Genomic DNA, 144179 nt, shown 5'->3' with positions numbered 1-144179 from the left:
TTTCCAACAGTGTTGATGTTACCGAGTTTCATAATATAAACATGTACTTCAATTTACATGAACATATGTAAGAAACATATACATAAAATCTGACCAGTTTAAATTTAGTTTATACTTAGATAGTTTAGATGTTAATTTCTAACATCATAATGGGCCTACTAGGAGAAGATATCCCCCTTAAAATGTGACCAGAAAAAGTCCATATCTAGCAATATTATTTTCCAGTTTCCTCGGCAGCTTTTGTCAAGTAATGAGATCTTATCTCAGAAGCTGGAGTCTTTGGGTTTATCAAACAGTATTATTATGAGGTTAGTTTAAAGCATGCTGGGCTAAATATTATAAGCCATTGCTTTTAACATTTCTCATTTTAGAATTCTGAATAAAGGATTGATTTTTGGTCCAAGTAAAAGAGTATTTTTGAGAAGTTTGGTCTGATCTCTCTTAGATTGAAGTCCTTGAGAGATTTCACAGAATACAAAGAGAGAATACAATGATTCTCAATTTGTATGACACAAGGAAACATTTAAGATATTATATGATAGTCACATCTAAAACAGAATAGAGCACTAAGAAGCACAGTAGCCAACAATTACATAGTGTTTGATGTATGATATGGGCAATGTCTCATGCTAAAAATACAAACAAGAGTTTCTTATAAAATATCCTGAAAGATGGATAAGTTCAACTAACAGAAGCTTATATAATTTCATATATAGCAGGTTAAGAGGTTAAGGTTTAAAAAAACCCCACAAAACACAAAAGGGTGGTGTTATATGAAGGGCTTGATAGAGGGATTGAGTCCCTTTTCTTTGTAATTTCCAGTTTTCAGATAAAATTAACAAATTTTCATACTTAGATAATTAGCATAGCTAGTGAGATCTTAGGATTCTTTCACAGATGAGAGCATTTAAGAGACTATATCAACTGTGTAGAAAACCATTATCTTTATCTCCTACATTTTAAAATAGTTTTTCAAACATATTTATAGCAATCTTTTAACAATTGAATCTATAACCCAAGGACATAAAAAAAGTTTATTTTTCTAACAATATTTCTAACACAATAAATTGTCAAATATATTCTAGGCACTTTACAATCACTATAACATTTAATTTCCTCAAGCACCCTAGAAGCACTACCTGTATCAAATTAGAAAACTTTGCCTGAAGTCACTATTATGGTATCCCCTGAGATTTAACCTTACATGGTAAAATATCAGTGACAATCACAGAATGAGCTAAAAATTAATTTCATTCTCTTCATGGATTCCACATATGTATATATATGTTAATTCTATGAAGCCTTATCATCAGGCAAAGCTTAAAAAAGATAATAAGCTCCCAAATAATAAAAGCTTATTTATTTTGCCAAAATTTTGTCTTAATGCCAAATAGTAATAATTTCTAACATCACAATGGGCCTACTAAGAGAAGATATCCCCCTTAAAATGTGAATAGAAAAAGTCAATATCTAGCAATATTATTTTCCAGTTTCCTCAGCAGCTTTTGTCAAAGTAATGAGGTTTTATCTCAGAAGCTGGAGTCTTTGAGTTTATCAAACAGTATATTACTATAGTCATTGATTATTGTATCTTTGTGCCTAATCTATTCCATTGATTCACCATTCTCCAGACCAACTAGTTTTGATGATTGCCAATGTTTGATAAACTTGAAAACATAATTTACTGAGAAAAATTACTCACTCTTTGAAAATAACTGGTAGCAAATTAGAAAGTAATTTGGCAAAAAAAATTAGGCTTAGACCAGCATCTTGTACCATATGTCATACTGAATACAAAATAGATATGTGACCTGAATATTAAAGACCATACCATAAAAAATTTAGAAAACGATCAGTTAATATGCCTTTCATAGACACGGAGCTATGGATAACGGATCAATTGTTAACCAAATAAAGGATAGCGGTAATTACAAAATATAAAATAGATAATTTTGACTACCTGAAAGTTAAAAGCTTTATACAGATAAGATTAACTCATGCATGATAAGCAGGTGAGTAGTCAATTGAGAAAAAACTTTGTATCAAATGTTTCTCATAAAAATTTGATATCTAAAATATAGATAAGATACCAAAGACAAATACCAAATATATAAAGTATGTGCTGTACATATTGCATATATTTATATGGGCTGTTTAAATGTGGCTCACAGGGTTCACATAGATATTTCTATGATAGGGTCACACTGATATTTCTGATATGTGATATCTCTATGATCTATATCAATAACTATCACATATGTTGCTAGATATCTTTGTAATTTTGCTCATCCAAAAAAGACTTTGATTCCTTCCTAAAGAGGAAAAGAAGGAACTATGAGGCCATTCTTTCTGTTCTCTTCTGAGAGAGAATACTGAACTAGAATTATATCTACTCCTACCCTCAATATTTCTGGTCTAGGGCATCAATTCAAGCCATTTCCCTGACCATTATCTCTCTTTTTTTCTTAATTTTTTTTTATTAATAACTTATTTTCAAAATGCATACTAAAGTTTCCAAGATGGACCCTTGCAAAATCTTGTATTCCAAATTTTTCTTCCTCCCATCCTTCCCCTAGGCAGAAAGTAATCCAATTTAGTTAAACATGACAGTTCTTCTAAACATATTTCCACATTTATTGTGCTGTATAAGAAAAATCAGATTAAAAAGGGAAAAAATGAGAAAGAAAAAAAAGAAAGCAAAAAACCAAAAAAGGCTAAAATACTATGTTGTGATTTATGTTCAGTCCCCATATTCCTCTTTCTGGATGCAGATGGCTCTGTCCATCAAGAGCTATTCGAAATGGCCTGAATCATTTGTTGAAAATCATTGTTGAAAAAAGCCAAGTCCATCACAGTTGATTATCATATAATCTTGTTGTTGCTGGTTCTCTTGGTTCTACTCACTTCACTTAGCATCAGTTCATATAAGACTCTTAAGGTCTCTCTGAAATCATCCTGCTGATCATTTCTTATAGAACAATAATATTCCATTACATTAATACAACATAACATTCAGCAGTTCCCCAACTGATGGGCATCCACTCAGTTTCCAATTCTTTGCCACTACAAAAAGGACTGCTACAAATATTTTTGCATACATAGGTCCTTTTCCTTTTTTTATGTTCTCTTTGGGATACAGGCCCAGTAAAGACACTGATGGATCAAAGGGTATGCACAGTTTGATAGCTCTTTGGACATAGTTCCACATTACTCTATAGAATTGTTGGGTCAGTTCACAACTCCACCAACAATGTATTAGTGACCCAGTTTTCCCACATTCCCTCCAACATTTATCATTATCTTTTCCTGTCATCTTAGCCAATCTGAGAGGTATGTAGTGAGTTGTCTTAACTTGAATTTCTCTAATCAATAGAGAGTTAGAGCATTTTTTCAAATGACTAGAAATGGCTTTAATTTCTTCATCTGAAATTTATCTTTTCATACCCTTTGACCATTTATCAATTGAAGAATGGTTTGTATTCTTATAAATTTGAGTCAATTCTCTATATGTTTTAGAAATAAGGCCTTTATCAGAGTCCTTAGATATAATTTTTTTTTCTCAGTTTTCTACTTCCCTTCTAAAGTTGGCTGCATTGGTTTTGTTTGTACAAACCCTTTTTAATTTAATATCAAAATTATCCATTTTGCATTTTACAATGTTCGCTAATTCTTTTTTTGGCATAAATTCCTTTCTTTTGCACAGATCTGAAAGATAGATTATCCCCTGTTTTTCTAATTTGCTTATAGCATCACCCTTTATGTCTAAATCATGAACCCATTTTGACCTTTTCTTGGTATAGGTGTTCTGATCATTCTCTCTTAAAATAGAACAATATCCCAAAGTTTGTACCTGCAGGCTTGACTCCTTCCCACCAAAAATTAATTACCCCGAAGAACATTACAAATACTAATAGAAAGTAAACCCATATATTGAAGGATAACAAAGTTTTGCAGAATGAAATATGCCAGAAAATATAGATTGTACAGAATGAATAAAGTAACTAAAAGAGTTCAGTATGGCAACTCAACATGTCCTGAAATGGCTAAACAAATAAAGAGTATGAATTCTTTAAATGAGAGTGAGCTGAAATCTCACTCAAGCAAGAGAGAGGTCTCGATGTTATCCCAGGGAAAAATCCCTGAAATCTCTAAGGGAGGGAAGTTTGTAAAGGGCTGAAACTCTTGAGTTAATGCATTGAGGTCGGACAACAGAGCACTTAAAGCTAACTACCAATCGGACAAACTCTATTAGCATATGCTTGGAAAATGGCCCACCTCACTATTCTATGCTGGCTCGATCTGTAATCGAGAATTGGAGGAGGGATTTGAAGGTGGAGTAAGACAAGCCAGAGTTAGTTTTGGGCAAGAGACGAAGAAGAGAAGTGTGGAGATTCCTGTGTCTATTCCTCTCATTTCAACCAAGAATGAAGACCAAAGACTTTAGCTTATCCTGACTTTGGCTGATTCTAAAGTATCCAGGGTACTAACTCAGTCTTCACAATTGGCGCCCAGAGTGGCAAATTTTATTAACTCATGGCTCCAAATTTTACACATGGGTCTCCATTAAAGATAACCAGACTATTACACAATTGGCAATGGATTCTTGAAGAAAAGGTTTCAAAAGTTCTTCTTAAAACTATCTTTACAGATGCAATTGTATGCAATCATTCTAGCTCTTATTTATTATCCAGGAGATATAAATATAATATCTGATTTGGCTTATTCAGTAGGTGTGGTACAAAGAATTGCCACAACCCAAATAAAATTTGTAGCCTCTAATATATATATATATATATATATATATATATATATATATATATATATATATATATATATATCAGCTCTTTAAGGAACTTCAAGAGCAAGTTAGAAAGCATCCAGGTAAGATTTATATTTTGCATATCCACTCTCATAGTAGATTTCCAGGTCCTATTTTTGATGGTAATTCAAAGGAAGATAGCCTTCTAACTATGTTGGCCAATATTCCTTTATTTCAAAAAGCCCAAGAATCTCATTTTAAATATCATCAGGCTGCTCGAGCTTTACGTTTGCAATTTGGAATAACAAGAGAGGAAGCTAGGAGCATAGTAAAAGCCTGTACAGCTTGCCTTCCTTTCCACGCTCCTACATGGCCTCCAGGGAAGAACCCTCGTGATGTGAGACCCAATGAAATTTGGCAAATGGATGTGACCCATTATAAATTTTTTGGTCGCCTATCTTTTATCCATGTTGTGGTAGACACTTTTTCAGGATTCACTTTTGCAATACCAGCAGCAAAAGAGACAGCCCGAGTGGTCACTGAATTCCTCATATAAGCATTTGCAACAAAGCAATAAAAACAGACAATGGACCTGCATATATTTCTAAACATTTTGCACACTTTTGTGTACAGTATAAGATTTTACACACCACTGGTATACCCTTTAATCTTCAAGGACAGGTAATAGTAGAGAGGAGAAACAGAGACATTAAGACGCTGCTCCAAAAACAAAAGAAAGGAGGAGCCACAGGTAATCCTAGAGAACTTCTAAATCTAGCTCTTTATACTATTAACTTTTTGGCAAAGATGCATTGGTTCCGGCAGACAGGTTTTATAACCCACCGGAAGGGCAGTGTCCAGTGCGAGCAGCTCCACTATCTTTAGATAATCTCCAGGTGATGTGGAGAGACCCAGAAAGTGGTGAATGGAAGGGATCAGATAGACTAACTGCTTGGGGGAGAGGGTTTGCTTGTATCTCTACAGGTGGAGAAGGAATCAGATGGGTGCCAACGAGCCGTATTCGCCTTGTCCATCGCAGAGAGACGGAGAAGACCCAAGAAATATCAGGTGGTTCTGTTGCTGATTGTGCTCACCATTGAAAGAGCATGGCAGTTATGGTGTTTGAACATGGACATCAAAAATTGTTGGACTTGAAAACCCTCAGGAATCATTGGATTCTCTGAGACATGATAAGATTGTTGTAGGATTAGAAAACCCGCAGGAATCATTGGATTCTCTGAGACATGATAAGACTGTTGTAGGACTAGAAAACCTGCAGGAATCATTGGATTCTCTGAGACATGATAAGACTGTTGTAGGACTAGAAAACCCGCAGGAATCATGGGATTTTCTGAGAAATGATAAGACTATTGCAGGACTTCAAAAACTTATGGGGATAATTGGATTCCCTGATATGTTAAGTAATGGACAATAGATTGGTTTTGGACTATCTTTTTGCTGAAGAAGGCATATGTGTGACTGTTGTTTACATACCCTCCTTCTAGGACTTCTGGCAATCTTTTACAACACCATGTTGATTTATATTGTTTGTTATACCACTACTTGCATGTACAATTCATGTTTGTTGCACCACATTGAGCCTACACTGACTGTGGGGAGAGTCATCACTAATAGCCTCTGCGTTATTGCTATGTGCTTGTGCAATACCTCCCATGCTGATGGGTTTGTGCATACCTGATTCTAGTAAGACCCTTCAGCCCAGAAACCCACTAGCAATCCCCAATTCCCTTTGGTTTTCATCTCCCTTCCTGAGAAGTCGGGGAGTAGGTGGGGGGTGGGGGGAGGGAGGAGTGCATGATCATCTCCTTTTTAGTGCTTTCACCTCCTTTTCTGAGAAGTCAGGGATGGTGTGACCACCTGTGTTCTAAAACAAAAGAAAGTGGGAGAAGTTAGATATCAGGAACTTTTTGAACCAGCTCTTTTATTGGTCACCATTTTCCAAAATCTTTTGTCTCTCTCTATGTGGTCTTTCCTAAGAGAATGTGTGGAATTGCACATGTCCTCAAAGAAAGACTGAAAAATATCCAAAGATTTGGCGTTAATCCCACTCATTAAAAAGCCATGTAGCATTTTCTTCATCAATCTAGAATATGATTGGCAGACAGCAAGCAGCACAGATCTCCCCCACCCAGCTTAGTTAATAATTAGGCTACAAATATAAGCCCAAAAGCCATTTCCCAAGAGATAAATGGTCAAAAGATTTAACCAAACAGAAAAGTTGCAAAGTATTAGTAAACATATGAAAGAATATTCCAAATCATTGATGATAAGAGAAATGAAAACCAAGACAACTCTGAAATTTTATCTTATACCCAGAAAATTGGCAAAAATAACAAAAGATAGGACTATTCATTATTGGAGAAACTATGGGATGAGAGGCGCATTTTTGCATGTTGGCAGAGCTATTGATGGGTTCCATCACTCTTTAAAAGCAATTTGGAATTATATAAATGAAATTATTAAATTTTTTATTCAGAGAGTTCACCAGTAGGCATATTTTGCAGGTGGGTCATTGAAAAAAGAAAATGTGCATAAATACCAAAATATGTATAATTACCCTGTCTGTAATACAAAGAATTGAAAACAAAGTATATGCCCATCAATTGGGGAATGGCTAAACAAGTTATGAATGTAATATAATGTTACTGTTATAAGACATAATGAGCATAATGATTTTAAAGAAGCATAGAAAAACTTACAGAAGCTGATGGAAAGTAAAGTAAGCAGAACCAGGAAAATAATATAGAAAATGATTACAATAATGTAGATGGAAAGAAGAAAATCACACAATAATCAAAACTGAATGTTGTAAAGGCTACATCTATCCTCACTCTCTTGTAGAAATTAAAGTGTATGGGAATGGAATGTTGCATATTAGCATCAGATTCTTACTGGAAATGTTGACTGTTTTTGTTGAATTTTTATTTTCTTAAAATTTTTTTTTTGTTATGAAGAATCCCTTCATTGGAAGGGATGAGGAGCTATGAAAACAAAAAATACTAATTAAAAAAATCTGTTTAACAAAGTTTTTAAAAAATGGATGTTGAAAACTATATGTATTTGGAAAAATAAAATACCCTTGAAAAAGTCTATTTTAAAAAAAAGAAAAAAAGGGACTAAGATTGTTTATTTAGGTGAATAGTAGGATGAAGGATTATAAGAAAAACTGGTACTATTGTTTGAAAACCTAGGAAAAAATTAAAGCCTCTGAAATGTTTGTATAAAAGATTTCTAGGTAATATGTGCAACAAGATGTCAAGCTAGATGTTTTCTCTGATTCCCAAAACTGCTCAAATCTCTCCAAAACACAAATTATGTTTCAACAATAAAGCAACTTCATCAATTTCCATGGTCTAGGACACTCAGAATCCAAAAGAAGGTTAATATCCCCACCCCCACAAAAAACTAAATTAAAACCTCTGATCCTGATGCTCACTGACTGAACTCACTTAGCACCTACCTCTATGCTGTTAGGAGCAAAATTTCATCAGTAGACCCAAGGGCATGACAAAGGCTTACATCAAACTCTCCTACCCATCCCCTACATCCTGGTTCCCCCTCTTTCTGGTGTTGTGGAGACCCCAGCTCCAGACAGAGGACATTTGTTTGGAGTTCAACAGCCTGCTTGGTCCCAGCCCTTTAGGATCAAAAAGCCGGGTGGGACTACAACTCAGAATCACAGTAAAACTCTGGTTCTGGTGCCAAGGTAAACGGTCTCTGAGGCTAGTTGGGCTAATGAACTGAGAAACACAGGAAGTGGGAGAGGTCACTGGGACAAGATGTTATGTATGTGGAGGGCTGTGCAGCCTTCCACCAAGTCTGAGGGAAAGAGCACAGCATCCAGTCAAAGCCAGTTTGGATCATCCAAAAATCACTTGGGAAGGGATCCAGGCTACTGAACTCTGAATTGCTCAATGTGGGAGGGGGATGAGACACTTTAAAATCTTGTTCTCAAGGAAACCAGAGGAGAGAGAGTCAGGAAGTGCATGATAAAGAAAAAAAGGGAAAGGAGGAGGACTGAAAATACAAAAGATTTTGGGAAGAAATCTCAAAAATCTTGGAATTAAATAGGTGAATTAACAAGAAAAACAGTAACAAAAGAAGGAAATTTGATCTCCATATCTAGTAAACAAGGTATCTATGAATAAGTACTTCAAAATAAAGGAAAATGATCCAATATTTGATGAGAAAGAAAACTCTGTGGAATTTGAGGAGAATGTGGAGCCACAACATACTCTTTTTGAATGATTTAAAATAGAAATGAGAAATATGAAAGCAGAATCTATATTCTGCGCAGCAAAAGTAACCAAAAAGACAGAAAAACATGGATCTGTAATAATAAACCCCACCAAAGAAACAAAAGAGAGAATAGATTAGAAATGTAAATACACAGAAGAGAAGGACAACCTAGAATAAGAGAAGAAACAAGAACATTAAAAGAAAATATGCTCACTAGATAAGCAAAACATACTGAACTCACAGAAAGGATGCTTAGAATCAACACCTAAGGATCATAAGTCTCCCAGAAGTCTATAACAAGACAAAAAATCTTAATAACATAATGAAGGAAAGAATAGAGGAGAATTGCCCATAACTTCTAACCACAGAAAATGAAATTCCAACTGAAAGAATTCACATTAAAAAAAAAAAAAACAAATTGGAAACTCCAACACATGTAATGGTTACATTTAGTAATGTAATTCAGATATCAAATTGCTTGCCTTTTCAGGAATAGGAGAAGCAAGGGAAAGAGGGACAGAATTTGGGACTGAAACATTTTAAAAATAAATGTTAAATATTGTTTTTTATGTATAATTAGAAAAAAATATATTAAAAATTTCCAAACAACCCCCATCAATCTAATTCAGAAAAAAGTTTTGTAAACCATTAGAGAAAGACCTTCAAATACAAAGGAAAGGACATTTGAATAATGTAAGACTATTCATACCAGAGCTCAGTGGATAATGGACTCATATCCATGCCTTCTATCTATGTAAACTCATTTTAACTGCCCTAATAATGATAAAATCCTTAGGAGTTACATGTATCATTTTCTCATATAATGAGATAAAGTTTAACTTTATTGGGATAAATTATGATTTTCTTTCATGTTTACATTTTTTGCTTCTCTTGGGTCTTCTGTTTTGTAGAGTATAGGCTAGCTCCCTGGAGGGCTTCAGGGTCAGCCAGAGTCAGGATAAATCAAAGTCCTTCGTCTTTAGGGAGAGAAGTGAAGGAGGAAGCCACGAGGCTCACCAAAGATGTTTCCTGGATTCTGGAGTCCAGAGTCTCCAGCCTCTCTCCTCCTCATCCTGCCACCAAGTGAGTCTGACTTCTCTCCCCTGCCCCCCAATCCTTGCCTATGACTATCTCACTACCAAACATTCAGCAAGCACCAAAAGTGAAGAGAATCATGATCCAAATATATGCTAATAAAGTCATTGTCTCACATCAAATAGGTAATTAGCCTTGAGTGCTCTGCATTCTCAGATTCAAGCACACCTGTTCAGAGTTTCAGTCCTCCACATCTCCCACTTTCTTTTGTTTTAGAATACAGGTGGTCTTGTCCTCCCTGACTCTCAGAGAGGTGAGAACCCCTCAAAAAGAGGTGATCACCCCCCACTCCAACTTATCAGGAAGGGAGATAAAAACTGTTAAGAGTCACGGCCCCAACTTCCAAGTGGAACAGGCCTTAAGTGACCAGCACAGCCTGTCCACCTGAAATGGCGAAAACGGTGAGCAATGAGGAGTGAGGGCCATGGGTGGCTCCCAATGCCATCTCGTTCACCCTTACAAGGCTGCCCTCAGATTACCTGAGCCGTGCCCTGTGTGATGTCCAAGGCTGGTGGGGGATTGGCAAGTCCTCTTATAGAAAACACCAAAAAGGAAATGATCACGCCCTCCCTGACATCTCAGGAAGGAAGATGAAAAGCACCACAGGGAAGTGGGGGTTGCTAGCGGGTTCTAGGCTGAAGGATCTTATTAGAAACAGGTATGCACAAACCCATCAGCAGGGAGGTATTACACAAGCACACAGCAATAACACAGAGGCTATTATTGATGACTCTCCCTACAGTCAGTGCAGGTTCAACATGGTGCAACAAACATGAATTGTACATGCAAGTAGTTATATAACAAACAATATGAATCAACATGGTATTGTAAAAGATTGCCAGAAGTCCTAGAAGGAGAGTAAGTAAACAGCAGTCACACATACACCTTCTTCAGCAGCCGAGAGATAGTCCCAAACCAATCTGTTGTCCATTGCTTCACATGTCAGGGAATCCAATGATTCCTGAGGGTTTTGAAGTCCAACAATTTTTGATGTCCATGAGTCAAATGCTATAACTGCCAGGCTCTTTCAGTGGTGGGCACAATCAGCAACAGAACCACCCGATATTTCTTGGGTCTTCTCCTTCATTTCAAGGGGCTGCTCCGTCTCTATGATGGATAAGGTGAATATGGCTCATTGGCACCCATCTGATCCCTTTTCCATCTGTGGCGATACAAACAAACCCTCTCCCCCAAGCAGTTAGCCTATCTGGTCCCTTTCATTCACCACTTTCTGGGTCTCTCCACATCACCTGGCAATTATCTAAAGATAGTGGAGCTGCTAGCACTGGACACTGCCCTTCCGGTGGGTTATAAAACCTGTCTGCCGGAGCCAGGGCACTGTTTGAATGTCAAAATTTTCTATTCAGCTCTGGTCTTTTCATCAGGAATGCTTGAAAATTCTCTATTTCATTAAATATCAATGTTTTCTATCTGAAGGATCATGTTCAGTTTTGCTGGATAAATTATTCTTGGTTGTAATCCTAAATTCTTTTGTCTTCTGGAATCTCATATTCCAAACCCTTCACTCCTTTATATGGAAGCTGCTAAATCTTGTGTGATCCTGTGGTTCCAAAATATTTGAATTGTTTTCTTGTGCCTGCTTGAAGTACTTTTTTTTTTGACCTGGGAGTTCTAGAATTTGGCTCTAATAATCTTGGGAGTTTTTATTTTAAGACAACTTTCAGGAAGTAATTTTATGATCTCTTTTAATTTCTGTTTTACAATCTGGATATCCTAATATTCAGATATCTTTTTAGATATTAGAGAATTTTTAAAATTATCGTTTTTTATTTTCAAAATATATACATGGATACTTTTTGACATTCACCCTTACAAAACCTTGTTCTAATTTTTTCCCTTTCTTCCCCCAACCCTTCCTCTAGTTTAATAGATGTTAAACATGTGCAATTCTTCTATACATATTTCCACAAATATCATGCTGCTTAAGAAAAATCAGGTCAAAAAGGAAAAAAATGAGAAAGAAAACAAAATGCAAACAAACAAACAACAACAAAAAGAATGAAGATACTATTTGTGGTCCCTATTCTGTTCTCACAGTTCTCTCTCTGGGTACAGATGCTCTCTTTATCCCAAGACCATTGGAACTAGCCTGAATCACCTCATTGAAGAGAGCCACATCTGTCAGAATTGATTATCATATAATCTTGCTGTTGCCATGTATAATGATTTCCTTATCTGCTCACTTCACTCAGCATCAGTTCCTGTAAGTCTCTCCAGGCCTCTCTGAAATCATCCTGCTGGTCATTTCTTACAGAACAATAATATTCCATAACATTCATATATCATAACTTGTTCAGATTCTCCAACTGATGGGCATCCACTCAGTTTCCAGTTTCTTGCCACTACAAAAAGGGTTTAGGTCAATTTTTCTTGATAATTTTTTGAAATATGTTATCAACTCTTTTCTTTGAACATAGCTGTCAGGTGGTCCAATAATTCACAGGACTGCTTTCTAGAACTTTTTGGTTCATTATTTGGGTTTATTTTAAATTAACATAAAAAAACCAAGTATTTATTTTCTTTCTCTCTCCATAGGGAAAAAGAAAAATACTTGTGACAAATAACCATGATTAAGCAAACTAAATTTCTATAAATGCATGTCTTATCTGGACCTTGAGTTCATAACCTTTTTAGGAAATGGGCAGCATGCTCATCAGCCCTCTAGAATCATGATCTGTCGTTGCATTAGTCAATAGTCACAAAATTATGTTTCTTTATAATGCTGTTGTTATTGTATAATTTTTTTCTCCTGTCCACTTTCTTCTGCATCAGTTCATGCAAGTCCTTCCCAGATTTTCCTGAACCCATTCTTACATCATTTTTTCCAACTCAATAAATGTATGTTAATATGTATTATCATGTGTGTTACCATTTTAATTAATGGGCTTAATTCCCAGTTCTCTGCCACTACAAAAAAAGAACTGCTTTAAAAATTTTGTGTACATATGAGTACTTTTCCTTTTTCTTTGATTTCTTTGGGGTGTAGGCTATTGGCTCATTTGTATTCCCTGTCCCAATACAAACTCATTTAAACACTTAAAAACTATGGCTCCAAACACATATCAGAAGCTCCTTAAAGGTTTTCTATATCACCTTGATGTTAGTGATCTAAGGCAAGAATACATTAAAGAAATGGGAGATTTGACCAGAGGACTAAGCAAAAATAAGAATTGATAAATAATAAGTAAATATCGATTTTACGTGATACAGCACTAAGTATACAAAATATGTTTATATAATTTCTGCCTTTTGGGAGGCTTATAATCATAGGACTTGATTTTGAGCAGGTGAATGGATAATTACATTCTATTTCTATGTTTGGGTCCACACTTTGCCTTCTTATTTTTGAATCACTATTTAATCTCTTGGCTTTGAGATGATGGATCATTTTGGGGAAGAGAGGGAGAGATACATTTGGACACATGCCCTCAGGGAAGTATTTCCTCACAAAGAGCAGGAGTCAGCATGATAGAATAGAGCTATATACCGGAAACCAAATCTGGACTCCTCTTCCTTGCCCTTGGTATTCAGACTTCTGGCTTCCTTGTGTGGGTTGATTGGCATTTGCCCATTGTCCCGGAATTGTTAAGCTTCCCTGACGCAAATAGTTCTGTGGGTGGAGCCAGTGCTGCCTTAGCCTTAACCTATCAATCAGCCAGGGAATGAGATTCCCTCCAGTTTATGGAAGTAACCCAGATTCTAAAACCCAGATAAGGTCCAGAGCCTAAGAACTCCATATTCCCAAACTGGAAACTACTGAGAATTCTGCTCCTTATTGGTTGAAATCAGGAAGCTTTTCTCTCACTGCTCTTCTTTTTTTTTTTCTTTTGGTAGAATCCCTGATCTGAAATTAGGACTCTTATTTTCTTCTAATTATAGTTATCCCTTCCACATCATAGGGTTAGGGTTGTTGTGCCCCTGTGATCTGGAAAATCTGTGTAAATTTTTTTGGCTCTCTCTTCATAACAGAGAAATCTAAATTTTCTTTCTTTTTCTTTTATGGTGCATTTATAGTACCTTATTGTAAAATTTGGGTTAAGTATTTGGTGTTAGGTGATATGTAGGTCAATGGTAAATATCCTATGCATAATTTATGCATTTCTGAGTTTCTAAACTTTTTCTGTGTCATCTGCAGTTTTCACAAAACTTCTGAAAAATTCCCATGTAATTTCTTATGCCAACTCATGATATATCAAAATCACAATGGGAAAGTCATTATGTAGAAGAGATAATTATTGCTTTTCTGTGATTTGCTGATGTATGAGATTTGGAAATCTTCATAAGCACAGAATTCAGAGTTCACCAAAGAAAAGGTTTGGGAAAATAACTAGAATTTGACAGTTCTTTTATGTATAATGTTTATGTACTTTTAACTTCCTTTTTCACTAAGACCAATAAATTGTAGTCAGTTTGTTGAATTTCTGAGTACTTTGACCTTGGGAAAGTAATGATCGGAGAGAGAGGAAAACCTAGATATGGCACAGAAGTTTTTGAGCTAAAGATTTCATTTTTCCCCTTCTTATTTTGAACAATATCCCGCATCATTTCCTACCCAATTCTAAATCTGATCAGATGTGGGTTTATATGGTCAGTGCTAAGGCCTGAAGTCAACAACATGGTGAGAGTGGGAAGACTACCTAGGTGTTTGCAGGTCAATGGCTAGAGAAAATACTCAAGTCTTTAGAAGATTAACATTAGAAATCTGGGAGAGATAATTGAGGTGATGATGGGTTCATATATTATACTCCCTCAATAGATAATTAATACAATGGCATGCTATTATCCCATAGGCTTAAGGAAGGGAGCCAATGTGCCAGTTTAAACAGCTGCCACTTTTGCAGTGATCTAAGTGTCACATGTGGGGCAAACAAGCTATTATACTTGTAGCACATATGGCAAACTGTGATATAATGGAAAACAATTGAATTCTGAATCATGAGACCTAATTTCTTTGATTCCTGTCTTTCACTAATGCTATATGACATTTACTCAGTAATTTTGTCTCTGTTATTCTGTTTCCTTCTCTGTAAAGTAAGTGATTAGGCTACATAGTCACATGGGTTCCTTCCAGCTCTATACATTTCTAACTCAAAATCAGTAGTGATGGGGAATTTTTATTTTTCATAGGCCTGAGGTTTCCACATATATAGTTTCACTACGGTGACATCTAGAGGCATGTGCATTGATTAGAGCAGGGGATCATAAGTTCTTTTGCATCATGGGCCCCTTTAGCAGTCTGATGGAACTTATGGATTTCTTCTCATAATAATGTTTTTAAATGTATAAAATGAAATAGGATTGCCAAGGAAACCCAATTATATTTATCCATATATGAATAAATCAAGTTGGCAGAACATGGGTTAAGAAACTGAACTAGATGACCTATGAGACAAGGTAAAGATTTTATCTTAATTATATGGAAAATATCACATTACTCAATAATATGGAAAGCAGAAGAATGGGATGAGTTATTATACTGATTATTAATGAGCTTCTTGTCTCTTAAAATGGGATTGTAAAAGGAGTGGCAAACTAATCTATAACAGAGGAAATGGTGGACTTTTAATGACAAGACAGCCTTATAGAACTGAGAAGACTCGGGATACAAACCTTCCTGCTAGCACAGACCAAATTATTTTTCAATAATAGCCTGGCATGAGCTTTTCTTCCCCACCCTGCCATGCCCACATCTATCCCAACAGGGGTTGATTGCTTAGGCTTTTATAATTCTCAATTCCTGTTCCAAAGCGCTATTGTGGTTTAAATCAATGTGCTTCTGAAATAAGTGTGCTTATTATTCCTGGTATACATTCTTTGTCATGTTTTTATACCACTGTGACATAATAGTCTTTGTATTGTGGTACAATGCTAGTCCTTTCAAGAAATCTCTAAGGGCTTTCAAATCAAGACCCACAGCCACCTGACAGATGGAGAAACTAAACTCAGGCCCACAGAGAGGAGGAACCGTGGCTGTGAGGCAGGGGGTGAGAAAAATCAAATCCAGGTCTCCTCTTTACAGGTCTGAGACTCCAGTGCCTGCTCACACCGGCTCTGTCTTTAAAGAATGAGGTTTATATAGTGTTTTAGAAAGTTCAGTTATAGCCATCAGAACTTCTTTAGATGAATATTTCTAAGCTGATTCTTCCTCCATAATGCTTCTGATATCTATGTCCAACTTGTGACCCTAGCTGTTCACCTGGACTCTTGAAATAGCCTTCTAATGCTCCAGAAATCGATTCCCCCATCAAATGTAAGCTCCTCTAGGGCAGGTGCTGCTTGGACTTCCCCGCAATCTCCATACTTCTAAACGGATCTTGGAAACAGGACCATGAAACAGGGAAACAGGGAAACAGGATACTTCATCAGGCAAGGCAACCTTGGAGAGAGCTCCGTGGGAGACCCTGCTCTCCTGGTCATGGGGACTGCGGCCCAGAGCAGTACTTGCAGTGGGCCCATCCTTGCGTTGGGCCCCTCCAGCCCAGTTTCATCCACATGCAGGGGGGGATTCTGTCTGGATGGTGTGATCCCACAACCAGCTCCCAGCTGCTTCCCAGAGAGCAGTCGCTGCCCGTGGGAATGCTTTCCTGGTCTTGAATTTTGGCCTTGAAGTTCTCAACGGTCTCACTGAGTTCCACTTGCAGTCCTACAGCCTTACCAGTCAGGTTCGAAGATCTGATCTCAGCCCTAAGGCAAAGAAGGGAGCGAGGAGGGTTCTTTCCGGACCGGCAGTCAGGCCGTCATTGTCTCCCAGGGCTTTCCCGCAGGGAGCAGCCTCGGGGCCCTGGCACTTTCGGCGAGTCCCTGGGTTTGCTTCCCGGGAGAGGGTCTTGCCGGTCTGGGAGAGCGCCGGCGCTTCCCTGGTTCAGGATTTGGGCCGACGCGGGGCTCGCACACAGGCGATCGTGGCCATGACGATATTAAGTTTAGGGCCCTTGGCGTTAAGCGGGGAAAGAGCCGGTGGAAGAGATTCATCCCCGTGCCCTGCATGGAAGGAAGGACTTGGATGACAGAGGCATCCGTCTGGGCATCTGAAGGGCATCGGGCGAGGGGGCTTTAGATTTTCCCCCTCTGTCTGCAGAGGTCAGAGTAAGGACTAACGCGCGGAAACTAGGCTAGGTTTTGACCAAATGTCAGAATAGTTGTTGTCCAAAATGGAGCAGATCACCTTCTGGGGACAGTGAGCGGTAGTCTATCCCCCTCCTCCCCTCTCCCCTCCAAGTCCACAAGGCACAGAATTAGGCACGGACGCCAGGCGTAGAGCTCCAGGGGGGCTGCTGCTGGGAGCGTTTTCCAGACCCGGCTTTTCCTCACACACAGAGCCGTGCGTCGGTCACACCCCCAGGCCTTCAGACCCGGGACGGCTCCCCTGCCCCAATTCCGCCCGGCCCCGGCTCGGCGGCGGCCCCTCCCCTCTGGCTGCTGCCTCAGCACTCTCCTCCCCATCATTAACAATCTGTCCTTCCCTGCTTCCCCTGGGCTTAGTGCTCCAGCTGTCCCGTCCCACCCCCACCCCGCCCCCTACCTACTTCCAGCCCAGGCAGAGGCTGAAGGCCCTCATTCTAAGGACAGAAATAGCTGTGCCCGGGCTCTGGATTATTTATATCTGCTTCTAGCCGAGCGCTCTGCCTGGAGGGCATCTGCGCCGTAGGGAAGCGGAGCCACATTCCCAAAGTCCCAGGCCCCTCCGACTCCTTCGGGGGCTTTGTGGCAGGGACCAGCAGGGAATTGTTGGGCTGGAAGGGACCTGAGGCAGGAAGCAGGTCAATAGTGGGGAGCCAGAGGGTCCTGGGATTTGCCCCTTTCAATATTTTAAATAATTTGGCTGGTGAGATTTGCAATAATTTATAAATTAGCATTTAATAATGGTGATCCTCTTCACCTAGAAAATTCCACTGTGGGGGAAAAACCCACCAACCCCCCAAAATCCTGGATCAGCCCTGTGTTGGTGGTATAGTTAGTAAGTCTTGGCTATTCCTCACCCTGTCCCCTCTCAGAAAAGCATGAAGGGATGGAAACTTTCCTCCATAGAACCATAGAGTGAAGAGCTGAAAAAGACTTTTGGAGTTCTGCTTTTTCTTGTTTTACCCATGAGGAAATGGGGATTCAAAGAAACTAAGATAGGAGACCGCCTGGAAATGGAGCTTTGGTTATTTGACTCCCAATCTCTTGTTTTTTTCTACCTATTCCAACAGTCTTTCTCTTTTTCCCTCCTTCCCTTTACTTTAAGGAACAAACAACTTCAGTATTCAAGGAACTCACTAAAACCTTTATATTCTCTGGTGGAACCCTGAGGACCCAGGAGAGTCTACTTCTCTTAAGGAGGCTAAGGCAGGCAGATTGGGGTCCCAGTGGGATCCCTTCCACTTTGCTCTGTTCTATAGCAATAATCTAGACTCCTAGACTCACCAACCCTAGAGAGGCATCTCACTAAAGAAGGATATCAAAGGGAGGAAGCGTGAGTCAGAAGCCAACCTCTCTCTGTACTGAGAAGGAAAAAAGATACCCCAAGACATCAATAAACTTTATTAAGCTTCCACTATGTGCCAGGTACTTTTGGGGCTGGGGATGCAAGCACTGCACAAACAGTGGAATATTCCCCACTCCCAAGAGCTTATTTTCTAATGGGGGAAGCCACAAGTACATATAGTAATACAGACTTCATAAATTAATACTTGTCTGATGTATTTCCAACCTCTCTGTTTCTTTGAAGCAATTAAACACAGCATGGTTTCAGGGAGAGGGCCCTAGGAATCAGAGGGATGGGGAAAGGTTTCTTTTTTTCTTTTTTTTTTTTTAAATAACTTTTTATTGACAGTTCCCATGCCAGTGTAATTTTTTACAACATTATCCCTTGCACTCACTTCTGTTCGGATTTTTCCCCTTCTTCCTTCCACCCCTTCCCCCAGATGGCAAGCAGTCCTATATATGTTAGGTATGTTGCAGTATATCCTAGATACAATATATATGTGTGCAGAACCGAACAGGGAGAATTGGATTTAGAAGGTATAAATAACCTGGGAAGAAAAACAAAAATGCAAGCAGTTTATATTCATTTCCCAGTGTTCTTTCTCTGGGTGTAGCTGCTTCTGTCCATCTTTGATCAATTAAGGCTCTCTTTATCGAAGAGGTCCACTTCCATCAGAATACATCCTCAAACAGTATCGTTGTTGAGGTATATAATGATCTCCTGGTTCTGCTCATTTCACTTAGCATCAGTTCATGTAAGTCTCACCAGTCCTCTCTGTATTCATCCTGCTGGTCATTCCTTACAGAACAATAATATTCCATAATGTTCATATACCACAATTTACTCAACCATTCTCCAATTGATGGGCATCCATTCAATTTCCAGTTTCTAGCCACTACAAACAGGGCTGCCACAAACATTTTGGCACATACAGGTCCCTTTCCCTTCTTTAGTATCTCTTTGGGATATAAGCCCAGTAGAAACACTGCTGGATCAAAGGGTATGCACAGTTTGATAACTTTTTGAGCATAATTCCAAATTGCTACGGGAAAGGTTTCTGCAGAAGGTGGTACCTGGGCTCCAAAAGCAGCAGCTAGAAAGCCAACGAGGCAGAGGTGAGGAGCAAGTGCATTCTAGGCACATGGGATGAGGTAGTGTTGTCTATGGGGAACAGGAAGGCCAGTTTGGCTGGATTGCCGAGGAGAGATGGGAGAATAAGGTCTGATAGGGCTGGAAAAACAAGTTGGGCCAAGCTATGAAGGGCTAAATAGTGTAAATTTTATCTTAAAGTTAATTACGAAGCCACTGGGATTGAGTGAGTAGGAGAATCACAGTTAGATCTGTATGTGAGGAAAATCATTTTGGCAGCTTTGCACTAGACGGTTTAGTGGTGAGAAACTTTTGAGTTAAAAGAGACCTATTAGGAGATCGTGGAAAAGATCCAAGGGAGGAGTGATAGGGGTCTGAACTAAGGTGCTAGCTGTGATCTGGGACATGAAGATATAGCGATGGGAAGATCTGACAACTTATTAGCTATGTGGGGGAAGGGAAGGGAAGGAGTCAAGCATAATGTTGAGATTATGAATGTGGGAGATTAGGAGAATGGTGAAGCCTTTGACACAGAAAGGGAACTTTTTAAGATGGGAGAGTTTGGAGGGAAGATAAGTTGGGACGTGTGGAGTTTGAGATGTTTTTGAGATATCTAGTTTGAAATGTCTAAGAGGCAATTAACAATGCAGAAATGAAACTCGGGGGAAGAGAATGCGGCTGTGTGTACAGATATACACACGCACATTTGTGTTTGTATGCATGTGCTTTTAAAAATACTTTACCCTAAGCTTAAAGCAGTTTTCCTGAGCTCAGACCTGCTATGTAGTACAGGAGGAAACATGACTCCTGAACGTATGAGAGAATGCTAGGCTATGAAGCTAGACCCTCTGTGCATGGAAACGGGATCTCTACAGAGGCAGCTAGGTGGTGCAGTGGAAAATGTACTGCGCCTGGAGTTAGGAAGAACTGAGTGCAAATCCAGTTTGCAGACTGGATATTTAATCCTGGGTTATCACTTAATCTGTTTTCTCATCTGCAAAGTGGGGATAATAAAAGCATAATTATACCTACTTCCCAGGGTTGTTGTGAAGATCAAATGAGGTATCTGTGAAGTACTTTGTAAACCTTAAAATGCTATAAAAATGCAAGCTATTATTTCAAGAGAGGTAAGGAGAGACAGATGTGAAGTTTGGAACAGTGGACAGAAGATCCCTAGAGTCACCAAAATGTGAGGAAGCCAGTCCTTTCACATGTCCCTCAATTCTCTAAGCTTGTACCCCAGATGAAAACATTTTCTCCTTGATTTAATTAAGTTCTTATCTTGTTCCTGGACCAAGAATTCTTTTATTTTTATCTATTCTCTGATCTATTCTAATTTATATATAAACTCTCATTTTTAAATTTTTAAAAAAATAAACATGTGTACTAAATATATGTAATAGTCTTCTGGGTAACCAGTGTTTGGAGTGAGGGAGCTAAGCCGGCAATAGTAAGGTATTATCTTCCCTTTGAAAAGGATCAGTGAAAAAGATGCTTATCCTGGGCCACAAAGTATTATATTCTTAAACTTCAATTTTTGTGTTAGACATAATTCTAGCCTGATGCTGCTTCTGAAGATAGGCAGGGATATAAGCAAGTGCCCAGGCAAAATCCTGCTCCTGTTTCCTACAGAGACAGAAATCAGAGACAAAGTGGACCAAATCCAGAGCAGAAATCAATGCATGTGTGAGCTGAGATGCATTTACATTAGATGGTCATCCCCAGCTATCTCCCACATATGAGGCACACACATACAAACAAACATCTATCTTAGAGTCATCTGTATTTAGATGGCAGTTAAGCAATTGGGAACTAAGGAAGCTGTCAAGAGAAAGATTGGGGAAAGGTGGCCAATGATAGAGCCTTGGAAAACACCCACAGTGATGGGCTGTGAGGTAGGAGGAGTTAAAAAAGAATATGGACAGTGATCCGAGAGCCAGCAGAAAGTTCGGTCACAAACAGCCAGAGAAAGAATGTCCAGAAGAGGGGTCAGAAAGGTCAAATGTAACAGACAGGCAGAGGCTGAAGACTGGGAAAAGACCATCAAATCTGGCAGGGATCGATCAGAGTGAGGTCAGGAATTATAGACTGCAAGGGTTGAATGAGCAGCCGGTGTAGACAGCTTTCAGGTTCATTAAGAAAGGGAGAAGATATGGGATGGTGACTTACACTAAGGATGAGGGAATGGGATGGCGGTCCCACGTAGGAGGGGCCGGCCTTGTCGAGGAGAGGCTCCCTCTTTGTCAGAGACGACAGCCTTCATTATATCGTCAGAGCTTCCTTCTCTCTTGTAGTCAGTCGCAGCTAAGGGAGGGTTACCTGGAGAATGGTTTTGACATATTCACAAAGATGCTGCTAACTTGAACTACTCTTTCCAGCAGAGGTTAAAAAAGCCCTGAAGAGACGAGCCCATTTTCTTCCTTGTCAGACATAGTCCCTGCGTGTTGACTCTAGAGCCTGGTGGGTGGATCTCTTAAGGTACATGTACATATGCTCTTCAGGCCCCTGGGGTAACAACTGCTGGCAGAAGAGTCAGGAATAATATGCTTGCTGCTCTTGAAAGCCTCCAGTGAGAAACTCCAGAGAGACGAGGACAGAGTTAATGCTGCATAAATGGCTTTGCACTTCCAGTTGTTTTTCCTCTATCTACCTAACTTAAAAATGAAAGACTGAGATTTTTATGTACCAAAGGCAAGTAGCCAGCCAAGAGAAATTTTAAAAGCACGCTCTGGAGTCCTTGATAACCTCTTTAGCTTATCTTTTGGATATATTTTTATTTTTTTCTTGATGTGTCCTACTGAGAGCTACCTAAGGATTTTCCTTTATTCTCATTTTTTTTCTGAATATTTCTTGGAAATATCTACTAGAAGGATATATATATATATATATATATATATATATATATATATATATACTATAGACTGTACATACTAGATATATATATACTGTATATATACACTAGACAGTAGGCTCCTTGAGGACAAAGTCTGTCATCTATTTTTGCATACCCTTTCCCATCCATTCCACAGTCCTTATCTAGGACAGCCCTTTCTAATCTCTTTCTCTCCCTTCCTGCCTTTTGGTTCCTGTTCCAACTCCCTTATTGCCTGCGCTTCACTTTTACACACCTCCTGTCAAGTAGGGGATAGTTGCGAGAATACATTCTTCTTTTATCACAGTCTATCACCTTGATAGTAGGGGAGAGAACTAGACAATGGAGAACACTGGTAAAACCAAACTCAACATCAGTTTGACTATCCTCCTATCTCACTGGCTCCTAACACCAACGTTCAATATAGCAAATTCATCAGCTGCCACAATTGGCTTTAGAAATTTAAGCAGGTAGACTAGGTCAGGAGTGAAAACAAAAACATATCAAGACCTTAGGAAGGGAACAAAGAAGTTAACAAGATCTCAATTCCCCATGATCATAAGAGAGCTCGACAGAATGCACAAATGAAACTGAGACTTTAAGACTCCTTATTCTTTTCTAGAAAGGTTGCCTCATTTTAAACTCTTAATTTGACTTTATTTTCCTTAAAATCTGGATTAATAACTCACTTTAATTAATCTAATTTTAATCTTCCCCTTCCCACTATGGAGAGTAGAGACAATATGAGAGCCATAGATACAGTATGGTCTAAGGGATTGTAGAGTTAAAGGACATGATTATAGAATTCTAGTAGATGAATAACACTACTCTCCTGGCCCTATGTGTAAAAGAACTGTTGGGAAAAAGGTCAAAACTTTATCACACTGAACGTCCTTCTAGTCCTAAAATCTATGATTTTACAATCAAACAGCCAACAGAGAATAGAAGAAAAAAGCTTGTACTGTTTCATCCTACTAAGTGGGTAGCTAACCTCTAAACAACAATAAGATATTCTATGCAAGGTAGGGACTACGTAGGAAGAGGAAAAAACTAACAATTAACACATATATAAGAATCATATTAATATCTGGCATTTAAAAATTTATCACTATAACAAAAGAAGTTGGACTCAGGTATTTAGGATATTTGGGAAAGAATGACTTTTCCACTTAAATCTCTACTTGAGAAGAAAAATGTACTTAGAATTGTTATTTCTGACTGAGACAAAGCATAGTAAAGGGAGGATGGCTTGTGGAATCAAAACTGAGCCAGTAAAACTGTTGTTAAAAAGATCAAAACCTTGGCTTGTACTTTCCTGCTACCACCAGGAACAGACAGTACCATGCCACCTGCTGGAAGGGTTTGGTAGACAGGAAGCAACAGCCAAATCCAGCATATAGTGTACGGGCTTCCAAGGTTAGAGTTTAAATTGGACTGGGATTGGATCCAAGAAACAACTACTAAGAGAGCAGGCTTGGACCAACCGGCTGTAACAGGCATTATCAGAAACTAACAAGTTGATCTAACCCTTTCCCCAACCCCATTCTTTCATCTGACTGCTGCACTGAAATCTCCTATATATATTATTCTAGAAACTTTAGTACTTTATTACCTTGTAATGATTTAAAAAAAAAATTATTTCCAATATCTTAACAGTGGTTAAAAATTATTCAAATTATCAATATGAAGTCACTCGTCATAGTGAAGGGACTTGTCTACTGTCACAGAGCAAGTCAATGATGTAATATGCAGACATAATGTGAGTATACACTCACATATATAATACACACACATATTTCAGTTTTTTAAAAAAATTATTTTATTTTTAATTAATATTTTCTTTCCCTCCACCTCCCTATCCCATTGTAAAAACAAAACAAATCCCTTGTAACAAATATGTGTACTCAAGCAAAAACATTTTCACACTATGTTAAAAAATGTGTCTCATTCTGTACCTTGAGGTCATCACCTCAGGAAGCTGGAAGCATGCGTCATCATCAGTCCACTAGAGTAGGTCATTGCAGTGATCAGGATTCTTAACAATATTGCTATATAAATTATTTTGGGTCTGTTCCTTTCACTCTATATCAGTTCATACATCTTCCCAGGTTTCTCCAAATACTCTTTTTTCATTATTTCTTACAGGACAATTAGCATTATCATTACACTCACATATCATACTTTATTCAGCTACCCCCCCTCCCCCAATTGATGGACATCCTCTTAGTTTCCAGTTTCTTTCCATTGTAAAAAAAAAAAAAAAAAGCTGTTTAAATAGTTTTATACACAAGTCCTTTTTCTCTCTCTTTGATATCTTTGGTGTATAGTTCTAGTAGTGGTATCACTGGGTATGCACAAATTTAGTGGCTTTTGGGGTATAATTTCAAATTGCTTTTCAGAATAACTATATCTATGGTGCATTGGCCTCCCACAATAAACATTTTCCTTTCAGCTCTAAATCTATGACCTTGTTATTACCAACACTGATAAAAACTAACCATACCCTTCCCTGGAGCTAATCTTTCATCTTTCTCATCTTTATTCATGCTAAGGCTTTTCCTAGAATGTCCTTAAACACAGCCCCTGAAAGCTTATTTTTAATCTCTGTTACAAATGCAATCTACCTCTTGAAACGCTATTTTATTTTGTCCTTCGTTACTTGTGGACATGTTTGATTCTTCTTTCCCTCCTTATTCCAGGAGAATCCTGAGCTCCATCTGGGAAAAAGACAGTTTTTTTCCTTCTTTTTGATCCCCAGAGCCTCACTCTTGGTAGGCACTTAAAGTTTGGTGCATTTAATTAAACTTGTTGGAGGGGCACAACTGTACAAATAATTCAATATTGATTTCTACATGGCTTTTCAAAGTTACTCAGATTTTTATAAAAATTTGAAGCTGATCTACCTTCTGTTCAATAAACATTTCAATTAGACACCAATTATACACAGAAAATTTTCTTTAGTCACAAATTCCTTTTGGCTTAGGATTAATGTTAAAATTATTTTGTTTTCTCAGCACATTGTTAATATATATAATGAGGCAACATAGATATATACCAGGTGACAGAGTAAGGTAAACTTGATATTAAAATTTGTCTTAGGTAACTCACAAAACAGATAATGCACATATGGATAACAACGTTTACCAAAATGTAGATACCCAACTGAAAACTGATACTTGCTTGTATAGTATTTACAAGCTGCTAACTGTAAGAAATGGTATGTCTGGCTTTCTTGATCCAGACTTGTTTTGAAAACACAGAGTTCAAATAAAATCAATTTTAATATGAAGGGATATATACACTTTATAAAAATGGTTTGTCAAAAAACTATCTTCATTATATTGTGAAAAGGCATGGGAATATTTTTGAAAGATTTTCACAAGTATAGAAACATATCCAATTCCCTGAGTACTACAGTTAACTGAGGTTTTAGTGTATAAGGAGTATCCTCACTAGATAAAGAAGTCCTATATTCAATGACCCTAAGACTTCCCTCCAAAATAAAAACAATATAGCCAACTCATAAAAAATAGGAGTCAAACAGAATGCAAATCATTATGAAAAATCAGCATAAAACTTAGGATGGGTCTTTCAACATTAACAAAAAAATAAAAACCCAAACATACACACAAAAAAAGCCAAAATTTCCTAGAGACTCCATTTACCACTTTTCTTTACTACCCAGCCATTCCTCAAGGAAATTACCCACATACAGATAAAATTTAAATTTAGAGAATCACTACTCAGTATGACAAACCTGAATATTTCAGTCAATTGCTTTAAACATCTCTAGTGTGCTAAAATTTTTTGATGTACATTATTCTCAATTAATGAGGTAGGCAGGAAAGATATCCTCCTTTTTTGATTCCCATGCCTTTTAAAAAACAGAAGAGGGAAATCAAAAGTTTTATTATAGATGGATATTTGGTGGCTAAAATCGAGAATATGCATTACGCTGTTGTTGTTGCAAGGGTTGCTGTGCTTGCTGTTGCTGGAGGCGAACTTGCTGGGAGTAAGGATCTTCAAGAGATTTCACAATGATGGTGGTTTTAGGTCCAGTCTTCCATACAATTCCATTAGAGTCCTTCACAGAAGATTCAACTGTGATGTTGTGAGTTCCAAGAATAGCAAAGTTCAACAGAAACTGAGTGCTGAAGTAATCATTGTGTGGTTCAACATTCTGTTCCATCTCATTGGTTATACTATCAAGGGGTATCTGAAATAGAGGAATTATTGTCATTAGGTACAAGCAGCTGAGTGCTCCTAGTGCTTTTTTGCAATCTCCTTTAATTGAGTGAGACCTAATTTCTTTCTATAGTTTGTAGAAGCTTTGAAGAAATAAGATAAAACCACTATATTTACCAGGCCCTGTGCTTGTGCACTGGGAATAGAAAGGCAATAGATAATCCTAGCACTCAAGAAACTTGGAAATCTAATGGAGACGATAAAGAGAAGGCACTAGAATTAAGAGGGACTGGGAATAGTGGAAATGATTGGAAAAAGTGGGATTTTAGTTGAGACAAAACAAACCAGGAGGTATAGATGAACAGGGAGAGAGTTCCAGGAATGGGAGACAATGAAAATATTTCAGAATTGGAAGATGGGATGTCTTGTTTGAAGAACATAAGAAGGTGGGTCACAAAGTATGTTGCAGCAGGGAAGTGATAAAGAGGTGTAAGAAGATTGGAAAACAGAGACTGTGTTAGAGAGATATACACAGGGAATGAGAAAAACAGACACAAAGACAGAGACATGGCTAGACTGGATCCTTTTGATGGCTGAGTAGAGGATGGACCTGTAGCAGGCAGAACAACTAATGGGCTACTACAGTAGCTCGATCATGAGATGATGAAGGCTTGACCAGGTTGCTACCACCCTGCCTCACTTCCTGGCTTCCACTGATGGCTTAGTTGAGTTATATAAGAAACAACTGTGGTCAGCAAGCTGCTTGACTTTTTACCATCAATTAGCACAAGTATAAAGGAGTGAAGACAGTAGATGATGGGAGCAATTCAAGGATAAAGCTTGGCAAGGCAGGATTGGTTTGATATAATAAGGGGGGGGGGGAAGGATTAAAAAAAAATTAATCAGAATTGAACTAGTTCACCAAGGGGTCAAGATGGTGAAAGAAGAAGCCTAGGGTTAAGGAAGGGGGCATGGCCTAAAGAGAAAATGGGGCGGGATTCAAGGGATTATAGGTCACACGGTGGTCAAAACACAAAGTTAGATTTTAGGAGGAGGAGGAGGGAGAAGTGGAATTCCAATAGACTATGAAAATTATTATTGCTAATTGTTTATACTGTACATTTGATAGTATAAATTCACCCGAAAATCTCAATTTGTATCAAAAAATGAGTTAATGATCGGTCATTTCATTTCTACCAAAGTACATTAAATGGATGAATTGTGGTAATCAATTTGCAAAACATACTATGAGAACTTGTATTACAGTTAAATAAAAAAATTTTTTTAAAGCACAATTCAATTTGTAAGACATTTCTTTGGATAAAAAATGTTTTCCTATGTTATTACAAAAATGTGAGAACTTATTTAACAAACATCCCAATTGTCTATGACAAATAAACCCTAAAGCACAGAATTTAAGTAACATAACTAATCACTATCAGAGGCTGTATCTGAACTCTGGTCTTCTCTATACAAAGAATTAAGGGTGTACTGATATATGTTTAACATGGGGTTCTTTAGAGAAGGAAAAACTGCATGGTAGGACAGAATTAAATTTAATCTGCACATCTCTTAAATTTCTTTGTCCTGATTGAAGAATGACTGCTCCAAACATCTTTTACTGCCTTTTGGGTCAGAATAACCTCCAAGTTCTACTATTTCTCCTCTCTCTTCCAAGTCTGGAACAATGAAATCAGTACTTCCAGAGGCTATCAGAAATGACATGTCAATCTACTTCATAAAAGCTCCACTTATTACTCCAAAGACTTTCCAAACAAAAACACCTCTTGCTGGCCCATTTGTTCCTCGAACAGTTATAGAAACCCCTTTTAGAATGTAAACTTTTTAGAGAAAGGTTTATCTTTGTTTTTTATTTCCCCAGCACTGTCTATGGCACATAATAAAACTGAATAAGTATCTTCATTCATTCATTCAATAATAAATATCAGTGACAAGTTTTGCTCTTGGAAGTATGATTCCATAATACATAGTGAGACAGTATTACTACAATTTTTCTTTCGTCTGTATTTTACTGATGCTAGTTTTATTATACCAGAGAATACAATGATCAGTGTGTTTCCAGATGTGTAAAACATCTTACTAGTGAAGAAAACAGTACTACAAAGTATTAAAGGGTGACAACAATTAGAGTTACTGATCTGTCCATGTGTATAGAGAATTATAGACAAACAGAAGCAGTGGAAATTTCTCCTTAATATTGGCCTTGATAATCTGTCTATTTCTATATTCCTGCAAAGCAAAACTCAACAGATACTAAACTGATTTTTTGACTAAAAGAAGAAATTAGGGAAAGAAAGAAGAATTTTCAATATGTGAGTTGATCCTTAAGAAAAAAGAAAAAAAGATGTTAAAAGCATAAGTCAGAGTGTTCTTGTTCATTTAAGAATCTGTCCTTTTAGCTTGATGCCCTTCCCATTTTTGCATTGCTCTGTGGCTCCATTTCTGCTCCTTCCTTTCATAGTCTTTTATTTATAATCCTGGGTTCTCAAACTACACTTACAGAGGCATTCTTATGCCTTCATAAATGAATCCTATTCCCAGCTAATTTTGGCATGGCAACTACATCTAAAACTATGTGTCGTCGTTCTTTTACTCCTTTTCTCAGAGTAGATAATCAAAATGGGAAATGGAAAAGCCTACTGGTACAAATAATTTAAATTTAGGATCCCCCAGATCCTCCCTTTGGCTAGTAAAGTAAGCTTAGTTTAATCAAGGCAGCTAATAATATTACTATTAACAGTATTTATATAACATATATTATGTGCCAAGCACAATGCTAAGAGCTTTACACCAATTCTGGCAGATGGGAGGCACTATTATTACTATTCGCCTTTTATAACTGAGGAAATGAAGGCCCACAGAGGATTTCTCTAGGATCACACAAGTATCAATAAGAGCTCAGGCCTTCTCTACTTGAGGCCCAGAGCTCTATCCCGGCTGCCATGGAGCTGCCTCTCAGGCCAAGCCAGAGATTTTTGACAAAAATTAATTTTCTTCTCTAAACAGCATCAGGTCTCTCTCCTTACCTTGTAGTCTTGTATAGATTTACTCTGTAATGTTGAAGAGACATTCAAACACACAGACTGAATTTTACGAAAGAGTCCTGGCTTGGATCCATGCTGAACCACTCCTTCTACCTTTAGAGCCAGTTGCTGATTATTCTGGACTGCAATGGGTTCTGTTGGGTTGCGTGGGGATGGTGATAGAGCAAGCTGAAACATATTAACATCAAGATCAATTCTAACAATGAAGGGCAAGTTTTCTTTTTTTTTTTTTTTTAATTCAATTTTCTTTTCTTTCTTTTTTTCTTTTTTTGGCTGAAGCAATTTGGGGCTAAATGACTTGCCCAAGCTAGGAAGTGTTAAATGTCTGAGACACTCAGACTTTTTGATTTGAACTCAGGTCCTCCTGACTTCAGGGCTGGTGCTTTATCCACTGTGCCACCTAGCTGCACCTTTCAATTTTATTTTAATTCCAAATTATCTTTTTCCACCCATTGAGAAGACAAGAAAAATAAAATCCACACACATACATATATGTGTGTGTGCACATGTGTGCGTGCACATGCCGATTTCCACATAGTGCCCTCTCCAAAGAAAGTGTAACAAATAAAAGAAAATATATTTTAATCTGCCCTCTGCATTCATCTCTGATAGGTGGATAGGATATTTTATCTTGAGTTCTTCAGGATTGTGGAGGGTTATTGTGTTGATTAGAGCTATCAAATCTTTCAAAGTTGACTACAATATTGCTTTTACTATATACACTGTTCTCCTGACTTGCCTTTGCATCAGTTCATATAAATCTCAGGTTTTCCTGAAACTTATCTCTTTCACTTCTTACAGTACAATAATATTTCATCACAATCATGTATCATAACTTGTTTAGCAACGCCACAAATGATGGAGAATTCTAATTTTTTACTATCACAAAAAAAGCTACTATAAATATTTTCATACATATGGAATTTTTCCTTCTTTCTTTGACCTTTTTGGGGTATATTCCTAGTAAGAGCATCAATGGGTCAAAAAATATATTTGTGAGTTTTGGGGGCACAGTTCCAAACTGCTTTCTAAAATGGTTGGACTAATTTATAGTCCCATCACTTCCAATACTTGTCATTTTCTTTTTTTTGTCATCTCAGATAATCTGAAAGATATGAGATTATACCTCAAGAGTTGTTTTAATTCACAGTCTTCCAATTACTGATCTAGATTATTTTTCATATGACTATTGATAATTTTGATTTCTACCTCTGAAAACCACCTATTTATATCCTTTGATCCTTTATCAGTTGGGGAACAGCTCTTACTTGACTCAGTTTCCTATTTATTTTAGACATGAAACCTTTATCAATGAAATTTGCTATAAAGATCCTATCCCCCAGTTTCCTGTTTTTCTTTTAATTTTAGCTGTGTTGGTTTTGTATGTGCAAAACTTTTAAATTTCTGGGGCAGCTAGATGGTACAGTATATAGAATACTTGCCTTGAAGTCAAGAGGACCTGAGTTCAAATGTGACCTGAGACACGTAATACTTCCTACCTGTGTGACCCTGGGCAAGTCATTTAGCACTAATTATCTCAGAAAAAAAAAAAAAAAAAGATAACATTTGAGGCAGCTAGATGATGCAATGGATAGAGCACTGGCCCTGGAATCAGGAGGAGTGAAGTTCAACTCCAGCCTCAGATACTTAATATGTACTAGATGTGTTATCCTGGATAAGTCACTTAACCCCATCTGCCTTAAAGGGTAAAAAAAAAAAAAAAAAAAAAAAAAACCTTTTAAATTTCATGTAATCAAAATTATCCCTTTTGCCTCCCATGAATCTCTCTAGCTCTTGTTTGGTAATGAATTCTTCTACCCATAGATGTGACAGTTAATTTCTTCTATGTTCCACTAGTTTGCCTATATTATCTTTTATTTTTAAATCACGTACCCATTTTGACTTTATCTTTGGGTTTGACTGTTCTACTAAGCAACAATACTTTAATGTCTGAACCTGTTATAAACTTGTGCCAAAAGCATACAATAAAAGAGGATCATGGAGAAAATTCACTATAGAATGCCCATCTCTTAGAAATTTCCTCTCCCCCTTTCCCACAATATAATTTTTAAAAGGAAATTAGTTATCAGACTTCATGAGTGGCTTACAGGAAATTACTCACTGTAAAGGAGCAGGCACTTGGTATTCTGTTTAACTGCTTTAGGGATAGACAACTGTAGAAGGTAAAACAAGTCTGCCATGCAAATATATATTTTTCCAATTTACATAGACTTCCATTTTGGATTTTATGATACTTAATTGTGACATGAAGTTAATCTCTGAATCCATGAGACTCTGCTAGAAGAGCAGAAGCTCTGGCAAACTTTACAGTATGATGGAAAAGCTCTGAATGTGACTGGTCCAAGATTATGATTACTATTCAAAGACCAGAACAAAATAGCTAAAAGTGGATAAGCTTTAGCCACTCATTAAAGAAAATCTTTGGTCCTATCAATTTCAGTGAAACAGAAACATTAAATATAATGGCCCTTAATCTGTGAAGCCACTTACTAAAGGGTGCTGAAATGATAGAAAAAGAAATTAATCAATATTAACCTTTCCTGCTCCAAATAGAGCTTCTACTTATACTAGAAAACAAAGAAGTTGTCATTAAATGGAAGAGTGTTTTATAAACTTTTCTCAAAAGAGCAAATAAAGGGGGTGGCAGTTTGTTTACTAAATATTCAAATGCAATAAAAATGCCTTTTCAAGGTCATGTGAATATCTTACCTTACAGTAATTATGATGAACACAAACAAAATGGTAAAAAATAAACATTAACTTTTTATTTTATCCATTACAGAAGATGACATTAAAATAATATGAAAAAGGAAAGGAGTATGTCCCCCTATTCCTCTCCTCCACTACATAACTCCAAGGTATAAGACAAAAAAGATGGACAGAAGTATCTGTATGTTGACAATACAGATAGGACAGTCATGGAACAACTGCCATTGCCAAATACTTAGAAAATGATCAACTTTTATAACTCTAATAGCAAAGCATTAACTAAGTCAAGCTTTTAACAATTTTACTTAATATATAATCTTTGGATCCCAAAACAACTGCCTTACCTTAATGCTGGTAGACTGCAGTTTCTGGAAAAAATATCTTTGAAATGAAAGGGGAACTTTCAGCAAGGCAATGATAGCATTGCATAGGCAAGCTGTGTGCTGCAATAAAGAAAACCCAAGGAAGTTAAATCAGATGAACAGAAACTCAATGATGCCAATCAACAATTCTTCCATGGAGAAAATTAATATGAGACACACATTTTGATTCAATTCAATACACTTTATGGACTATCTACTACAAAAAAGGTCCTGCGCTGGGTACTAGGAAAATAAAAACAAGATCACAACATGTTCAACCCTCAAGAAGCTTTTATTCTCTTGGGGGGGGGGGAGGAGGATACGGGGGGAAGGAGAAGGGAACAGCTTAACAATTAGTATACTGACCTAAGGAGGAACTGTACATTTCTGTCAAATCTTTCTGGTCAAGTTGTATAGAATGACATTTTTACCTAACTGATTTTCAAACATTACAATAGGAGAAAAGAAATCCCTATCTCTTTGGGTTCAAAAAAGAGCACATTTATTTTTCACATATCTTGGAATAAGGTACCAGTTTTGATACTTTCATATAGTATAAATATGTAGTCAGTCCATAAACATTTGTCAAGCACCTACTATGTGTCAGGCACTATAGTACTAGGAATAGAAAAAGAAGTGAAAGACAATTTTGGAGCTCACAATTAAATGGTGGAGATCATGAAGTAAATTTGTATGTACCAATAAGCTATAGATGGAAGAGATGGAAATCATTAAAAGAGGTTTAGGAAAGGTTTCCTATAGAAAATGGGATTTTAGTTGGGACCCAAAAGAAAGTAGGAAAGAGAGATGCAAAGACAAAGTATCCAGGCATAGGATGCTTGTGGGACCAAAGGCAGAAGATGGTGGGAATGATCCAAGGTTAAGGCTAACATGAAAAGATGCAAAGGATAGACACTCAAAGGGACGGTGTGGAAAGGAACTGGTTTACTAGGTCAAGAGGGGAAAAGAGAAGAGAGCAGCCAGCGCAGGGGAGACAGTCTGGGACAGAACTGAAGGGTCTTGGGAGTAGAGGTCATGGAATAGATGAGAAGATTCAGTAACCCCAGGCAGATGAAAAAGAGAAACAGACTATGGTAGAGAGGAATGCTTCTGATTTCTTGCACATGGAGCTGTTACATCTGTGACTCATGGCAAGATCAAGGACATGAGCCACGTTGTGTGACAGAGATGGGATGGAGCAGGTGACCAGGGGAAGTGAGCAGGCTGGGGAGCTTGAGAGCGAGTGTTTGGATGTTGAAGTCCCCAACTGTAAGGACAGGAGTTAGGAAAGGAAGAAAAATTATTGTGAGAGGTACCAAACACCCTGAGAAAAGGGATAAGGATGGAATGGTGATCTATAGACAACAGCAACAAGAGTGTCAAGTGTGCTCATGTCCATGTTGCCTTCTTCTCCACCACACTAAAAGGCATGATAGCTGATGGGAAGAAAGCATGACAATGGAAATGAAAGAAGAAAGAATAGTGGCTGGTACATATTCTCCCAAGTAATTGCAGTCTGGTGAGGTTTTGTTTCCATCTCTTAATTCCATTTACAGCTCTGCTAAAGAGCCGTGAGTCCACAGAAATTTTATAAGCAGTGGGGAGAATAACTGGAGTACAGATTCTCTGTGCTGCTGCATTTCAGTTATCTTCAATTCTGTTACTTAAAACTGTATTATAGCAAACACTACCACTTCTTTTCTAAAATAAAGTTTCAAGAAATGAAGCTAAATTTTGAGCAACACATTTTCCTACCCAGAAGAAATATATAGTGAACTATTCAAATTTTAGAAATAAGACATGTTACTGAATTTTCAAGCTGAAAGGATTTTAGAGATTTTTATCTGGTTTAAACTCTTCTTTAAGAAACCAACAAATACAAAGAATTTAATGATTTCCTGGAAAACAAAAAACTGGACTCTCAATACAATGCTTTTTATTAGACAATGCAAAAAGTCCTTTGGACATTGCCTAGCCCAGAGTTCTGCTTCACAGCACAGTAGCATATAAGCCCTTGGGCCAGGCGACAACTGTCCATCTTTAACTGAGCAATGCAAAAAAAGAATTCTAATATCACTGAAGTAGGGCCGCTGTCTTTCAGTGTTTTTCTTGGACTACAAATTCTGAAAAGACAATTCTGAACTGCTAAAAATAAACTTTAAGAAGAAACAAAAAAAGTATTTTAAATTACAATGAACTATTTAACTTATACCAATGGCAATTAGGAAAAAAAATATGATTGTATAACCATAGCTATTATTCTAAGGAATTTAAAATTCAGAGACTATATCAAGATTTTTATGGCTACAACCAGGAAACAACCATTCAATGTTTAGAACAATTTGTATTTTTAATTTCTGATAAGCCGACAGGTAACAAAAAGAGATTAGTGTTCCTTTGCTTTTCCATTTCTATTCAGTCTTATATATCTCAGGAGATAGGATCAGAGTAAACTTAGATTAGAATGGTAGGATTGCATTCGTGTATACATATTATATTTTCATCTTTTAGCTATGATGGTTCAATTTGAAATTCATTTAAGAGCAAAAGATCATTGTAACAAATAATTCACCAACATAGTAAAAATATTGCGACTTGCCATATAAGAAACAGGAGCATATTTCCGGTTCAGTGATTCCACCTCTTCTAAGACATGATTATATACAGACATCATTCTTCTTTCATATTCACTATCAGCATGTGCTGATCCAGTGGAACCATATTCCTGGAAACTGAAGAAACCATCCAATCAGCAAATTGATTAAATACTATGTAATAAAGCATTGCACAAATGCTCTGGGGAAGGTGTCAAACTGGAAAGCAGCCTGGCAGCAATGAGGTAAACAGTAATGTCTACATTGTATACCAAGCTTCAAACTGGGACATAATTAAGACATAAAAGATATAATCAACCAATTGGAGGAGCAAGGAAGAAACTTTAGTAAGGCTATGGATCAAAAAGAATTCATGACCAAATGAGATAAAAAGGGTCACAGAAGGTAAAATAGACAGTTTTGATTTCATAAAACTAAAAAAACTTCTTGCACAAACAAAAACAATGCAACTAAAATTAGAAGAGAAGTCTATGGCAAATTTCTCTAATAAAAGGTCTCATTTTTGAGCTATAAAGGAAACTGAATGAAATTTTTAAGAATTACTTTTTTGGCATACAAGAAGGTTCAAACTCCTATATTTAGAGTCACAATCTAAAGTTTCTGTTCAACTATATATGTCATCCCTAATGGGTAAAGCATATGAATAAAATCCAAGCAACCAATCAATAATCCAATGAAGAATATAGTCCTTCTGTAAGATTCAGTTGCTTCTTTTTAGAGCTGCTGTGGCTAAAAAATTCATGTGTCTAATCTGCCTCTTGGCCTTTCTGAACTTAGATGAGCTGGTCTTTGGACAACAAAGTTTGCTGTTGGGTATGTCAATGTGAAGTGTAGCAGTCAAATAATTTGGCTGAATCATACTAATATCATTTCATGATAAATACTTCAATCATCAAAAACACATTTATTTAGCTCATAATTCTGTACCAAGCAAATTTAAACTACTTAAGTCTCTACTCCTGTATATTTAAGGTTACTATATAAAGAGGAACAGCCTAAAGAGTATGTTATCATTGAGACACAGAAATACTTGCAAAATACCTTTAAAAATCTAAAAGAATCTTTTTCAAATTAAGGCTGAGTTTGAACTCAGGAAGAGGAGTTGTAATGGTTTCAAGCAAGAGGCAGGGCAGAGCAGACAACTCCCTAATGTCCAGTGTCCTATCCACTGTGTTACCTAGCTGTCCCTAATTTAGTAATGGAGTTGTAACCAAAAAGAGAGAGTCTTGTGGACAGAGCATCCTGAAATCAAGAGGACCCGAGTTCACATTTGGCTTCAGACACTTAACACTTCCTAGCTATGTGACCCTGGGCCAGTCACTTAACCCCAATTGCCTCGGGGGGAGGAGGGAAGGGAGAGAGAGAGAGAGAGAGAGAGAGAGAGAGAGAGAGAGAGAGAGAGAGAGAGAGAGAGTGTGTGTGTGTGTGTGTGTGTGTGTCTTGGAGTCAAGAAATTCCACATTCAATTCCTGCTTCTGACACTCGCAATTCCTTGAGTAAAACTACTAAGCTGTAGAGCACTGAAATGAACTGTACTGGTGGAGGCAAGTGTAGAGCATAGGATAAGGAGTCAAGAAGAGCTGGTTTAAACACTGCATCAGATCTTAGGAACACCACCACTGCTCTGAGCCTCAGTTTTCTCTGCTGCAAAACAAGGGTGGACTTGATATCTCATAAGGATCTTTCTAGGTCTAAATCTATGATTCTATGAAATTACCAGGCTCTCCCCACCCCCTGCTACTTAAGAAGCATGATTTCAGATAGAACTCTTCATCCTGATAGGAAGGGGAAGGGAATATCTATTCAAATAGCACTGAGCATGTGCCAGCCACGGCACTAAGTACTTTACAAATGTCTCACTGGATCCTTACAATAACCCTGCAAGGTAGGTTCATTTATTAACTGCCCAATTTACAGATGAAGAAACTGAGGCAAAGAGAAAGTAAGTGGTTTTTCTCTAAGGTCATACAGCTACAAGATCACGAGAGGTTAGACATAAGCCTCCTAGGTGCCTCAGCAGCACCTCTCTACCAGAGATCCCTGTCTGCCAAACTGGGAAGCAGGTGCTTCCTCAAGCTCCACCATGAAAGGCTCCCTTTTCCAAGGTGCAGCACAAGAAGAATGAGAAGGTCAGGGGAGGACAGGTTTGGCATATGTGTGCTGTTGTCCCTCAAAAGTCCAAGGAGCTCACAGGTTACCAGGGAATACCATGTGCTTTCATATAAGTAGGTACAGAAGGGAATACAAGAAGATTCCAAGAGGAAAGGAGCCAGTTATGGGGAAGACCAGTATGTGATACTTGTGCTGAGTCCCAAAGGAAGCCGGAGGTAAGCAGGGATCACGTTCTAGATGTAGAGAACAGCCAGGAGATGGCAGGTTTTGTGTAGATCTTGCTGGATGGTAAAGGGTATGGAGGGGAATAATGTCAGTCTGAAAAGGCACATGAAGCCATATCACAGATCTCTCTAAATGGGAAATGTAGGAGATGGCATTTGATCCTGAAACTTTTAAAGCAGGGAAGTGTTAATGGTTAGTTCTGAGTTTTAAGAAATATCACTTTAGCACCAGTATAATGACAGACTGGAAAGGGGAAGGACTTGAGACTTTTGCAACAGTTTAGTTAAGATATGAAAACCTTAAGAGAGATAGTAGGTAGGAGATAAGGAAAAGTATATGAGAAATGCTAGAGACTTGACAACAGAAAGTTGGCCTAAAACAGAAGTTTGGGATCAACCAACCACAAGGCCATATTTATGTGAAGAATGAAGGAATATGGAAACTCATCAGTCAAGAGAGCATGGCAAACATGCTTCTTTACTAGTAGCTGGGAAAAATGTCACTGAGGTGTTTGAAATTAAAGACAAAAGCTAAGAAAAAATGGACTGTGCATTAGAACATGAATCAGGTGACTGCGCAAAAGCTACAGTAAAAATAAGTACAACTAAAAGGACTTACCTCGCTGACTCTGGATCCAAAATCAGGGCTTCTATTGCATGAGAGATCAGCAAACAACTCTGCTGCTGTCTAGAATAATATTAAGGATTTTTTTTCTTTTTGTTCAGAACTGTAGATGTGTGATTTCATCAGTTTATAGAACTCCCAATATGGAAAATTATTCTTTGAAGAAAGTTAGCAACCCATAAAAATAATCATGCTGCTTCTCAATATTAAAGGAATACATTAAAATAAAGAATTTTATCATGAAATAACAATCTTAAAAATTTTAAGCTGGCACAAAATGTAATTAGTTGAAGTTTGAATTTTGCTCCGACAAACTAGCGCTAGAGCTGTACTGATCCTGCCAAATTGTTTATTATCATTTGAGCCTTAGTTTCCTCATCTGTAAAATGTAACCAAAAAAAAAAAAAAAATCTCCCAGGATTGTAATGGTTAAATGTGGTGGTTCATAAAGCATACATTATTATCATTAGGCCCAATTTACAAGTGAAAGCTAAGTTTTCAGTATGTACATGACTTGTTTAAGGTCATAAGACATTAGAATGATCGCAATTTTATGAGTGCCCAGTTTTCCTAAATCCCATGCAAGCACTTTTCAAATATATTATATTTCTTTTCTGGGTATATGAAAAGTCAGACAAGGAAAAACTTCATTACTATTAGCAGGAGCAACATCGCTGTTACTGTATAAATAAAACTAGTTAGGGGGCTATTTTCCTTGTTAAGAGATATAGGATAAATAAATAGAAGTTATTCTATCGTAAGTCTACAGCAAGGGTTATCCTTTAATATGTCCTAGACTTCCTTCTTATAATAACATTTAAAAATAATTGAAATAAATTTCTATGAGAAGTTAGTGAAAATAAAAATGTAATTTTCTCCACCCAAATTCATAAATACCTTGAAATCTATGCATTTACCCCTTAAAATCTGTGGACTCAACTTAAGAATCCCTGATTTAATCGTGTATTTATTTATGTTCTACATCTTTGAGGAACAGCTAACATAGAGGTTTCAAGAATGAAGATGATTAAAGGTTTAAAGGAAAACAAATGCTGAAATAACAGTTTGGACATGTATACTTATTTTGTATTTAATTTATACTTTAATATATTTAACATGTATTGGTCATCCTGCCATCTAGGGGTGGGGGTGAGAGGAAGAAGGGGAAAAATTGGAACAAAAGGTTGCCAATTGTCAATGCTGTAAAATTACCCATGCGTATAACTTATAAATAAAAAGCTATTAAAAACTAAAAAAAAAAAAAACAAAACCCAAATGCTGGATACCTCTAAGGCCCTTCTAATGTTAAATCTATGATCTTATAAACTAGAATTATTTAATATGACTAAAATTATTTAGTATAAAGTAAAGAAAGCAGTAGAGTGACACAATGGCTTTCTAGGAGAAAAATATACTATCCTTTTGTAGTATAAGGGACATAAATGATTACCATCAGTAGGATACATACTGAGGACTATCCTTCCTTTCTCTGGAGGTCCTTAAGAGGAAAACAAATTCTGAAATAATACCTATTATTTTAAAATTGATTTTAAATCAGAAAACTTTATGCTAATTAAAAAACTATGTTATTTGATATGTTAATTTTGATGATCTACATATGACAAAAAAGCATGACTAAACAACACTTTGCATTTAAAAGAATGTTTTAAAAGTACAATAAATTTTGGGCCACATGGATACAACTCTACATTCCTCAATGTTGCTGAGTCAGCATCAAAAGATGCCTGATAAAGTTCCTCATAACGGGATGCCAGATTTCGAAATTCTTCCATAGACTGTTTCATCTACAAAGAAAGAAAAATGACCACAAAAATTTTTTAAAGTTGTTATGTAAACAAGAAAGCCAAAAGAAACAAAATTTGTCCCCAATTGATTAAATTCACACATATTCTGGTGAATATTTAATTTTTAGACCATTTAATTTTACAAAGTTTTATAGCAGAATGTTTAACTATGCATTTCTAAGAAATGCAAAAAAGAAGTTAGCATATATATTCAGAAATACAATGATGTATATATAAAAATAAGTATATGATATAAAAGATTTCTTTTTCTGGCTACTTTACAAACTAAAATATCTTAATGCTACCTAAATTATATCTCCATATACAGTAAGTTTTAAAAAAATACCTTTTATCCATTAAGAAGCTAATGCTTTATAAACTTTACAGAATAAAAAACATGAAACATGTCGGTCTACTTTCTTTGTGAAAATCTGAAATAAAAAAAATTTGCTAAGAGCCAAATAGAAAATAACAGGCCAACCAATTGTTAGCAAGATTATTTAATACACCTTGTATACTTATTTCTAGAATACATACCATTAACAACTAACACACGTTAAAATTTTTCACCTTACAAAAAAGTACTGCAAGATATATACCTATTCAAGAACAGAACTAAGACATACCTGATTGGAAATGCGGCCACATCTTTGAAGGTCATTCCCCAAAGTCATAGCTATGGTTGTAGCAATAGCAGGTGGAGGACTTGTCTTTAGGCTATTACAGGTGCAGAAAAGTTGAGAAAAGGCCTGCAGAAGGTCAATTCTTAGTTTTACAAACTCACACTGAAAACTTAAAGGATTCAATGGTGTGCTGGCAGCCTAGAAAAATAAATATAAGTTTAAAACAAGAATTAAATATAATACTAAATTAATGAACTGTTACAGTTCATGCAATAGTAACAGTACCTAATAATAATATATAATTCAAACCAAGATAACACAATTTTCATACAGATGGATGAATGCCTAGATTTATAACAGATCTAAAATAAGAAAAGAAAGCTAACTAGAGGAAACATGGGTTCTGAGACGTCATCATTTTAAGAGCTATGGGTCTGAATGTAATGGTGAGCCACCCCTACATTCAGGATTGGGTGTGAGGTATAGGAAAACTAGGCAGTAACCTATAAGGAGTCAAAACATATAAGGTATAATTTGAGGGTGCTATCAGAGTCTGTAGATATTAAAAGAGTTATTTACTTTACCAACCTGTGACATAGCATTATCTCTTTCTACTGGAACTGAAGGGTATTTCACTAGAGCCAGTATTGGTAGGAAAAATAAAAAGTAAAGAGGAAGAATGTCTCTAGGAGGTCAGCTTTAACATATATAATCATTAACAGAAGATAGTTGTCTTCTTCCACTAGAATGTATTCATTCACCAAATTAGCTAGTTAATACAAATGATCCAAAAACTAAAGAAATAAAATTTGGCACACGTAAGTTTAAAAATAGTTGTCTAAATCTAGAGAAATGATAGGTGAATAGCAGTAAGACCTGAGTATACTAGATTAAGGAGAGCAAGGCCAAAGAGATGAATAGATTTTCAAGGAAGGGCAGGAGGCATTAAAGATAAATTTCATTTATTTATGATCTGGCTTAGAATAGTTTCTTACATATATGGCAAACAAATAAATATTTATTGATTTGGTTTATAACCATAGTTATTTCAAACCATTTGTAAGTAAACAAAACATTTCAGTGATTCATATTCTTTCCATAGTATGAATGGTTTAAAATCCTCTAGTGTTATTATTTATGTAATATCCGACACAAACCCTACAGATACATATAAGCAACATTCTTTTTGCAGTAGGGCTAAATATGTAACTTCAAAGCCCCAGAAATGGACTACTGTATTATCTATTAAGCAAAGTACAATAGATTAAATTTGTGCAGCTTATTCTATAACTTTCACAAGCTACTGTCCACTGATCTCATCCTCTGGTAACTTAAATCAATTTAACAAGTATTTACTAACTTCTTATCATGTGAAAGACACTATGCTAAGCTCTGTAAGAAATATCATTAAAGGTGACACTGGGGATCTCACTGAATAAAACTGTCTTTAATCAAATAAGTCACAGAATCTAAGAATGGGTCCTTGCACAGATACTCTTAAAATAACAGAGACCCTTGATGAAAACTTTTACTCAATCTAGATTTTTGTGCTGGAAGCGCTGGAAGATTTGTAATCTTCGATGGATGACAGAATCAGGAATCAAAATTAACCTAGAAAGCAGAATCAATTATATAGTTAAAACTAATAAAATCAAAGTTAACAGGGATAAAAATGCAAAGTTTGAAAGCAGCTTATGTAAAAAAATCTTGAGGATTTTAGATGATTATAAGCTTATTATGAGCCAACAGAGGCAAAAAAGGTATAATCTTGGTTTGTGCAATTTTGAGCATACCATTCATATCAAAATAAGGAATAATTCCACTGTATTGTGCTCTTGTTGGCAGGTAGGCAGTATGGTGGATAGAATGCTAGACCTAGACTCAGGGAGATTTGAATTCAAATCTGGCCTTAGACATTTACTAATTGCGTGTAGCATTAATCTCTATTTGCCTTAATCCATAGGAGAAGGAAATGGCAAATCACTCTAGTATCTTTGCCAAGAAAAGCCACAGATAGTATTGGTGTGCTATGATCCATGAGATCACAAAGAATCAGACAGCCTTCAGAGAGAACTTTGGAGACTGAATAAGGATTTTAGCATAGTTATTGTCACTTTTTTTTGAGGGGGGGAGGGGGAGGTTTCCCTCCTTTCCCGTGGTTTTTCCCCTTTTGGTAAGATTTTTCGTGCATAACATGACAAATAAATATGGCAATATGTTTAAAAGAATTGCACATGTTTAACCTATATCAGATTACTTGCTGTTTTGGGGAGAGGTAAAGAAAGGAAAAAAAATTTAAACAGAATCTTGCAGAAGGAACGCTGAAAACTTCTTTACATGTAATTTACAAAAATAAAATATTATTGAAAATAATTTTTAAAAAAGGTGATCATGTTGGTTGGATTTCTTAAAACTATATCAAATGAAAGATTGTTAAAAATAAATGGGAATGCTTAACCTGGATAAGCAAAGACTTAAGAAAAAAATACAGAGCTTAAAAAAGAGCTTAACAAAAGAGCTAAAGAGTAAATAGTGGAAAGCTCTAGAGGATAAAGAAGGATAATGACTGATCTTGTAATTTCACTGATAAGGAAACTCCTACCAACACACAGAGGCCAGAACCTTCTCTACAATTGAAAGAGAGAAAGTTGCCAGAAGCCCTGAAAGGCTAAGTGACTTCCTAGCACTAAAGAGCCAGGACTTCTTTCTGGCTTTCAGCCCAGCTCTTTTCCCACTATGCCATGCTAGGTGGAAGCGATAAGGAAGAGTGGTAGATTTGAGTTTAACAAGAGAAAACAACTATTTGCAAAGCTATGAAGTTCCCTTCATTAGAAATGTTTAGGCAGAGGTTAGATGATCACCTATTAGAGTATCTTGCATAAGGAAGAAGTTGGATGGGAAAGGATACTTCACCTCTAAGATCCCTTCTAATTTTTCAATGTGAGTTTTCATAGGATGAATTTTCATCCAGCTTTTGCCTCTCTCTAGAGATAACAGCTATTTAATATTTCTAGTGTGCTTAATTATAGAAACCTGAAGTTAAAAAAGTTCTTAGAGGACAACCAGGTTATTCCTATTTTAATACAAATCTCTTTTTATAACATTACTGATAAATGATTGCTCAAATTCTAGATAGTTTCATTTAAGGGGAGCCCACAGGTTTAACTTTAGATTATCTTAAAAGATTATACTGAGAGGGCAGCTCGGTGGCGCAGAGCACCAGCCCTGAAGTCAGTAGGACCTGAATTCAAATGTGGTCTCAGACACTTAACACTTCCTAGCTGGGTGACCCTGGGCAAGTCACTTAACCTCAATTACCTCAGCAAAAAAAAGAAAAATATTATATTGAGGAACTCTCCAAAAGATATTTCATAACAAAGGCTATGATTAGTGTTATTAAAAATACCTGATGGTTGTTTCTGAAGAGAATTTTACAAATATAATTTAAATGGATAAATTCATTGTTGTTTCTCAAGTCCTCAGTAAATTTAGGTGATCTTTACATACTTAATTTATGAAGTATTTTCTAACTGCTTTTGGTAGTAGACATAGTTCTTTTGACTATAAAATGTCCCCTTGCAAAGATGTTGCAATAACCAAATGAGGTAATATTTATAAAGGACTTAGCCTAGTGCCTGACAATACAGCAGATGCTATATAAAAATGATTCCCTTTCTTCCCTCATTGAATATTTCAAATCACTGAAAATCATGATGATCTTTCAACAGATTATAAATACCCTCTCGATTTCTCCTTTTCTGAAGTCATTGCTGAAGAACCAATCATACAACATCAGAAGGAACCTTAGAGATTAACTAGTTTAAGACTTTCATTTTATGATTGAGAAATCTGAGACATGATGATGGTTTCCTACATTAAATATTTCTGAATATTAAACTAGTTGATATTAATTTTATTCATATTTTCCCTGTATCTCTTGATTTATAATAGGTCCTTGCCACGCATGGGGCCTGGAGTTTGAAAGACCTAATTTTAACGCAAACTTACTTATCATCTATGTGATTCTTAACTGTCTCCCTCAGTTTCCTCAACTGTAAAATAGGAATAATAGCACTTACCTCGAATGATTTTTATAAGGATCAAATGGGAAATGTATAAAATGCTCTTAGTACAGTGTCTAGGTGCTTGTTTCCTCCCCCCCTCAAATTATAAAATAACAAAACACAGAATTTGTACAACTGACAGAATGCTTATTTAAAAACTAAAAAAACTGAAAAATGCTTCAGATTCCAATCAACAGTGATCTGAGATTCTTTTTTTGCAGGATCTTATTTTCTTATTACTCTAATATTATGTACAACTAATAACAACAGTTACCACAAAAGATGTTCAAGAAAAATTCTCCCTTAAAAATGAGTTATGTCTATATAGGGCCAAGTTATTATTAGGTGAAAATAGCTAAAATGTTGCTTTACCAATGCAAACATATATATATATATATATATATATATATATATATATATATATATATATATATATATAATTTTTTTAATAAACATATTTTTAAGAATATGTTTCTCAAATATTGGGGAATTAAATACAGAGTTTACAAAAAAAATCCTATTCCTGAAAAATTGCAAATCTCTAACTGGTTTGGCAGGAGCAGTCAAAAACCATTCACTTTCTCCCAGATGTTCTAATAAAGACAAGAATGGCTCATTCATTAATTGGGAAGTAAGCAAATACCTATGCTCTTGTGAATCAAATAAAATGTTCATAGAGAGCTGTGCAAACTTTTGAATGCTAACTAAATGTCAAGTATTATTATGATGCTCCTTTCAATTTAATTTTTTTCTCTTTAAATAAGAGGAAGGTTCTACAAGTCTGAATTTACAAAATGAAAGAAACAAATGCTAACTTCAAATGTTCATAAATGCATTTTAATATTAAAAAAATTTAAGCAGATCAAAGGCACAAACAAAAATTTATTCAACTCATAACGGCCTCACTGTGTTATTCTACTTCACTGTTTCCAGTGTCATTATATAAAACAATTAAGAAATTTTCTGCTCTACATAAGTTATTCACTACTGTTGCAGTTCTGCTTGTCCTGGACTAACAGTTCTCTTTACTAAGAAAGAAGGACTTTTTTCACTACTTGTGTTATAATTCATTTTCAGTATATCCAATGAGATTAGACTGTTAAGTTACAATTCTTGGTCATTCAATAGAAATAAATGAATGGCTAAATAACTTTTTAAAATACTAGCTAACCTTAAAAAGCGATGCTGTATTCCTGTCTTCAAATAATCAATGAAAATCAAGACTTCAGAAGTCTTGGTCTAAGCATGGCCTGGAAGGAAAAAAAATACGTTCTCCTATTTTGAATCCTCATACTGTAATGGTATATCTCTCAGAGTGTATAGATACAATGGTCACAAATACTATGTAGTCTCTGTTGGCCTTTTTACAAGACTCCATCTTCTGACTGGGTTTTGTCACTAACTGTTCTCCAGGCCTGGAATGCTCTTCTCTTCATCTTTACCTTCTTGGTTTCCTTCAAGTCTCAGCTCAAACCTCACCTTCTGCAAGGGGCCATTACCAATCTCTCCCATTGATTGTGTCTTCCATAAGATCATTTTCCATTTACCCTCTCAATCTCCCCCCAGATTCTCCTCCTTTCCCTTTCCCCTCCTCTCTCTCATCAAACATTTGATTGGCTGTTATATGGGAAATAATCTTTATTACTAGAGAACAGAACTAGAACCAGTAAGTGGAAATTAGAATTAGAAAGTTTTCTAGCTCAACATAAAGAACAGTTATATTTGTTTACTGGAAAGTGCTACTTTGCAAGATGGTGGTGACCTCTAAGCTCTCTCCCACATATGGAATTTTCTTCCTCAAGTCTCAAGAAAGGCTTTCTAATTCTAGCACATTCCCTCTATTGATAGCCTTCCAATTATCCTGCATACAATTTATTTATACATAGCTGTATCTATATTGAATCTTCTGTAACACTGTAAGCTCCTTGAGGGCAGGAACTTTTGCCTTTCTTTGCATCATTAGCACTTAGCATAGTTCTGACAACAATGTAGGCACCTGATGTTAGTACTAACTTTTCAATCCCATACTGAAATTCTTTTCCCAAATTTTGTAGAGAGGACATTACAACTGGGGAAAGGTAGACTACATGCCTAAAGAGTCTCTCAAACTCTAAGAGATTTTACATGAAATTTCTAATTATTAATCTTATTTGGCCCGTTCTTCATTAGCTATAAGAAAAGGTAACTAGAGCAGCTATTTCTGGTATTTTTAAAAGAATACTTTGCCCTTCCTAACAGAAAGTCATGCATAAGTAGATGCTAAACCAATGGGATTTGATGTTAATATATCCCACTGTTAGTGACCTGGGTAGAGTGCTATGTAGCAGAAAGGAAAAACTCTTAACTTTACTCCTTTCATACTTTCTATGTGGCATTCTCTCTGCTATAAAAGATTTGCTCTTAAGATAATTAAACTTCAGTTTCCTGTTCAAGCTTTAAAAAAAAGGGGGATTGACTATCAATATCCCACCAAATAGCAATCTAAATAAGTATGAGTTGATAAATACTAAATCCCTTCTTTTAATCATGACCAACAAGTTAAAAATTCACTAAAATAAGTCTTTGAAAGAGGTAATTAAAAGAACTCAAATAAATATATTTTTCCATACAGGCCATCATATTATAACAAAAGAGACTTACTGTTAAGGATGCTATCCCTTTATGGTAGAATTTTAAAGATTCAGCAATGCAGGAAAGTGCTGAACTATAATCCTCTTCTTGCAACCCTGTGAGACACTGCTCTGCATGGGAGAATTCCTTCAAACTGTTCAGCCAAAAGTAGAAATGTTCTGAGGCTACCTGAGTCAGCAGACTTTGATAAAGTTCTCTGGCCATGTCATGATTACCCTAAAAAAGGACAAAAAGAGGCAAGTGACATTCTTATACTTGAAATAGTTGATGCTGCAGTGTAAAGGAAAACCCCAACCTTGGATAAATTTCAATAATAGCTTTTTATATTATATACTTTGAGGCTCAGTCAAAATATTTCTGAATAATATACCAAGTCATTCTTATATAATACAAATTTAAATCCAAAGAGAAATTATAAATTAAAATCTATAAATTTTCTTAGGAAAGAATTTACTAGATAAAAACTTTGGGGAAAATAGAAAAATAGTTTTAGATCAACATCCTATGCCATATTCTAGAATACATTCAAATGCACACATGCTCTTAATATTTAAGATCATATGAAAAAATTAGGAGGGAAGTATATCATATACATTTGACAGCTATAGGTAAGATATATTTTTGTCTTTTTATAATTTTGTACTGACTTTTTTTAGGGTGGTGATTACTCTTTCCATTTGATAGAAGCAATTATGAAAGAAAACTATAATTCTGATTGCATGAAATGGAAAATCCTTTGTACAGACAAAATTAATGCATCTAGTATGAGAAGAAAAGTACCTGAATGTCAAAAAAATCTTTATGCCAAATTTCTAAAAAGTTTAGTATCCTATATATAAAGAATGAAGATATACATACATATATACATTACACCTCCAGCTTCACATACCTGTGTATGACCAGAAGTCATTTTTCAATAGATAAGTAGTCAAAGAATATGAACACTTGTCAAAAGAACTGCGAACAATTAGCCACCACAGAAAATAATATTGTAATTCACTAATAATTAAAAAAAACACAAATGAAAATATTCTTGAGGTTTTACCTCCTATTCAGCAAACTGAAGCAGCAGAATCGTTTTAGAAAGCAATTTGGCATTACAAAATTAAGGTGGCTAAAATCTTTATTCCCTTTGACCCAGGAATTCCACCACGAGGCTTCTATCCCAGAGAGGCTTCTACCCATTGAGAAGAACAAAGTCCTCATATATAGAATATTTATAGCAGTACTTTTTGCTACCACTGAAGTTATCTATTAATTGGGAAATGACTAAATAAAATGCAGCATATGAATATAATGGAAATTTAGTGTGCTGTAAAAAAAGGATGAATATAAAGAAGCATGGAATAACCTATATGAATTGATAGAGAATAAAGTAAGCAGAGCCAAAAACCAATATAAACATTAACTATAATAAATTATCAAATGGAAAGAATAATCACCATCCCTCAAAAAGGTGAATACAAAATTATAAAAAATAAACCTAGCTCCAAAGAAGAATCATGAGAAGATACCTCAATCCAACACAACCAATGTGAGAGGTTCCCAGGTATGGAATATTTTACATCATTTAAGACTTTGATATAATTTTACATAATTTAAAACTGGTTTCTTTCTCTTTTTTCTTTTCTTTTTTTACCTAAAAAAGTATAATTTGACATATAAGATGGCTTTCTGGGAGGAGAGAAGAGGAGCATACCAGGAGAAATATTGATGATATAAAAACAAAAGATATTAAGAAAAATTTGTTTGAAAAAATAAATTGAAGGCTAGCTATTTAGACTTATTTATTATTTAAGACTTGTCTATGAAAGTCAACAGGGGCTTTTGCTCATCTATCTGGAAAAGCGTATTTTTTCTGGAGCAAATGGATAAGATAAGGAGGAACTGTAACTATGATTTTATTTGTGTAAGAAAGTCCCTAGGTAAAAATTCCCTTTATCTATTCTCTCATAATTGGTATGTTTCAGAGGTAAAACTTGAATCTAGGCTTTCCTCACTCCAAAGTCAATCCTCTACCCATTCTACCATTATACTTCTCTATAAGTAGATACCTTTTTTGATCTATTTACTAGTCTGTAAAATAGCTGTCTAAAAACTTTGGAATCTATTATGAAAAACCAAATAATTTATATTCTAAATGTCTCCTTTTTTTTAGTGTTTCTCAAATTTTATTATTTCAAGATCTTTATTACAAAAATTCCTGAAATGTTGATGACCTATACTCTCTTAAAACAAAATAGTCTTTCCTTTGCTTTTTCTACTTTATGGAAAGTAGGTAGCAATGTTGTGCTAATGAGATTATGTTAATAAGATGTAGTAAAGTCCCCATTCAAATCTTTAGGACTCCTGCAGAAGCTCCCGATGACTTGTGGTATGGTTAATATTATATACATTTTATTAAGAAAAAACTTTAAAGTAGAATTCCTCTCCCTACACATCATCCAAACTCTTAACCCAAACCTTGGAATTCATATTTTCGTCCTAAGCAACAAGTGTGGTTGGTAATCCCTCATTCTGAGGGTGGTTTTATGTTATCTCTCAACACAAGTCATTTGGAAAGCTAGTACTTACCATTCTAGATGCCTGTCTGGCAATACGGTAAGCTGTCCAACCATTGGACACATTCTCAAGTTGTTGTTTAATAACAGTTTTAACTTCAGCAGATAATGCTTTCTGACTGGCTACAAAAATCACAGTAGCCAAAGAAACCTAATGTCAAACAAAAAAGAAAAAAGTTAATTTAACTTTCTATATCATAGCAAAGTTAAAAAGTATTTAATTTAATTTAAAGTATTACAAAATAACATTCCCCTAAAGCGGTATAATCTCTTATACTGAAACATAAACCGTTTTCTTGAGCATCATAAAAGCTAAAAAAAACACTAAAGTACTTAAACAAAAAAACTAAAAAATACCTCCTATTGATAGCCTATAATTTGAAAGATTCTTTAAATATACTAGTAGTCAATTCCAGTATATGGCTTATTTAGATTAAACCAAATAAAAACAAGCTCCCAAAATTTTAAGGAACATCAGCTGTCTTCAAGATGAAAACATCATTTCAATTAGAAATTAGCTTAGCTGGTTATTTCAGAATAACTATTATACTGCAAATTCACACACTGGCTTAACTGGCATCTGTTTTATTACTAAAACTTGTTACTAAAAGAAGCCCTAATTCAATAAAGTGCCAACATGCAGTGCCCTCTTGTGGATGAAATATAGAATGCTTTTTTGGGTTATATATGAATTTCTTCCAAGTCAGTTGTTTCTGCCAGCATTTTTCAAGTATTCAATTAATTAATATGTATTTAAGTCCTTACTATGTGTCAAGCACTGTGCTAGGAACTGGGTATAAATACATTAAATGAACAATCCCTGCTCTATTTGCAAGCAGTTCTCAAATAGAGTTTGGAGGGGCTTACTGTCCACTTTCCTCATTTTACAAATAAGTATTCATGGGCTAGGAAAGAGTAAACATTTTGTCCCAAGTTACACAGAAGAGTAAGCAAGCGAGCAGGAATTCAAACCCAGCTCGTTAGATTTCAAATCTAAGAGCCAGGAGAAGAGAAAGCAAAGGAAAATAAAGGAAAATAACTAATTTTATGTAGTCCAACATGGTTATTAGCAAGGTAAAGTATACCGGTTGGTACTGAATCAGGACATCAGCCCCTGTCTCTTTTCTCCACACCTTCTGACTCTATGACCTTAGGGAGTTAGAATTCTCCCTGCTCCCCTCCCTATTTATGGCAACAGAATGTTTTGACTAATACCACATTCACTTCTCCTTTAAGATCTAGGCTCAAAATTTCTCACCCAATCTAGATTACAATAGCTGTAGTACAGCTTCATTGGACATTATTTCCCTTCCTGTACATTACAGTCCAAACAAAAAAAGTCTTTTCTGTTCCTCACATAGGATACTCCATCTCTTATGACTCCACATCCAACATGTCTTATAATTACAACGATAATGTGAGTGCCTTGAAGGCAGGAACTTCTTGCAGGGGAATGTATCCTTTCTTCATCTCCTCCTTCCTGAATCCCCTTTTTCCTTCAAGATGTATCCAAGGGCTATTTTTAACACTACCTTCACTCTCAAACTATCTTGTAATTTCTTCTTTTCAATTTGTACTTATGGAGATCTAATAGAACTTTATATTTAGACCTATTTATCTTAGATACAACTATTAGTCTTTGTTTTCTCCATCAGAATATAATTTACCTATGAGTAGGAATTGTTTTGTCTATCTGGTACCAAACATGGCACCTGGTACATACTTAATAAATACCTATCGAATTATTAATTGGTGGATAATTTAACCCATTGTTTTTAAATAAGAGGCATTTAATTCATAATTTAATTGCTTCACATATAGAAAAAAAATCATGTCTTTTTGACACTTGGAATTTAGTTAAGATATTAGCAAGAGCATTTTGTTGAACAACTGTCCTATAAAACAGGGACAAAGATAGTATAGGATTGTTATTAAAATCAAATAAAATGTTTGGTATGTAGAAGACAATCAATAAATGCTTATTCCCTTCCATTCCCTTGAAGATTCTTAGGAAAAAAGGCAGTTTAAGAAGTAGCATGGTGTATCCAAAGTTAAAAAGAACTTTGCAGATTACGAATGATAACCTAACAAATAATGTCCACTGTTCAAAATTAGTCAAACATTATGGTTCTAATTCCAACTTTAAAGTCAATTTTTTCTGTATAGTTTTCTCATTAATGTTGTACTTTCACACATATAATTCATGACTCTTAACACCTAAATTCAATGCCCCGACTGTTTTAATATTAGGTCAAGTTCTGTAAGATATTTACTTCAAAGGGTTAGTGTTAAGATTCAAAAAAGATTAGGAGCAGAGATTTATTAGAGTTGGAAGGGGTTTTTAAGGTCACTGAGTCCAATCCTTTTATTCTACATATAAGGAAACAGAAGCATGACAGGTAGTGAAATCGAGTGAAGGGGCTTGCCCAAAGACATATGGGAGAGATGTGAATCCACACCCTATGACTACATCCAACATGTCTTATAACTGTAATAATACAGTAATCCTTTGGACTCTGTCTCCTCAGCACTTAGCACACATTAAAGTAGGCATAAAACAAATGTTAATTGACTACAGAAACTGTAAAGTAAGCTTAATTATTACTAACTGGAAGCTTCACTTAAGTGTTACAGTGGTATAAAAGTTTTCAAAATAGATGCAACTGGCCCCAGGTCTATTCATCAACAATGTATTCCAAAGAAGTGGTTTCCTACCAAAAGCTCCTGTTGTTTATCTGTAGCAGAACGTCCAATCACTTTGTAGAGTTCCATTAAGTCTCCAAGCATCCCATCACCCAACACAGGCAGCTGCATGGCAATGGAAGCTAGGCAGTGACACATGAGAATCCTGGATGCATCCTGAGCACTGTGCAACTGAGTCAGCAAAGACTCAACTACTGACTGGCTAAGATGAGGACGGCACTTGGCCAACTTCACCATACAAGTCAAAGCAATCTGCATATATGTTACAAAAAAAAAAAAAAAAAAGTTTAGTCAATTTTCATTTTCTAGTGCCTAAATTCAAATTCATCCTTATTGCAAAAGAATTATGTGCACTGTTTCTTAACAATATGGTAGGCTAATTTCTTGAAGAGAAATATAATTTTCTTTTAGGAATACTTGATGTACTGAATCAATATTTACTAGCTTCATCATGCTTAAAACCAATTAATAAAAGTAAAGCCAATGCCTTTTTGATATACTTGGAACAAGGCCTGAGGATCTCCTGGAAAATAAGAGAAAAAGTATTTATGTCAAAATCTAAATGTAATTATCTCTGGTTCTTTATTCACAGAATCAAAGAAACTCAAGTGTGGGACAGAACCTCAGTGGTCATCTATATTAAACTACATGGAATAAAAATCCCATGTATATTTATCCTAGAAGCTCTTCTTGCCCTTGACAGAGTAAGGTTCTTTGCTTTTCCTCAAAGTGCCATTATTCTAAAAAGTTATTAACTCTTGAGTAAATCTTGATCTTCTAGAAACAATTTTAAAATTGGAGGGGGCCACTAACCTGGAATATATTATCACCTGACCCTTAGGATTAGAGTTGACCCCTACTTTTCACATCTACAAAATGAAAAGGATGGATAAAATTATTTCAATGATCCTTTTAAAAGATATGAAACTACATAATCTAAGGAGACCCTCAGCAATTATTCCAATCACTCTCATACAATAGATGAGTAAATTAAGGTACAAGGAGGGTTAAGTACCTTGTTCATGGCCTGCCAACTAGTCCTTCTTATTCATCACTATAATTAAGTTTCCAATTTTGGGAATAACAATTCTAAAGAAAGCAATGCTAGATATTAATAGTAATGATATGTCATGGGAGTCACTATATCTAAGACGTGCTTCCTTTATCATGTATTCTCCTACCATGTTGGTTCTTCACTCCTAAGTGAAGGCTATCCAATCTCTAATTCTCTGGATATGGTTACTCTTGGGTAATCTGTATCCATTTTATTGGGGTAAGAGCGTATGTATGCTTGTAAACTCTTTTGTCAGAAAAGATAGTCTTCTAATGTCCAAATTCCCACCAGGTGAAACATATTAAAAGGTACCAAAGACATATACTCCCTCTCCTGTGGGGACCATTCTTTAGTACCATTTCTTTAATTTCCCACCATTATGAGCTGAAATTTCCTTTTTACTCTTCTATTCTAGGCCTTGCCTTACTCGGATTTTATGTTATGCTTTCAGTCCCACCTCTTGTTAACTATACTAAAGATATCCCTTCACTATGCACATGGGGACTTGGGTGAGTGTAGATTATTAGTTGACTTCTGTTGCATAACCATTCCCTCACATTCAAACAACTTTTTGGTATATTATTACTTCCCAAAAAAGGTACTAATTCAGTGTATGGAGTTGTTGGAAATTATGTAGACAGCATTTACAATTTTCTTCCTCTTTGTCTTTTTATCTGCTAGCTTCTTTGTTCTTTCTTCTACTCCTTAGTTCAAATTATTTTTAAGTGACAGTTTATATGTTAAGAATTGACTTATTTTTTCTTATAATTGTATTTATTTACCTTTCTTGTGTTTCTTCTACTGCCTTTGGAAAGGTCTATCTTTTTTTTAATCTGTGCTGCTTTAGATTAAAATGTTCAGGATGTCATTTGCTTTTAATATACACATACATACTATTCCTTCCATTGATTTCTTTTGTGTTTAAAAAGCATACATCATTTTTCTGATTTCTTGTCACTGTTAAGTAATCCTGGGTTATTCAAATTGGCCTTTCTTCATATTTAAATATTTCCCTCCTGGATAATTTCCAACTTGTTTTTGTTGAAATTGTGAATTTTAAGAATTATGTCCTTTAAAGTTTGAAGTATGAGACTTAAAAATAAATCTTAGAAACTATTTCTTCTTATCGTGTGGATTCAGCTGTAGGTACTCTATATCTAATGTATAATTACCTTGTTCTAAGGTTTTTTAAGTCATTGAAGATTGCAGAAAAACTAATTTGCCATTTTGTCAGTTAAGGTCTCAAGGAACTGTTTTCTAACTGCTTATAAGTAAGACAGTACCAAAACCCAGAACCAAGAAACTTCATATATAACAAATATTAATATTCATGTGATTATTCATAGCATTCCATCAGCTTTTGGTAAGATAGTTTTATCATCAATATTGTATGTTTTAGATTATAAATTCCAAATTAGAAGAGACTGTCAATTTCATCTACTTTATACAGTTTTCAAGACTATTTTATGTAAACATATGCTTATCCTTCTCAGTAGTTTAAAATTTTATTTTGTCCATTTTTTGGTGATATTTTAAATTAAAAGACACAATTTTTAAGTGACAATTAAAATAAAGCCTTTTGTTTATATAATATAAACAATTATGTTAAGCAGGTAATTTTTTTACCTTTAAAGTTGCTTGAGCACCTGGACTGTCATCTTGACTACAAAGCACCAGGAGAGACTCAAGGCCAAAGACTGCATCTTGTTCCAAAGCCAAAAGTTCTAGAGAAATAAATTACACATTCTGATGTGATAAAATATTAAAAATAAAAGATAACTTTACTGAGAACAAACAGCCTGAGAAACAGAAATCCCCAAAATTTATAAGGCTATTACAAAAACAGTAATTAAGACCGAAATAGTTTCAAAGAGAAAAAAAATGAAATTATTATTTCTTCTGAAATTAAAATCTTTATGCTTTATTAACTCCTTCATTCCTTTAATGAAAAATATTTTTAAAAAAACCTTACACTTATTAAAATCAGAAGTCAATATCAAAAAGTTAGAAGTTTTTGGGTGGGGAATACTGTAACAAACAGCATAAAGCATGCTATGTCTTCTTTCATAGATAGCATGTTTAAGATATAAATGCTTAAAACTGCCCTTTAAGAGATATATAGAGGCAGTTAGGTGATGCAGTGGATAGAGCACCAGCCCTAGGCTCAGGAAGACCTGAGTTCAAATCTGGCTTCAGACACTTAATACTTCCTAGGCTGTGGGACCATGGGCAAGTAACTTAACCCCAATTGCCTCAGGAAAAAAAAAAGATACATAAATTATGTGCAGAATATGGTAATTTCTATGGAAATATTATTCAGGAAAACAAAGACATAGTTTAGAAAGATGAATTATACTTATAAGATGTAAATATAAACCAAAACAGAACTCTTGTAATCTCCTTAAGTTTGTAAAATCAGTTCAAAAAAGAATAAAATTCTTTGTATTAAAAACGCTATTTTATGTTTGTAGCAGACTTTTTTGTAGTAGCAAGGAACAAGAAACTGAGTGGATACCCATCAGCTGAGGAATGGCTGAATAAATTATGGTATATCAATGTAATAGAATATTACTGTTCTTTAAAAAATGATGAGCAGGCTGATTTCAGAAATTGCAGTGATGCTGAGTGAAGAGAGCAGAACCAAGAGAACACTGTACACAGTAAGAGAAAGATTATGTGATGATCAACTTGTGGTGATTTAGGTCAATTTCAATACACTTGTGATGAGGAGAACCATCTGCAACCAGAAAGAGGACTATGGGGACTGAATGTGGATCAGAACATAGTATATTCATCTTTTTTTAAAAAATTGTTGTTTGCTTGCTTGTTGTTTTCTTTTTCTCATTTTTCTTTCTTTTTGATCTGATTTTTCTTATGTACCATGATAAGTGTGGAAACATGTATAGAAGAATTGCACAAGTTTAAACTGTATTGGATTACCTACTGTCTGGGGAGGGGGTGAGGGAAAGGGAGAGATAAAAATTTTAAACACAAGGTTTTGTGAATGTTGAAAACTATCTTTGCATGTATTTTGAAAATAAATATGCTATTATTTAAAAAAATGCTATTTTAATACCTTTTCATTACTTAAAAGCAACGATTCTTCTGTTTGAAAACTCTAAATTAAAAACCTGAAATTTCTTCATCATGCTGACTGCATAATTCAGTTTCAGATACTCAATATCTTCCATCAATTCCCTTGATGGTCTCTTTTCTCTGATTAGAAAGCTGGAGAGTGAGGCACTAAATTTCTCCCAAAGATTTTCTTTATAGGGACCTGAGATATGAATTAGAATTTCTAGGGAGTTCCCCACTTTATCAGAAGCTCTACTTGGTTTCCACTCCACAAAACAATTATGACCTTCCATATTTGTAACCTTCCACTGTTCAACTTCCCTTTGAGTGCTGTGTTCCCCAATAGATTTAAGGGCAGGGTTTGTCTTTCATATTTACATCCCAAGCAGTTAGCATGGCATAGTCTCTAGCACAAAGTATGTGTTTAATAAATGTTTATTTTTTATGAATATGGAAATTGTTAGGGTGATATCTACATTATAGACTATAACTATCTGCTCTGGGCACAGGGATTCTATGTAATTCCAAAAAGTTTTAGTGGAGTGTTAAGCTATTAAAATTTCAGCTATTAAAGCTTTAAATTATATTGAGACTTTTTGTAACACTCTACATATTCGTAGATAGAGATATCTCAACATAAACCAGCTAGGCAATTCAGTGAATGGATCACTGGGTCTAAAGTCAAGACCACCTGAATTCAAATCTGGCTTCATCCATTTGTCCCTTCATCTGTCCATCCATCTGTCCCTTTTTCTTTCAATAGAAGGGAGAGACAGGAGGCAGCAAGTACCAGGCAGGTCAAACTACCACTACCACCACCACCACCACCACTCTGATCACCATTTCCCCACAAACCCTGACAGACAGAGCCCAGGATTCAGAACCCAAGAGCCTTGAGTACAGCAAAGCTTGCATCCCAGTGTCCTTGACCATTATCCTATGAAGCAATCCCTGTAAAGATATAGTCTAGCAGCTTTTCCTGAAGGAGGTACAGCCATAGCTATTTAATATCCAGAAAAGAAAGATCTTCCTCTCAATGACCTTAGCACTGTCAAATGTTTCATCATCAGAAACTGATATGATTTTTATCAATAAAAATGACATCAAAGAAGCAGCAATAAGCAAAACAAACTAAAGATGTATGAAAATATTTAAACTTCTTTTTGGATTTAACAAAGAATCTGAGTGGGTACCCAAAAATTGGGGAATGACTAAGTTATGGTACATGTGATCGAACACTACTGCATTGTTAGAAATGAAAGGACAGTTTCAGAGAATTTTGGAAAGACTTGTATGAAGTGATGAAGGACAAAATGAACAGAATCAGGAGAACAATTTATACAATGATAATACAGTAAAAACAAACAATTTTGAAAATCTTAATAATAGTAACTCTAATCAGCATAGTGAATAATAACAATTCTAGAGGTTTAATGATGAAACATACTACCCACTTCATAAAGACTTAAGAGTGCAGACTGAGGCATATTATCTTTGGATATTTCCAATACAGAAATGTGATGAGCTTGCCTATACATGTCTGTAATAAAAATTATATTTTTCCTTGGTTCTCAATCAGAAAGTGATGGTGGGAGGGAAAGAAGGTAGATTTTTGCTCATTGCAGTTTTTCACTTAAAAAAAAAAAAAAGGCATTACCAATTGCTGTACTACAGCATCCTAAGAACTATAGAACTTTTCTGTTTGACTTGCATTTGAAAGTTTCCATGTGTCAATATCGCCTTTTGGAATGTGAGCTCCTTCAGAGCAGGTACTTTTCTATTTGTATCTCTAGCACTTAAAAAAGTACTTTGCACCTAGTAGGCATAAATGCTTTATTCGTTCATTTACTCTATGCAATTGTACAAATAATGCTTATTCAAAAAGAAGAATTATACCAACCAGTAAACAGGTCTGATTATTTAAATCAGAGCAATACACAAATTTATACAGAATAGAAGGCAAGAAGTGCTTCTAAGGAGATGTGCTCCAATCAGACTTACTAAAGACTAAAACAAACTATGTATTTATAATTCCTTTACAGAAGACTAAAGTAAGCAAACAATATAACTGGCAAACTTCTGATAGATACTGCTAATGAACACTCAGTGCCATGCACAGTGCAGCAGTAAAATAACCAGTAGATTTAGAACTAGAAAAAATAAGATTAAAATTCCAGTTCCAGTCCCTACCCTCTAGGTATGAAACTTCCTTAGTTTTCTGGTCTTCCAAATAGAAGTTGGACTAGATGGTCTCCAAGATCTGTTTTAGAGAGTCAAGGGGTACCTTACTCATAAGTTGAATGCTTAATAAAGATTACTTTACAATCATCAAATGCATGTACATGCCTTTTAAAAACCTTATAGTCAATAAATGGAAAAAACTCCGTAATATATCACATAATACTTTTCCCCCTAGCTAAAATAATTAAATTCAATGTTTCTGAAAGCTTTAGATAAAACAAGTGTGTTAGGTTGAATCAACTTTTGTTGTTTCAACCCTTAAGCATATTTAATGGGGACCTTAAAATGATCACACATATTTCCCCCAGTTTCCCATGGTATATATACTAATAAAAGAATTTAGGAGATGGTGGTTAACTTCAGAGAAGATACCTATCAGGAAGTCAATACAGTGTCCCTACCTGCAAGAATATAGATATTATTCTTACTCATTTTCTTTCTTTTTTGATCTGATTTTTCTTGTGCAGCAAGAGAATTATATAAATGTTTACACATATTGGATTTAACATATTTTTAACACGTATAACACATAATCGATCTAAGGGAGGGTTGGGAAGAAGGAAGGAAAAATTTGAAATACAAGGTTATGCAAGGATCAATGTTGAAAAATTATCCATGTGTATGTTTTGAAAATAAAAAGCTTTAAAAAAAAAAAAAGAATACAGATATTAGAAGAAAATCTGGAGGAAATGTAAATACAATGCATTTGACATTCTAAGCTCATTACCTATATATAGTAAGAATCTGCATCATTCTTATTTTGCTTTAGTGAGCTTTGAGAAATCTTTATATAAGCCTCTGGTAAAGTGAAAAGCAAGAGAGATATTATGGTGTCAAGTAAGGAATACTGGACTTAGCACTTGAAGTCAGGAAGACCTGGGTTTAAATCTCACCTGTGATACTTACTAGCTTTGTGATCCCTTTGCTGATAAGTGATAATTTACCAACCAAATCCTATGACAGAACTACTTAGAGATTAGAAAACAAACAAAAACACACCAAAAAAAACACAAAACCAAATTGAGATGAATGTGTAAGTCCTCAACCCAAAAAACTGCTTAAATTTACCTTTTTCTTGACAAGAAGCAGTTATATTAGTCAGGACCCTCACTCCATGAACGGCAATACCTCGGTTATTATGGTAACAGCATTCTTGTGCCAATCTAACTAAATCAGAAGACCTTGGTGATGTAACTGTATTTCCTAAATGAACAGAAGAAAAAACCAAAAGGTACATGTAATTCTTTAGCAACTCTCTGATGTGGATTATGTAACCTTAAAAATTTAAGTTAAAACTTCATTCCTTACTTTCATCTCATTTTTTCCATTCCTACCAATATTATAACATTTCTTCTCCCTTTATCAGGAAGAAAAAGACTGGATAGATAAAAATAATTTTAAAACGATTTCACCTCCTAAGTTTACCCTGATCTTGCCTTTAAAAGGGACTATGTATTTATAATTTTTTTTAACAAAAGACCAAAGCAAGCAACCAATATAACTGGATATTCTGATAAACATTTATTGCTTATGGACAGTCAGTACCATGCCCAATGTAGTAATAACAGTAGTAGATTCAGAACTAGAAAAAAATAGATTAAAATTCCAGCTCTAGCCTCTACTCCCTAGATGTGAAACTTCTTTACCCTTTCTGGTCCTTTAGTATCTTGGCCATAAGATGCAGAATTTCTTGGGTTTTTTGGACACATGAACGTTAGTGATGAAATATATGTATTGTGTAGATTTAGTTTTGGGTCTAGATTTTGAACCCAAAGATAACAGGGGGTAACACTCCAAAGAAAGACAGGAGAGATTGGGGTCAAGTTTTAAAATGACTCCTTCTTTTAGACCACATTTCAAAGTGTATCCTGGTCTCTCTTGCAGAAGATCACCTTGTCCCTTCTGATAGATTGCCAAATTATAAATTCTTTGGAAATAAGTTCCTTGGTTAAATTAAGAGCCTATTAATAATATTATTATGATAATATTATCACCTAAATATAATACTGTCTTAATATTATTTAATAACAATTTACATTTCACATAATAAAATTATCTTGACAAAATGATATTAATTTCTAATGAAAAAGACAACCATGCATACTTATAGAGAACTATGGTACAACAGAAAGAGAACTAGACTATGAGACTAGAGTCCAAAAAGTTGGGTTTTGAGGTCTAAGCCTGATATTCAGGAATTTATAGTAACAGGTCACAATCTCTCTTTTATCATTTTCAAAACTGTGGTACTCCTGCTCCTAGCAGTTATATAGCACACACCAAGTATCAAGCACTGTATTAAATACTCTTTAATTATTATCTCATTTGATCCTCATAACAGTCTTGGGAGGGAGGTGCTATTAAGCAAACAGAGGTTAAATTGTTTGCCTAAGGTCGCACAGCTAGGAAACATCTGAGGTAGTTTCCGAACTTAGCCCCAGAAATCCATCCACTGTGCTATCTAACTGCCTGCCTTACTTCACAGAGTTGCTGGAAGGAAAGTATTTGTAAGTCGCAAAGTGATATATAATAGAAATCATTACTGCTGAGACTTGCAGCTCAGTGGACAGTTAGATTGCCCTCTTAACACCCCACCGCTGATGAAAGTGAGTTGGAAAACTGTGCATACTAATTATATTCAAATACAAAGCCAAATATGAATGATTCTGGGTGTTTAGTCATACCATTATCCTTTTTCCTTTGTATGGATAATAAAGAATAATGACTAAATGAAAGTATGTTTATATACCCATATACACATCATGTACACCTATATTTATTCCTTCTACATCGCAACTTTTCCTGTCATGATTTTGATATATTGTGGGGCAGCACGAGAAATTAAATGGGAATTTTTCTGAGTTTTGAGGAAACTGCTGAAAACAAAATCCAGCAGAGAGCCTATGACCCAATATTTAACCCAAATGTTTTAATAAGGTACTGCAAACACCCCATAAAAGAAAAAGAAAAAATTCAGACTTTCTCTGGTACAAAGGGAGGGCCAAAATTTTTTACATGGACTTTTCAGATCTCAGAGAAATGTACTCCTAATCCTCACAATGTGGAAGGGATAACTGTACTTAAACTGCATGGCATAATAAAAAGAGCACTGACTTTGAAACCAGAGAACCCAAGGTCACCTCCTCTGCTATTTACTCTGTGTAATCTTAGGAAAGTAATTTTACCTCTTAGGACCCAATTTCTTCATCTGTAAAATGTAGCAGTTGATATAACTTCTAAGGTCCTGTCACTCTAAATTATATGATATGGAGTCATTTGAAAGAAACATTAAGCAAAAAGTATATCTGGGGGCAGCTAGATAGCAAAGTAGATAGAGCACCAACCCTGAAGTCAGGAGGACCCGAGTTCAAATCTGGTCGTAGACACTAAACACTTCCTAGCTGTGTGACCCTGGGCCAGTCACAACCCCAACTGCCTCAGCAAAAATTACAAAAAAAGCCAAAAAGAAAAAAAAAAGCATATCTGATTATTACACACTTGACACAGCTAGTTTTGCTTTCTCTGGAATATTTTTAAAAAGGAAATTGCCTTATATTATCAGTTAAAATCTTGTCTACTGAAGCTTTTTGCAGAAGAGGTGTTTAATCAAATGACTTAATCGATCATAAAAGCAAAACCAGAGCAAAACAGCCTGCAAATCTTGCTGAAAAAAAAAAAATCAGGATAAAAGCCTTATTCGTAAGTAAACTATTACTTTTTGAGTACAAGTTAATATGTACCTTTGTATTGTGGGATTTAATCAATTTTGTTCATTATGGCATGTCTTTATAAATACAATAAATAAATCATTCATTTGGTTATCAGGTTAAATATAAAACCACATTACCATTTTAAGCAACCATTAAAGTACTGTTCTACCCCACATAGGAAAGTTTTTAATAAGTCAAAGGAAAGCAATGCTCTTGAATTACGGTCCCACTCCATCCAAAGCTAATTATCAGCAATTGATGGGCTATTTGATAACTATAATGAAAGTTGGTATACCAAAAAATACTTAAGGATCTTTCAGGATTCTAACTTTATGAAATTGAGTAATAATCTGAAGAAGACTTTTTATCCTCTTTACCTGGAGCAAGACTGAAGTAATGCTTGATTGCTATGGTCCCTGATAATGTGGACAGAACAGAGAGCATTCCTAGTTTCAAACTGTCATAAGGAGTTTGGAGAGCACATTCACAAAGTACCTGAAATTCAAAATTGACATAAATAAAAGAGTTAAACCACTCCCCAGTATCATTCTGATATCTATTTAGTTAAATTTTTCTAGATTTTAAACAAATTAAATACCAGTTATATAATTTTATAAGAAGTAAAATCAGAATCACCTTGGCATCTTTAAGAAATACTTTTTTGAAAAATTACAATAAACACAATGAACCCAATATTTACCTTCTCTTTACTTTGCTGGTTCTCTTTCCTACTTATCATCATTATCATAGCTAGCCTTTATATGTTGTCTATCATCTGCCAGGCACTGTGTTCAGGACTTTACAAATATAATCTTATTTGATGTTCACAATAACCCTAGGACTTAGGTACTATTATCTCCATTTTATAGTTGAAGAAATTGAGGCAAAGAGAAGTTAAGTGACTTAACCCAAGTTCACACAGCTGGATTTTACCTCAGGTTTTTCAACTTCCAATTAAGGGTTGCCTAAATCCTATATTTATGGATTAATGTTATTTTGTGTATGTGTTCATAAACTCCATGAAAGCAGGTTCTGTGTCATATCTAAAATACCTATATCTCTCCTAGCAACAAAGAATTCTGCACCCAACAGGCATTTTTTACACATTGAGGTTGAAGTACCTCTTTTAGAATATGATATATTTTAAAACATACTGTTTGTCAACAAATCATAATCAATTCAGGTAGGCATTTATCAAACACCTACTAGGCACATTACAAACATCCTGCTCTTCAAGAGGCACTAAGACACATGTCAGATACAAACCTCACCAAGTCCTCCCTCTTCCTAACTTTTCTGTAGAGGACATCACCATACTCCTAGACTCACAGCTCAAGGGTCATCTAAGACTCATCACTGTCTTTCATCCTCCATAACCAATCTGTTGCTAAGTCCCATCAAGTCTCCATTCCGGTTATTTGCCTGCCTCTTCCCCCAGCTCCCAGTCACTACTCCCATCCTGGTTTAGAAGTTTCTCCCTGACGGAAGACTCTCCTTACTATAGTGCATCTTCCATTAGGCTAATAAAATGATCTTACTAAAGAAAAAACCTCATCATATTATACTCCCACTGTTCCTAAGTCAATAGATTCCAGTGGTTCCTTATCATCTTCAAAAACAGAAAGTTTTCTGGCATTCAAAGCCCTTCTTCTATGTTTCCACTCTTTTTACTATCTCAACTTCCTATCTGCTCCATGATCCAGTAACATGGGCCTTTCTGCAGTTCCTCACAAAAGACATTCCATTTTCCGACTAAGACATTTTCGCTGGCTATTTCCCTATGCCTGGAACGCCTTCGTTCATCTCAGGTCTTTGCTTCCTTCAAGAACCTTGCTAAAAACCCACTTTTTATAAGAAGTCAATCCCAATCCCTTATAATGCTAGTGCCTCCCCTCTGTTTATTATTTCCAATTTGTTCTCTATATAGTTTGTACAGAGTTACTTGCATACTGTCTCCTTTGTAGCCTGAGTTTTATTGAGAGTAAAGGCTATCTTTTACCTTTATTTATATGCCCAGACCTCAGTACAGTGCCTAGCCAATAGTTTGCACTTAATAAACGCTTGCTGATTGGCTAAGAATTAATCTAGTAAACACCTGTCACAATAAGATAATGTCAAATCAAAGGCCATCTCCAACAACACTAAATAAATAAATTTCACCTCAAATTATTCACTTAAATTTAAAATTATAATTTTAGCCTTCAATGAACTAGTACTTTTGTTTTTATATGCATATTGTTACAGAGTATTTAAGAAAAAAAAGAAAGGAGTAAGTCAGTGATCCTCATCACCCTTGTTGAGAAGCAAACTAATTCTCTTTTGAAACACAGTCTTTCAAGCCAATGAGATTAGAATGAATGGAATCATTCAAAGTTGCTTAACAAATGGGTTAAAACAGCCTGATGTCATCAAAAGTACAGACAGGCAGTGTACTAAATATAATGGTGAGAGTGTTATAATGGTAAGTGATTATAATGGCAGAAGAGTCAAGAGAAAGGGGTTTCAGTTCTGCTTTAGACACTTAATAACTATTTTACTATAAACAAGTCACTTAAAATCATCGGAAACTTAGTGTCTTTGTCTTAACAATGGTGACAATAACACCCACATTACCTACATTACACCCACAGGAGCATATAGTTTGCCATTTGATTATTTTTCCTCTTTAACTGTGTGTAAAATCTTTTCAGTTTTATGTAATATGAATTATCTATCTTCTAAAATTGCTTCTATTTCTTGTTTGGCAAAGAATACATCTTCTATGAATAACTGTGAAAGATATATAATGTTTCTAATAATACAATAGGAAAGATGATGTGAGGAAGACACTTTTTCAATATTTACGCACTATTTAAATCTGAGTAATTTTTTTCTTTATAGTATCTGTACCTCCCTAATAAGACCTCTCATAGTCATATTAGGCTGAAAGATAGAACCTAAAAGACTGAACAAAAATAGTTGAGTATTATTCTAACTCTACTACTTCCTAAGTAATAATTGGGTACATTGGATTCCCATATGCAAAATGGAGATACTTAGATAAAAAGAATAAAGATTTTTTTTTCCAATGTATTGATCAGTGTGATGAATTTTCTCTCTTCCCTTTTTTATTTTTTAAAAGTTTTTGTTATAAAGCATAGCTCTCAAGGAGTGGGAGGGAGAATAGCATAGTTTAAATAAACTTATGTGATATAAAGACAAAAGTTTTTCATAAAAAAACAATTTTTTTTAATGATAGTTCTGCTCTTCTGAGTTTAAGGGTTGCTATAAAAGCAAATCCTCTATTATTCAGCTTGGACTGGTTCTAATGAGGAAAGAGTGATTTTGTTTCTCTGATGCTTGAAGTATTAAGAGACAAGCCCAGGAGAAGTTCATGTCAAAATCTGAACTTTGTTTCACCTCTATGGAATACTTTCCTAGATGTGATGATTCTCCAGGAAAAACTGAATATTGATTCTAAGTTTTCATTCTCTAACTTGTTTCTTTTAATTTTTGATTTAGTAACTGATTTTTAATCAATTTTTATTTTTAATGTGTGCTCATTGCATTTTTAGGACTTTGAATCTGCTCTACAATTAGTCTAAAATAAGGACAGGATGCTCAAAGCTACTGGCATGAGGATGAAAATTGTGACCATAAAATATAAAAGTCAATTCCCTCTGAATTTGAAGGAAGCAACAACTGAGTAATTATATTTGGTTAATTAAATTTCAGTATTCTTTATGATGAATATACAATTTTCAATGGGTAACAGTTCTACAATCTCATAAAATATGAAAATCTAAAAATAAAGAATGTAATTGAGATTTCAAAGAAAACTTTCAAGTTTAGTATTATTAAAAAGCAATAGAAAATTCCGAGCACATCTCTTCATGAAAAAATAAATAAATACCTCTTGGGTAGGGATGAAAAAATATTAATAGCTACATTTCCCCCAATTTCATTAAGAAGGAAAAAATTAAGAAAAAAATTGCTACTGTGCAACACTAGAGAAAATATGAACGGCAAACTGCAATAAGAAGTTGTAGGAAAAGAGACTTCTTTATGTCATTGGTAAGTGGTTAAGAATAGAATGGAGACTGGGAGGAGGGACTTCGCATCAGAGATGTGGTGCTATAAAACCAAGAATTTTTTTTTAGATCTTAACCCTAGGAACATATAGTTTAATACTCCACAAAAAGTATGATTTAGGTCTATTATATTATCAATTATTATCCCAAATACCGATCATTGAGATTGTATTAGATGAAAAAGAAACAAAAATAACAAAATTGAGGCCCCAACCACATTTTAAATCACATTTAAAATATCATTCAGTTCTTCCAATCTAGATGGCTAAAAGTCTACATGCCTGAATGTTCTCTTTGCTCCATGTATGTGGTGTTTTATTTGCAAGTAACTTCAAATCCTGAATAGCAAGTCTCTTTACTGCTTTCCTGGGATCATTCTTCAAGTATTGTAATAAGAGTTGAATCTACAAAGGAAATAATGTAACACAAATTAGGGTTTAAAAATTTTATTTGGGAACTGATGGAATAATTTCTAAATTATCAAGACATCTTTTAATAAAACATTTTGTGTGTGTTTTTTTTTTTTTACACTCAAGGCTATAAGAGATTTTATTCAATTTATAAATACAAGCATAGCTCAGAAATATTGAGGTTTTAGTTCTAGATCACCACGATAAAACAACTATCACAAAAGAAACTCACATAAATTGACTTCCGAGTGCATATAAAAGTTATGTTTATATTACACTGTAGCCTATTGAGTGTGCAATAGTTTTGACTTAAAAACATAAATATCTTAATTTTAAAAAATACTTGACTTAAAACTTTCAGCAAGGGGCTTAAGATAACCCTCACAAAAGGAAATTACTAGCTTAATATGTAATTAATGCAGAAAAACCTAACTTGTAAGTATAATACATGCTTTTAAGGACAACATGAAGTTATACAAATTTTAGTGACTGATAAGGAATAGTAAGACAAAATGAACAGTAATAATTTACTAGTATTCAGACTGCTCCCTTATCAGTCACAATTAGAACTATTTTCTGGCTTACAAATGGAATAATAAAAGATAAAATGAAAACTGGGGCAGCAGAGAAATTTCTATTAAGTAGCAGACAAAAATTAAATAGAAAAGGAGGAGGAAGCTGTTAAAAATAGAGTTGATTGTATGAGAAACATAACTGAGCTATAAGAGTTGAATATTAAAGGAAAAGGCAAGAGACAGGTATATGTATGGTTGACAGGGAAGAAAAAAGAGAAGTGACAGGGAGATTAAGAGTCCCCTAACACAGACCTAACCCACGGTCCCAGGAACTTAGTTACAATTTAGAAGAAATAGTGGGATAGAAAGATCCCTTGAGGTAGTGAATGAGTACAAAGGCAATATTAAAACTGGCCATATGCATATGTTTTGAAAATAAAAAGCTTTAATAAAACATTAAAAACAAAACAAAACAACAACAAAAAAAAACTTGGCCACATATAGTTAAAGGCCTACATAATGTATCATGGGCCAGAAGTCTGAGCTTGAAACAAAGGATGTTTACAAGGTACTAAGTGGAAGTGAGGAGACAATGGTTAAATCTAGTTTAGCACTGATTTAATCTTATAACAAATAATGATTTCCTAGTGATAGAAAGATCGGTTTATACTCAGTGTAGAGCATATAAGCTAGGAGCCTTAGCCAGAATTCATTCGAGAAGCTGGCAGAGGCAGAGAAGACAAAGGACTGATGGCAGGAGCTCAAGCTCTCGGAACCAAGGAGAGAGAGAGCTAATCGGGCCCCAGAAAAGAAGACAAGGCTTTGAAAGAGATAATAAAGGAATTGGATTTTAACAAATGGTGTACTTGTGTTGATTACTGAACTGAAAAGAAAGCTGCTTCCAGAGACGCCAAGAAAACCAAAACAAAGAGAACATTACAGTAATATATCTGCAATTTAGATATTTCTATTTGTAGAGCCTCCCAAATTATAGGTTTTAACTAAATAAAAATTAAGAATCTTATTCAAACTTTTTAACTTTCCCATAACAGACACAAAACTGCTAGATTAAAGATCTATAAGATGACTTGCTTATAATTACTAGAGAAATAAAGATACTTCAACTGGTAATGAATGGCTTTCAAATGACCAGATGAGAAACTACTACTTGTTTCATCTTAAGGATTTACAAATATTGGCATAGAAACCATAGTGAAGTAAAAAGCAAATACATGGAGTTTAACTACCATTTTGCAGGGGTCCTCAAACTTTTTAAATAGGGGGCCAGTTGGAGGGCCGGACTATAGTAAAAACAAAAACTTTGTTTTGTGGCCTTTAAAATAAAGAAACTTCAGAGTTCTGGGTGAGGGGGATAAACATCCTCAGCTGCCATATCTGGCCCGCAGGCCACTGTTTGAGGACCCCTGTATTAGAGAATATAGCTTAAAAAAAAAGTCATAAAAATTGAAAAGCCTATTTTTATTGTATTTATGAGGTGTGAACAACAATATATAGTTTTAAGGGCTTGAAGATGACTTGTTTAATAAAGGAAATTAAAGTTACCTGCTTCGGAGTATCAACCAAAGATGAAGCAGCAAGCAGGGTAAAAGTGTGCAGTGTAACAATAACCATGTTGGTAGAGGGATAGGATGTGACCAGCTGCTGTAGGAGTTGCCGAGCACTAGAAGCCAGGCTTGCATCATGATGCATGTGTTGCAATATGGGGATCAATTTCAGTTTCAAGTCTACTGGTGTGGCTAAACCTAGATGCAAAAGGAAATGTTAATAGCTCCCAGATAACCACAATTATTGCTTGTCCCAAGTAGTACATGTATCATTAAACAGTTAAATAAACAAAGGAAATAAAGGGGTTAAAAAATTCTCATCCTAGACTTTAAGTCCAAACAAAACCAATAAAACAAACAAGGCTTTTCTTCTACATTCCTTTGTAAGTCTATCCCATGTGACCTTTGTTCCTTTTTAATCTCTTTTTAAAAAAAAGTGTAACATTTTCTTTCTTATCTTACCTTAGTATCTCATGTAACCTTCTCCCTCTTCCTCCCCAAGAACCATCCCATATGAAAAATAGTACTTTCTATGAGAAAAAAAAGTCAGCATAACTGACTGATACATTGAAAAAGTTCAAAAACATGTCTAATGTGTGTCACTTGGCTTATTTCTTCCCTTCTCCCCAAAGGGGTATGTTGGGAGTATCTTCTCCTTTTTCTTTTTCTGTGTCCTACTTGATATTTATATATTTTTTTCATTTACTTTTATTTTTTCAGTGTAGTTTCCATTTACATTATTTTAGCCAACTGTGTACATTTTTTTTTTTTTTTTTGGCTTTGTTTACTTCACTTAGCATCAGTGCATATAGATTTGTCCATGCTTCTTTTCATCATAAACATTATTTCTTAAAGCAGTTATATTCTATCACATTAATGTACAACAATTTTTATTTAGCTTTTTCCCAACTGATGCATGTGTTGATATAATCTACTTTTTAGTAATTGCCACCAAAGTGCTGTTATAAATATTTTGAAGTACATGGGAACTCTTTTCTTATTGATGACTTTGTTGGGTTATAAACCTAGCAATAGTCTCTGGCTCAAAGGGTTTGGATATTTTAGTCACTTTATTAACATAATCCCAAACTTCTTTCCAACATATTTGGACCACTTAACTCCATAAAAATATATTAATGTGCTTTTCACTGACTTGCCAATTTGTCATTTTTGTTAATTGGCAAGATATAAAGTAAAAGTAAAAAGTATAAGTAAAGTAAAATGTCAGTGTTTTGACATGAATTTTTCTTCCTATTAGTGATGTAGAATATTGTTCTCATGTGATTAACGAACACCTTGCAATTCTTTTGAAAACTATTCATATCCTTTGACTACGTATGTATTATATACATGCATATATACACACAAACGTGCATGTGTATTCATATCAGTTATATATCTTGGATACCAAATTCTTATCAGAGAAATATGATAAAGACTTTTTTTCTCCATTTGATCACTTCCCTTCTTATCCTAGATACACTAATGTCTATGCAGCTTTTCAGTTTTACGTTATCAAAGTTAACTATTGTATCTTCTGGAATTGCTCCTATTCATTGTTTGGCTAAAAATACAATTCCCTACCTATAATTATGACAGGTATATGATGTTTTTAATTTTTTTCTAGTATGATTTTTAATATTAAAATCATATATCCATTTAGAATGTATTGTGGAAGGTAGTGTAATTTCTGCCAGATGGCTTTCTAATTTTTCCAGTCATTTTTTCCAAATCAGGAGTTTTTTCCTATGTAATTTATGTTTTCCCTTTATCAAATACTGGATTACTCAATTCTTTGGTTTCATAATCTCTCTAATTTTTAATTAATACCAGCTAGTTTTTGATGCCTCTTGCTTTATAATTTTTTTTTAAGTTGAAGTCTGTGAATATGGTTCTGGTTATGGATACAAATCCACTAACTGCTATAAAAACTACACAGTTTTCAGAGTTTTAACTGAATATTCAAGCCCTAATAGTTTTTAGAAAGGCGGCAAAGATCACCAGATAGAGTACCAGACCTAGAGTCAGGAAGACTCATCTTCCTAAATTCAAACTTAGCCTCAGACACTAACTGTGATCCTGGGCAAGTCATTCAACCCACTCTGCCTCAGTTTCTCTCTGTCCAATGAGCAATGGCAAGCTACTCCAGTATCTTTGCCAAGAAAACTTCAAATGAGGTCACAAAGAGTAAGACACAACAGAAAAATGATCCATATTTTTAAAAATGTTTATCATATACAAATCTTTTTTTATTAATTATGCTCTATTTCAGGGGGTCTCTTTTCTAGTCTACTGATCTACTTTTTTTTTTTTTTCAGTACCAGATGGTTTTAAAAATTGTGCTAGCTAAATTTGTGCTAGCTTATTTAGTATTTAGTAGTGCTAGCTAGCTTATTTAGTATTTAGTAGTGCTAGCTTACATATTTAGTAATGCTAGCTTACATTTCTTCCCATTATTCCTCCTGTTTTGTCAGTTCTTGATAATATTTTAAAGTGAATTTTGACTTCATAAATTTATGAAATAATCTTCTTATTTTATGTAATGCCATGTATAGCATTAAATAAGTAAGTTAGTGTGTTAAGTATTGGCCTTTACATATTTGTTCTATCTTAGATATGCACAGATGTCTATATGTTCAATTCTTTCTTCATTTCTGGCAGAACCACTTTGAAGTTTTATATTTATACATCTCAGATGTTTTATAAATCAATGCTAAAATATCCTGCTACTATAGAGGGTAGTAGCCTCTTTTCATTATCAGTTTCTTTTTATTCTTGACACTGATCTAAAGAAATAAATATTTGTGAGGTTTTGTCTTATATCTTGCTACTTAAATCATTTATTACCTACATTGTTTTTATTTATTAGTACCTTAAGTTTTCTATGGATTCAATTTTGAGTACTGTGAACAGAGATACTTTTAAACTACTTTAATGTCAAAGCTTATTTCTTTTATTTTATTTTTCTCATGACCAATGGTGAGTAATTATAAGCCTATTAGAAATCTTGAGGGTTACTAGGTAATACATTGAATAGAGCATTGGACTTGGAGTAAGGACTTGAGTTCAATTTCAATCTCAGACATTTACTAGTTGCTGGGCAAGTCATTAGTTTGTTTCAGTTTCCTCAATCGTAAAGTGGGAATAACACTTACAATACAAGGTGGTTGCGAAGAATAAATGAGATATTGTTAAGCATCTGGCACAGAGTAGGCACTTAATAAATGCATGTTTCCTTCCTAGAGTAAAGAGAGGAGAGTAGTTATCTCTGTCTTAATAATATAGGCATTTTCCCAGTCTTTGAAATATTAGCTCATGGCTTCAAATATACTTGTATTAATCATATAGCCAACAAGCATTTCAAAAAGTATGCTATGTGCCAAACAGTACAATGTTAAGCATTGGGGACACAAAGACAAAACCAAAATAGTTTTTTTCTATATGAGGTTCTTACACTGAATCTCAGGAAATAATATGCACACATATAAGTGAATATGGTGTGCATATAACTCATATTACACATTTTTATGTTTATGTATGTATAAACACACACACACACACACACACACACAAATATATATCTAGGCAGTAATTTCAGGGATAAAGGAGAAGGATCAGGAAGTGCTTCATGTAGGCATGTCATATAAGGTAAGGGGTGAAAGAAGCTGGGGATTCTGAATAGCCAGAAGTAAAGAGGACTGCATTCCAGCCACAGAGTTCATCCAGATGAAGAGTTAAAGAGAAGAAAACCCAGGTCAGTGCTTCAACGTGATAACTGTATTTATATATAACGTGATTGCATTTATTCTCAAGACAACTCCGGGGGAGGATAGGTGCTATTGTTACCCCTACTTTATGGATGAGGAAACTGAAACAGATCTAAGTTATGTTACTTGCTCAGTGTCATACACTATTAAGTTGACGAAGGATTTGAATTATGATCTTCCTGATTCTAGGCCCAGTAATCCATGCACTGTACCAACTAGCTGCCTCTAGTAGTAGACAAAAATAAACAGGAAGAAAACATATTAAAAAAGTAAACTCAAAGAGGAAAGAGTATCTATCAGGCATGATCAACAGTTTCAAATACTCTGGAAAGGACAAGGATGAGAACTGAAAAAGACCTTTGGAATCATCAATTTAAATATCACTTGTAACCATACAAGTTATGGTTACAATTGACATTAATATAACAAATAAAAAAAAACTACGTACAAAGCCATAAATGTATATGTGTGCATGAGTTTGTGTGTGTATACATAAATATTATCTTTAATGAAATAATAATAAAATCATCCTATGTGCTTCCTTATCTTCTAAACTCTTGCTTCTAAGCAACATTGTTCATGGTCAAAGAACAAGACATTCCCAATGGCCTTAAAATATTTTCCTTGAACCAAATACAACGTTATCATGGGTCTAAAGGAAGATAAGCTCTACTTGTATTGAATATAGACACAATTCAAGGTCTAGAAAATTATGGGTCACCTCCCAAATATGAAAAAAAAGGTTTTTTTTTTCATTGTTGACACAAAGCAAGCATGTATTTTTATTGTCAATGACAACTTAAAAGCATATATTATGGGGTTATAGCTTATATTAGAATAAGGTTCTAAAATCAATATAAAATCACCAATAGTTAAAATTATCCCTGAAAATTCCTTTAATCACCCATAATAGATAGTATAGTATATTTAATAGATAGTATATTTAACATTTGTAAATGGAGAGATTCCAGAGTCTTTTAAAAAAAGATAGCCCATATCAAAACAGCAAAAGGATCTGAGATGGGTGACTAAGGAAATAACTGAACATAAATTTTATTTTCCATATTCTCACTATACCCAGTGAAGTTACTAATTAGAAACAGGCAAGAGTAAGGACTTTGACTCAAACAGGAAAAAACAAATAAGATTTAGCTAGTATAAAAACTGATGAGGAGAAAAAAAAATCTTGAATGGGCTTGGAACATAAATGTGATTATATCAAAGGATGATCCCTACCATCACATAATTGTTCCTTTTTCTTATTAACTATAAAACAAATGAGGTTATAAAGAAGACAAAAGAAAATACAATGGAGGCTTTCTAGCTTACCAAGAAAGCTAGGTAGACCAAATAAAATTGTCCCTTCTCATTGGTTCTATCATCATAAATAGAAAGTCAGTAAGTATGTTCAAGAGATTATTGTATAATTATGCTCAATGGGATGAGATGTTCATCCTACAAAAGGTACCTACTGAGGAAACAGAAGATTCATGTTTCAAATGATTTAAAATCTATATAAAGTGCTATATAAATGCTATTATCTCCTTTCTCACACTTGCTCTGAAGCATGTGCACACAGAGTGAATGGGTGCAAAGAATTGTCAATGCTATTTGAATCATTTTTTCTCTATCTCTTTCTTTAGTCAAGTGTGTGTGTGTGTATATATATATATATATATATATATACACACACATATATATGTGACACAATTATAATACAATTAAACCATCCTAATTAATTCAATAGTGCATAAAGTGAATATAAAGAAAAACTGAATTGTTTCTTATCAAGTGGAACTTACATACCTTGAATCATTTCACTTATTTTGTTACAGATTCCTGCAGCAAAATCCCTATGGAAAGAGAAATCGATGTTTAAAGACATCTTTATTTAAATTTGCTCATGTTTTTAAAGATCTGAAAAGAAATGACTTCCAAGATCACCCAAAAGACCTGGTGATTTCTAAAACAGAACACCCACCTCTCTTCCTATCCCCCAAAGCTAACCTTAATAAATCTGCTATGATAGTAAGCAAGAGTTTTCAAACCTATAATATGTGGACTAGCACCACAGAACTTGAAATGAGTTAACAAATTATGTAGTACAACCCTCTCCTTTAATGGAGGAGAAAACAAAAGCTTGGGAGAGACTAAGTGTTTAGTCCCAGGTCATCTAAATAACAAGCAGCTGGAAGAGGCTTCCAACAAAAAGTCTGTAAATTTAAATTCAGTGCTCTTTCCATACTACCCCACACAATCTTTTAGTACTAGTTCTTTAATGAAATGACCTTCATTCTTATCATAGAATTTACACTTTCACTAGTAATTTAATTCAAAAAACATTTATTAAGTATCTATATTGTATAAGCAAAAGTGCTAGGTACAAGAGATTTAAAAAAAAAAGTCCCTAATTCCAAGAAATTTACAGTCTAATAGGGATAAGATGATATATAATAAATAGCTAAAACATAAGTTAGATTATGACAAATCCAAAAATTTAGGGGAAAGGACTCAGTCCCACCTTATATGCATACTAAACTATCATCATTTGTAAAAATATCAAAACAGCAACTACTTCACAAAATTATTATAAAGAACAAATGAAATAATACATGCAAAACACTTTATAAATGATTAATGCTTTCAGTATTTGAGGCTTCCTTAGTAAAATGGGAAAAAAAAGGTATAAATATAACCCATCAGTTTCTTAACATAATTAGGTTTTATATTTACTTTAGTATAGATACTCAAGAGTATCTATAAGTGGTAAATAAAATCAATAAAATTTATTTTAAATAAAATAAAATGAAAGGAACAAAGATTAATGTTCATTGAAGAAAGGTTATCTCTTTGATGAAAGAAGCTCTGAATTTTTCATGACATCCTTTTAGCCCTCTGTCTACTGCACTGAATTATTCCTTTAATTCATTGTGCATGTTAATCTTTTCTCATTAACTAGAGCATAGACCTAGTAAGATCACATTTTATTGTTCTTTTATAGTCCCAAGAGCAAAACAATGCACTGATAATTTACTAGATGCTTAACATTAAATAGTCACTCCTTGAAATATTATATACTTGGGAAGCTAGAAGTTAAAAGTATGCTCTTACTTGGATTGTGCAGAGAAATTAGCAGCAGCAAATACAGCAGCTTCAACTTCCACATTATCATGTGAATCAAGGCTTTGCCGAATATTGTGATGAGCATTCTTTCTCTCAGGAATGATGGATGCTAAACTTCCCAACATTCTACAGCAATGCCCAGAAAAAGAAGACAAAGTAAATTCAGGGGAAAGGGGAAGAAGAAGGCCAAGTTAAGCTGTATCAATAAAAGTTAAAATAAGATAAGTATCACTGAATCTGTATCCCAGAGATCATAAAAGATGGGAAAGGACCCACACGTGCAAAAATGTTTGTAGCAGCCCTTTTTATGGTGGCAAGGAATTGAAAATTGAGTAGAATGCCCATCAATTGAGAAATGGCTGAATAACTTATGTTATATGAATGTAATGGAACATTATTACTCTATAAAAGATGAGTAGGCCAATTTCAAAAAAGCCTGGAAAGACTTACATGAACTGATGTTGATTGAAGTAAGCAGAACCAGGAGAATATTGTACACAGTAAGGATTATGTTATGATTAACATGATAGACTTAACTGTTCTCAGCAATGACATGATCCAAGACAATTCCAATGGACTTCAGATAGAAAATGCCGTCCACATCAAGAGAGAGAACTATGGAGTCTGGATCAAAGCACACTATTTTCACCTTTTTTTGATTGGCTTTTTCTTTCTTGTGGTTTTTCTCTTTTGTTCTAATATGGAAATATGTTTAAAATAATTGTACATGTAGTACACTGTATTACATCAGATTGTTTATTGTCTTGAAGAGTGAGAAAAAATTAGGAACTCAAAATCTTACAAAAATGAATGCTGAAAACTATCTTTTTAATTGGAATAACAAAATACTACTCAATTTTTTAAAAAATAGAATGAGTTTCTTCATAGACTAAAGCTGGAAAAATATATAGAATTTTTGGTTATGAAAATGATGTTATGAAATTTAAATATTTCTGTAACATGCTGTGAAGTGTTACTTTGTCTGATACATAGTAGGAAAAAGAACGCAGGAGTAAGTTATATAAAATACATTTTTTAATACTGAAAATAGATCACAGATCCCAGGTTAAGAATGTCTGTAGCAGGGAGACACTGAAACTTTTTATTATTGTAATTTCATTATTTTTCAGGCTGACCTCTTGACTTTCCCCTGACTTTGTCTTTTTATCCTGGAAGATCATATGATGTTCACTGCATCTCTGGACTCTTCTTACACTTAAGTACTTTGTTCCAATGTCCACATTGTCTACTAACACTGTCTACTTTGCTATAGCAGACACTCCAACTCTGGAAATCACTCCAGTCCTTGACTACTTTTTCTTGTAAGCTGCTTGAGATATAGGCCTATTTTTCCTTCTGCTTGTACATGTATTCCCCAGCCCTTAGCATACTGCCTGGCTTATAATAAACACTAAACAAAGCTTGCTAATTTAACTTCGTTAGCAAAAACTGGTGCTTTAGGGTAATCAATATGGCATCTGTATAAAGGATGGGTTAGAGGAAGGAAGAGTTTGTGATACCAAAAGACCAATTAGAAGGGTACTGAAAAAAACCAGGTAAAAGGTGATGAAAGCCATAAATAAAGGTAGCTGTGATAAGAATAGAGAAAAGGGAATAGATGTACAAGATGTTATGGAAGTTGAATCCACTAAGATTAGCAACTGATTGGATATGGAGAAAGGGAAAGAATGAGAAAACAAAAAGTTAACGATGATTTTTAGCTTCTAAATGAATGAATGAAAAAGCTCTTTATAATAAACATTAAGGGCTTATTGTGTATAAAAGTACACAGTGGTGGTACCCTTGGCTGAAAAAGAGAAGTTAGGAAGATAAATGGGTTTAGGGGGAAAAGAATGAATTCAGTTTGTACATGCTGAGCCCATGGAACATAGAGAGCTCACCAAGTACTTGGAGATTCAAGAATATAGCTCAGGAAGAAGATAAGGACTGGATAAGTAGATGTGGGAGTTATATCTATGAGAGTTGATGAAATCAGCAGAGAGTATAAAAAAAGGAAAAAAAGGGAGTAGGATGTGTAATGATAATTCTCTTCTTTTTCCCAAGTTTCCTGGATGTGTATAGATGTGGAGGAAGGGAAGGTCTTATCCTCTAAGTCAGGGAACAAAGACCATAAAAGACAGTTTCTCCGAACCATTGTGAAAAAACTGCTTATATGATCTGTTATGGGCCAGAACTTGAAACAAGGTGCTAAGTAAGTGGAATTGAGGAGACAGTGGTTAAATCTAGTTTAGCACCGATTTACTCCTACAACAAATAATGGTTTCCTAGTGATACAATGATTGGTATATACTCAATGTGGAATATATAAGGAGGAGCTCTCAGGGCCAGAAAGGACAAGCGCACTAGAAGCTTTCTGAGGCTGAGATAGATTCATTCCATTGTCCCCCTTTATTGTGGCTGGAGGCTCAAGCACAAACCTTTGGAAGCTGAGGAGATTCAGAAGCCAGAGAAGGCAGGTGGGTAGAACTAAGGAAGACAGAGAAGTGGTGGCAGGCTGTCCTGTGGAAAACACTAAAACCAAGATCTGGAAGGCCTCCAGAAAACTAGCAGAGCCCCAAGTAAAGGAGACAATAAAGGATTTGGACTTTTAACTCCTGGCTGCATTTGGGGTAATTATACTGAACTGAAACTAAGGCTGCCTCCAGAAGCCCCCCCAAGAAACCTGCCCCCAGAAAACTTTATATTTTAGAGAAGAATATTACAATGATCTGCTATTTTTAAAAAGTAAACCTCACTTTCTACCATACCACCATTATATAAAAATATTCTTTATATCTTCAGAATATTATAAGATTTGAAAATATAAAGAAGATATATAGAGTTTATTTTATATAGTTAAAAAGAAAAGCTGTACAAAATAGCTACTGTTTTTTATACAACCCTCATTTTCTTTTCTACTATGTATATGGAAATATCCTTTTATCTTGGTGTTTATTACGGTTAGAATAAAAAAATTAAAACAAATTTTTTCCAAGAAGTTGGCTGTTACCTTTTCGTATAAATAATTTTTAAAATGCAGGCTTAATCGTTATCTGACTTCAAAAGTCATTATCTACTGAGTGTAAAAGAAGGTAAACTTTACTCAGAATTTAAAATACGTATGTGTATGTGTATATATATATATATATATACATATATATATATATATATATGTGTATATATATATATATATATATACACACATATATACACACACACACACACACGCATACATACATACACATACATACATAGAGAGAGAGAAAGAGAGAGATATCACACATCCATCTTATGCTACTATTTAGATAAAAATTATATCATAGGATATAAATCCCAAGTATTAGGAGTGACAGGTTATTAGTTTATCTTCTTCATTATTTGAGCTTTAATGTCACAAAAAGAAATCCCTAAAACCTACAAACAAATAATATTCTAGTTTCCTAAAGAATTTAATTTTGTGAATCATATTAGATACCAAGTGAAACTATCATACCGGAGTGTAATAGCTCTTGCCACAGGGTCATTGCTATGAATCACAGAGAAGATCCTCTTCACAAACTCATCCACATTCAGAATTTTCTCCAAATGCTTTTCACTTTGTTGAGTAACTTTAAGCACACACAGCCTTAGGAAATTGTTTCTAAAAAAGGAAAAAAGAAAAGAAAACATTCTATCTGCTTAAAATAGTAATGACAAGGATCAATCCATAATCACTCATTCTCTATTTTTAACCTACTGTTTGGACTCATCATTTAAGGAAAATGAATAGGAAGTAGTAACAGTGACCTACTTATTTCCTTTGTAGCATGATTTTTCTCATCAATTCGATTAGCTAAGGCCAATAAGCCAGACTAAATCAGGAAAAAAGTTTTATTACACCGAGTGTGTCACTCTCCACCAGCAGTGGATGAGGAATGCACCATTCACAATTCACCAATTAATATTTATACATTATAAGAAACATGGAGAACAGCAACATGGATATCCAACAAAGCGTAAATGGCCATACAAAGAAAACGAACACTTGCTAAAGAAAAATATATATCATTTGTTGCAGTAAATAGATAAGTGTTTATTTTCTTGGTATAATTCATTTCACTATATCAAAGAGAACTGTTCATCAGGCCAGACAAGGGAGGAGGACATTTCAAGGACTCCAGAATCCTCCACCTTCAGCTATGAAGTCGTTTTGTTCTGATAAGAACAAGAGAGAAGACATTGAAAGACACAATTGCTGAAGTTGGTTGTTTCAGTTCATCAAAGATTAACATGCAAAATTAAAATCAGAAAAATGGCTGATACAGAACAAGATGGAGTTATGGCCTCCCTCCGAATTTACCTTCAATACCTTTCTAACACTCACTCCACATATAATATATAACCTCCCACCCCCCACATACAGGTATGTTTGTTTATATTAACCTATATATATAAACACACATGTACAGGTAAACAATAAAAAAGGTGACTGTCCAATCATTCTCACACCTCTTCAGGCTATTTCTGTGACACAAATTTTTTTCTTCAAAGCAAAGTATGATAGGCAAGCAAAAAGAGAAGGCATGTTTACTAAAGGCAGCATATTAGCTTTTCAGATGGCTAAAATTTACAAAGTCATTGAACAGAGTTTATGTATATGTGGATTTTATAATACATTAATAGCTCTTCTATAACCAATATGCATGGAACATTTACACCTATTGGAGGGTATAAAAGCAGAAGTGTGAAACAGTAGTAAAAAAGTTTTTCAGTTAATAAGTAGGAAACAGATTGTGATTTCAATTCTGATACTAGTCACTAATGTGATTTTAGTGAAGTTACTTTAATTCTAGATTAAACTTAGTGGAGTGCATTTTTAAAATGTCAATAAACATTAAGCAAGCAACTACTACTTCATATAAGGAACTCTTGTTAGTAGTAGTAGTAGCAACTACTACTTCATATAAGGAACTCTTGTTACTAACAAGAGGATTCCTCATCCTAATATGAGGAAGCAAAGACAAAAACTGCACTCAAGGAACTGATACATTCTATAGGGGCATGCAAAAAAAAAAAAAAAAAGGACATAAAAAAGATAGATTACAAAGAAGAGAGTAAGGGGAGCAAAGATTAGATCAAAACAGATGGTCTAGAAAACTGAGAGGAAGGAAAAAGTTTACAAGGAAGAGATTCTGTTCTGTATGAACAGAAGCTAATATGGCTGGAGCCAAAATGCTCCAAGGATCTGTGCTTTATACTATGCTTTTTTTTTTTTTTAAAGCATTTTTCTCAATGAGTTGGACAAAGGAATAGATGGCATATTCACCTGCAGCTCACACAGAAGACTGGATGACAAAGCTGAGATTCCAAAGATCTGATAGGCAAGAGTATTGGACAAAAATCTATGAATGAATTTTAAAAACAGTATGAATGAAATTTAATAACAGTAAATTTCATGTCTTACACTTGGAAAATTTTTTTTAAAATGTCATAATCCTAATATGAGGAAGCAGAGGATTCCTCCTCATTGGATAACTTAAAACAAACATTAGATGACTATTTCTCAAATTTGGTTATGATCGGACTGAATTCCTTTCAAATTCTGTGAATGACTATTTTGGTCTTTTTTTGTTTTTGTTTTGTTTTAAATCTGAGAAGTAACTTCTTTGTTAACTGTTTAGAGTTGGTTTATGTACTTGCTTTTATTGTTTTTTTAATAGTTGGATACAGACTTTGATTATGTATATGAATTTTAAGTTTATACTACCTCTCATGCTTTATATTTTACTTAGAAGGAAAATTCTGATAGGACTCACAATGAGGTGATTAACAGCTATGTATTTTTTTTTTGATTATTTTAACATTAAGTGAATAAAGTAAAAATATCTATTATGAAAAGATGGAGTGGAAGGCTGGTTTAATTCAATTTAGGAAGCATTCATTCAGCATCTAGCATTTTTAGTTACTTATATATTTAGTTAGTTACTTAGCCTTAAAAATTTTGCATACTTCTGGAAAGAACAATATGCACACAGCTAAGAAAATACAAAATAGTATAAGTAAAAAAAATATTGAAGGCAGAGGAACAACAACAAAAAAAAATTGGAAAAAAAAAATTCTATGTAGGAAATGACCTGAACTGAATTTTGATGGAAACTAAAGATTTCAAGAGGCAGAGGAGTGAATGGAGAACATTTTAGCATAGAGGAAAGCCTGTACAAAGGCTGACGGGAGGAAATGGAATATCATAATAATAACTGACATTTACAAATTGCAGTTTTTCAAAATATTATATACATACACACACATCTCATTTCACCATCAAAACAACCTAAAGAGATAAGTACCACATTATGACTATCCCCAGTTTCCTGGAAAGGAAAATGAATCTAAGAAATAATTCACACATATAGTGAATGAGGCAAAACTGAACCAGACCTTCTAGGCCTTTACACCATCCTGCCTTTCAATGATCAATGGCAGAACTTTGAAGAAAGATAAAGGCAAAATATGTAGATGTGGCAGTCACCTGCAAGAAGATGATAACAGAACCTGAGAATAAGTCAGAAAAAAAGAAAAACAACTAAATCAAATAACAGACACTCTAGCAAGAGAAGCCAAGATAGAGGGAAAAAAGTTCACTTCCAAATTAAAACAAATAACTTTAGAACACTGGTCTTTAGAAAGGACATATTAGACTTACCCCACTCTGAATACATCAGCCAGCTTTAGAAATGCAGAGTTGATGAGAATAGGGAATGGATACTTCTGAAAGAGTCTAGGAAAGCGTACAACTGCTTCACACTGCTCTCCAAGTTTGCCAGATCTTAGCCCTATTAAAAGCAACAATAGGGAATGTATATACATTGCAATGTTTAAAGTACTTTTCAAATACAACCCCCCAAAGGGTTTGAATAGTAGTAAATGCACATTAAGATACTAATAGCTATAACAATATATTAATAACCTGGACTGTAAAGCAGGGGGCTTAAATCACCATGAATATTTAAATGAAAAAACATTCTAAAATCTTCTTGAAAAAATCTGTCAATGAGAATTATTTGGAAACATCTTAGGTAATATTATTTACAAGAGGAAGCCACTAAAGTAAAATGTTTTTAAGAATTGTTTTCTATGGCCATTTTCAATAATGCCTTATTCAGATATTTCCTTTTAATACTACTCAATATTATTGGATAAAGAATAGTCTCTTGTGATTTTTAACCAAAAATATTGTGGAAGGATAACTGTGCTCATTTTATAGATGAGGAAATTAAGATTGAGAGAAATAATTTGTTCTAAAATAACAGAACTATTTAGAAATTTTATCATAAATTGCCTCTTCTTAAAGATAATTTAGGGTACACAGCTATTATCATCCAATTTACATCCTAGTTAGTCTTAGTAACTTGTATGCTTAAAACTCATTCTCTTCCAAAATAGCACTTTAAATGTTAGTAAAGTTCCTAACATTTATTAGGTCCACATTTATTATTTATCTCACAATGAATCTGGGAGTTTTTCACAAAGCATTCTAATAAATGGTGTTTAAGGAATATACTTAAGTTCTCTTTCTCACCCCCAATTCATTCCCAGACAAAAGTTAGAGATATGATTGATGTGTGAAAGGGCAAATAGGGGGAGAGGATGGTCCACTCAGATAAATAATTTTTGTATGACTTTGAAAAACCACCTTTCTAGAATAAGTTGCCAGATCTGTAAAAGGGAATGGTAACATGATCTCTAGGGCTGTTTCTAGCTTCCAGTCTATGACCCTAAAATGGATGATTTAGAAGTGGTAGGATGAGGAGTCAGAGGTGAAAACTGAGACCACGTTCTGAAAAAGATAAAAGAATCAGGAGTGGGAGTAAAGAGAGATCTCCCTCAAGGGTGCTATATAGTCATAACTGACCAAAATGGGGGTAGGAAGGAGGATGGCATAATGAGTGTTATAGTAGCAGCCAGCTGGGTTTCTGCTCATCCTTTCTTCTAATTACCAAAATCAAGCTGGAGTGACAATGAACCAGAAAGGAAGGCAAAAGACAAAGGAAGCAAAGGCTGGAAAGATGATGTGAGAAGCTCCACCTGTACCTTAAGGTTATTTTTATTTCCCCTTTACAACTGGCCTTAGCTAAGTAGTACTTGTGAAAACCAAGAGTGATCATAAATAAAAAGTTCTAACAGAGCTGAAAATACCTAAAAATGTGGAGAAGAAATGTTCCTGCAGCTATATGGTATTTTTCTTTTTGATAAGTTTCTGAATAATTTTATTTTAATGACTTTTTTTTTAAAGACCTTGTCACCTTTGGAAAGTACCCATTCATAGACTTCAACAATTTTGTAAGAGCTCTTTTTTTTGTTTTCTTTAGCCATAGTAAAGTAATTTATTATTGTGTATTTTTAAAAATTCATTTTTGATTTAAGGTAGCTGTCTTTTATGAACTTATATCTGGCTGAAACAATCAGTCTTAAGCAGAATGACCCATTATATAGAGTAGAGATCCACTTTTGATATCTAGAAAAGATCTAGATCTTTTTCTTTTTCCTTTTTATTTTCCCTATTTACATGTAAAACAACTTTTTTGGGAGGATTATACATGTACATTCACTTTCCATGTTATCTCCTTATGATCATGTTGGAAAAGAAAAATCAGATCAAAAGGGACAAACCACAAGAAAAAAAATATCAGAAGAAAGAAAAAAATGAACATGGCATGTGCTGATTTACATTCAGTCTCCATAGTTCTCTCAGCTGATGGCATTTTCCATCCAAAGTTTATTGGGATTGCCCTGGATCACTGAACTGCTGAAAAGAACCAAATCTATCATAGTTGATCATTAGACATTCTTATTATGTTATTATGTACAATGTAGTCCTGGTTCTGCTTGTTTCACTCAGCTTCAGTTTGTGTAAATCTTTCCAGGCCTTTTGAAAATCAGCCTATCATTTTTTTATAGAACAATAATATTTCATTACTTTTACATACCATAGTTTATTCAGTCATTCCCCAACTAATGCGCATTTTTCAATTCTCTGATCCCATAAAAAGAACTGACATAAATATTTTCACACATGTGGGTTTTTCCTTTTTTTTATGATCTCTTTGGGATACAGACTCAGTAGTAGCGCTGCTAGATCAAAGGGTTATAGCACAGTTTGACAGCTCTTTGGACATAGTTCCAGATTGTTCTCCAGAATGACTGGATCCATTCACAGTTCTACCAAAAATGTATTAAGTGTCCCAGTTTTCCTACATCCCCTTCAACATTTATCATTATCTTTTTCAATGTCATCTTAGCCAGTCTGAGAGGCATGAGATACTATCTCTGAGTTGTTTTAATTTGTATTTCTCTAATCCATTCTGAGTTGTTTTAATTTGTATTTCTCTAATCCATAGTGATTTAGAGCATTTTTATATGATTATAGATGGATTTAATTTCTTCATATGAAAACTGTCTGTTCATATCCTTTGATCATTTATCAATTGGGGATCCTGAAGCTATTTGTTACAGACTTTCCCCATTCCCAGCCCACTCAATTACTTCCAACTTAATTGTTTATAGTTTTCAAAAGAATGAGGGTAGTAACTGCTTTGTTTTTTATCTCTCATATTCTCAGTGGTAGCAAAGTGTCTGGCATCTAATGAATATTCAATGTTTGACAGATGCTGAACTCAGGCACATTAGGGATGTAAGTTGAGTTTCTCAAAGCTCGATATCCTTTAGAAATAATCAGTGCTTTAAACATATTACCTCATCTTACAACAGTGTGGCATAGATTTTTACAAATGAAGAAACTGAGACTGAGAAGTTGACTTTTCTAAGATCACATTTTGCTAGAAAGGATCTTTAGCAGAATTCAAATCTGGAACTTTTTACTTACAATTTGCTCCTTAGTCTTCTTTGCTGGATTTCCATCCAACTCTTAACCACTAATTGTGAGGGTGCCCTAGATTTTTAGTCTAGATAGAACCTACGTCCCCCAAAGTAATTCAATTAGTGATTTCTTCAGCTCCTATGGATTCCTTTGCTAGCTCTCTGTCAACAATGCTCAAATCTACTTATCCAGCCGTAATTGTACCCCCATATCTTTTCTACCTAAATAATATTTCTCTCTCCTTTGACACTACCACCACCCTATAGCAGGTGCTTCTCACTGGTCTTCCTGCCTCCACTCTCTTCTCCTCTGGTCTATCCTTCACCTAGCTATCAAATCTGCCTTTCTGAAGGGCTGGACCACATCCTCCCCTAGTCAAGCAATAACAGTGGCTCTCTCCAGGATCAACTATAAAATTCTTTGTTGGGCTCTTAAAAACCTTTCCAAAATTTCTTATACTTCTTACTGCCTCCTAACTGCAACCCTGGGGCACTTGTCTGTCCTTACAGGGGATACTCCATCACCAGACTCCACCAATGGTGCTTTTTATTCTTGGGACCTCTCCCTCCACAACTCTGTTGAGCTTCTCTTTTGCAGGCTTGCTGCTTTTCCTCAGAGATTATTTTTTCTATGTTCTGCAAATCCTACAACTATTTACCCCCATACCACTTTAAGGTGCATGAGTCCAGACTTTTAGAGTGCCTGGCTAACAATTGACTGGACTGGCTAGAGCCAGAGTGTGGAGAGCTTTAAATATTAAACAATTTTTAGAGGCAAAAGGGAGCCATGGAAGCTTCCTGAGATACAGACCTGGGAATGCTGAGGCTGAGAGCACAGTACCAGGCTGAGTGGCTGCATCAGTTCACAACTCCACCAACAATACATGAGGGTTTTCCCACAACCCCTCCAATACTGTCACCTTAGCTGAGGTGTGAGGTGGTACTTCAGAGTTGTTTCAATTTGTATTTTTCTAATCAAGAGTGATTTTGAAAACTTTTTTCATGACTATGAAATCAAAGATGGCTTTGATTTCTTAATCTGAAGAATGCCTATTCAGATCTTTTGAACGATTTAAATTCTTAAAAACTACTTTAGTTCCTAGAGCAGGGGAACAAAAGCACTCTTGATTTTGGAAATTAAAAAACATTTATTCTACTTTGCTCTCATAGTGAGTTAAAAGCAAGAACAAAACCTCTTGTAAATTCCCCATGGTATTCAAGATACAAATCCAAGTCCACTAAAATACAGAAATCTGAGCTGGTTATTAAATGCTGGAGGAATTGAGGTGGTGCAGTGGATAGAGCGCTGGGCCTGAAATGCAAAGACCCGAGTTCAAAACAGACATCTACTAGCTGTGTGACCCTGGGCAAGTCCTTTAATCCTGTTTGCCTCGACTTGCTCTTTTTAAAATGAGGTGGAGGAGAAAATGGCACACAACTCCAGGCAGTACCTTTGCTAAGAAGACCCCAAATGAGGGCACTGAGTCGGACACGACTACACCGTTACATACTAAATGCGAGGGTGAGCGCTTTGGTGGACTTGGCTTATAAAAAGTCAGAAAAGCTCAGAAATAATCGTACGATTTTTATTAAACTATTTCGACTCTGGGAGAATTAAAGCTTTTCTAGCAGGTGAATGGCTGGAGCTTTTATTTAGGACTTCAAACCCCGATTACTACGCGGGTTTTCTCGGGCCCGGCGTTTCTTCTCCCAACCCTCAAGCACCTAGCTTGAGCCTACGTACATTTTTTTGGAAGAAGTTCATCTTCCCGAGATGAATCTAATCACAACGCGCAGGAAGCATGAATTGTACCACTCCTGCTTCCCAGGCAAAAGACTAACCCATCGCCAGGTCTGCCGCGCATGCGCCATCGGGGCGGTCTCTAGGCCTCGACCAGCGGGTGGCGCCATTTCTTTCCCCCCTCCCCCCCTCACCACCCCATTTTGACGCGGTCAGCTCCCGTGATACCTTTATCCAGTTCCATGAGGGCTGAGTTCGCATCCAGTTCCTGTTCGCCGTAGCCGGCGTCTGCCAAGAAAGACTTGGTCGAATTTGACGCCATAGGGCTCTTTACAGTGACCAGACCAACCTATTTAGGACTGAAAACTCCGCTGCAGTGCAACCATCTCCCTCCAATTTGTTCTCGCGTGTTTTCTTCCCCCTTGGCCCGGCTCGCCGCCAGCTAATAACGCGCATGCGTTCTAAGTACTCTGCCGTTCAGGTCTTCTTCGTCCCGCTCCGCGCAGGCGCAAGCGCAGCCAATAACCAATCGCCCTGAGGCTTTCTCCATAAGTGAAGGAGGGGTGGATAAAAAAGAGGTGGAGATCTCGAGGCAGGCGGGGCTTGCGTTTCGGCGATGGAACAGCGAGAGCCAATCAGCAGGCTTTGCGTCAGTTTGGCGCGGAGTTTGTTGGCCCTGCCCGGCGGTGGCGGGAGTTAGCCGGCATAAATGGGCTGGGGACAGGGGAGTGGGCGTGGGGGTTCCACGGCTTGGACTGCTTGCAAGTCTGTTCTGTTCGCTACCCGTTTCCCGCCGTCCCCGATGCTGTTCCATTCGGTCCTCCGCCAGACCCTCCTGGGCACGGCTGGAAATGGTAAGTAACGGTTCTAACGGCCGCTTGCAGGTACCCGCCACCAGCTCTCGGGCTGCCTCGCTCTCCTACCCCGCTCCGCTCCGCATATTCCCCGTGTCCTGGGCTTGCGCCGCAGGGGACGGCGAGAGCATGAGACGACCCCTCCCACCCAGGGTGCATGGAGGCCTCAGGCCCCTCTAGTACCTGGAGAAAATGGGGCAGCTTGGACTGGGCTTCAAAAGTGGGGGAAGGAGAAAGCGACTCCTTTCTTTGGGGGAGGAAGGCGGGAAGGATGACTTAGTTGATCACTTGCAGTCTTTTAACTTGTTGTTTGATTATCGAGTATTGGGAGAAGATAGTTGTAAAGCGCTAGATTAATGCTAGTTATTATTGTGATTATTATTGCTCTTTTCATAACTTGATTTTCTTCGGCCCAAATCTTACCTGCGCGCGTCCACCACCTCCCCTTTTGTATCTCCCCTCTTCTGTGAGCTCCCATTTACATCAAATATATCTTACTTGGACAGATTTTTGTTTTAATATTGTGAGCTCTTTTGGAATGTGAGGGTCCCAGAGAGCAACTTTTTCCAGAAGCCGTTCTCGATTCTCCCCTCAAGGAGCGCCTTCCCTCTAAGATGGGCTCCAGGGCGCGCTGTGTGGGTCTCGCTTGTGCGTGGTCGTGGCCTTCTTCTCGTTAGACATGGGATTTGTGAGCAACTGCTAGCGACCTAAAGCCCTTGGGTACTCCGAATTTAGCCCAGGGCCGGCCGCTCCTATAGAGCTTGGGAAATGCTTGTTGACCCGAGTTAGGCATCGAGTTTTTGCTTTTCTTTGCATTAGTAGGAGCTTAATAAACGCTTGTTGATGTGAGACTGGCATCTAGTTTTTGCCTTTCTTTGCATTAGTCGTAGCTTAATATTTGTTGATTTGAAGATAGGCATCTAGTTTGTGCCTTTCTTTGCATGAGGAGCTTAATGAATATTGACTTGAGGCTGGCACTGAATTTTCGCCTCCTTGCATTAATAGGGGCTTAATAAATGCTTGTTTACCTGAGGATAGGCACCAAGTTTTTGCCATTTCTTTGTATGTCCAGGACTGAACTCTGTGTCTGGTATCAAATAAATGCTTAAATTCTCATTAACTAGCTGATAGTCTTCCTAAGCTTCTTTCCAATTTTTCAGCAAGCCTGGGCTCCCTTGTCCAGGCTGAAGGAAGCCTTAGTAACTTATCTTCCTTGCAAGATTCCTCCTCCATCTCTCCTCCAATTTGTCTGACTCCCAGGCCTAGCATTCTGTCCTTATCTCTTGCCTGTTAAATAATTCGCTCCTTTCAAATGCCCTGATTCCCATATTTCCACCCTTATGGTTTATGTACATTTTTCTAGAGCATTTTGTCAAGAACTCTCCTTTATTCTTATCCACACTTGTATGTATATGTGTTACAAACTTCTTGGAGGCTGACACCCCTGTCATTTTTCACCTTTTTTCAGTACAATGACTTGCAAATATAAGGCATCCCAAAAATCTTAATGCTTTAAAAAAAATTGGTCCTTTTGGAACATGATATATTAGGCTTAATAAATATTTATTGGATTGAGAGATCTATTTATAACTAAAATTGCTCTAGCATTGTTTGGGACAGATATGCTTTGAGAGGAACCAAATTAGACCACAAAACAGTTTTTTAAAGCACACTAATCAAGAGTATGGTATACTTGCTAATCAAACAAATGTTAATTTTATGGCACTAAGTACTACAGGTGTCTATTTTGATAGATGTACAAAGAAGTACAGGCAACTTGAAAATTATGTGTTCTAAAAGTTCTTGGTAAATTGGCTGAGTTCACATTTCCCCATAGAAACAATATTATAAGTTGTGGCTAGGTTTCTATTCTAATCTTCAAAAACCTGTTTAATCCACAATGAAAATGAAGTAGTACCAGATGATATCATTCTAACTAGGGAACCTAATAACCATTATGTGACACTTTTATATGAGAAATAAAAAGGAAAGGGTTTGTGATAGTATTAGACAAATGCTTTTTTCCTCTTTTCCCATAGTGACAAAATAGAACAGTTTGACAAATGGTAAGAAAGGAATGATTTGAAAGAAGGCCCTGTCACAGGATAATATAAGCTATTTTTACATATAAGGAATTTGTGTATCAGAGAATTCTTATTTAAGAGATGGGCTCTTGGATCTTCATTCATCTACCAAATATCCAATTATCATTTACAATTTGACATGTCCAAAATTAAATCCTCATCTTTCCCCCAAAACTAGTGTGCAGTTGGGAGTTTCTCCCTTTCCTTTAGTGTCTCTATTAGAATGCAAACTCTTTGAGGGCAGAATTTGCTTCTGCTTTTGATTTTGTATCCCCAGGGTAGTGGAATTCTTTGTTAAGGACTGTTAACAGATCCCCTGAACTTGTCTTTCTGAGTTGCCATATATTCCAGGAATACAGGACCCAGAGCATGCAGGAGACCCTGAATGTGTCAGGCACATAGAACCACCTGTGCACACCCCTAACCCCAGTTGATATAATTTGTTATTTGCACTCTGAGGTGGATTTCCTTTGTGTTCTTGGAAAGCAAGAATGGGCATCAGCCAGTTGGTGCCAGTTGGGAAAAATGATTGTGCAGCTGAGGTCCTTTGCGAATAAGTGGACCCTCCTATCTTATAAGTCTAGCGGTTTCCAAGGGAAAAGAATGTGGCCTTAGCTATAGCTTTGATCTTCCCCTTTGGGAGTTCTGTTCTTTTCCCATTTTTATTCTGCCTTTCTCTTCCCATACCACTTTCCTTAGGATAGAAATAGATGTTTTCTCCTCCTTTGTTATACTTCCATAAATATGCAAACTTTTGTAAGGACTGTGAACTCTGGGTTCTACATGCAAGTTTATTTCTCTTGTAATAAATCTCATTTTCAAGTGCTTAATAAATTGTTTTTCATTCATCCAGTCAGGTTTCAAATCATACTTATTCCTTCATAATAAGTCTTTATGTGCTGCTTTCAAGTTGTACGCACATATGTCCAAACCCACTTTATTTCAAGTCAGAACTATTGCAATGATAATCTTATTGGTCTCTCTGTCTCTAGTTTATCACTCATTCTTAGCAAATTGATCTCCTTAAAACACTTGCTTTGTATATGCCATTCTTCTGCCTGTTCTGCTCAGAAAACTTAAAGGCTTCCATTGCCCATGCAATTCTTTGGCTGATATTCAAAGCCCTCTACAACCACTTCCTTACACACACCTATTTAGAACAATTTTTTAAAAGTTATAGGCATCTTTTGTTTTTAGGTCATCTATGTTTCCCAATATATCTTTCCTTCTGGAAAGCTATCCCTTATAATGGGGAGTTGGGGGAAGAGGGATAGTTCAGAAAAACAAGCCAACATATAATAAAAAAATCTAATCTGACTTTTTGGGTAGTGTTTACAGCAATAGTCCTTTTATAAGGAACTCAGGGGAAGAACACACACCTCTAACTTTACATATTAAGTCTATGGAATTTCTATAATCAGTCCATCCTGTTCTATTCATATTGTCCACATTGCTGTTTCACTGTCTTTGGTCATGCTTTAAAACACCTGGGATGCTTCCTCTTTTTTTCTTTTTGTCTAAGGAAGACAAGAAGATGGTTAGAAGATTGAATACATCCTCCATTATAATGTTCTTCTCTAAATCATAAAGTTCTCTGGGAGCAGGTTTCTTGGGGGCTTCTGGAGGCAGCCTTAGTTTCAGCTCAGTGTAATAATCACTTCAAATGCAGCCAAGAGTTAAAGTCCAGATCCTTTATTGTCTCCTTCAAAATAGCCCGGTAAATTTTCTTAGAGGCCTCTCTCTCTCCTTGGTTATGAGAGTTCTTGCCTCTAGTCCTTTGTCTCTGCCAGCTTCAGCCTCTCTTCCTCCGAATCTCTAGCCAGCACAAAGGTGGAAGTTGGAATAAATCTGACTCTGCCTCCAAGAGTGGGCTTATGGACTTCTGTGTCGGCTCTGAGAGCTTCTTGCTTATATGCTGTGCACTGAGTCCAATCATTACATCACTAAGAAACCATTATTTGTTGTAGGATTAAAATCAATGCTAAATTAGATTTAACCATTGTCTCCTCAATTCCATTTAGTACCTTGTTTCAAGTTCTGGCCCATAACATCTTGTAGGATCAGATAATCATATTGAACCATGTTAAATTAGATAATAATTGTCTCTATCAATTCCATTGTCTTAGTACCTTGTAAGAATCCTAACACTCCATGGAGAGCTTACTGAAAAGTATATTACCTATTTTCAGCAAAAAAGGTGGGTGGATGGGGCTTGGGATGTATTCTGCATTAATGGAAATGCCCCTTGCATCCAGAAAAGAGCCAAGTCTGTGAGGTCCTGACTCCATTTCAAAATCAGTTTGTTTCATCTTTATGAATTGTTTCCCAGTTTCTTCAATACTCACTCTTCAGTGCTTGTAGCATACCTCTTCGTTTGTCATTGATCCTGTGCTAAGAAATGATATTTGTTAAAGCCAAATTTGTCATAAATATTTTTTATCTTTGAGTGTAAGTATAAGGCATAATGCCATATCTCTTAGTATCCCTAACCTAATATGTAATCCAAGTTTGTTGAAGATAATGCCCTCAAGGAGTTTAGTTAGTAAATAAAACAAATTCAACAATAGTGTAAATAATAAAATAGTGTATTGTTGGTCAATATATAAAATAGAAAAAGAATACACAAATATGGTACTGATATCTAAACCAGGAAGAACCAAAACAGAGAAAGAAAATTACAGAACAACCTCCCTAATGATTATTGATGCAGAAATTTTAAATATGGGATTTATACCAGGAATGCAAGGCTGGTTCAATATAAGGAAAACTATTATCATAATTGACTATGTCAGTAATAAAACCAACAGAAATCATATGATAATCTCAACAGATGCAGAGCTTTTGACAAAATAATAGCACTAGAGAGCATATAGATAAAGGGAGCTTTCTTTAAAATAATAAGCAGTATCCATTAAGTAGCAAGCATTATTTATGATAGAAGCTGGATGAAACAAGGATGCCCATTATCACCACTATTATTTAACAATCTATTAGGAATGTTGGCTTTAGCAATAAGAAAAAAAAAATTAAAGGAATTAGAATGGGCAATGAGGAAATAAAATTATCATTATATACAGATGATATGATATTCTTAAGAGAATCCTAGAAAATTATCCAAAAAGCTATTGAAAACAGTTAATAGCTTTAGCAAAGTTGCAAGTTATAAAATAAACCCACACAAATCATCAGCATTTCCATATACTACTGACAAAGCCCATAAGCGAGAGAGAAATTCCATTTAAGATATCTATTGACAAAATAAAATATTTGGGTGTCCATCTGCCAAGACAATCCCAAGAACTATATGAACAAAACATTAATCCACAACAAATAAAGTCAGATCTAAACAACTGGGACATTTTTGATTGCTTATGATAGGCTGAACTAATATAATAAAAATGACAATTCTGCCTAAATTGATCTACTTCTTCAGTGCTATACTACTCAAACTGCCAAAAAAAATTATTTTATAGAAGTAGGAAAAAAAAATTCATCTAAAAAAAATAAGTCAAGAATATCAAGGGAATTAATGAGAAAAAAAAATACAAAGGATAGTGACTAAGCAGAACCAAACCTAAAACTATTATAAAGCAGCAGTCATCAAAACCATTTGATACTGGTTAAGAAAAAGAATAGTGATCAGTGGATAAAGTTAGATACACACAATACAACACAGTCTACAGTAATATAAGTATTTGATAAAGCCCCAAACTACAGCTTCTGGACTAAGAACTATTTGCAAAAATTGCTGAGAAAATAGGAATATAATGTCAGAAACTCGACATAGACCTACATCTCACACCTCATACCAAAATAAGGTCAAAAGAGATGCATGATTTGGACATAAAAGAGGATACCATAAATAAATTAGGAAAATAAGGAATAATTTACCTATCAGGTCTTTGGAGAAGAGAAGAATTTATGACCAAAGAAGAACTAGAGAACATTATGAAAGGCAAAATGGACAACTTTGATTACATTAAATTAAAAAGGTTTGGCCCAAACAAAATTAACAGAAACAAGATTAAAAGGAAAGTACAAAGATGAGTCTCAGAGGAGAGGCAGTAGAAGCCATGCAAGTCTGGCTCTTGACCTGCCACCATGTCCTCTACTCGCTTACCTCCTGTACTGCTAATCCTCAAACAGTTCATGAGAAGGCAACAAGTCCTCTTTCTATACAGATTTTACAAGCAATTCGCCAGGTACCAAAATGAATGTGACCACAAGTATCTACAGAACTGGGGCAAGGGAAGAATTAAAAAGAAATGAGAGTGCCACAGAAAAAGGTATAATCTGAATGATGATCACTCAAGGAAATCTGCAACTGAAAGAGTTGGAGAGAACATTAAATTTGGCAAAAGTGTAACTTCATAATTTCCCCAAAGGTTTTTCAAAATCTATGTTGGAGTAGTACTACAAGGTAAATGGAGTTTAAAACTCATCGCAAGGAGTAGAAAGCTAATGTGTTTGTAACAACCTTTGTCTAGTGTTGATCCCACTACAAACTCAAAGAAAGTGCTACATTTGTGCAAAATAGCCTGACTTGTGTTAAGAATAAAATAAAGAGCATCTTGGGAGTTGCCTTAGCAGTGAACAATACATACCAAGGATTTGTTTTATTATTTTGGATATGCTGGTCAGTTTTCATGAGAAATAACACTATTAAAACATAATATATTGATTAAAAAAAACTAAAAATGTGTTTTCTTGCATGTTACTTAAAAAAAAGTAAATAAAAAGTGGAGAAAAAATCTTTACAGCCAGTATTTCTGATAAAGGACTCATTTCTAAAACATATGAAGAACTGTGTCAAATTTAACAGAATACAAGTCATTCCCCAATTGATAAATGGTCAAAGGATATGAACAATAGTCATATGAAAAAATATTCTAAATCACTACTGATTTGGGAAATGCAAATTAAAACTGAGGTATTACTACACCTCTCAGATTGGCTAAGATGACAGGAAAAGATAATGATACTTGTTGGTGGGGTTGTGAATTGATCCAACCATTCTGAAGAGCAATTTAGAACTAGCTGAAAGGGCTAATAATATATCCTTTGACCTAGCTGTGTCAATATTGAGTCTATTTCCCAGAGGAAATCATAAAGGGGGGGACCTACATATGCAAAAATGTTCGTAGCAACTTTTTGTGGTAACAAGGAATTAGAAAATGAGTTAGATACTCATCAATTGGGGAATGACTGAACAAGTTGTGGTATATAAAAGTAATGCAATATTATTGTTCTGTAAAAAAAAAAAAATGATGAACAAGCTTGATTATAGAAAAGTCTGGAAAGATTTACACGAACTGGAGCTGATAGAAACAACCAGAACTAGGAATACATTGTATACAATAACAGCAAGATTATGTGATGATCAACTAGGAAAGACTAGGTTCTTCCCGGTGGTTTGTGATCCAAAGCAATCCCAACAGAATTTTGGACAGAAAATACCATCTGCATCCAGAATAAAGAAGTAAGGAAACTGAATGTAAATCAACACATGCTATGTTCACTTTCTTTTTTATAACTTTTTTTTTCTCTTCTTTTTCTGCTTTTTTTTCCCTTTTCTGATTTTTCTTTCCTAACATGATTCATAAAGCAATGTGTATTAAATATAAATACATTTTTTTAAAAAGAAAAAAAGGAGTGGAGGGAATGGTAAAGATTAGTGTGCAAGAGCCCTCAGAGATCATATCCTCTAATCTCATTTTATAAATGAGAAACTGAAATGACTAGTCCATAAAGAAATAATGGAGAAGGATTTGAACCCAGGTTGACCACAAATCCTGTGCTTTTCTATTATTCCTTAGAGGAAAAAATGGAAGCTAAGATATCTTAAAGAATTGATAGCTTCTGATGAGGCTTCAGGCTAGACAACAGCATAAAAAGGCCTAAAAATAATACCAGAAAAATTGTGGATGGATATGTTTTTGTTTGACTTTTGGGTACAAGTTATATACAGGTGTATTTCTTGGTAAGAAAGCCTGACAGAAAAAAATAAAATAAACAACTGCTTTTTATCAAGAAAAAAAATTAGTGATTGAGTATTTCACAAAAATATTTGCTGCATAGATCACTTAATTGTTAAATAATTATGGAATATGAATTGATTTTCCATCTAGTCCAACCCTTATTTGAAAAAGAATTTGCTTTACAGTATCTTAACAAGTAGAGTTGACTGATCTTTTTGTGAAGACCTTAAGTTAGGGTTTATCCACTTCTTCCTGTAGTAGCTCCCTCCACTTTTGAATAAATCTCATTGTTGGGTAATTTTTTCCTTGCTGCAAATCTTATTTTTTTTTTTAATAGCCCTTGTTATTCCTAAACCTGGAGCTAAGAAAAAAAATATCTAATTGTACTCCTCTAATACTGAAAGACAACATGTTCTCTCCCTTTGCCCAGTCTTCTCTTTCCCTGGCTTGGTATCTCCAGTTCCTTCAGGTCTTTTACCAAATTGTTTACTGACTTCTGGATAAACTGGCTTACTGACCTTTTGAAAATAATGCCCTCAATATTTCACTAGATTCCAGATGTGGTCTGAACAAATAAGAGAGCAAGCATTTCTTAATTAACTTGATACCCAAAATACATATTTTCCAAATCTAATTTTAAAGTGGGTATGAGTGTGATTTTGTTTTTTTTTTAATTTAAGACTTGTGAAATAGCCTTTGAAATATCTTTTGGTACTTCAGATAGATGAAAGGCTGGGAATCACTTTCAAAGTTGTGCTTTTTATCTTAGGCTACTTAAGATTTGGTAGATTTGGAAAAGCAAGTGTTAATAGTTTTAAATAATAACTATCATGTAATCTTTAAAAAATCATTTTGTAGACGAGTATAATGTGACTTAGGAAGAGCTATGTGATTTAATGAAATTGTAAGGTTTGGGGAACTGGTACTTTTGCCATTAATATAAGTAATTCCATTAAAAGTGCTCTTCACTAAGAACAAAAGTTTTAAAAAAAAAAAAAGCTGCTTTTGTAATGTGTGCAGACCACATCTTTATTTATTTAATGTTTTTTCCCAGTTACATTCAAAACAATTTTTTCCTACATTTGTTTTTAAATTTTTTGAGTTTTAGGTTAAAGTCATTTACAGCTGCAGGCCACATCTTAAAGAAGTCTAGTCTATGAATGAATATCCTGTTAGGGAATTCAAGCACATATGATATCTAAGCAGAAATAGCAGTTCTCTTTCATCTCCTTTGGATGCCTCAGAAAAAAAGAATAGCAGCTCCTTTGCGTAGTAATCAGAGTTACACTAATTTGTAAGATATGGTAGTCAGTCATTCAGTGAGTATTAAGCTCCCACTATGTGCCAGTCACTGTGCTAAACATTGGAGATACAAAAAGAGACAAAAGACAATTTCTGCCCTGGGAGAGGAAAGGGGGGGAGGGAGAACAGCAAACGAGTATTTACAAACAAGACATGTATGTAGGAAAAATTGGAAACAATTAAAGCAGAGAAGGCACTATAATTAAGAGGAGTTAGGAAAGACTTTCTATAGAAGATAGGATTTTAGAGGAAGCCCCTAGATGGAAATGAGAAAGGAGAATATTCTGGACAGAGCCCAGACATTGGTGTGTCTTGTCATGAAACATCAAGAAAACTAGTAGACTGAAAAATAGGGGTAGGGGAAGAGGGCAGTAATGTAAGAAGGAATAAGAAGATTGAAAAGGTATAAGTAGACTAAGTTATAAAGGGTTTTGAATGACACACAGCACCACAATTCTAAAGCATTGATTTTGCAGCATTCAACTTAACATAATGCAGCTTTCACAGCCACACATTGCTATTGTAAAACCATAGTTTTGACTGTAGGGATATTTGTTGAAAAAATGATGTTTCTACTTTTTAGTATGCTGTCCAAATTGACCATATCTTTCCTTCAAATAGGAAGCTCTTTTAATTACATAGCTGCAGTTACTGTATGCATAGATCTTTCAAAAAGATATATAAAAGGATATAAAATCTGACATTATTGTCAGAGATAGTAGTTAAATCCAAGGAAGCTGATAGGATCAGCAAGTGAAACTGGATAAAGGGAAAAGAAAAGGGCCCTGCTGAATACCTATAGATAGAGAGTATGACCTCAATGAAGATCCAATTAAAAAAAAAAAAAAAGGTGTGTCCAGGAGAGGGTGATTAACAGGTCAAGGAGAAGGAGGATTGAGAAAAGTCCACTGGATTTGGCCTTTGTAACTTTGGAGAGAGTAGCTTAAGTAAAATGGTAAGGTTAGAAAGTCAAGACTATAAAGGATTAAGAAGAAAAAGTGGGCACATACTATGGAAGGTTTTTTTCAAGTTTAACCACAAAGGGTGAGAGATATTTAGAGGACAATAATGGGAATGGAAAGATGGACATGTTTGTAGGCAGTAAGGAAAGAGCCAGTAGGGTAAGGAAAGATTGAAGATAAGTGATAGAGGAGAATGATAAAGGGAGCAATCTGTTGAGAGATAGGTTGGAACAGAATTGCTTGTTGAGTAGGTCGAGTTCACCTTGGTAGGGATAAAGTTAAGTGTGGGTGAGAGCAGGTACATAAATATATTTGTGTTGAACTGTAGCCTGTTGAGGAGGTGGAGTGGCAGGGAAGAAAGGGGGAAAATAAAGTAAAAAGGACAGAGCAGACAACCAAAGAAAACCTTCACGGAAGCAAAGAAAAGGTGGACAGTTAAAAATATGTCTTCTATAGTAATATTTGCTTTCTTGAAATAGAAATTTATTGTTATATATTTTGAATCCTCCCTTATGTTCTGTGGAGCCATGACAATTTTTTTGTTTTTAAATAAATATATTTTAAAAAAAATAACGGGGGGCAACTAGGTGGTGTAGTAGATAGAGCCCTAATCTGGTCTCAGAACACTTCCTAGTTGTGTAATTATGGGCAAGAAACTTAACCCCAATTGCCTCAGCCAAAAAAAAAAAAAAAAAAACATCGGGCACAGTACAGTCTCGAGAGCATTTGCTGAGAAGTGGTGGCCTGTTAGACATGTGGGAAATCATCTAGGAGAACAAATTTATCAATGAGGGAGGAAAAGGAATAAGGGCATTTCTTTTTCTGAGATAGAAGGGATAGTGGCAGAAGACAAAGAAAGACAGGATTAGTTACTCAAAGCAAATGACTTTTTTGTGAAGTATGTACAATATAAGTTTATGAAAAGTATTGGTTCACAAAAGTGACCTTTATTGTGAAATGTATAAGTATAGTTATCTCTGTTTATAAAAGGTGCAAGCTAATTTGAATAGCCTTTTGTGTGAAATGTCTTAACCTCTCTCTGTATAAAAAGTGTTGAAATATGTTGTTTCTGCATAAATAGAATGCCACAGGGAGATAATAGATATGTAATACTTATATATTTAGTAGTAGCAATTAACATTAAATAAATTGCCTAGGAATTCAGTTATGGTCCCCAAACCTTGGTTCAGAAATAGAACAAACATCTTAAAACAGGAAAAATATTTACATAGAGCTTTTTATATGGTGAAAGATTATTGGTTTATTTGTTTTATATACACACACACACACACACACACACACACACACACACACACATATACACACTCTTTATTTTGGTCCCTATAAAATATAATTATCAGAACACTTAAAAAGAATTTTTAATTGTACATTGATTCTATTACCTTCTACACACAAAGCCATTTATTAAAATCACCTATCCTAAACTAATATTTTGAATCATATTAATGTAATGGAAAAAATATGATTGCAGTTTCCTCCAGGTATCTATTTCAGGGTCTCACAGTCTATGTATCAGAGATTTTTTTTCTTCTAAATGTTGTCATTCCATTTATTTACTCTCTATCAAAATGGAAAGCAAATTATTAAAACTCTTAAATAACCAAAAAAAGAAAAGAAAAGAAATATGTTGTTTCTCAAACGAATAGTCAATGAAATAACTGCTAAATCTGGATTTAAACATATCAGCTCAAACATAACAGCTATGCTTCTTATCCCCTTTATGAACACAGAGAAATCATTTAACTTCTTTGGACCTATGCCTAGGGGGTTGTATTAAATGGCCTCTGAGGACCCCAGCCCTAAATTACAGTCTCTATAAGGAATTTACTTTTTTTATTTTAGGGTCATCTTCACAGTATCCTCTCCAGTCACTCTTAACTGGTTACCAGTGCAATTATAATGATGATCACATTTCTTATGGAGAGATGGGAGTTCCAGTTCCTCCTTTTGGATGTACCTTTTCCACTGGTAAGGCCTTAACCACTTTATAAAGGGGCGAAATACAGTTTAGGTATGAGTAGTAGTTAACTCTCTCATTCTTATACTATTCTAAGAAGTCTTTTTTTTTTTAAATTGAAACTTAGGTGACAGGTTTTTAAAAAATTATAAACATTCTCTAAACTAGTTAGCTGTATGTCAGCTCTTTTCTCAGTTTGCACAGAAAAGAGTGGAATTTTTCTACCTTTTTAAAAAACAAAAAACAAAGACTAATCAAAAAAAGAAAAGTTAAGAACTACCAATCTCCCAAAGCCCCAATTCCTTCTTTTGGTATGGTAAGGCTAAAGGCCTCTGGCTTGGTCTTCCCACCACCTCCCACCTCCCTGAGCTATAGTACTCTGAGAAAGGTGAAATACTGTTCTATAGTAGCATAAATGTTCTGCTTGATTTCTAGAAGCATGACAAAGTCAAATACTATAATGAAATAAGAAAAAAATCTCTAAAATAATATGTAACTAAGACAATTAATAATAATTGTAATACAATTTGGTTAAAAAAAGAAAAAAACAACTTGATTTTATAGTCCTAAGGTTGGAAGAAGTTATAGTATTATTTGTAAATCACCATTGATAAGTATGACTTCATTGTTAAGTATGAGTACGGATTTTATTGGAAATTTGAATAAATGCAAGGTAATCTTATGGAAATCTAAGGAAACTTTGTCTTCAAATTAATCCTTACCTTAACTCCTGACATTTGACTTATATCATTTTTCTCGGTCTCAAATAAATTTTCTCTGTAGTTTTTATTTGCTCCTGATGGAATTGTTATATCTGAACATCTTCAGCCTATAAATTTGGTACTGGTGTTCACATTGGTCTTTACCTTTTTTCTTTTTTAGCTCCCAACTTGGAGCACATCCTTGCAGTGGCCAATGAAGAAGGCTTTGTGAGATTGTATAACACAGAATCTCGCAATTGTAGAAAGAAGTTCTTTCAAGGTAAATCTTCTTAGTCCATAGACTTAAATATAGAAATTTGTGCACCTATGTCCTGACTATGGGGACATGAGGACTATCCTCAGGGAACTCACAATTTAGTTGGGAGGGTGAATGAATGAAGTGAGTAAGACAAGCATAGAGATAGCTACATTACAAAGTACAATATAATAAAAATGGTGGTAAGAAAAATATTATGAAAGTTTAAAGGAAGAAAAGGAAGACTTATGAAAGATAAAAATTTGAATTGGATTCAAAAGATGTGTAGCGATTGATGGGGCTAGGATGATAGGAGTAAAAGATTTATTATTTATTTTATATTTATTATTTAATTTATTAGTTCAGATTAGATTTCAGGATAAGTTAATATAGTGACTATGGAAATTGGATAGGGGGAAAAATGAATTTGAGAGATTTTGAACAGAGATTTCATAAGATTTGATAGCTTTGGCCAAGGTCAGAAAAAGAAATTCGAATTTTAATGTCAGATTTGTTGCAAATCACAATTTAATTTTTAACTTCAGTATAATGTGCATCCTAACTACTCAGAAATAGATCTATTTAATATTTATTTGTACATTCACCATTTATATGGCTTACTAGTGGTTATTTCTCTGACTCTTGATCATGTGCTACTTTTTAAAATCATTTATCCTCAGAAAGAATTGATGAGTTTGTCTAGGAAAAGGACCCACAGTCAAGATATTGCTCATTAAGACACTTAATTGCTGTAGAAGTAGCGATGAAACAGTGACAGACAGATCACATTATGTCCTCACCTTGTCTCTAGAACTTCTAGAATAATTATATTACTATTAGTGACCATTCTTTTCTTTTCTTTGTGCAGAGTGGATGGCTCATTGGAATGCTATCTTTGATCTGGCGTGGGTCCCTGGAGAGCACAGACTTGTAAGTGACTTTTCTGCTTAGTACTAAATAAACATTGATAAGCCACTGAATAAAATTCTATGATTCCTTATTTCTGGAAGGTTACAGCATCGGGAGATCAGACAGCCAAGATTTGGGATGTGAAAGCTGGTGAGCTGATTGGAGTTTGCAAAGGTCATCAATGTAGTCTTAAGTCGGTTTCCTTCTCTAAATTTGAGAAAGGTAGGTGTTTGTACCAATTTTTTCTATTGCACTGATGAATAGTTTGATTTGGAGTCAAGGTATCTTACCTCTGCTATTTGATGATTTGCGTTGCTGAAGGCAGCTGAGACCTCTGGGTCTCAGTTTTTTTTAATACTATAAAGTACAAATATCAAAACTGACTTAACCTCAAATAGAGATAGTTCTTTATTTATGTAAACTCATTTTGTGAATTCAACATGAGGAATGGGCAGGCACTGAAGCTGCTCAAGACTAAGGTGGGGTGGGGAGCTGCAGAGAGGGAAGGTAGAGAAATGTGGATGGGCTAAGGGAGAACTGGTTATTATAGGAGACAAATACAGAGAATCTGTGTCCATTCCGATAAACAGTCTGCCTTTTCTTTCTCTTTTTTCTTTTCTTTTTTTCTCTCTCTTTTCTTTCTCTTTCTCTTTTTTTTTCTAGTGAGCCATACTTCTCAGGAATTTAAATAGTCCTCTAGACTATTGTTGGTTGAGAAAGAAGTGTGAGGGTTGATAGAGAATTGGCTCCCTAACCCAGACCAACAGTTTACATATAGAGTGAAGAACAAGGCCTGGATTTGTTCCTCTACTTCCTTTTTCTGGGGCAAGGTCAAATTCTAGCCCTCCTAGTTTGACTGTGCAGTTTGTTATTCAGTCCATACCCAGGCCTCTCTCTAAACAACGGAGGCTCTAGGTTTAGTCCCTGTCACTGTCTTTCTGTCTGCGTGTTTCTCTTTTTAAAAAAAGCCTAGGTAGAGCAGTGGATAGAGCATCAGCCCTGAAGTCAGGAGGACCTGAGTTCAAATGTGGCCTCAGATACTTAATACTTCCTAGCTGTTTGACCCCGGGCAAGTCACTTAACCCCAATTGCTTTCAAAAAAAAAAAAAAAAAAGCCAAATCCAATCAATTTGTTAACAGTCTTCCTTAATGTGGTAATAAAAAGGCAGAGAAATAAATGGTGCAGGTACCTAAGGCCTATTAGGCCTGTTCACAGCTTATCAATGAGTTAACCTTGGTTAGGTAGCTTGAGGTGAAGAGAACACCTTCTGGGTACACCTGCTACATGTATAGAGCAATTTTAAAAATTTCTTTTTTATGGAAATGGCAGTTACTTTTAAGTACAAATGAGTAGGCAACTGTAGTAGTGTCTTCCTGTCCCTTCACATTTGTTTGCCACTACTGATGTAACATTGATAACCCATCAAGGGGCAAATGCAGTTTTGATTCTTCCACAACTTTTCAGAAGCATAGCTATTTTATAGAATAAAGCTTATACTCACATAACAGTTGATTTTGTGTTTCTTTGTAAAAAAAAAAAATGATTAAAAAACCCATTGATTCATAAAGCCCTATGAAGAATTGACAAAAGAGGAAAAGCATGTCTACAACATTGTTTCCTTTAAGGTATTTTGTTGAGGATTGTTTGTGGGATGGAAAGAACTACTTGCTCAACACTTGTAGATTATTTTCTTGCATTTTCTGAGTGCCAGTTTTGAGGGAAACAAGTCTGAATCTATGCATGCTTAATAGAAAGAACACTTGAATCTGAGTTCTGCTGTGGAACCCAGGTCATAGCATTCAAGGATCTCTTTTAACCTCAGTCCAATACAAAGGTTGAAGAAGATGATTGGTGATTTTCCTTCCAAAAGAGAGTATGATTAAGTGATTTCTTAAGTCCTTTCCAGATAAGTTCTTTACAAAGCTATGTTTTCTTGGGTAATAAAGAACTATTATGTTATGTGTTTATATACATACAAAACAGTTGATCAGCAAGCATTTATTGTTTCCTATGTACTAGGCACTATGCCTTTCATTAGGAAATCATAATAGCCTCTGACTTCCAGTGGCTTACATTTTCAGAGAGTGAGAGATAGACAAACACAAACACAGAGAGTGAGTGTATGGGAGTGTATGGGAGGGTATGTATAATTTCTTGATCAGTAACTCATTTACTTTTTTTTTTCAGCTGTCTTCTGCACAGGTGGAAGAGATGGCAATATTATGGTCTGGGACACTAGATGCAGTAAGAAAGGTAGCAGTTCTGTTTTAACTTTGCCAAAGGGACTCTTTTTAAAAAAAATCTTATTACAATGTCTAAAATGAAATATAGAATGATCTTTTCCCAATGACCACTAGGGGGAATGTGTGCTCGTTCACACAACCATTAAGAGATCCCTATTAATCATTGGAAGCGTCACCTGTTGAGATTTTTAGATTTCCTTCAGAACTAAGTTTTAGGAACTACAGGTTTAAAACATTGTATATATTATGAGATAGTCACTTTTGATTTTCTTTAATTGCTTATCTTTGTTACAAAGGAGGGTTTGTTAGGTAAGAAACATGAAAGATATAAAAACAATTATAATTATCAGAATAAATTAATTTTTAAAAGCAAATTAATATGCAAATAGTGACAAGGGATTTATTTAGCATTATAAATAAGATAAAATGAGTTGCCTTAATTTTAATTTAAATAACTTGTTTTTAAAGATTTGGATTAAATTAAATGCAAGATCAAATTAATTTGTAATCCTAATAATTAGAGAGCTTTATTAACACATAAATTTCTGTTATTTTATACCTATGAATGATGTCAATTAATTATTTTATGTTCTATTTACTTTTTTTTCTTAGTACACCAAAAACACTTCACTAAATGTATAGTACAGCTATCACTAATTTTACTTCTCTAATCACAAATTGATATGTTTTAAGGGAAGCCCTTTCTATTATGTTTTCATTCTTTTTATTATGAAGACTGAACATGAGATCAAATAGCACAAATTTAAGTGAAATTTGCCAATATCTTTCAGATGGATTTTATAGACAAGTGAATCAGATCAGTGGAGCTCACAACACTTTTGACAAACAAACCCCATTGAAGAACAAGAAAAAGCAAATTTCAAGAGGACTGGCTCCTTCTGTGGTAAGTTCTAAAGATATCTAAATCTTTTTAGATCTTATTTAAGAGATTGTTATCGTTCTGCCCCATGTCGAACATAAATATATCTATGAACTTTCGGGGTGAACTCTCTAATTTTGTGCATCTCACATTTCCTTTGGGCTAATTCAATTCTGCTTTGCTCATAAAGCACAGCCCCTTCTCTGATGAGGGCACACCATGCTGGGAGATCCTGTGCCAGTGTCTCCTATATCGGTGAATCAATTTCAATGTTCTTAAAAAGAGATCTTGATAATGTCCTTGAGTCACTTTTTTGACCACCTTGTGAGCACTTGCCCTGTGTGAGTTCTCCATAAAATAATCTTTTTGGCAAGAGTAAAAAAAAAGAAAAAAAAAAGAGATTGTTATCTAGACTTACAATGCTGGTCTGGAATTAATTAGGACTTTATTCAGCTGTCAATGCCATAGATTCAAGGAGACTTGTATTAAGCACCTGCTGTATGAAAGGCACTGTGCTAGATATTGTAAATATCAAAAATAAATTGTCCCCAAGGAGCATATATTCTTCTGGGAAGATAACATATACACAGATAAGTTAAAATAAGGTATTTTTAAGGCCAAAAATATAACTAATAAATGGGCAGTCTAGAAGACTTTGTGGAGGTTACATAATAGCCTTCATAGTTGAGAATTTGAATGGAGAGAAGGACTCTGAAAGGGAGAGGTAAAGATGTAGTGTGTCCTAGGCATGAAGCACTGTTTGCGTGAATGTACAGAGACAAGAGGTGGAATGGAGAATGGAATGTATAGTGTATCAAAGGAAGCAATATGAAATAAGAGAATAGAGGTAGAATTGAGCAACTTTGTAGTAGACCCTTAATGCCAGGATGAGTAGTTTGTATTTCAGAGGCATTTATGAACTAGCAAAAGTTTTGGGAAAGGGGGTTTCACAGTTGGACTAGTGCCTTAGGAAGGTTATTTTTGATGGCAATTTGAGAATGGATCGGAGAGGGGTGATACTGGAGATAAGGAAATCAACTGAGGCAGATCATCCATTTAAGAGGTGATAAGGGTCTGAATTAGGGTCCTGAATTGATAGTGTGTTGTTTATTAAGGTATTAATAGTTCCTACTTTCTATCAACTTACATCTCAAGATTATATATGAGGTGATGAATATGAATATGTTTTGAAGAATTGCATATATTTCACCTATATTGAATTATTTGCTCTGTTGGGAAGTGGGGTGAGAGGAAGAAAAAATTGGAACACATGATTTTGCAAAAGTGAATGCTGAGGACTTATCTTTGCATGTATTTGGAAAAATAAAATACTATTAAAAAAAAAAATATATATATATATATTAATTAAGCATTCTACAGATTTCTTTTTTTTTTTTTTTCTCTTTTTGCTGAGGCAATTGGGATTAAGTGGCTTGCCCAGGGTCACACAGCTAGAAAGTGTTAAATGTATAAGACCAGATTTGAACTCAGGTCCTCCTGACTTCAAGGCTGATGCTCTATTCACTGTGCCACCTACTTCCCTCAGATTTCTTTCTTTTTAATAAATGTCATTTTAATCTTTTTCTTATTGTTGGTCCTCTTTCATTCTTGTGAATTTCTTACATTGTGTCCCACTGTGGCTGATCAGACTAGTAAGAGCTTGAAGTGCTCTACCACAGGGTCAGATATAAATAGTTCACATAAACATTTGATGTAAGTAATGTATTATAAAGAAGAGCAATTGCTAGGACATTAGATTTCAAGGCACAAATACCATAGATAGGGTATAGATTAGAAGTCATTTCTGCCAAATTCTGTCTTATCAAGAAAAGAAGAAAACAAAGGAGTTAGGAAACTGGATAAGGTAAAGATATAGTAATGAAGTTATTAATGCTTTCAGCATCACAATCAGGAGCTGACTTCTTTTCTTCTTTTCCCTTGTCCTTTTAGGATTTCCAACAGAGTGTAACAGTGGTCCTGTTTCAGGATGAGCATACATTAGTGTCAGCAGGAGCTGTAGATGGGTAAGAGTATGTTTTGTACTATCTTTGAACAAATGTCTTTGGTGGAGTGTGATAGGGAAACAACTTAGTTGCTAGTATGTATCCTCTGATAGGATGAATAGCCTAACTGAAACCAGAACACCAGTAAATAATACAATTAGGCCTCTTTTACTTTGAAAGATAAAATAGTTTACATACTTATGAATCTTTTAAGATTTACAAAGTATTTTTCTCATGCCATACCTGTGATGTAGAAGGCGAGAAGTATTTTTATCTTCATTTTATATATGAGGAAATGATCTTATAAAGAGGCCTTGGTTGCACAGCTCATAAGTATTAAAATTAGGACTGGAATTTAGCCAGATTTTATGACTCTTAAGACCAGTACTTTTAATTCTATGCTTTAGTAATCTGTCCTCATTTTAATTGACAAGAGTTCCTAGTATTTGAGGATTAGACATCTGTCTCTCTGGGTTTAAGAATTGAATTTCTTTGTGACCTGAAAGAAGAAAACTGATTATTTCAGATTTTTTTTTTCACATTTTTGATTGAAACCTTAACATGAGCTGGCTGCTTTTCCAACCTAACAATAAGGCTTTAGTATCCTTGTAGGTATGTATATAGTTCAAGGATCTGTGATTTTGTTGATGTGCATATTCAATCCTCCTTGCAAAAGCTGATCATTTTAATGACTTAGTAAAACATCCTTGTGATTCATCCAGCAGCCTGATGGTGAGCCTCTTTACATGGTTGGGCAGCATGTACCATCTACCACTGTTATTTAAGAGTTTTTCCCATTTTGTTAGGAACTTTTCAGACCTTATCCTCTGGAGACAAGACCTTAGGGAACTAAGGCTTTCTGCTATGCCTCAGTGGGCCATTAGGTGGGACTAAAGAATCAAAAGTGTTCACAATAATCTTTTTGCCTTTTTCTGGATTGCTAAAAAAAAATTAATCTGCTTGAATTTGCTGATAAATATTGATATATTACTCTATGGTATGGTTCATGTTTCTGAATAAATATTTTGAAAACAGGAGCTGATTTTTTTCTTGTTGTTTTCCCTTATTATTCATAGTAGCTCATACAGAAGTTAAATTTTTTCAGTCTGTGCAATGTTGACTTTATGCCCTTTAGAAATTGGCATCTTTCTAATGACCAAAGTCTTCGAGAAATTGATTTCATTTATTATGTTTAGTTGACTACTATTTCTTAATCTGTTTTTGTACAGAGCTATTATGTACTAACCCATATACTTTGTTTTCAAAATGTCAGTTTATTTGAAGAGGAAAATTAAGATAATTATTTCATTTCTTATGTTATTTAAACATTTCAAGAGCTATAATCTCAGTTATTTAAATTAAGATCTCATGTATAAAGAAATAGCCTTCCCTATCACTCCATTTATTAATAGTGAAAGATATATGGTGACTATTATAGGCTTGGAAGCAACATGCTTTCTGAAAACAATGGGATAAGTATTATCAAGAGCAACCTTCTTCCTTTTCCTTTCTCTTCAAGTAAATTGCAAGGTAACTGTTATCGTTGGGTCAGATCACATCTGTTTCCTTTTTGTCAAACAAAGCTTAGCAGTGAGTTATCTGTATAAACTCTCAATCAACATTTCTCAATAACAATCCTTCAGTATACCTGGTAGAGGTGCCAGAGGAGTTCTGCCAAAAGTCATCCCTTATTTGTGTGAAAGCAAATTGGAGAGGGGAAAAAATTGCTCTAAAAATCTCCTGCCTCTCTATCTTGGCTTTCAGAGTGGTCAAAGTATGGGATTTGCGCAAGAATTATACTAACTTTCGACAGGAGCCTATGGCTTGCAAATTCTTCCCATATCCAGGTAGCAGCACACGAAAACTAGGTAAGTAAGCATTTGCTTGGGCAGCATGACCTCAAGGGATGGAGGGGGGTGGAGGGGAGGAGGGTGCTAACGGGGAGGAGTGGTGTTCAAGTTTGTCTCAGAAAGTAAAAAATGAACATATCACATCAACCACCTTGGTAGTTATATAAATGGAAGCGTTGCCTTTGGGAATTTTTGGTTTTTGCAATATGGGATTGTTAGTCTTTTTTTGGAGAATACTAATTAATACCCAGAAATTTATGGGATTTGAACGTCTTTCTCTTCATGTTAAAATATTCTCTGTCCTGGAAGAAACAGAAATGGGATCATCATTTTGGTGTGATCTATTCATAGCTGTGATCCATTTTTATCACTAAACTAGTGTCAATGCTGCCTGCTTTTACCAGTAGCCTGCTGATAGAAGTCTTCTTTCTTCAGGGTACTCAAGTTTAATTTTGGACTCTACTGGCTCTACTCTGTTTGCTAACTGCACAGATGATAACATCTATGTGTTCAATATGACAGGATTAAAGACTTCTCCAGGTAAGGCAATGGTGTTATTGAAATGACTGTCAGGATATTGAAAACAATTGAGTGTTTTTGGTCAGTCAACTACTAATTTAACCTTAACAATATACTTAATAGGAATACAAAGAACAGAGTATCTCAAAATATGAAGCAGAGAGTTAATAATAGACAACTGTTAACCATCAGAATTCTATTTAACTTGTGTTAGTAACTTAATTTCCATGCACTGGTGTTACCTTAAGTGATAGCCACCTTAGTCCCATTTGACTGAGATTTGGGGAATGTTGTTCCCATTATCCATGCTACAAAGAAAAGCATGTACTGGTTTCTCTGTTGAAATTAAGGGGTTTTATTTTTCCCCCCGAATGGGAATGACTCTAGAGACTGGGGTACAGACATCAATTTATGCTTCATAATAAATCCACTTAATTATTATAGGTTTGATTTGATGTAAAAAAGAAAACAAAAATCCATGAAAATTCATATTTACAGACTAAATTAATTTTAGTCAGGGCTTGTCCATTTATGCTTCAAAAGATTTCCCTCAGCATGTGAAGTTTCCCACAAATGTCCAAATATATTTTAAAAATATAATTTAATTACATACCTTTCAAGGAATATTCCAATAAAGCAAGATTATCTCTACTAACGTGGAACTGACTATATAGAACACTACCCTGCAGGGAAATAACTTTGAATTCTTTCACCCAGTCCCTAGCACTATACAATCTTTACTAAAAATAAAATTAAGATAGAGTGATAAACAACAAACCTTAAAATAGTAAAGAACTTTTAACAGTTGTAGCTGAGTTTTTAGAAAAGATTCCAGAGACCGAAATTTCTATTGGCTGTTGTTAGGATTTTATTATCAGCAACAGAATCCAGACTAAAACTTTTAGATGACCTGGATTTAAGTCTGATGTTCAAATACAAATAGGATTCAAAGAGACTTTTCAGAATCTCCTCTCTCTCCCCTTCCCTTCCTCTCCCCATCCTGCCTCACATTATATTCATCTTTTTTTTTTTTTTTTTACACAAAATGTTTGTGATTTATTGGTATTATACATTATGATCTATATGATAATAAAATAGCCTAGAAAGCTCATTTAGCATCTTCCACCCTATTTTACACCCTAGCTTTAGGTTTGCACCAATATTTCATTTATTCTTTTCTAGTCTCTTGAAATAATTTGAGTAATTATGATCTAATTAAATGAGAAAATGAAATTCCTTAGGAAGCCTAAATGATGCTGAAACATTAGATTATTCATTCAAAAATTCCTTGGGCATAATAAGTACAGTGCACTGTTCTGTTACCATGGAGCATATAGAGATGAATAATATATGGTTTTTGATCTTTGTTTTTTGAAGCTTTTTTTTAATGGCTTTTGATCTTAAGGATCTTCTAATCTATTAGAAAGATATTTGTTATTTTACGCTATGGTCACATGTGTACATGTTTTTAATTATACTCCTAACTGAAAAGGTCAGAGAAAGCTGTGAAGAGGAGGTAGCATTAAAACTACCTCCTCAAGGAGATAAATTGTATTTAAACAGGAGAAGATGGCAGGAGGGGTATAGAACAAGTGAGGTAAAAGAAATGAAACAGAAACAAGAAATAATAATGTGAGGAACACTTAGTAAGTCCATTTTGGCTAATGTGAAAAAGGAGTAAGGGGAGCCAAAGTCATCATCGTGGAAGACTTTGAATGCCATGCTAGGGACTTTGGAGTTTATTCAGTAGTAAAGCATACTTTGAGAATGTTTCCCTGGCTACAATGCAAAAAGTGGATCGAGGAGGGAAGACTAAAGGTGAAGAAGATACCTTAATGTTCTGTTCCCAAAAAGTAATGAGAACCTGAACTAGAGTTTTAAGTCATGATTTTCAGTTATTTAAGAAATGAGTATAGGATTGTCCACAGAGAGCAATTCTTAAGAGTAACTGGTGAAAACTACAGAGCAGATTTAAATTTTATATAAGGAAAAATTTCATCAAAGATAGGGCTTTCCAAAAATGAATTGAGCTTTCTGACGAGATTATAATAATTTTTCTATCACAAAGAGGTCTTCAAGTGGGAACCAGATAATTGCTTGTCAGAGATATTAAAAGGAGGAAGAATGAAAGGAAGATAGATTGGATTATATCTCTAAGCTTCTATAAATCTTCAACTTAGTGATTGATTAGATATGAAGGATGAAGAGGGAAAAGGAGTCCAAAATGATTGTAGTTTTGAACAATAAAAGTATGTTAGCATTAGTAATAGAAATAGAGGAATCCAAAAGGTGGGGGCAGGGTTTGGGTGGACATTTTGTTTTATTTTGTTTGGAGAAAGACAAATTCTAATATGGCTAGGTTGAGTTTCAGGTACTGATAGATCATCCAGGGGACAAAACTCAGCAAACAGTTGAAGATAGAATCCTGAGGCTTGGAGAAAAAAATTTTAAAGGTGCAAATTTGTGACATATATATGATGATAGTTGAAATTATGAAAATGGATGAGCTTGCTTAGGGAATGCATGTAGAGAAAAAGGACTTACAGAACTCTGGAATGTATCTACATTTTAGGGGGCAGAAGAGTTAGAAGGGAAAGTATCCACTAAAAAAGAGAATAGAAATAGAGAAATTGAGATGGAAAGTTAAAGGAAATCATGATAGTAGTGAATTCATAGTATTTAGTAGAGAGGGGAAAATGTAAAAAAGTTCATCCTCCATTGAAAATGGTTTCAAAGCAAAATAAATGATGTCTTTAGGGGACAGTCAGGTTTTGACATCATTGAGGAGATAGAAAGAAATTCTGGTAAGTGTCTTTATCGGTTGGAATTTTTTTCTTTTTCTTTGAAATATCTTCAGGGCATATCTTAAGTTCAGTATATTCAGTATATATTGAGCATTATCACTTTATCCATAGTACTATATAATACTAACTTGTTGATAATGATAGCCCTGAAAGCAGTATGAGAGCACAAATAAGGAAAGAAAAATTAAATTTAGCCCACCAATCAGAGTGAAACATGTGACCACAACAGCTTTACTATGAACCAGCAGAGGGCAGTAAACACTTTGTTTTTGCTAGAAAGTCCATTAGTTTGACAAGTTACCTTTTTAGGATGGAAGGTGAGGAAGAATATAACAATTCCAATTTTAAGTCTATATTCAGAGCAAAGGAATCCGCTTTTCTGGGATGGTTGTATGTGTAAAATCTCCCTGCATTTATATCCTGCTTAATTTTCATCTAGAAAAATGAAAGTATAAGACTAAGCTTTATTCTGCCTAAAAAAGTATCTTAGTTTTTTCAAGTAGATTCTCTTTTAATAAGTGGAAGATTTTTCTAATAGCTAATTTGATACCAGTAACTTGTGATGTAGCTTCCTAGAGTGGAACCCCTCAAATATATTGTGCTAAACTTAAATAATATGAGCAACTTGGAAAGTTTATTATCTGAAGATTAGGCCCAACTTTGTTTTATTGTTATGAATATGACTATACTATTTTGTACTTTCCTGCTGCTGCACCCAAATTAGCACAGGCATTTCTGGCATATGAGCTATATAAAGGAGTTGCTCAGATCAAAAATGCATGTCAGATGAGATTAACCATAACAAGAATTCAAATGACCTTTTTTTTTTTTACTAAAAAGCAGTGTTGTCCATGAAAATGTCTGATCTTGTCATTAAAAAAGAATTGCTTTCTTGTTTATTTTGCATTGATTGTAGTTTTTTTTTTCTATATCCTGCTCATAAAGGTACCCAAATTAAGATCATTATAATGCCTGTTTCTCTGATCAGCCTCAGAACAAATAGGTAACATAGCAAATAGAGTTCCCATAATCCAGCTTTCTTCGCTGTGTGACCCTGGGAAATCACTTCACCTGTTTGTCTCAGTTTCTGCCTTGGGAAAGTGAAATGGAGAAGGAAAGGGCAAACCACTCGTAGTAAATTTGCCAAGAAAACCCTTATTTGGAGGTCACAAAGAACTGGACACAATTGAACAATAATAAACAAGATGATTAGCTTGAACTTATTTGCACAGAATTGTTTGGTAATATCACTATATTCACATTCCTCCTATTTGGTACATACTGCTTTTTTCCTTTTGGTATTAAAGTGAATGTTTTTCACAGATATCTCATTTATTCCTCATAACAATCCTATGAGATAGGTGCTATTATTATTCCCTTTTTACACTTGAAAGAGACTGAGGCAAACAGTGGTTGTGATTAGCCCAAGATCACAAAGATGACTATCTGAAGTGGAATTTGAACTCGGATCTCAGTGATGCCAAATTTAGGATTCAGTCTACTGTCCTAATAGCTATTTGGAGGCAAGGAAAGAGACATGCTATAGAAAATGTTGTGTATCTTTAGTTGAATCCTGGAAATAACAGGAGGTAACACTTTGTTTTCTTCTTCCTTTGGCAGTGGCCGTCCTCAATGGGCACCAAAATTCAACCTTTTATGTCAAATCTAGCATTAGCCCAGATGATCAATTTCTGATCAGTGGCTCAAGTGATGAGTCTGCCTACATATGGAAGGTGAGTGACCAAACTTCCCTGCAAATGTGACACAAATACTTTTGCCAGCTTCTTTCTTTACTAAAGATGTTGAGGATTCAGTAGTGAACCTACGATGTTAGTAGTATTTCCCAGCCAAGTATTGATCAAAGCCTGCTTTTTGCCCCAGGCAGTAGGCACGTCCATATTGGTTGTTAAAAACTAATATATGTTAAAAACAATACGACTACTGTATCCTAATACAGTTTTTCAAAAAGATGTCCTTTCCCAAACTATGATCACGTTGCTCGGGAATTTAGTAGTTCAGGAGAATGGCTAGAATATTGATTATGTACTCCTCTTCAATTATCTCCTGTGCCTTTTGGATTGAACTATTGATCTCTTAACCATGTCTGGGATTCCTGGTAATAATTTTTCCTTCCCCTACTCATTAGTAACTTTGTTTCCCCTCAGTGAGCATTAGAAATTTCTTGTAAGTCTCAGACTCTGAGACTACTCTTTCAGTCTTATCACTACACTTAATTACTCTAATGAAATATCGTGACTTGTTTGATTTTAAAAAATTAAACACCGACTAAGCTTAATTTCTTGAGTGCAAGCTTTTTGGCACATGAGAATTTTGCCATCATTTGGAACTCTGGAAAAAGTATGAATGTCAAGTTAGAAGTTTGCTGGTTATTGAGGGATGTCTGGGGAAAGGCAAAATGAGACTAAAGGGTAAGAATTGGTTATAGCTCCCTATAGAACTTTGGGAGTTCAAGAATAGGGAAATGCCAATAGACTTTCTAAAACCAGAAAGTTAAGTACATTATGAGATTTCCACCCCATTCCCCAAGTATTAAAAGAAAATTAGTGAAAAATAAGTTATCTAAGCAGTGATAAAAGGTGACAGGGTCTAAATCTCATCTTCAAAACCTCTCCTGTGTCTCATAAATCCAAATTCCAACAAGTTGGTCTCTTTCACAGAATACAGTAGGAATTGCCTTAGAGCTTCCTATAGGTACAGGAGCTGAAAAAGTTAAGACCGCCGCTGAATCTAATCCTCTGATAAATTTCATTTGCTTGTGTGGGACATAGGGGTAGTCATGATCAACAGATGGTCATTTGTATGTATCTGTACTTGTGAAAAATAAGTTTTTTAGAAGCCTGTAACAGTATTCTAAGTGTCCACAAGATGATAGTAATGCTTCACTGAGAGAATGTCACACATTCTATTCTCAGTGTTGGTTTAACTGAATTGTGTATTGTATGTTCTTAATTGAAAGCTAGAAAGGTAAAATCTCTGAATTTTTTCCTTGATATATTAAATTGTTTTTTACCTATGTAATTATTTTTTCTTTCACCTAAATAAAATTCTCTAATCTTTGGGTTCAGTGTTTCCATAGCATAATGCTTTTCTTGGGAAATTTTTATCAGCTGTGTGTTAAATATGTAGCCTTTGTTTCAGAACTCTCCCTTTACCCCATCGCTACTTTCTAAAATACGTTTGGTTTTGTATCTTGAGATTTAACATCATGTTCTTGACAATGTCAACTGATTGTCATATTGATAAGTAAATATTAGTTAAGTAACTAGTTTTGTTTGTTTGTTTTAAGATTTGTATTTCTAACTCAAGGTTAGACTCTCTTATCTTATCCTTTTTTTTTCCTCCTTCATTTTTCCTTTACTGTCTTATCTACATTCCTTCTCCCACTTCAGTTTGCCTTATACTGTCTCCCAACTCCACTCAAAGCTTTATTTCTGATATAATTTTTCACAGACATTTCTTAATAATTTTTGAAAAGTTTATCTTGTGCCCATCCTATGTATACCAAGAGTCTTTTTTTCCCCCTCTGTAGATGTCCAGGGACTTCTTTTCCTCCTTTACAAGAATAATGATAAAATTATTTGACTAGGTTTCTTGTAACCCATTTTCAGGCCATTGCACATGTGTGACCTGTTCTGATTTTCATGGCTGGGTCTCATGTCAGTGTTGATTGACATGGTTTGGGTGATAGACTTTCCCGCCGATCCACACATAATTCAATGTGCAGCCTCTGATATTTGAGACTTTGGCAAGGTTGCTGTTTCTAAAATTGAACCTGCCTCATTGGGTGGTTCAGTTTCTCTTATCCATTGTGAAAAAAGAAAGACATTTTCAAGGCCAAAACAGTCTCAGTATAAATGAATATGCAGAGCATTCAGTTATCACCCTGTTTGAATGTTCAAAAAATTGACATTCTCATGTTTTCAGTGCCCTCAGTAAGACTCAGAGGATATACAGAAGCAAGAGAAAAGTTTTATTTTTTTTTTATTTTTATTTTTTTAATAACTTTTTATTGACAGAACCCATGCCAGGGTAATTTTTTACAGCATTATCCCTTGCACTCACTTCTGTTCCGATTTTTCCCCTCCCTCTCTCCACCCCCTCCCCCAGATGGCAAGCAGTCCTTTATGTGTTGAATAGGTTACAGTATATTCTAGATACAATATATGTGTGCAGAACCGAACAGTTAAGAGAAAAGTTTTAAATCTTAGGAGCTAAATTGAACTCTTTAACTCGTTAGTTGTTTTGTTTAAAAAAAAAAATAGCAAAGGGGCAGCTAGATGGTGCAGTAGATAGAACACCAGCCCTGAAGTCAGGAGGACCTGAATTCAAATCTGGCCTCAGACACTTGAACATTTTCTAGCTGTGTGACCCTGAGCAAGTCATTTAACTCTAATTGCCTCAGCAAAACAAAACTATAGCAAAAGAAAACATATAATTGAAGTAGAAAGTGTCTATGACACTCTGGTCCAGGCTTATATTTTTGTTTTGTGTTTAATGTGAGGGTTTTAGTGATGATTTTTACTGTTTTTTTCTTCTCCCTCCTGACTCCTTTCTGATGAGGCCATTTAATAGTATAGAAGTGGCTATAAATAATTTTGGTACAATCACTAACTGGTGAAACATTGAGCCTGACACTTTAGGAAGTGTAAATGATCTCATGACAGGAATAAAGATTAGTCTTATTTCCAACTGGCTAGAGTAAGGAGATTCTGTAGGGAAAGATACTGATCTTATTGCGTCCTCAAATGTGAAAAAACGATTTGATGAGGGTTACAGATGAGAATCAGAGTAAGCTACTTCTGGAGTCAGCTGAGGAGCTCCAGGGGTTTGAAATTTTGGATTCCTTACGATTTGTATGGCTGTTACTATGTTTGGGTTACTCAGAAGTGATTGGGAGGAGAGGGGGGTCTCTGTGTTCCCTTCTAACTAATTGCATGTCCCCAGAATAGATAAGAATAAACTTGTACCTTGGACATCAAAATGTTTCTCCTTTCAATTTGGAAGCATAGTATAAAACATAGTGATTATGCAATTAAGTTTAAGTGCAATAATACAGTTAACAAAATAGTAGCCTATGTTTTCATCAGAGAAAGTTGACTCTCAAGTGAAATGGTTTCCAATTATCTAAAGTTCTAAAGTTATCTAAAGTTAGATCTGTGATCTAAAGTTAAAACATCTAAAGTGATGGGTCACTTGTTGCTCAAGACTATTAATATAAATATAAAAACTTTTTTTTTCTTCCAAACTCAGTGGTCCAGAGCTCTGTTAAAAATAGTTTGATTGGGTTTTTAAAAATGAATTTTATCCTTCTCTTGATCATCCTTCTCTTACTCATGAATTTAATATGGTCCTGATCCCTAAAGAAAGTCTAAATACCAAGGTATTTATCTAGGTATTTTAAACAGACTATCTGAAAGGATTGGTATTGTTTCCATAGCATTTCAGTCTTTGTCAGGGAGAATGTTTTTATGAATAACACTCACTGAAAAATCTCACTTTAATTGTAACAGATATTAGGTAATCTACTAAAGCAGTGGACTCTATTCTTTTACTTTTTGATTCATTGAGTAAGTGCTGTACACATGGAGAGGAGTAAAATTCATTAAAACTCACTAAGTTCCCCCCTCAAAATTGAATTGGATAACCTTTAAGATCAGTAGTTGTGGATCTCTTTGCAAGCTGAAAAGGTCTACTAGGTTCACTTAGTCATCATGACAAATATCCCTTTCATTTATTATTTAGTTGCTTAGAAAGATAAGAAACTCAGCCTCTATCCCTGTGTCTCCTACAAACCTTCTTCCTAGTCATTCTCTTAATTCATATGCTAATAATAGTGATATTTATTTAGTTGCTTAGGAAGGTAAGATACTCAGCCTCTATTCCTGTGTTTCCTACCAACCTTCTTTCTAGTCATTCTCTAAATTCACGTGCTAATAATAGTGACATAAAGTTGTTTGTACTTTTTCCTCCTGATTAATTATTATGGTCTGTGATTAAGAAACAATTGAAAGCTATTGTGTGAGTCAGTTAAAAGAAGCTATCAAAAGCATATCACTAATAATATTCAGTGAAGGAAAGTGAATTTCTTAGTCATAGAAGTAGTTTGTACTACATGATCCACCTTTAAAAATCACACTGAAAATTGCAAAGATGATGATACATCCTTGAATGTATTCAAATTTAAATGACAAAATGAGGTAGAATGGGTTTTACTGAAGACATTTCTACTTGGCTAAAAGGAGTTCAGGATCAACCCACCATGAAATTCTTAGCTTCTACTTCATAGGATTAAATAAACTTAGTTTGAACATAATAAAAATCATCAAGTTGGTGTATCTTGAGCTGGAGGTATGTTTTGAGCACCTTCAACATTCACAGTCAATTTTTTGATCCTGAAAATAATTGAAACAGGATAATTAGGCTATACAAGATGGAGACCAGATTGACCTTCTGAATTTTCCCATTTAACAGTTCAGTTCTGACCAACCTGGAAAGTTTACTAGCTAAGCAAGCTAATCCTGCTCCTGAACTTTACTGAAAGTATGGAATGTGTGATATCCATTCTGGAAGGATTGGTTTAATGTGAAATAAGATTATTGGCTCAGACCATATATTCAGTCCAGATTAAGAAGATAAATAGCTAATTTCAATATAATAATTTTTTCCCCCTTGGAGCATTATTACTAGAAAGTTACTAGACAGTCAACCTATAGAGCTTGTGTATTTTTATCTAATATTATGCAAGGAGAAAATTGGATGTTTCAAAGTCTTAAACACTGTATAAGCAATAGCTTCAGACTTTTAGAAGATAAAACCTAAATTATTGCTATATTAACTTTGTTTTCTATTTTTGTGGGGAGAATAGATCTCTGAACCTTGGTGTCCTCCAACTTTGCTCCTGGGTCATTCTCAAGAAGTCACATCTGTGTGCTGGTGTCCAACTGATTTTACTAAGGTTTGTAACTATAACTTTGTTTGTTTTTTGAGTATTGGCTTAATAATTTTTTTAATTTAGTTTCAGTGTCTCAGTATGAAATAAATCATTCAGAAACCTGGATTGGAATTATTCACACAGATTCTAATTTTGCCTACTATTAGAGAAAACTTATCATAAAGCTGTGAGCATCAATGAATTCCAAGTCTCTTTGGCTCCTCTACTTAAGTAAAAATGCCCTAAAAATTATGTGTTAGATCTTTCTGAAAAGAGCAAAATTTACCAACCACTTCTAGAAGTTGTTTCTTCATTTCGCCAAAAATATCTTTTAAGGAGTGATGTTCTTCAGACAAAAGCTATCATTTCCTTTCTCCATTTTTCTTCCCTTTAAGATACTTTTTGAATTTTTCCAAGGGAACCTTGTGAGATGGAGACCAACTTATATTGCCCTTATTATTAGCTTCATCTGAAAATGTTTCACTTTTAGTGTTCTCAGGGTTTGAGGTCTGTTTTTCCCTGTCTCCATAAAAGCTATCTGTGGCCAGAGTGCTTTTGTTTTTTGCTAATTTTTAAAAGGTTGAGGTCTGCTTTTAAGGCAAAGGGGAGATTGTCCCAAGCTTTTTCTACAAGCTATGCAACTTCCTTCTTGTGCTGGGTGGCCAGCACCCATTTATTATGCTGGGGTTTGGGGGCTCACTATTTTCCTTCTGTAGTTGGATTGGAGTTCTCATAGCTAGTCTGCTGATCCATTGGCTTCTGCACCAGGACAGGGTAGCCAGCACTGCTGTGTTTTGTTTCTGAGCCTTCCATTAGATTTCTCCAAGGTACAGAAGCCTTTCCGCTCTGGGTCTCACTGCATTGCACCTGCACTGAGTCGCAACCCTCCACATTGAGACAGATTTTTCTTGAAATTCTTCTAAAATATCTTCTATTGGAAATTTGTTATACTCCAAATATTTCTGGGTTCTGTTGCTCTTAAAACCTGTTTAGAAGCTTAATCTGAGAGAAGCCAGGAAGGACTCAAAGACCTTTCTTCTCCCCACCATCTGGGCTCTGCTCCCCTTACCAGTCACTTCTTTTATCAAACTGCATTGTGCTGCTAATTACACTGAAACAAAAAAGAAGTGTTCTAAAAAACTAATAGGGAACTAATAATCTTGTACTAGGCACTAGTCAGACATACATCTGTAGTCTTAGATTTAATTATGGGCACCATATTTTTAATAGGTGACAAAGTATAGCATATGTGGAGAAAAGTGATCAGGAAGGGGAGGGTCCTGGAAATAAAACATTTATGAGAACAGTTGAGACAACTGGAGAGATGTAGCCAGAGGAATAATAACCCACATCTTTATAATTCTTTTTGGTTATAAAGAGCATTATTTACAGTATCTCAGTGACTTTTAAGTAGTATATATATACTTATTTTATAGCTGGAACTAAATAAATTGATTTGCCCATTATCATGTAAGGTGATAATAGGACTTGGACTGAAACCAAGATATTCTGTGGATTAAGGTCTACTAGATTAGATAAAATTCTTTTTAATGTGAAGTGTTTATATCCTCCTGAAATAATTCTTAATGCAAAGTCATTAGTTTAAGGTTTAAATTATTTTTCTACTCAACTAAATTTAATAATCCTCAGAGTCCTTAAAATTTGGGTTGTTTGCAAGCATTGAAAGACTTAAATATAGTGTAACTATCTGCCCATCTACAGTTAACATTTCTACCTATAACCACTTTTTAGACGTCTCCCCAAAAGTACTTCATCCTAACCCTAGAATGAATAGAACTAAGACTACTGGGATTCCAGGCATTTTTTCCATACCATTTATAATGTCCTAGAGTCCTGGTAGGGAAAGGAAAAAGCTAACCTTTTCTTGGGGGCCAGAGCTTGGGAGGATATGTGAGATTTTTTCCCCCTTCAGTTACTGAATTAGAGAAATTGTACAAACAAATACTCAAGAGCAGCTTTGGCATTGATGGCCAATTGCCATAAGTTCTTCCAGGACAAACTTTATTTGCCATAAAAGGCCTGGGCACTGGAATGGTCAGATATTTTTAAAGGGGCAAAGGTTATTTTTAACTTCCTTAAGTCTAGGGAGCCAGATGTTTTCTTATTTGTTTTTCTACCTTTTGGAAGATAGACCTCAAGGGAATCTGCTCCTTCTGCTCCTTTTCTCCTGTTCGTCACATTCTACCAGTCCTGATCTCTGCTGATAAGTAAGCATTGGAGAATTGGATGGGAGGCAGAAAAAAACTAGCTGCAAATATATTGAACTGACTTCAAAAGATCTGTTGTTTTCTTGGTGTAGGCATTTCCTTTATGGACAGATCTCAAGTCTCTTACAGTGTAGGAGGTTATTGATGGATACTATGGACAAAAAATGTTTATCACCTTCTACCCAACCTCCAGGTCCAGGTTCAGGGTGTTGCTAATGCTTTTATATGCTGTCACTTTTGCAACCTGGAAGAGTTTTCCAGAACTTTGCAGACAGTGCTATACTGTCATAGTCTCCAAGAATCCAGGGTAACTTCCATGCCATGAGGTATCAGTGTAGAACTTGAGAAGCAGAAGATAATGAATGTTGAAGGAAAAATATTTCAAAAGAAGCTATAGAATAAACTGGATGTCTTAACAAGATTCATATTTATATAAAAGGTGTTAAAAAACTTCTTGGAAGACTGATACTAATATGCCTCATGCTATGACTTACACAAGTGAATTGTAACTTAAAAGATTTAGATTAAGTTGTAGGAAGAATTTTTTTGAACTTTAAACAGAATGAATGAGCGAATACAGTACATCCAAAATAGAATATTATAATTTAATAATAAAGTCTTAAAGAACTAGGGAAGAGAAATCTTAGGGGAGAAATGGTCTGTAAATATTTCATAGATTATCCAATGAAGAAGAATCAGTTATTGTTCTTGCTCATAAGGCAAAACTAGAAGCAAATGGGAAAAATTGTAGGTGAGGCAGATTTCCACTTGATATAAAGAAAAACTTTTGAACACTTAAAACTATCCCAAAGTGATATGAACTTTCTCCAGAAGTAGATGCCTCACTAGTAGATGTCTTTAAATAGAGGTTGGATAGCTACGCATTGGAAACAGTTTAAAAGATTCTCCTTTTCAGACATGGATTATAGACCTAGATGGTCTCTAAGATCTTTTCTAATCTTGAGAGAAAATGTGTCTTTCCTTTTCTAAATCAAAAGAAGAGCTTATTTTCATCTATTTCATCAAGTGGATTAGGGAATAAACCCACTTGAAAACAGGGAATTGGATCTTAAAACCATCTAAGGGCAAGAGATTTTTAGTCAAGCAAAATAATGATTTTTATCATTATTATGATAACTCATAATGAGTTAGTTTTAAAGTTCTAGCTTGCTTTGTCCTGTTACAAATCTCTTACTCAATTGCAAGACACGGTATGAGTTAAGTCTCTTTAAAAGAGACCACACATGCTATAGCTATAAGGCCTCATTCAAATCCTGCCCTTTGACAGTTACTAGCTGTGACTACTTGACTTTGAGTCTCATTTTGTCTGCAGAATGGGGTTAATAATAATACTTGTATATACTATACAGGATTGTTATGAGACTCCAATGAGATAACGTATGTAAAGCTTTAAAGCCTATTTAAATGTTGCCTTTCCCTCCCAGATTGCTACATGTTCTGATGATAATACCATGAAGGTTTGGCGTTTGAAGCGTGGCTTGGAAGAAAAACCAGCACTAGACAAACATGCTTTAGTGGGTTGGGCGTATCAGAAGAAATTAGAGGAGAGAACTGACTTAGGTAAGTATTCCATTCACTTCATAATTTGTTTGGTGGTTTGAGTAGGGGAGATTTGCTTATCTGTTTTTATAGGTAGTTTCATACCGAATTTTATCATGTTTCCACATATGAATGAAGGAGAGAATTATCATCTCCCCAGCATAAAAATATCTAGTGAGTTACCGTTCATGTACTGAGTTCTGTCCTATATATATCTTGAAGATCTAGGGTTTAAGATTCCCTGTCCCAGAAATTACAGTCTCTGGGAGACATATGTGTTATCTTTACGTTAGACAACTGCATTTATAAGAGTGAACATTAAGAAGGATGGTCTTTAAAACGGATCATAAAAGTAGTCTCAAGTGCTAGGATTAGGAAAAGAATGAACTCATATTTTGATAAGGAGAGACAAAAGAGAATTTTGCTGCCAGCCAGACCCGGAAAGATCCTGTGATCCTTAGAGCACAGAGGCAAAGCAGTTGGTCATGCTTCTTTGGTGCCATTAATACACTGCAACTTTGTGGTGTTGAACCATTTGGAAGCATCAAGGTCTTTGGGGCCAAGAACCTTCAGTAGTTGTGATTGCTGAGGAGGCGGTAGAGGCAGGGAGCAGGTTTTTGTGGACGCTCTTGGGCAGTAACTGTGAGGGCTGGGCCAGAAGCAGAGTTAGTGTGGGGTGGAGGCGATGTTGGAAGCAAAGCCAGTGCTCCTGGGCCAACTGCCATTTTTGGGGCTCTGGGCTAACTGCCCTCCCTCCTTACCCTCCCCCCCCCCCCAAATCCATCTTCTGCCTCTTCTACAGGAGGCCTTATTGCTTCCTTCACAAAGCTTTACATAATTGCAAAGGTCTTTCAAAAGGTAAAAAGTGAAATAGGAGGGGGTATAATAGGTGCACACTCATTTTCTGATTTAAGGGAATGAGAATTCACTCAATAGTATGTCAGTTGTAAGTTGAGTCAATTAGGACTTAAACCCCAAACTTTTCATCCCCAACAGGTTTCTTGGCATTGTATGGAGTTTGTACATCATCACTTTCTAAATGACATTTAATGATTTGTAGGATTTGAGCTTGAAAGGGACCCTTTTAAATAATATAGTCCAGCTCTCCTTTAAAGCCAAGAAAAAAGAGGTAAAGGAATTGCCCATAGTCACACAATACATAATAGAGCTGATATTTGAATGTGGGTTTCCTAACTCCAATGCAATTACTTTCCATTACAATGTCTTGTCTTTATATACTTTTAACCACAGTTTGCTATACTGTCCAAGCATTATTTATTAGTAAGAATTTATCTAAGACCTGAATTCAAATCCTATCTTTTTTCTTTACTATCTCTGTGACCCCAGGCAAATCACTTAATTTCCCCATATCTCACCTTTCTTATGCGTAAAATGATGGGGTTGGACTAGATGGTCTCTGAGGTCCCTTCTTACCCTGAATCTAATATCTAATAATCTGTGCTTCAAATTGTTTGCTAGAGGGTTAAGAAGAAAATATGTTTACTAATACGTTTATCTGATTTTGTATATACTTTCTATTTACTTATCTTCGTACAGATTAGCACATGTAGAATGAAAGTTTTTTGTGGGCAAAAGATAGGTATTACATCTTTAAATCCCCACAACCTAGCACAGTGCTTGGCATATGTTAAACATTTAATAAATGTTTGTTGAAGTGAATCTGACCCCTTTATAAAGACATAGTAGAATTATTTCCTTGTAAAAAGTGAGTTCTCTTAACATCTTTTAATGGAGAACTGTCATTCAGGAAGCCTACAAAACAGTTGTTCACTCTATGCCAATTGTTCTCCCAGTTCCAGAGCACAGGGTTGGTGAATGAGGTAACCAGTTGGGTAGGTAGAGAGCACAATACTTCATCCTCTGAAGAACAACCACACCAACTTGAATTTCTTTACAGCAGGTTTTACAATAGCACTGGGCCAAATCAGTCTGTCTTTCTCCCAACCCCCACACCCTCTCACCCGATTCTGACTCCTCGAAGGAAGAGGAAATACCCTAACCTTTATGAACATAACAGGCTTCCTGCTGGCTTAGATACAGAACATGAAACGTGTACTTTGAGAGCATCAGAAAATTCAAAATATGAACCACTATTGACTTTTTTCCCCCTTTACTTCTTTTCCTAAAATTGGCAAATCTCAAAGCCCATCCAGCTATTTCAGGAGTCTGGCTGAAATGTTCATCAAATTGTTATCCTACCCCCTTGATAGGAACAAATGACTCCTCTGTGGCTGTACAGTGACCTGTACTGAGAAGTATAGCAAATGAAAACTTCCTTCCCTCCTGAAATAATAAGTGTACCCAGTCTCTAGAACATAACCTCTTACATAACCAGGAAGCTCTGTGGACAAGAGTCCCTGCTACTTTTAACTTCTTTTTCCCAAATACTCTGTATATTTGTTATTTGATAAGGACTTTAGTTGATTTTTTTCTATTGATGTAATACTGTCAATTTGGTTATACCTCATGGCTGGAAAAGGGGGTTTAGGGAGAGGGGAGATGGAGGTTAATTCCTTAGAATGAATGTAAATAGCAGGAATTAAAGATTTGGATTTAAATTAATGATAGAGTATCCTAAGGGAATCCTTAGCTTTTTCTTAGAATTAAGCCTGAAAGTATTTGGATTAAAAAGAACTGTCACTTTTCCTAGAAATAATATGAGGATTTGTGTTCTACAATACTTAATTGAACTTCTTTTGTGACTTCAGGATTTCTGCTTTTCAATACACTCCTTTCTTTTCACATAAGTTTCACATACTCAATAGAGGCTAGAGAGAGAAGGCAGAGAATTGGCAAATGCGTATTCTTAGAAGCATACCTGTCTCTGTAGTGAAAAAGTTTATGGTTCAGGGAAACCAAGTCTTGTATGATTAGTCCTAATTTAAATGTTTAGAGCAGGAGGAAAAAGTCATACTTGCATATTAACCTTCATAAATCTAGTTCTGTGTGAGTCCATGTTAGTAATTAATTTAATCCAAGTTCTAGTTCCAAAGCTTTAAAACTGCAATATGAATAGATGTTTTCTGTAAGTCATTAAAGATAATACAATTGGAGAGAGTCTGAATTTAAGAAAGAAGTTAAACGTTGAATGGGTATGACTTTTGTAAAGTAGAAGGAGTAGAAGATATACATAGAATAGAGAGATTTTTCCAGTGTAACTGCCATACTTCATTCCTGCCACACTTCAGAAATGAATATCAGAATAGTAGGACATGCACAGAATTGTCCTGTCAAAACCAGTATTGCATTGCTTTACAGAGAATAGACAGAAACTTGAAAGCACATGTTCTCATATCACTTGTAATTCCATCGGCAACTTGGCATTTCTCAGAGGCATAAAGATTGACCTGTGTTCTAGCTTCAGAACATTCAATGTCCTTTCAAGCACATGAACTCTCAGCGTCAGAACAAGGACCACCCGCTTTACCTAAAAGTTAATAAGTTCAAGGAGATTTTTGTTACACTCAATTTCTCTATCTTCTTTTACCTTGAGGGCCCTCTTTTTTAAAGGAAAAAAAAAGTTTGACAAACAGGTTTTGTGGGTTTCCATTATACCTTGTAGATAACATTCTTGAGCAGATTTCTCTGGCTTTTCCCTTGATCCAAAGCATCCTGGATCATTTCCATGTGACTAATGCAAAATTTTTATTTGATTCAATAAACATTAAGTACCTACTATGTGTCAAGTACTTTGCTAGGGCAACGAAGGTTAAAAGAAAAAAAAAACATCTTCTGCTATCCAAGAGAGAGATATAATATCTATGAGAGGTGATGAGTAAAAATATCATAGAGGAGGTAGTTTTTGTTGTTTGTCAGTCATTTCTGACTCTTTGGTGACTCCCAGTTTTTCATTTTCTTTAGCTCATTTTACAGATGATCTGGAAGTTAGGAAAATCTGGGTTCACCTCTAGCCTCAGACTTACTAGCTAAATGATCCTGGATAAGACATTTAACCTACACTCTGTCTCAGTTTTCTTGGCTGTAAAACAGGAATATAATAATAGCACATCTCCCAGGGTTGTGAAGATCAAATGAGATATTTGTAAAACATTAGCACAGTGTCTGGCACATGATAAATACTTAATAAATACCTGTTTCCTTCTGGGAAAAGGGAAGTTTGAAGAAAGAGTATGTCCAAATAAATGGAGAGATAGGAGATACACAACAGATAGATGATATGGGAGTTCATGATAGAAATTTGGGCTAGATATATAGATTTGACAATCTTTAGTATACATTTAATACTTGAACCTTTAGGAGCAGATGCGATAATGGGGCAGAGGAATGGCATCTTCTTCTCGGTGATGAATATTCCTATCTATAACATCCCTGGAGCTCTGAATTCTGTAGATCATTTAGATTTCATCCTTCACTCATTCCACCTGATTTCTAATTCTCCTCCCCAAAGTTTCAGCCTAACACCACCCACTCCTTTCCCTGTGCATTGTGGAGTATCTATTCTATAGGCAACACATTTTCCTTTATCTTAAATCTTTTCCTCTCCCACTCCTTTCATGTATCAGCTCTCTCTAAAACCTGACCACCTTCTGATGATACCACTTCCCTGGCTACTCTTTCTGGCTACTCACTGTTCTCAGCTCCCTGATTGAAGCAGGGAGTTGGAAGACTCCTTGTTTTCCCTTACCACTTCCAGGTTCTTCCTCTACTTTGTTCATCAGAAATCTCCCTCCCTTGGAAGTTCATGCTATTTTGTCTACCATCCCATCAGAATTCTGATAGCTGTTGTTTACAAATCTCTTCCTACCCTCCCTGCACACCCTAACTGTGACTGGGGTCACAGTTTTTCTTCCCAACTTCTGCCCTCATACTAGGGAACTTTGGTATACATATTGATTGTCCCTTAAATATCCTAACCATTCATTTCCTCAGACAACTCGCCTCCCTATGGCGAGTACCCAGAGGTATTTCTCTGCCCTATCTCAGCCATCCACAAAGATGATCATATCCTTGATCTTGCCCTCACCCACAAATGTATTACCTCCATGTACAAAAATTCTGAAGTACCCTTCTTGAACTATAATTTGTAGTCATAATCTGTGATACTTTCACTTCCTCAGCCTTTCCTAATATAACCTATTCTTCATCTGCACCATGATCTCCTGATTTTCTTGAGCCCTGAATTCTCTCTCAGACCTTCTCTCCTGAACTGGACATTTTATCCTCTTCCCCATCTTGACTCCTTGATAAACCAACCAATTCAACTCCATACTGCCTTCTTCTCTGGAATTAGTATATCACTTATTATACCCAGCCAAGTCTCAGCCTTAGATTACTTCCATCCATTGTTTTTTCTCCTCCACATGTACTGCTGAACAAAGATGGAGAAAGAAATGCTATCATTCTGACTGAGGTCCACTACAGATTTATGTTTTACTATCTCAACTGGGTACTCCCTACTACTAAGCTATCTTTCAGCACCTCCCTTATCAACTTGCTATCTTACTTTGCCACAGTGACTTTTCCATACTTCCTCTTCAGACCTTTCATGGCTCCCTTTCTCACTCTTCAAATTAGGAACCTTGCTTCATATTTTACAGAAAAATCTGAGGCCATTTGCTGGGAACTTTATCTTATCCTTTCTTAAATTCTTATCACTCAGGTACCTTCTGCTACTTTCTCCTCCTTCACCCCTGTCTCATATGATAAAGTGACTTATTCTTTATCAAGGCTAACCCCTACTTGCTCACGCAATCCCATTCCATCCTGTCACTTTCAACAGATTTCCCCTCCTATTATTAATACTCTTTCAGTTATTTTCAGTCTCTTCTTTACTGCTTCATTTCCTACTACCTACAAACATGCTGCTGTCTCCCCTATCCTGAAAAAGCCCTCACTTGATCACTATTTTGCTCACTTGATCCTTCTGTGCTCAATATGCTTAGAACAGTTTCCTTTCACTACCCACTTATTTTCCTATGTCCTCCTAAAACCCTGTCTTCTACATGAAGCCTTCTTAGCCCTCTTAAGTCCATCTGTCATCTTCTATTTATCCTGTATGTATTTCTATGCTATTCCCCCTTCCCATTAGATTCTTCAGGGCAGGAACAGTCTTTTGCCTCTTTATGTAGCCCCAACACTTAGGACATAATTAGTGCTTAATAAATATACGTTCAAGTGGATAGAGCACCAGCCCTGAAGTCAGGAGGACCTGAATTCAAATATGACCTCAAGACACTTAATACTTCCTAGCTGTGTGACCCTGGGCAAGCCACTTAACTCCATTGCCTTAGCAAAACAAACAAACAAATAAATGAATGAATGAATGAATGAATGTGCATTCATTGATAATAAAGAGAGAGGAACCCAATACAGAACTTGAGGAAGCACCCTTATTAAGGAGGCTGGAAATGTGTAATTGTTCACCAAAGGAGACTGGAACCAGAAAAGAGCAATCAAACACAAGGGAAGAAATAAATGGATTGAAGCAAATTTCTGGATCAAGAACATAAGCACAAGTGTTGGCCTTGGCATGGAGACGAGTCATTTCTTTAAGAGAGAGAAATAGAGGACAAGATGTAGTGGAACTTAGAGGTTCTCAGTGAGAACACAAGAGAATTCATGATGGATGTCCTTAGGTTTCCCTGAAAGACATCTATTGATAGAGAAGGGTGGCTAAAGTGGCATTGGGGGTACCAAGACAAGGAAAGATTTTGAATGGGTATTGTGGAGGGATAAAAGTCAAGGAAGAATTAAAAAGTATGGGTTACAACAGTGACAGCCCAGTTAAGAATGGAAAATGTGAAATTTGTAGTTCTAATTTTTAATTTCTTACAAGATCATTCAGAAGAGATGTATGTTATACAAGAACCTTGTGAAATTTAAAATATTTTGTCATTTATTATCATCAGCATCATCATTATTATTCCAGTGACATTTTCAGTAGCTTAAGAGTAAAGAAAGTGGTGACCTAGGATTGAGTGTTGACAAAGTATGCATGACTATAGGATAAGATGACACGGAATGGGAACTGGGGTACTTTGTATAATAATTAGTCACATTTGTGAAGCATTTTGTATACATTAATTCCTTGGAGCCTCATAGTTATACTATGAATTCTCCATTTTACAGATGGGGAAGTAGATGGGATGATTATGTGATGTGCCATGGATCAAAGAACTAGTTGAGTTTTAATATGAATTTAACCTAGATTTTTTTGATTCTAAGTCTAGTATTCTATTCTGCCACCAAATGGTTTTATCCTTAATAAGTCTGTAAAAGAAGAAACATGAGGCTAGAGCAGACCTGGGAGAACAGGAGATAATGAAGAAATCACAGGTCAAAATGAGGGAGACTACTTTAAAATAGAGGGAGAGGTGGAAGGGTGAGAGATAATAATCAGAGCATAATTTCAGAGTTCAAAATCATGAAGTAACATTCCAGGTAGCGTGAAGAACTTAAAGTATGACTATCTCTGTGGGTGGCTGGGATGGAATAAAGTTGTAGGTCATGGGAATTGAGGAGGTTGGTTAATGGGGAGGCCATAGTGTTTGAGAGGATCCTTATATTGAAGTTTCCAAGTATGAAATAAGGTGTTTTGGTGAAAATAGCCTGAAATTTTGGTGAAAATAGGCTGAAATCCTTGAGAGGAAACACAGGTGATTGGAAACTGGTAAATTACAGCTATGCAGATCTGGGCCAACATAGAGATAAATGGGTAAGTCTCAAAGGATAAGAGGTTGCTGAGTAATGGTTGACAAAGGGAATGGAGCAAAGCAAGGAATAGGCTAACTATTCTTCCTGGCCCAAGTAATATACTGTAAAGACTGAATGTTTTTGATCCCAGGCAATTGTAATGTGGGCATAAACAAGAGTAATTGAAAACATAGGGGATCTTTGTGACAAGTTCAATACTAACTTAATCTTTCATTAGAGCAGTTGATAGAAACCCTTTCCCTATTCCCCTACTCCCATTCCTATATTGTTCTTAAATGCAATGGAATAAGAAAAAACTACTTAGCAGAATCTAGAAAATGTTTCTGGTTTTAGTGTCTGACTTCCATGATTATCTCTCTCAGCAGCAATGACAAGCAACCTGATGACTCCTGCCAAAGCTCCCAGAGCCAAGAACAGTCCACTTGTTTCTTCTCCATGGTCAGCAGCTTGTGCTCCAAGTTGTGCTGGAGATCTTCCTCTCCCTTCTAACACCCCTACATCCTCTGTAAAAACCCCTCCTGCTAAGCCTCAGAGCACTCAAAAGGATTCTCCATCTTCCATTTCCCCCAAGCCACCTTCGTCTTCCAAGATTTTATTTCAAAACTGGGTGAACAAGACACCCTCTCAGTCGCCATCCAACACTCCACCTATCTCAGGGAGCCTGATTCTATCTCCCAGGAAAGCCCTCATTCCTGTGAGCCAGACTCTATCCCAAACAATGTCCAACCCTGAAACTGCAGCCCTGACTAGAAATAAAGCTAAGAGGAGATTGGATTCAAGCTGTCTGGAAAACACAGAGCAGAAGTGTTTAAAGAGCTGCAGCTGTATCACAGAGCTGGAGGGGAAGGCTAAAAGATCTCATCTGAGTCTGTGCTGCCTGTCAGGGAACCAAGGGACCAGTGGTAAAGATCTTCTGGGACTCACCAAGTTAAATGAAATGGAAAAGGTCAGTGAGAATACTCCAGCTCCATCATCTCCTGCCAGTGTCTGTACTCCAGCAGGCTTTGGATCACCATCTTTTTGTTTCAAACCTGGCAGAGGAGGGCCTGAAGTGATAGATAAAGAGAATAGTTCCCCTGAGAGGAAAAATTGGCTATTGGCTATGGGGGAAAAATGGCGGACTGAAAAAGGTGGGAACCGGAGTCCTTCCAGTGGTTCATCTTCTCAAACTAAGAGACAAGATGGAAAGAACTCTCCAGTAAGTCCATCAGGCATCTTAGTTAAAGATGGCAAAACAAACAAACAAACAAAAACCTTTCAACAATTTTCTAAGCTTAAAATGGTGCTGCATATAAATCTTGTGGGGATCCAGATTCCTAAAGGGAAGGAAAGCCCATTTAACTCTTTTGTTGAACTATTTCTCACAGTTATTGCTGTTCCTTTTTTAATTTAAGGGATTATAACCTTATAATAGCTGACAGGAAAGGGACTTAGTGGCAATCCAGGATAAGAAACAAATTTCAGGCAGTTTAAAAAAAAAAATTACATTGCAGTCTCATGCCCCTAGGAACAAGGTGCAAAGGAATTTATTTTAATGGATTGGTGAGCACCCTATAGAATGAGTATCTGCTATAATCCCTGCTCTGTAGAAATTTAAATACTTTGAAATGTAATAAGGATTTTCTATATCTTCTAACAAATGCACTGAAGTGCTGATCAGAAATTTGTCATCTTATATATAAAACTTTACAAGTTAGGTGTTCTGTTGCTGAAATAAAAGGGACTGCTATTTATTGATTTCCTTATCACACCAGTAGCATTCAACTACTAAGTAACTGGGTCAGTATGAGCAAAAGAAAGCCAGTTCATTAAGTATAAAACATTGCAAGCCTTTAGAGATTTTTGCTTATACTGAAGAATCTCATGTGTTTTATGGCAGTTTAAAATTTTTATGTGCTATTTTATAGGAAGGGGCTAAGAGTAAGTGATTGTAAGAGGCATAGAACCCCATTTGCTCCTTATTTTCCCTAAAAGGGAGTTTTGGTGATCAGGCTTTGACATTGACAACTGCCTTTCCAGAGAAACTTTTAGCCCACTTAAGTAGTTTATAAGATCCCTATAATCCTTAAAATCCAAAGAGACTTAGCCACTCTTTCAGAGACTCCATAATAATAACTAGCATTTATATAGTATTTACAGTTTGCAAAGTGTTTCCATATGTATGTGTGAATATGTGTGTGTATATACAAAAATACATATATACATACCATCAATAATAATCTTTAACCTGCAGTTTTGGTTTCTACCCCAAATAGTAAAACAGAGTGAAGGAGAGGTGATAATAAGTCAAGTCAGAGATAAAAGGAAGAGTTAACTAGAACTTGAATTAGCATACCCTAGAGTCAAGTTAATTTTGTGTGATATCTACTCTCCCACGTGCTCAAGGAAGGTACCTAGGCAATATCCAATTTATGAGTGGGTAGAGTTCCCAAAAAATATGTTTGATGGTTGGGACTTGGGATGTAGTTTCCCAGAGAAACAATACCTAGATTCTCTGGGCTGCCCACAAAAACCTATTTAACTCATTATGTAATGACAGTAGCTGACATAGGTTTGCAAAAGCATTTGGTGCAGGCTCTTTTTTTGTGTGACTCAGGGTCACACAACTAGTAAATGTTTGAGATGAGATTTGCACCTAGATTTCTCTTAACTACAATGCTTCATCCATTAGGCTATACTTAATTATAATATTAATAGTATTAGCCTGAAATCTGTTAGCAGAGAGCCATGTGTGGTACAAGATGGGAATATTTTCCTCTCCATTTCCTGGCCACAAGACAACCTAATTGGAATACATCATGAGCCAACGGTTCAAAAAGTCTCTCTGAAGTATTTGTTTTTTTTATTTTTTCTTAAATAGGATGCTTATTAAAATGATTTATTCATTGGTAGAATTTCAGCACTATAATGAAGGGGAGGGGAAAAATCAAGCAGCATCAGGAAATCAGATGACAGGGTTGTTAATATAAATCAAATTGGAACAAAAAACATTTTACAAATCTTCAAGTACAATATAAATGAGGGTTACTATTGTTATTACAACAAACAGGCCAGCCTTAACATGGCACATTGATCCACAGTTTTGCTGGCAAATGCAATTGTAACTACAAGAGATAATGGTTTCAAGGTATTTAATGCTGAAAATTGACAGAATGAGTGACCATATCAGTATCAGAGATACTTTGAATTTGCTTTTTCTTAACTTCCTGAGAAGAAGCAGCATTGTTTAGACCTTGATGTTTGCCACTTTTAGGTTGCAACTACACCTGGTTCCATGAGGAAGATCTGTACCTATTTTCACCGAAAGTCCCAAGAAGAATACCGTAGTCCTGAGCAATCTAAAGAATTGTAGATCCTTCATTCAGAATCTGAATATGGTGAGTTAATGGAGTTTTGCTCCTCTGCAGGAACAATTCATATGACTTAAAACAATTATAGTCTATGATAAAACTAACTTTTACCCCCTTCTTTTTAAAGGAAATACCTCAACGTTGAAAAATCAGCATGAAAAGCTGTGGCCTGGAGGTAGCTTAGTGCCTGGTTCTATTGGCATAGTATAAATTCTGCATCTGAAAGGAAATGCAGGATTGTATTTTTAAAAGTTCCTTTTAAAAATAAATTATTTTCCATAGAACATATTAGGATAACTAATTCTCTTTGGAGAAAAAATATAGCTGTTCTGCAATAATAGCATAGCAACTTCCATAGGCACAGGACCTAGTCATGTAATTCTCTTCAGTGCTGAGTGGCCAAAGAGGCCAGGTGAAGTCTTCTGAAGCTTCGGATCTGCTCAATGTTGTATTCTTTTGTATAGCAAAAATGCATGGCTATTTATGAAGAAATTTTGTAATTTGTTGTAAATATGAAACTTCTATTTGGGTGACTTTTAGTATTACCCAAAAAATTAAATAAATTAATAAAAAACGTTTGTTTTTATTTACCCTGACATAATATTAAAATAGTCCTGGAGAGAAGCAGAATTTTTTTTTTTTTAGATTTGGATTGGTAAATTATTCTTATTATAAGGCTAATAATAATAACAATTTGGACATAGAGAAAAATTATAGATCTGGAAACACAAGAATACTCCCACTTCCCCCTTAGAACTGTATCATTTTTGACACATCCAGCTCAAACCTCATCGCTCTGAGCCTTAGTTTCCTCATTTATGAAATGGAGTTCTTTTGCACTACTTATTTGTTGTACAGAAACTACTTAAAAAATTTAAAGCACCACAGGAAAGTGTTATGTTTGAGGCAGTAAGAAAAGAAGAGCTTGGGATTTCTTCCTTTGCTTGATTCCTTATTCATTTTGCAGGGGTTTTTTTGTTTGTTTGTTTTTTGTTTTTTTTTTTTACATGCTGTTGTAGTAATTCAAGAGCTGGGATACAAAGGCAAAATAAAATAGTCCCTGTCCTTCAGTAGCTTGAATTGTACTGGGGGGGGAAAGCATATACTCAGATCAACAAAACAGTTTCTATATAGATCAATTTTTGGAGAGTGAAGAAGACGCTAACAACTAGGAAGATCAGATCAGCTTTGATAAAGGAGATAGCACGTGAGGGAAAGCTGACTGAGGACAGTGCAAAGACACTAAGAAGGAAGGCAAGAGGAGGAAGATAGAATGTCGACTTTGAATGTGAAGCAGTTGTGGAATAACCCTGGAGAAGGTTGTAGCCAAGTTGTGAAGGGCTTTGAATGACAAGAGATGCCATATTTTATCGTAGAGGCAGGAGAGAGTCACCATAATCTAACATTTTTATGTGCCAGAAAACTGTGTAAAGTACTTTACAGATACTTCATTTTATCCTCCAAACGACTCTGGGAAGAGGGTAGGTGCTGCTGTTATCTCCATTTTACAGATTAGGAAACTGAGGTAAACAGCTTGTGACTTGTCCTGGGTCACACGGTGAGGTCAAATTTGAACCTGACTCCACTCCCTGAGTTCTAGCCACTGCCACCTAGTGGCCCCTCGTTGGACCCCTAGCTGCTGCTGGATCAACAACAATTAAGGGTTCGCCTTGCAAATAAATGTTCTATTGCTTCATGTTTCAGCACATTTACAAAGTAATCTATTTCACTGTTGTACCTATATAGCTTTTGTTTACAATTCAAATTTTTTTCCGTTTAGTATAAGAAAAATACAAAAATAATAATCGCAAATCTGGATTAGAATGTAGTTTACTATTTAACATTATTGGGGATGGAAGCAATGAATAAGCACCCCCTTTCAACTCAGAAAAAAGATATAGTTTTTCAGTCAACTGAAGGCAAGATGCTGAAACCTAGTCAAGTCCTAATTTGCTGAATTATATCTTTCTAGTATTCTCTGTATTTAGGAAGTATGATTGCAGGCCAAACTGCTTGCCTTCATGCAATTTTCTTCTTCCTGGTTCTCTACCTATAACACCAGCAGTGTATACCTTGACTCGTAGGTATTGACAAGTTACAACATTTGTAAAAAATGTGTTTAGCAGACTTAACTTCTTAATAAACTTAATGACTTACTTTTGAACTGATCTGGAGCCTTCTTTTTATACAAGTATATTTTCAATATGTAATTTGTAGACAAATACTTAAACTACCATTTTTTTCTCTACCCTGATTTGTTTTTATTGGGGCTGGGAGGTGGGAAGGAATGTTATCCCAGATCTCTGTATTTACTAATTATGAAAACATGCTTCATTTCAGAGTACCTGGCTCCACGGTTTGAGAGTCATAGGAATTAATTTTGTCTTGTTTGTGGGCGTTATTTGTTGGCTTTCTTTACTTTTCTTCATTCTTTTGTCATTTTAGTTTTATTTTGTCTTATAAAAGTTTTAGTTCCTATTTAGTAGATTGTGTTTTTAAATCATTTAGCATTTCTGCATCTGTTTCCTCTTCTCTAACATAGGCATAATATTTAACATAAACCTTATGAGAATCAAAATGAGAGGAATGTATGTATTTTGTAATTGTAAAGCATAACACTGATGGTATCCATTAATTGTAATTTTCCTTTTCTAATTCCATTATGTCTTAAGTTCAAACAAGGATTGCACTTACCACTTCAAAAACATCACCTGTGAATGAATATACAGAAAACGATAAAATTGCTGTCAGCTTTAGCATACAAAATGGTCATGTTAAACGAATCTTTTTGTTAAGTTTCTAGTGTTAGATGTGCCCCTTCATTTACATTTCAGCAAAACTGGCTTACACTTTCCTGAATTTTTGCATTCCATCTCTAACCCTTTGTCTTTTCATAGACTGTCCCTGTGTTTATAGTGCTTCCTCCCTTCACCTCTACCAATCCTGGCTTCCTTCAAGGTTCAGATCATGGGCCACCTCCTATCCTTTTGTTAGTTCCCACCTCTTAGGTAAATTTAGATATACCCATTGGCTTATATTCTGTACCACTTCAGTAGAATGTCAATTCCATGAGAGCAGGATTAGTTTTTAGTTTTGTTTTTATACCAGCAGCACCTAATCAACATGGTATTTGGCACATTGTAGGCACTTAATAAATAGTTGTTGTATTTTACTTATGGAAAATGAATTCTATTATGTCTTTGTCTTATTGTGGGAGGGAATAATTTACCAACATTGCCAAGAGTAGCATTTGTCACCATTGTTTTCTTTTCCTATTTTTTTTACATGTTAAAATAAATTTTAAAGCTTTTTATTTTCAAAATACATGCATAGTTTTCAACATTCACCCTTGCAAAACCTTGTGTTCTAAATTTTTTCTCCCTCCCTCCTCACTCCCAGACAGCAAGTAATCCAACATATGTTAAACACGTGCAATTCTTCTATACATATTTCCACAAATATCATGCTGCCCAAGAAATATCAGAACAAAAAGGGAATAAAACAAGAAAGAACAAAATGCAAGCAAACAACAACAAAAAATGAAAATACTATGTTGTGATCACAGGCCTCTCTCTGGGTGTAGATGGTTCTCACTGTCACAAGACCATTGGAACTGGCCTCAATCATTGTTGAAAACAGCCACGTCCATCAGAATTGATCTTGGTATAATCTTGTTGCCATGTATAATGATCTTCTGATTCTGCTCACTTCACTTAGCATCAGTTCGTGTAAGTCTCTCCAGGCCTCTCTGTATTCACCCTGCTGGTCATTTCTTACAGAACAATAATATTCCATCACAACCATAATTTATTCAACCATTCTCCAGGTTTCTTGCCACTATAAAAAGGGCTGCCACAAACATTTTTTGCACATGTGGGTCCATTTCCCTCCTTTAAGATCTCTTTGGGATATAAGCCCAGTAGAGACACTGCTGAATAAAAAGGTATGCACAATTTGGTAACTTTTTGAGCATTGTTCCAAATCATTCTCCAAAATGGTTGAATCAGTTCACAACTCTACCAACAATGTATTAGTGTCCAGTTTTCCCACAGTCCCTCCAACATTTGTCATTGTCTTGTCCTGTCATCTTAGCCAATCTGAGAGGTAACTCAGAATTGCTTAATTTACAGTTCTTTAACCAATAGTGATTTAGTGCATTTTTCATATAACTAGAAATGGTTTTGATTTCATCTGAAAATTGTATGTTCATATCCTTTGTCCTCATTGTTTTCAAAACCCATTGGGAAAAAAATGTAGAAAAGTAAGAAGAGGAAGAACAGAAGATTATTTTGCTGATCCTAGCAGCATGACTGAAAATTGGGGGGAAATGAGCTTCAAATCATGCCTGCAATCCTGTTTGGAAAACAACCATTTTAATTTAATTTTAATTGGTCAAATGTAATGAAATTTTACCCTAACTATATTAGTGTTAGATTTTGAGCTCATCAAAAATAATGGTAGTCATAAATCACCTGACCTTATTTAGTGTCCCTTTCAAATACTGCATTTGGTTTCAAGCGTTGAGTTTTACAGAACAGCTTGATCATTTGATAAAGTCCACTTATTTTTAGGGATACAATCCAAGGCTAAATGAGGTTTCAGTAAAACTTACTTTGCCTAGTCAGAGTTTGGACAATTAAGATGCTTTGTACTTTATCTTCATTATGCCAGCAGTAGTGCATTACTAATGTCCTCTTTATCTATATAAAGGATTGGAGGTGACTTGGACTGTGGTTCAACTGAGGGAGGGACTCAAATACTTGATTGTCTGACCAGAACGTTCATCACTAATGTTATAAGCTTCCCCTGAGCCACCAGTGTTCCCTTTCCAGTCTCCTAGTGACTATCAGACATTTGGAAGGTACTGGCCAGGAATGAAGAGAAAACTCACTACCTTCCATGCAAATATTTCTAGTTGCAAATTACTTTTATCAGCCCCAAACTTGAGACCTTGCCATAATACTGGCAGCCAGCCACCCATGTAGTTGTGGGATATTGTTGGAAACCTGTTATTTGCTCTTATGTATTGGTTGGATGGTTACAAACTATGCTCATCTAGTGTCTTATTTTCCTATCAGATGCAACATGATTTTAACATTTTATTAGTAGCCAAGAATACAGTTATATAAGCCTAACTTGGTCAGCATTTCATTCCTTGGTTCAAAACTTGGTTTTCCATTTTGGTGGAAAAACCAGCTGGATCAGCTTCTGGGCCTTTTTAAGTTTTAAGTGACCACTAAAATCTTTCGGTTATATTAAGAAGTTAAAGAATCTTAAGTTTATTAGCTCTCCACTGAAATTGTTATACCTGTAAGTAAGAAGAAGTGACATTTTTACAATAAAAAGATGAGGTAAATTGGACCCTTAGATACCTCCTCTGATAACCTAGGAGGGAAGATTTCAGGAATACACAGAATCCCTTTTATGCTTAATTTCAAAGATATAATTATGTTTTATTTTAAATTTGCTCTGTAATCTCATAGTTGATTGCATTCATGTACCTTCCTAATTTGACCTATTTGATTTCTGTTCAAACTATTACAGGAAATTGGAATAGCATCTATTCCCAAACACATTTAGTGGGAAAGTCAACAAGTTTTTATTAAGTACTTAACTCTATATCTAGTCACTCTGCTAAGAATTTGGGATTAAGAAAAAGTTTTTTGTTTTTTTTTAATTGTCCATGGAGCTCACATTGTAATAGAAGAGAAAAACATGTAAATTATCATGTTCACATTAAATATACACACAGATGGGCTGTAATCTCAGAGGGAAAGGCATTACCAGCAAAGAGATGGAGAAAAAGACCTCCAAGATGTAGAAACTAAGTTAGAGGAGGACAGGCATTCCAGACATGGGACACTCTGGACAGATACAGACGTGGGAGATCATGCCGTTTTTAAGGAACAAGAAAATCTAGGTGACTTGATTGTAGAGTGCATGGACTAAAACGCAAGTCTGGAGAGGCAGGAAGGAGTCATGTAAACAGTATTAGATGCCAGTCAAAGAACTTTGGTCCTGCAAGGAGCAGACGAGTCACTGAGTTTTACCAAATGTAGAGGAACAGGCAGGGAGAGGGACATGGTGAGACCAACATTTTAGGAAAAGCATTTTGGCAGCTGATCAGAGGATAGGTTGGAGTTAGGAAAAGCTGAGACAGGAAGACCAACTGGGAGGCTTGTGCAGAAAGCCAGGTGAGAAGGGATCTATAGGAGGAAGACTGAAGGTAGGAAGGACAAGGTTTGACAACAGGCTGGCTATGAAGCATCAATTCAGCCAAGCTGCTGAGAATGGGGGGAAGGGGAGGGAGGAGGGAGAGAGAAGAGGCAGAGAGATGAGTTGATTTGAACATTTGTAATGTACAACATCTGGGTCCAGATGTCCAAAAGGCAGATGACAATTAGGGACTGGAGCTCTTCAAAGAGATTTGTATTGAATACAAAGATCTGGAAATCATTTGCATAGAGATAATCATTGATCTCATGGGAGCTGATGAGATCACCAAGTAAGATGGCTGGAGTGGGGGGTTGCGGGGGGGAGATGTGGGAAGAAGGGAGGAAGCCTTCCTGGGACAGAACCTAAATTAGTTGGCATGACATGAATAAATTAAGATCTTGCAGGAAAATGAGGAGCAGAAGAGTATAATAACCAGAGAGAAAGTAGTATCCAGGAGGAGATGATTGATAGAAATGGATTTCAAGTATTACAAAGAAATAGCTAATGATTGAGACATTTAGATTTCACTGAAGTATAAAGCACAACACTATTAAGAGTCATAATTGGAACCTAAAAATTTTCACAATTCCATCTTGATACATAGCCCTACCTAACACTAGAATTCATCCTTCATATTGAAAAGAACTCCAACCTCTTATTGTGCTATGCACTTATTCAAGATACAAAGAGGCAAGGTCTCTGTCCCCAAGTAGCTTACCCTCCTTTCAGGTCTCTTGGAAGAGAAGGTAGAAGCTAGCTACTTGCCTGCACAATCAAATCAAAACTCTCAGTAGCTCAGTTCCCACAAGGTAATAAGGGTATTGTGTGATTTGCTGTCCATCATATTTGAAAGTGACTGAACTGATCATTATTGAGAGTTGTTGCTTTATGATAGAGGAGGATGTGATGTAGATTTAAGACTAACTCGCATCTCATCTGAGATGCTGGCTCTGACCACAAGCAAGTAGTGTTAGTTGCCCTAATGATCAGTTTCTTCCTCTGTAAAATGGGAATAATAATGTTTGTTATTTTAACTCTACTGTGCTGTATATTGTCATACATGCTGTCTCGTTTCTTTCCTGTCCTTTTTTACCCCTTATGATAAGCAAGTCAAGTAGTTAAAACAAGAATGATTATCCCTCTTTAATAGCTGAAAAAAACAGACATAAGAGGATAATAACTGGAGATAGCTAGGTAACTGGATAGAGAACTAGACCTGGACACTTAAAAGTTGTGTGACTTTGGGCATTTATTCTGTGTGCCTCCATTTCTTCATCTTCAAAATGCAAGTATTACACATAGTATCTATCTCCCATGACTTGTGAGAATAAAATGGAATAATATTTATGGAAGCTGATTATCTGTTATATAAATCTTTCAGCTTCTTTAAACTTTCTTCCTGACTGCTCATTTTTGCTTTAACCCCTTCCTTCCCCACAAAAAAGGAAGTTGACTGAGGAAAGAAATTAAAATTAAAACTAGTGACTAATGATTATATTATTACATTAGTATAATAATTACAAAATTATAATTCTATTCCCTGGATTTATAGGATTATGTATTTAGAATTTGAAGGGACCTTAGAGGTCACCTTATCCAGTCTCCTCATTTTGCAGGGTAAGAAACTGAGGCCCACAGAGCTAAAATAACCTGCCCAAAGTCATATCGGTAGTAAAAGACCAGGAATTCAAACTCAGGACCTGTGATTCCAAGTTCAGTGTTCTTCCCATTGTACCACACTGCCTCCTTAGTTCTCATTTAATGAAACTATCTCTTCTCACTGCCAAATGTATTCACCCTTTATCTTCAGATTAGGATTCACGTCTCCTTGACACTTCCTAGCCTATTCTATGCTTCCAAATTATGCTTTTTCTACTTGGTTATTTCACTGGATCAGTAATGGTGACCTGGACTTCTCCCCAGGTTCTTTTGGCCCTGACGTTTCATCTTGTGCTGGGGCCTAAGTCTCCACAGAACTTCCCAGACAGATCCACTCATTGTGTGCCCCGTTCCCAGCTCTCCTTTATTTACTTTGTGCCATAGTTTAGAATATAGATTCCTTTAGGATAATGTAATGCAGGGATTGTCACTTGCTTCTATTTCTATCAGCTCTTAGCACAGTACCTGGCACCTAGTAATTGCTTGGTAAATGTTTTCTCTCTCACTGTGAAAACTGCCTGCCACCAAAGTCACCTTAAGATTTCTCTGGGAAACTCCCCCAACTGGGGACTTGGTGGGCAGCAGAGAACCTTTGACTGTTGCTGCTGCTGCTATTTTAAGACTTTGGTTCCAAGTTCACAGGGCAATTCCTGCAATGTGACTTATCAGGAGGCAGGATATACAGCTCTGCAACAAGATGGGGAGCTTGCTCAAATTGCCTTCCCCAAACTTCTGTGCTCAAGTTACCCTTTTAAATGGAGGACTTAAGGATTGAATATTTTTCCTTGCTACTATTTTTGATGCTCTGAAAATACCCCACAAACAGTATTTCTAGAGAATATAATTCTATGCTATTGAAATAATGAATTAGAAATAAAGCCATTTGACCCTGCTGTAGATAAGAAATTAGCAAATATTGTCATACCAAATCACTCAATGATTATTCAGTGTAACTGTCTTCCTCTTCTTAATTTCTTAAGGTTACTGCCCTCTCACACAACACACCCCAGAATGGATACATACAGTTTTCTAAGAAGTCCTTGAGAAGGGTGAGGAGCTCGCTAAGTGTGACTGATAAACCTTTTATATTTGGAAAAACAGCCTGTGAGTTGGAGAAGGGATCTATAACACAGGGAAAAGTCCTTCTAAGCAAGCATCACATATGGGATCTCCTGTCTCATTTGGTCCCAGGTCCTGAAGA

General features: G+C 35.5%; 2 protein-coding genes across 4 annotated transcripts; one reads left to right on the top strand and one right to left on the bottom strand.

Annotated features, from left to right (window-relative positions):
* Positions 1-24358: 24358 nt before the first annotated feature.
* Positions 24359-88504, bottom strand: INTS7 (integrator complex subunit 7). Its single transcript, XM_051998433.1, has 20 exons — positions 88223-88504; positions 83081-83210; positions 79892-80038; positions 76387-76524; positions 75082-75128; positions 69507-69706; positions 67300-67422; positions 63326-63443; positions 60307-60441; positions 55549-55646; positions 52881-53120; positions 50179-50316; positions 47614-47820; positions 40913-41107; positions 40183-40286; positions 38476-38544; positions 35505-35637; positions 32888-32986; positions 29796-29981; positions 24359-26779 (listed from the first exon to the last, which is right to left on the bottom strand). The coding sequence occupies exons 1-20, from the start codon at positions 88314-88316 to the stop codon at positions 26495-26497; spliced, it is 2886 nt and encodes a 961-aa protein (XP_051854393.1). The 5' UTR covers positions 88317-88504; the 3' UTR covers positions 24359-26494.
* Positions 88505-88688: 184 nt separating this feature from the next.
* On the top strand, positions 88689-137271 carry DTL (denticleless E3 ubiquitin protein ligase homolog). 3 transcript variants are annotated; one of them, XM_051998431.1, is made up of 16 exons: positions 88689-88848; positions 101038-101163; positions 102035-102133; positions 102978-103039; positions 103120-103240; positions 105207-105272; positions 106054-106166; positions 108093-108166; positions 109910-110013; positions 110431-110535; positions 114939-115051; positions 120205-120294; positions 123944-124079; positions 132119-132951; positions 135007-135130; positions 135231-137271. In XM_051998431.1, the coding sequence occupies exons 1-15, from the start codon at positions 88704-88706 to the stop codon at positions 135103-135105; spliced, it is 2286 nt and encodes a 761-aa protein (XP_051854391.1). In that variant the 5' UTR covers positions 88689-88703; the 3' UTR covers positions 135106-135130; positions 135231-137271. The 3 variants fall into 3 exon arrangements, with proteins under 3 accessions (XP_051854391.1, XP_051854392.1, XP_051854390.1); XM_051998432.1 differs by having other exon boundaries at positions 132116-132699; XM_051998430.1 differs by having other exon boundaries at positions 132116-132951.
* The last annotated feature ends 6908 nt before the right edge of the window (positions 137272-144179 follow it).

Source organism: Antechinus flavipes, chromosome 4 (genome assembly GCF_016432865.1).
Source record: "Antechinus flavipes isolate AdamAnt ecotype Samford, QLD, Australia chromosome 4, AdamAnt_v2, whole genome shotgun sequence".
NCBI lineage: Eukaryota > Metazoa > Chordata > Mammalia > Dasyuromorphia > Dasyuridae > Antechinus > Antechinus flavipes.
This window is presented reverse-complemented; position numbering and strand designations above follow the sequence as displayed.

What these genes read in the sequence shown, in the direction of transcription:
- INTS7 (XM_051998433.1), bottom strand. Translation starts at nt 88,316, where the DNA reads ATGGCGTCAAATTCGACCAAGTCTTTCTTGGCAGACGCCGGCTACGGC. An exon ending in TGCTTCTTGTCAAGAAAAAG is followed by an intron (nt 55,647 to 60,306) that starts GTAAATTTAAGC and finishes TTATTTCTCTAG; the next exon opens with AACTTTTGGCTTTGGAACAA. An exon ending in ATAAACAACAGGAGCTTTTG is followed by an intron (nt 50,317 to 52,880) that starts GTAGGAAACCAC and finishes GTTTGACATTAG; the next exon opens with GTTTCTTTGGCTACTGTGAT.
- DTL (XM_051998430.1), top strand. Translation starts at nt 88,704, where the DNA reads ATGGGCTGGGGACAGGGGAGTGGGCGTGGGGGTTCCACGGCTTGGACT. An exon ending in AGTCTGCCTACATATGGAAG is followed by an intron (nt 115,052 to 120,204) that starts GTGAGTGACCAA and finishes TGGGGAGAATAG; the next exon opens with ATCTCTGAACCTTGGTGTCC. An exon ending in AAGATGGAAAGAACTCTCCA is followed by an intron (nt 132,952 to 135,006) that starts GTAAGTCCATCA and finishes TGCCACTTTTAG; the next exon opens with GTTGCAACTACACCTGGTTC.